Source organism: Tamandua tetradactyla, chromosome 2 (assembly GCF_023851605.1).
Source record: "Tamandua tetradactyla isolate mTamTet1 chromosome 2, mTamTet1.pri, whole genome shotgun sequence".
Lineage (NCBI taxonomy): Eukaryota > Metazoa > Chordata > Mammalia > Pilosa > Myrmecophagidae > Tamandua > Tamandua tetradactyla.
In genome coordinates this window covers 30058612-30202790 of record NC_135328.1, presented here as the reverse complement: position 1 = coordinate 30202790, position 144179 = coordinate 30058612, and the positions used below count along the sequence as shown (strand labels likewise).

General features: G+C 39.4%; 1 protein-coding gene, 1 long non-coding RNA gene and 2 pseudogenes across 14 annotated transcripts in view; 2 read left to right on the top strand and 2 right to left on the bottom strand.

Moving 5' to 3' along the window:
* LOC143667471 (ral guanine nucleotide dissociation stimulator-like) overlaps positions 1-11840 on the top strand; it is a 20436-nt gene extending 8596 nt beyond the window's left edge. For 3 of the 12 annotated variants that reach the window (XR_013168066.1, XR_013168062.1, XM_077141790.1), the window contains exons 2-10: positions 1-1340; positions 1680-1988; positions 2173-2236; positions 3857-3931; positions 4832-5139; positions 5475-5693; positions 5863-6024; positions 7260-7374; positions 9177-9566. The exon at positions 1-1340 is cut by the window's left edge and continues 197 nt beyond it. Coding sequence is in view for 6 of the 12 variants with exons in the window: in XM_077141790.1 (XP_076997905.1) it covers positions 5652-5693; positions 5863-6024; positions 7260-7374; positions 9177-9271 (414 nt within the window). In the remaining 6 variants the exon portion in view is untranslated. Of the gene's footprint in view, positions 1341-1679; positions 1989-2172; positions 2237-3856; positions 3932-4831; positions 5140-5474; positions 5694-5862; positions 6025-7259; positions 8327-9176; positions 9567-10713 lie in introns of those variants that run through there. The other 9 variants (XM_077141741.1, XM_077141757.1, XM_077141735.1 and 6 more) reach the window with 7 other exon arrangements.
* A 28009-nt stretch (positions 11841-39849) lies between these two features.
* Positions 39850-137164, bottom strand: LOC143659508 (uncharacterized). 2 transcript variants are annotated; one of them, XR_013163582.1, is made up of 3 exons: positions 136999-137164; positions 121017-121078; positions 39850-40090 (listed from the first exon to the last, which is right to left on the bottom strand). It is a non-coding gene; the product is annotated as an uncharacterized LOC143659508 (long non-coding RNA). The 2 variants fall into 2 exon arrangements; XR_013163583.1 differs by lacking the exon at positions 39850-40090 and adding an exon at positions 85264-85346.
* On the bottom strand, positions 109209-110014 carry LOC143665022 (ribosome production factor 2 homolog pseudogene; annotated as a pseudogene).
* LOC143659502 (large ribosomal subunit protein mL42 pseudogene) lies at positions 124091-124479 on the top strand (annotated as a pseudogene).
* Positions 137165-144179: the final 7015 nt, after the last annotated feature.

The following is a 144179-nucleotide window of genomic DNA, read 5'->3' as shown; positions in this document are numbered from 1 at the left end:
GCATCATCTCCAGATCTGGAGCCGAAGCTGGAGACATCACCTGCTTTGCCAGCAGAGCTGGCGGTGGCTCTGATGCCACCTCAGTTGCCACCCTCAGGGCCAAAGCCTGTGGCTCCTCTGGATCTGGCACCTGTTGCCTCACCACCTGAGGCACCCACTGAGCAGCAGGAAGCAGACCAGGTGCCACCTGCAGTGCCATCCGTTGAGCTGCAGTCAGCGCCAGCTGTCGCTCCACCAGAAGATCATTCCTGCTCGTCACGTGGGAGCTGAGAGCAGGAGCTGAGGGAGGGGAAGGCCCCTGTCTTGGCGTTCCCTCCCAGGCTGCTGGCAGAGCAGCTCACCCAGACTGATGTGAGCATCTGGGCTCCTGAGGGGGGAATGTGGTGGACCTTTTCAGGCATCTGCTGTCCCTGAATTGCCATTCCCAGATCTTGGGTCCAATGATCAAATCCCAGCTCCACCATTTTCCAGTCTGGTAACATGGGCAAGTTCCTAATTCCTAAGTCCTCATATTCCCAGCTGGAGAAGACATCACAGAGCACTGCCCTGACCATATGTGTCGCAGCAAGGGAATGCAGACAATGAATGTCTTAGGATCAAGGAGAGCTGGTCAGGGCTTGGCATGTTGGGGGGCAGAGGGGACTATCAGATGTACAGCAGAGTCCAGGGCCAGCCTGTCCATCTCTCCCAGAGGCCTCCACAGCCTCCACATGCATCAGACATGATGTGTCCTGGACATGAGACAGGCTCCACACTAAGGTCCTGGATGTAGCAGCAGCAGGGGACATGCATGTGAATGAGATTAGAGGGAGTCACACAGCTTTCAGGAGGTGCAGAATGTGCTCCCTGGGCTGCGTCCTCAGCTTGTGGGGTTGGAGTCCCCATCCTGTGTTTGGTGGTGGTGAGGAAAATGCAGTTCTCTCCTCCCTGCCAGCATAAGGGTCCTGGGTTTTGCAAATGCTGGGCACACTCAAGGAGCAGAGAACTAAAGCAAGAGGCCCCTTCATGGCTCAAACCACAATGTCCAGCTGCAAAGCTTCTGCTTAGAACACTGGGCAGTGGCCTGTGGATGGTAGGCTCTAGGTTGGGTGGCACGAGGCAGTGCGACACTCCTATTCTCTCCACGAGCTATTCAGGAAGGTGAAAGCTTTTGATGTGTGCATGCCATCTCGACCCTGCACTCAGAGAAGAGTGAGGACCACCTGGCACCCACCATCCACACCACCATCACCCAGATGCACCATGTCTCCAGCTGTGTTCTAACCACTTGCCTCAGCGACCAGAGCATGAAGGCCTCGGACAGGGCCAGGATCCTGGAGCACTGGATAGAGGTGGCCAGGGTACGCTGTGGATGAGCAGGACCTCCCAGCCTCCTGGGTCCCGAGTATCACTCTTGGCTTTGATCAGCTTGTAGGATTGGAATCTGTGGTCCAAGTCACTCCCTGGGCCCAAGCCCTGTGTGTCTGCTGGCGCAGTCCTTACCTTGCCTGTCTCAGGACTGGGGCACTCACATCCTACCTCTTCTCCTTTGTCAGTTAGAGCTAAAACCCTCCTCCCTGAGTTGTGTCATGGGCTGGGCACAGACTGTAACCTTGGGGTCTTTCTGCATGTGAGGGTCATCCAGAAGTGGAGATACCAGCTCATTCTCCCTTCTCACCTCATTCCTTTCTCCTCCCCAGGAGTGCCAAGTGCTCCAGAACTTCATATCCTTGCATGCAATCCTGTCTGCTCTACAGAGCAACTCCATCCAGCACCTGAAGCATACATGGCAGGAAGCATCCAGGTGGACTGGTCCCTCTCCACAGCAACCCCTGGGGGAGACAGCACCTCCTGTGGCTGACAATGGCATGGGTGGGGGGGTCTGAGTCCCCATGTGACCTCAGCAGTCCTACCTGCAAATGAAGTGGTAAAAGCCAAGACTTAGGGGAACCTTTTGAGAGTTTTCTCCAAGGCACTGCATTGCTTTGCCCAACCAAACTCAAAATGAGGTAAGAAGGCATGTCATTTGACATGGGAAATGGGTCCCACCTGATATGGAGAGTTTATAATTACTCAGTTTCTAACCCATTCATCCAGGCCATTGGGATTCCTGAAGTCTAAAATCAAATGGATTTGCACTCACATCCATTCTTACCATCCCCCCAAATATTCTGTTCTTTCTCCTCCCCAAAGGGATGGCATTTGTCTGTTCCAAATGATGAGTAAAACCTCCCTGAAAAGAGAACTGCCAAGCCAGGTAAAGTGGAGGCAGGTGATGGCACCATGGTGGGAATATTCCTCGAATAATTCCAGGCCGGTCTTGTCTAGACTAAGAGGGAGAGGGATTTGTTTGGCTGACCACTGATCAGGGGCAGTTAGGGGAAGGAGGCACTGGTCCTTGGGTATGGTCAAAGTAACTGGGCCATTTCAGGAAGAGATGATAAATGGAAATGTTTAACCAGTGTCCTTCTCAGCAGTAGGACTCTCCTCCTGTTGCCACATGGGCAGGGACATATGTCCCAGCTTGGGATGAGAATCGTTTGGAGGATTTCTGAAATTATGTCCATTTCTGTGTGGACATAGAGAGTTCTGGACAGAGGGAATTTCCTAAGGGGCTCCTTGGTGAGGACAGGCATTTGGCATGGCCTTGGGCAGTGATGGGGGTCTGAGACTCCAGTGGGCTCAGGCTGACAGGACTGGACAACCACAGCTCCAGAGCCACCTCTTCCTTCTCCCTGCATGGTTCATCCCACTGGGTTGTCAGCCACAAAGCTTGAGGGCAGGAAAACCAATCCCTGGGCAGTGGTGCTGAGTGCTGTGTTGACTTCAGCTCGGACCAAGTTGGGCAGAGCCAAACACTCCTCTGACTCCCAGCAGGACCAGGGGCAAGTGATGGCCCTGTGGGGCCTCTGTTCCTCATGTGGAAATGCTGTGAGACCATGCTGTGCTGCCTTCCTCACAAGGGAGCCCACAGGGGTTCAAGAGAGCACAGGAATGTGGTTGAGCTTTTCTCTGGTTCTGATGGGAGCAGGTGCTGGAGAGAGCGCCCTGACAACATTATGGAACACTCAGTTGTCTGGGGCACATTTCATGCCTGCACTTTGTACATGACACAGGAGACTCCAGGTGGCCAGCCCACTTGGTCAGTGTCACACCACAGGGAGTGCTGCTCCAAGGTAACATCGCAGTCAGGGTTCATGATTGGTGACAGCAGCATTTCTGTCAACTGACACCTCCAAGATGTCCAAACCCCAGTCAGGCAGGTCAGCTGATGGGGTGAGGGGAGGATGGCTTCCCTGACCTTGTCCACCCTGGCAGGAGGGGATCTCCAAGGATTCCATCAAGGAGGTGATAACAAGGAGAGAGCAAGAGAGGCCACTGTGGGAGAGAGTGAGGGTGCCTGAGGACACTGAGGGTCAGGATGGGGTTGGCATCCATGACTGTACAGGGCTCACTCCTTGCACCACTGCTTTCTGTGCCCCTGAGCCTGGGAAGCCTTCATTAGATGTGCCATCATCTGGACCCTGAGATGGAGGCTTGACCAGGTAGTATATAGGAGGCCCTGATTGTTCGCAGTCAAAGGAAGGCCTTGGCAGAGCCTAATTGAAGGTGGATCTGGGCAAGATGGTTGAGCATCCTCGTACTGTTTTCTGATTTGCCAAGAGCCATCGCTGGGAGGTGACTAGCAGTGCTCTTGTGGTCCAAGGGGTGGAAGGGGAACTCGGTAGGAGGTGGCTGAGAGCCCCAGAAGTCGGCAGGGTGAGGTCTGGGTAGGGGAAGGGGACTGAGAGAAAGAGACTTCAGGGTGGGGACCTTGGGTGGGTTCCAGCGGGCTTGGGCAGTCCATCCCACACCTGATGCCATTGTTTCCCCCCAGCCCACCGTTCCCCACCTGTGGACGCTCCTGTCAGAGCTGGCCTCCCTTCAGTTGACTCCCACGGACTCTCGGGAAGTGAGTGGGACTTGGGGCCAGGAAGAGAGTGTCAAGTCCCATCAGCATAGGGGAGAGGGCCCCTCCCTGAGCCCTGTGCTCTCAGCCCAGGGCCCAGCTCATCCATAGAAGCCCTGGGAGCTGAGGCATCATGTCCCCCTTCTAGCTGTGGAAGCAAAGGGTAGGCAGAAGCCATAGGCATTGTCCCTCTCCCACATCCCTTCCTGGCTGAGCTGGGCACAGACTGTCCCTCAGGTGTGGGCATGGAGGAGAGTGGAGTCAGCCCCTCCGTGGTGAGACCGCTGCTGAGTCCCTTCCTGCCTGACCCACAGTCTCCCCATCTGCATTCAGAGGTTAGGCTGGAAGGTCCCTATGCCTCTGCCCAGGGCCCCCTGTTCTGGTGCCCAGATCCCTGAATAGGTCTGAGCCCTGCGAGGGCTGGCCTGGCCCTGGTGGCCCCTCCCAATAGTGCACAGGAGAGGGTGAGGGGGCTGGTCAGGGCTTTTTGGAGACTCTGCTGATGGACCTGGCTTTCTGTCTTGCCAGGGAGATTGCTAAATTATGAAATAGTATTGAAGGTGAGGAGCTGGGGGCATCACTGAAGGATTGGGGTGCAGGAGGGAGGGTCTGAGACTCACAGGGCATGACATCCCATTGCTCCATCCACCTTCAATTTCTCACCAGGAGGGTTTGTTTCACAGAGATGAGGTAGAACTTCCCCACGGAGGTTGGGGAGGTGCTGGCATCAAGGACATTTCCCTGCAGGAGGGTCTGTGAGAATCCTGGGCTGAGAACAGGGAGGCCTTGGATGAGATTGCAGGGAAGGAGGTGGCTCCTGTGACCAAATCCACAGACCCCAGCTGCAGCCCCTATCCCACCCAGCAATGCCACCCTAGCCTCTTTTCCTTCCCTCTACCCCAGGAATACAAGGTCATTTCCAGGATTGAGCGCTTCTAGGCAGAATGCACCTATATCCACTTTTGGCCCATGGAGGAATTTAGGGCCTGGTTTGGGGCTGTGGATCAGCTCAGGGAGTCTGAGTGGTAAGGCCAGGGCAGAAGGTAGCAGCAGCAGGGCCCCGCCATAAGCTGTGGCTTTCTGTAGCCTCACAGCAGCCCTCTACCCTGCAGTTACCATCTGTCTTGTGAGCGGAAGCCCCTGGCTCTGTTGGCCAGCAACAGACTCGATACCCCAAACCTCCCAGATGTTGTCAAGCCTCGGTGCACAGGGTGAGTTCCCTTTCCAGGTCGGCAGTTGCAGCTGCCTCGGGGCTCAGTGTCTTTTTGGACTCAGCATGGCTTCAGGGTGTCTACGCTTTAGTATTGGGGACACTTCTCCTCTCCTGACCAGCCCTGTGGCAGCATCATGCCCCCATCGTTCTGGGCCTGGGTGTCCCACGATGGAAATAGGAGATGCTGAGTGATCTCTCTGGTTCCTGGGGTTCAGGGCTCCCGTGGCCTGCAGGAGCCCTTGGCAGGGTGGCCCGAGCACTGAGGGCAGTACACCCAGGAGGGAGTGGATGGGTCCCTGGCACTGACCCCAGCTAAGTTGCCCTTCTCTCCAGCCCCCAGAAGCTCAGCACTGAGCCCAGCTGCAGCGGGGTCTCCCTGCCTAGTGTCCGGCTCTATCTTGGGTGTGACTTCAGCAGTGGAGTCACAGCTGTCTCACTCCCCGGACGTGAGGCCGATGCCTCCAAGTCTGACCTGGAAATGAGTGTGGGCCTCATCTCCAAATGCCCTGAATGCCAGGAGAAGCAAGTGCCTGCCTATTTTCCTCCTTGAAGGTCTGTCTTCTGGGCCCCTTTCCAGTGCCCACCTTCCCCTCTCCACACCATCAAAAGGGGTCAGGAGTCCTGACTTGAAAACAGGTTCTCAAACCCCCTGAGGCTTGTCTTCAGCTGAAAGTGTCCCACAGGCTCTGGGGTTGACCCTGCTCTCACCGTCCTCCCACAGATTGGTGACTTGACCTTCTCAGACCGCCCGCAGCCTGGGGCCCCTCTGAGCGCCCACAGAGCCTCGGGCCCCCTGCCGCTCTTCAACAAGCAGGTGGTCGACTCCTGCATCATCCACATCAGCCTGGATGGGGACCATGGCAACGTGCCAAAGAGCATCGTGGTGAGCTGGGCAGGTGGATGACCCTGGGGGCCCCTCGCTGGAGAGACAGGAATGCAGAATGATTGACATGTTTTTTCTCAGCCCTCCTGGAACCACAAGCCTAGTGGGTTGGGAAGGACAGACAGCCACGCAGATCCACAAGTAGTAAAGAAAGGTGTTCGGTGTCGGTCAGGGCTGAGAACAGAGGACGTAGATGTGAGGCTCCCACCTTGAGGTGGGCCAGCCTGGGAAAACCTCACTGAGGCAGCCCCTGGAAGAAGGGAGGGAAAGGGCAGCACAGAGAGCCCAAAGCTCAACATGGGCCTGGCCCAACGGAGGACACTCATGGGGTCAGAGGTGAAGAAACAGTGGCCAGGAGAAATGACTGAGGTCACAGAGGCCTCAGGGGTTGAACCACATCTCACTGCATGAAGGGTAGAGGCAGGGAAGCCAGTTAGGGGGGTGCTGCAACCACCCAGGAATGGAGTGTAGGGACTGATGCAGGGAAGAAGCCATGAGGGGAGCAGATTCTGGATAGATCTGCTGATGGAGCCACCTCATCCCTGACCTGCACAAAGGCTGCCTGAGGTGCTGGATTAGACATAGGCCCAGCTCTGCAGTTCAGTGGTAGACTGGAGCTTAGGTGGTATTGAGATGTCACTAGTATGACTCTTTGTCTGCCCAAGCTCAGGGCTTGGCACTGGAGTGGGTCCCCTCAACCACCACATGCCTGGCACACAGGAGGCCTCTGGGCATCCAGCTCCTCTTCCTTGTTGCCATCCAGGCTTAGACTACATGTCTGTTCTCAGAGTCACTAATTCTGTCATCCTTGAGTGGCCTGTTCAAGAGGACAGATCTCAGGGAGAAAAGAGATGCCCAAGGAGTAGTGGGAGGAGCTGGCCCTGAGTTGCCATTTGTCCCCAACACCCTGTTATAGGGTGACCTCTGGAAGCCAGTAGGAGCTGAGCGGGCCGAGGATCAGAAGCAAGGGGCTCAGCCCTAGGGCAGTGACCTGTAAGGGAGACATGCCTTTCTTGTAGGAAATGAGATGGAATGATTGGAAAGAGCCCTCCTTCCATGGAGGCCTACGAGGGGAGCAGAAGAGTGTAGTGGGGCCACTCTACACCCAGACCCAACTGGGGTCTTTGAGCCCTTTGCTCCCTGCTGAGAGAGCTCCAGCAGGGCCTCTGCCACTGCCCTTGTGGGAGCCAGCTCCAGAACCCGTGTCCTGATGGTCTGTCCCCCAACATGCCCAGATCACCTGCCATGACAGGGCTCTGGCTGTGATCCTCAAAGCCATGGACGAGTACCACCTGGATCTGGAGGCAGCAAAGTACTACAAGCTGGTGCAAATCATTTCACCAGATCGAAGTAAGCCAAGGAGCTGGTCCAGGAGTTTCTCTGTGAGGGGCCGCTTCAGCACTCTTCTCCTAGCCCCCACCACCTGGGGTGTCTGCCCAAGACAACCTCCAAAAGGGAGGTGTTCAGCATTTTGGGGTTCTCATTGTCTAAAGTGTCTCCCCACTGCCACTTGCGTCTCCTCTCCATGTGTCATACCTGGGTGTAACCCAAGCACTGGAGCCCTAGTGCAGAGCTGTGGGATTGCGATCCAAGACAAAGGCCTCTCTTCCTGCCCCAGAAGCTCTGCGGGCAGGGCACCCACTAGCCAGGATGGGCTGAGTTGTGCATCCCAAACAATCATGGGTCTGTGGACATCAATAGCAAATATTGAAGTCCATGTTTTATGATGCCAAAGCAAAACAAAAGCCTCTTGATCCTCTTTGGAGGCTCCAGGGACCCAATTCAATATTCCCAGCAGTGACACAGAGTCAGGCAGTCTGGGGTCTGAGCCCATAGAGCAGTTACTTATGTGCTCTCTGCCTGTTTCTTGCCCCAGTGGGAGGAAAATACTCCTTGTGAGAGCACAGCCTCTCCATACATTGTAAGGGTAACTTTATTATTATTATTATTATTATTATTATTATTATTATTATTATTATTATTTTTGGTGAGCTACTCATGCTTTCTCACCCATTAGCCCAGGGAATCAGTTCTGACTCCCAGAACATTGTTTCCTAAATCCTACTTTATCTTCCATCAGCATACATCCCTAAATATTCCATGTCGCTGTTCATTTCTGTATTGCTTTAGATTAACACAAAAGGATTGGAAACCTAAATACAGACTAGGGAGTAAATTTGTATATAAGTTTTCTTAAGACGGAATGTTATGAAAGCATATTCAAAAGAGACGTCTTTCTCAAACTATTTTAACGTGTAAGAAAATACAAATACTTATAATATCTAGGTAAATTTCATGCCATATACAGGAGTGATTCAAATTATAAATCTTAGATGTTTTATATGTCTTATATAGTAAATACTATGTTTACATGTAAATGTATCTTATTAATCAAATATATTGAAAATAAGAAATTAAATATTCATAGTAGATGTATTCAATGATGGAATTATGGGTTGCTCATAGTCTCTGCTTTTATTTCATATATATCTTAAAATATCTGTAGTGTTCATAAAATGCATTTGTGGAGTGAAAAAGATCTATCTTTAGAAACATAATTCAATAAAATTGGGGTTAATTTTAACCACACTACCCTGGCTTGGATTTATTTTTTCTTTGCATAAAAAATATCCTAAACTCATTTTATTTTTAAAGCAAAAACATATATTTGCAACCTAAGCATTTTTGCCCTAACTCTACAATTTAGTACAATATTGCATTATGAGCCAAGCTACTAAGTGAATTAGGTCAATGTGTCTGTAGAAGCTAAGAAAAAGGAAAAAGTGATATAGCCTGATAGAGTCAGAATGAATGCTGTTTACTTAATTCAGCATACCCTGCAGTGAAAAAAATGAAATCAGTTCAGGAGCATAGTCTTGGGAAGTTCGAACAGAGAAGCTGCATTCATCTGATGCACTTGCTTTCCCCAGGCACACCAACAAGTTATCACTGATACATACTTACTACAAGAGACATTTTGTTCTTCCTCTTCCTTAGAAGTGAAATTACTCTCCTCTGGCTCTTGCATCCTGTATTATCTTCAATTATAATACCTGTGGTTTTTTTTCCTTTCTAAAACCTACCATCTGAAATTGTTGAATTCTTATCTTTTTTTATTTGCTCATTTATTTATTGCCATTTCTGTCTTCTAGGTCCCATGATATTTATAATAGCAGGAATTTCATTTTTCTTGAGGACAGTCAATGCCAAGATCACAGCGTTATGCTTGGCCTATGGAGGACACTGAGTAAATAAGAAGGAACTTGCTATTGAATGGAGATACTACCAAGTAATAGTCTTCCTACTCTACCTGGTTCCAGTACTTTCAAAATTAATTTTCACAATCTATGACTCAAATGTATTTTACCAACAGCATAATTTGTGCCTACCATTTTCTTTATTCTCCCTAAACTGTTTGGTGATTCCTGAAGACAAAAAGTTACTATTCCATGGAAATCTTCCATTAAACCAATGTCCCAAATGGAATATTTAACTAATGCCTTTGTGTCACATTTTCCTCCTGTTCATAAAGCAAAACCTTAAATAAGTACAGATTTCAGATTTTTGACACTTTATTTTCATTTCAATTTTTAAAGTATGGTTCTTGGTTGATTTTTTCTTCTTCCCAGTTGGTTATTGAGGATAACAATAATTGATATTTGTTAGGCATAAATTAAATAACAATTATGATATTTCTGGCTCCCTGGGGCCTCCAAAGGGAATCAAATGAATTTATTTTGTTTTCACATAAGACATGGATTATATTACTTGCTAATGGTGACCACAGTCTCCAACTTTTGGGAGATGCACAATCATTCCATCCTGGCTAGATGGTGACCTCCAAAGAGAGATCATGGACCTCATTGGTGCTGAATGGTCCATTTACAGAGGCCATTCTGTTGGATTTCACTGATATCTCACTTCCACTAGGTCCCCTACTGCCTGGACCACTCCCATGAAAGACAGAGGACATGGAGACTGAGCAGGCTGGGGGCAGTTGCTGTGGGCAACAAGGGTTTCCTCAGAGCACGTGGGGTTGTGGGCAAGATGCTGACCCTTATCAGAAGTTTTCCGGGGCAGATGGTCTTGGTCCTGGCGGCTGTGATTTGGGGACTAAGGCCACACTGCTCACAGAGGTCCTGTGCAATGAGCCTCCCTGACTTATTTCTATCCTCTGAAATAACCTCCTACAGCTTGGCGTACTCTGTACCATCCTCCTCAAGGTTCTGATTGCCTGTGGTCTAATGGATCAAGGCTGGAGCCCTACCTTGCCAAGTCAGCTGAGGCATGTTGGGGGATAGGTCATCAGGGCATGGGCTCTTGATTGTCTTCCTCAAGGACAGAGGCCAGGGCCCCTCAGGAGCTGGCTTGTACCTGGGTATACAGGGGCCTCACTACTTTGTTCTACACCCCTGGGATACCTTCATGGAATGAGAGGCAGATTTTCCAATCATTTTTTCCCCCATCTTCTATAAGAACTGCACCATCTATCTCACAAATCACTCCCCTGGGAGCAGAGCCCTTTCCCTCTGGTTCTCAGCTTGTACAGCTTGTACAGCAACTACAGTCTTGAAGGGCCCCAGGGACAAAGTCCACCATGGAGAACAGTATCGGAGACAGATGTGGACATACTGCACCAGTCTCTGCCAGCTCCTCCCATCTCACCTTGGGCATCCCTTTATCCCCCAGGATCTGCCCTCTTGAACAAGTCCCTCCAGAATCACAATATGAGTGACTTTCAGAAGAGACATGTAATCCAAGCCTGGATGTCAGTGAGGAGGAGGAGCCAGATACCCACAGGCCTGGAAGACAAAGTGAATGCCTGGGACACTGAGGAATTGCATTGCATCTATTCTCCTGGCTACACAAGGAGGCTGGCACTTACATTAGCTTCCACTCTATAGAAGAGGTATTAGAGGCAGAGGGGAACTAAGCAATTTGTCCAAGACAGAGCAAAGCTGGAATTGGCAGATGGGTAGTGATACCAGCATTGTGTCTTCACAACTACTCTCTACTGTCTCCAGAAGGGGCAAACCCAACTTGTGGTAACCAGGGGGCCACTCCCTTCTCTGAACTACTCTGGCTCCATAATTATCTACAGCCATCCATGAATGTGTGGCTGAACCTGTCTTGCCCAGTCACTCATGCCTTCTCAGACACTTCTAAAATCCTTTTCCTTGTTTTGAGATCCAACCTGTTTAACAAAACCCAGCTGTCACTCTGAGGCCGAAAAGATATCAGTCAAATCCTTAAGGGATGGTTTGTGATGTGGAGCCAGAAGACCTAAGCATGTGGTCTTGAGAATATCATCTCCTTCATAACAATTCATCAGATTGGATGAATTGATTCACCTCCAGATTTGTTGTGAATCTGACTTCTTGTTATTTCAGCCCTACAGTCCTTGTCTAAGATCCTGATGCCTAGTCTAAGGTATTATCATTTGATGGTATGGCTACTGCAATACATTCCAAACTGAAAATAAGTCCCTACTCTTGCCCCAGCAGTCCAGCTTCCATGGTATAGTCATGGTGAGCTTTTGAAAGTAGCAATTAGAGCAGATCACCCTCCTGCTTAAAACCCCCAATGGGTTCTCACTGTCACTAGAATAAAACCCAAGCTCCTTACCATAGCCAAGATCCCACACTATCTGGTCCTTCCCTACCACTGTGATTTCACATCGTTCTACTTCCGCCCTGACCACGCTCCAACTACACTGGTCATATTTCTGTTTTTGAGCACAGCAAGTCCACTGCTGCCTAACACCTTTGCAGCTATGCTCCCTCATCTGGAACCCTTTCTTCAGCCCTTTGTCTGGCTGCCTCCATGCCATTATTTATGCCTGAAATGTCAATTTCTTGGAAAGGCATTTAATGTGTAACCTAGTTAAAGCCACACACTTTCTGGCGTCAGGCACTTTCTATCACATGAATCTCCTTCACTTCCTTCATAGCACCTATCAGTAATTGGAATACTTTTCTATCTATTATCTCTTGCCTACTTCTCAGATCTAAAGACATGAAGGGAGACACTCCTGCTGTTTCCTTCTGTATTCCAACACCTGACACAATGCCTACCATAAAATATGAAGCTTAAATATTGTCTCTGTCTACAGGTCACCAGTCACTGACATTCACTCCTCAATCACTAATTTTCATCAACACCCCCAACTACCACACCCTACAAGTTTCCAATCACCATTCTCCAAAGATCATCTCTAGGGGTTACTGACCACTACAGAATCCTCAACCTCTAAATCTCTCATCAATAAAAACACTCAACTCTCAGGTACTTAGTTATGGAATTGTAGAGGAGCTTTGTCATCCTATCACCGAAAGCCCAGTGAAGATTCTGGACACCATCTAATTGTTGACTTGCACAAACCTAGCATCACTGCTTCTCCCCAGACCACATAGAGATGAACTGTGATCCTCAGGGAGACCTGAACATTGACACCTACATGTGCCCCATCAGCCACTGTCTACCCATGTTCTAGTCTGCCAGTGCTGGAATGTGTGAATATACCAGAAATGGAAAGGCTTTGAAAAAGGGAAATTTAGAAAGTTGAAAGTTTACTGTTTTAACACTATTAAAAAGTTCCAATTAAAGCAAGTCTACAAAAAATATCCAAATTAAGACACCAGCAAGAGGTTACCTTCATTCAGGAAGGACTGACAAAGTTCAGGGTTTCTCTCTCAACTGGAAAGGCACATGGGGAATATGGTGATATCTGCTAGCTTTCTCTCTAGGCTTCTTGTTTCATGAAGCTCCCCCAGGGACATAGTCCTTTACCTCCAAAGGTTCCTGGTGGCATGGGTTTTCTGCTTTGCTACTTCCAAAGGTCCCTGGTGGCATGGGCACTCTGCCTCATGGTTCTTGTCACCCATCTGGCTCTGTTCTCTTGGAATCCCAACTTTCTCCACTTTTAAAGGATTCCAGAAAAGGCCCACCTGGAATGGGTGGAGTCACATCTCCCTCTAATCAAAAGTTAATACACACAATCTGGTGAGTCGCATCCCCATGGGAACAATTTAAGAACTCCCACCTATCAATATTAAAATGAGGATTTAAGGACATGGCTTTTCTGGGGTCCACAAATTCAAAACCCACCCACTCCACTAACAGCCAGTGTCCCCCTGACCCAATTACTTACTCTCAAAGACACGACTAACCAGACTTCCACAAACATCACCATCCATGAACCCCAGCCTCCATCTCAGATCCCCACAGATACTCCCAATCCCAAAACTCTGCAACCCCCAACTCTGCCCTTCTCTGACAATCCAGCCTCCAACCACTATAGGCACCATAAATGCAGAATCCCAAGCATCCCAATCATAAAACACCACTGACCTCCCCAATCTCTTGGCTGTCCACAAAGCCCCCATTCTTCCCTAACCCTGTCCTCTCAGTGACTGTCACAGACCTCCCATCGCTGTCTCTGCAGAGCCCTCTAAATACTGATTTTCTAAACCTGTAGCACTCACCCACCCCACAGATTCCCCCGTCACTACCTCACATAACCCTCCAAACACTTAACTCAAAAACCCTCAGCAGTGCCATGGTGGCTCAGCAGGCAGACTTCTCACCTGCCATGCCGGAGACCTGGGTTCACTTCCCAGTGCCTGCCCATGTAAAAAAAAAAAAAAGGAAAAAACCACACCACCAGGAGCAGATTGCAATGGCTTTCTGCCTCCCCTCCTTTGACTTCATTTTCCCAAAGGCATGAGCTATGTAGCCACAGCAGTTAGAATGAAGCCGGAGATTGTTCAACAACAAAAAGACAAACAACCCAATTACAAAATGGGCAGAAGACCTGAACAGACACTTCTCAGAAGAGGAAATACAAATGGCCAAAAGGCACATGAAAAGATGCTCAACTTCCCTGGATATTAGGGAAATGCAAATCAAAACTACAATGAGCTATCATCTCACACCCACCATTTACTAAAACAGTAAATGACAAGTGCTGGAGAGGATGTGAAGAAAGAGGCACACTTATCCACTGTTGGTGGGAATGTCAAATGGCACAATTGCTGTGGAAGGCAGTTTGGTGGGCCCTCAGGAAGCTAAGTATAGAATTGCCATATGACCTGGCAATACCATTGCTAGGTATCTATTCAGAGGACATGTTCGTTTTGTATGTTGATTGATTTTATTAATAAAAATTTTTTTTAATTTAAGATTAAAAAATTTGTCCAAGTGTTTTATTCTTTTTGATGCCATTTTAAATGGAGTTCTTTAAAAAATTTCTTTTTCTGACTGTTCATTGAATGTGTATGAAAATACAGTTGAATTTGTATATTGATCTTGTGTGTTGCAACCTTGCAGTACTTTATTTGCTCTTACAGTCTTTAGCAAATTCCTAAGAATTTTCCATATATAGGATCATATCTCTGCAGACAGATAGTATTACTTCTTCCTTTCCAAACTGGTTGCCTTTTCATGTTTTTTCTTGCCCAAGTGCCCTTGCTAGAATCTTTAATACAATATTGAATAGAAGTGGTGAGAAGAGACATCCTGTCTTGTTCCTGATCCTAAGGATAAAACTTTCAGTCTTCAACCTGAAGTATACAGTTGGTAATATTTTTGAACTTATTTTCATTATTTCTGTTCTATTTATTGGGTTAAATATGTTCTTCTTTTCTAGCTTTTAAAAGTGAAAGCATAGATATTGTTTTTTTTTAAAAATATTTTTTCTTTTCTTAAATAAGTATTTAAAGTTGTATGCTTCCATCTAACACTTCTTTAATTACATCCCACACACTTTAGAACACTGTTTTCATTTTCAATCAGTTTGGAATATTTTAAAATTTCACTTGTGATTTCTTCTTTGACCCATGGGTTATTTAGAAGTGTGTTCTCTCACTTCCAAGTACTGGGGGATTTTCTAGTCAAATTATTACTGTGAATTCCTAACTTAATTTTATTGTCAGAAAACATAATCTGTAAGATTTCAATCTTTTGAAATCTATTGAGACTCATTTCATGACACAGACATATATTCTATTTTGGTCAATACCCCCTGTGCAGTTGAAAAAAATGTGTTTTCTACATAGTTGAGAGGAGTGTTTAATTAGGTAGAGTTGATAATATTTTTTAAGTTTATGAATGTGAATGAAGATTTAATTACTTATTCTTTCAATTACTTAGACAGGGTTGTTAAACTTCCACTATGATTATGGATTTGTATGTTTCTGTTTCATTTCATGTATTGTGAAGATCTTTTTAAACATATACATACTTAGGATTCTCTGTGATAAAAATAACTTTATAACATTATGAAATATTCCCTTTTACTATGAAATGTTTGTCTTTAAGTACTATTTGTTTTGTGATAATATTTTCCCCTACCATTTTGTTTTTAGGCTATCTGTGTAATGATATTTAAGTGTGGTTCATGTGGACTATTTTTTGAGTTGATTTAAAATCTAGATATATGTCAGCCTTTTAGTTGTAATGTGGAATCTGTTTACATTTAATTGAATTATGTAAATATTTGGGATTAAACCTAAAACCTTGCTATTTTTGTTCCATAAAGTTTTTGCTTCCTCTTTTCTACCTTTTGTGCTTTCTTTTAGGTTAATTGATTTATTTTTGTTTTTTGTATTTCAATTTGTCTTCTATTGACTTTTTTTCTTTTGGACATGGGCAGGCTCTGGGAATTGAACCCAGGTCTCCGGCGCAGCAGGTGAGAATTCTGCCACTGCACCACTGTTGCACTGCCCTTTACTAACTTTTAACTATACTTTTTTTGCATTATTTAAAAGTTACTATAGATATTACAATGTGCATCTGAAACTTGTAATATTTTTAGAATTAATATTGTGCTACTTCATGGAGAAAGTAAGAATCTTACTAATGTGTAATTCTATTTACCCACAACCTTTGTGCTATCATTGTCATATTTTATTTCTACATATAAGCCCTAAAATACAAAGCCATTATTTTTGCTTTAAATCATCAGGTATCTTTTATAGAAATTATGAAAAGGAAAAAAACCTGAGTCCTTTATATTTACTCACATGTTTACCATTTCCTGTGTTATTCTTTGACTTTTTTTTTTTTTTTTTGGCATGAGCAGGCACCGGGAATCGAACCTGGGTCTACTGGCATGGTAGGCAAGACCTCTGCCACTGCACCACCATTGCCCACCCTCTTTTCTTTTTTTAAGATAACTTTTCCTCTGATAACTTTTCCTTTCACCCTGAAGAGCATCTGTTAGCATTTCTTATAGCACAGGACTGCTGGATACAAAATTCTTAGCTATCCTTTATATGAAAATGTCTTTATTTCATTCTATTTTTAAAGAACATATTCACTAGATAAAGAATTTTAAGTAACCTTGTTTTTATTTCCAGCATTTTAAAGATGCCATCCATTTATCTTCTATCCTTTATTGCTTCTAATGGAAGAATCGACCATAATTTATATCATTTTCTTCCAACATCTAAATCTCTTTTTTCCTGTAGTTGTTTCTTCTTTTTTTGTTTTTTTAAGAGCAAGAGGGAAGAAATTTTTAAGTACACACGCAGAGAAAAGGAACATGCAGGTACTCTTGCAAGTAAAGAAAGATGGAGGGCAAGAAGGTAAAAGCAATGTGGGGTCATTTGCTTTTATAGATTAGCTTCACTTACTCCCTCTCCCTTTATTTCTTCAGGGTTCTTTCTTCTACTCTCCCCTCACCCCAGGGTGGTATTTGGGCGAGTCTGTCAGTTCCAAGCTTCTTTGTAGATGACTCACACAGGTGGGGGTTATTTGGTTCCACCCTTTGCTGTAGATGACTCACGCAGGTGGGGGACATTTTACTTTAGATGGACTGGCTGCCACTGGGCGTTTCCTGAAGTGGGAAGCCCCCAAGCAGTGCATCTGTGCTGGACACAGGGCCTGCTGACCTTGATTAACCATCCTTGTTCAAGGGCTCTGTTCTAGTTTGCTAGCTACCAGAATGCTACACACCAGAAATGGATTGGCTTTTAATAAAAGGGGATTTATTTCATCAGTTCTTCAGAGGAAAGGCAGCTAACTTTCAACTGAGGTTCTTTCTTATGTGGGAAGGCACAGAGTGATCTCTGCTGGTCTTCTCTCCAGACATCTAGGTTCCAACAACTTTCCCCAGGGTGATTTCTTTCTGCATCTCCAAAGGCTTGGACTGAGCTGTGAGTGCTAAGATGATGTATGCTGAGCTGCTTGGGCTGTGCTACCTAGAGTCTCTCATTTAAGCACCAGCCAATTAAATCAAACATCATTCACTGCAACAGGCATGCCTCCTATAGCCAACTGAAGATGTAATCAATAACAGATGAGGTTCACATGCCATCGGCCCATGTTCACAGCAATAGAACTAAGCACCTTCACCTAGCCAAGTTGCCACCTGACTCTAATTACATGTCCACCCTTTGTCAACTTGACAATTACACGTATCACCTTAAACAATATTAAAGTGCAAAAAAAAATTCTTTTCTAGCTGTGGACCTATGAATCTCAAAACAAGTTATCTGGTGCCAATATGCAAAGGAGGACAGTCACAGGATCCATAGGGAGAAACTGGAAGGAAAACCTGCAGGGTAAACACCATTGGATTTCAAAGTCTGAAAGTCATTTATCCTTCAGCTTTAGAAGTGGCAGTTTCACCCTTTCCAAGGGCCTATGCAGTGGCCTGCCTCTTTCCAAATCAACCTCGGGAAACATTGAGGAGACCGTCTTTCTCTCGGCTCTACTCTCTCCAGACATTGGGGCCACACCTGGGCTCTCTGCCATTTCCGGGGCACATGCTCAACCCCTCCATGTGGTGGCAACCAGGCTCTCCCCAGTCCCCAAAGAGCATGCTGTACCTTCTCAAAGGCCTGAGGCAGCACAACTCTTCCACTGCAATGGCACGGGAATCTCATCCTCTGCCCTTCAGGGTAAACGCACCCTCTCCATGTGTATGGGTGGGTCCACTCTCCTGGCCAAGGTTTCTTGGCTTCAGACCTGAGTTTCCATGGTTCTCACTCTGCAAACTCCAATTTGTCCCTTTTGTGTCTCCCTTGTCCAGATTGACAGTGGTTCTGTTTACACCAACAGTCTCTTTAAGCACTCCAGGACTTCTCAATCATTCTCTTCACCATTCCTCCAAAATCTTCCCCTTAGCCATCCAAAAAGCCATTCCAACATATCTGGTATTTGCAGACTGCAGCAGCACCCCACTCTCTGGTGCCAAGTCCGTTCTAGTTTGCTAGCTGCTGGAATGCAACAGAGACAGATTGGCTTTTAATTTATTTCATTAGTTCTTCAGAGGAAAGGCAGTTGACTTTCAACTGAGGTTCTTTCTTATGTGGGACAGCACAGGGTGATCTCTGCTGGCCTTCTCTCCAGGCCTCTGGGTTCCAACAACTTTCCCCAGGGTGATTTCTTTCTGCATCTCCAAAGGCCTGGGCTGAGCTGCTTAGACTGTGCTATGTTGAAGTGTCTCATTTAAGCACCAGTCAATTAAATCAAACATCATTCATTGCAGCAGGCCCACCTTCTAGATGACTGCAGATGTAATCAGCAACAGATGAGGTTCACATGCCATTAGCTCATGTTCACAGCAACAGAACTAAGCACCTTCATCTAGCCAAGTTGACACCTGAATCTAACTACTGCAGGCTCCTTCACGATTTACTTTCTCTCCTCTCTTCCTGTTCTAGCCTGCCTCTAATTCCCCCTCAGAGAGTTCTTGCCCCTTAATCTTAAGGGGTGCTGAGGGATGATGGTCCATTTTCTGTAGTTGCTTCTGCTGGTCAGGGGTGTATAGGCCCTGCCTGATAAGGTGTAGAACTCTTTGGCTATTTCATTTAAGTAGAGGGGAGGAGTCCAGAGGGACAGTGGGAAGGGCTGAAAATCCTCGTGCATCACCCTTGGTTTGGTATGAAAGTCTTCTCATCTGGAAGAAATAAACTGGCAAGAAGCTTAGTAATGCAAGGGCTGATTAATAGCAAGAGAAGGATAGAATGAGTGGACATAGGAGATGCATTAGCCAAGTGAAACTGGGCAAGAGGGGAATAATTGATTATCTTTCAGGTCTAAGAGTGAATTTTAGCTAGGAGGTTCATTCCTGCTTAATTGAAGGAATAAGAGCGTTCATATTCTGTATGCCTAGGTTTGTTTTTCTTGTAATTTTTGCTACCCAGGGTTAGCAGGGCTTCCTGGAACTGTATATTTCAGTTTGACACAAATCTTAGGAATTTTCAGCATCATGCCTTCAAATGTCCTTATCCTTTCTCTCCTTATTCATAGGGTGTGGCCTTTTGTTAAGATGATAGTCCTTGTTCCAAAGACATGACTTTTCTAAAGTCTCAACTGAATGTCTAGGGTACTCAGCAAGGTCTCTCAATGCTGGCTGGACTAGAAATAAAGCATTCCTCAGCTCTGTAAGCTCTTTCCAGTCAGCTCTCTGACCTGTATCAACTTCTCTTTGCTGTACCTCATGGAGTCTTACCCTGTAATATAGTCCAGCCTTTGGCCAGCAACCCACTGGGAAGCCCCATGTAGAATTCTAGACTTCTTCTCTCATTGAGCTGCTTCTTCTTTAATACCATGCTGTACAAATACCAGCTGCTTCAAAGTCTCCCAAATGCTGACTCCTGCTTCTTTATCTCAGGAAGCCTGCTGTGCTCTGTGGGCATCATCTCCCTGCTAAATCATCTGAAAATTGACCCCAGGCAGCAATTCAGAGAAAATGTGAATCTCATGCATTTCTCTTGTTTTGAGCATCATGATCCTAGATTGCTTGTGATCCAGTACCTGAAAGCAATTGCCATACATATTTTGTCCATTTTTATAGTTGTTTAGGGTGATTACTCTGTAATGGCCAGAAATAGAATCTGTGTTTTCAGTTTTAAAAAAACTTTTTATTGTTGTAATGTATATTACAGGTATTGGATCACAAGTAATCTAGGATCATGATGCTCAAAATTTCCATTTTAACCACTTTCAAGTATACTATTCAATAGTATCGATCACATTCACAGTATTGTGCTATTATCACCAATATCCTTACCCCAACTTTTTCATCACCTTACACAAAAACTTTGCACCCATTCAGCAATAATTCTCCATTTCCTTCCCTATCCTCATCTTGGCCTCTGGTAACCAGACTTTTCCTTTTAAATACTTTATTTACAGCAGGCAAAATATAAAGTCAGGCAGATCAAGTTTAAATGAGGTTAGTAAATTTAGATGCCCTAAGGAATAATCCACTAACATTAAAAACAAGGTATAATATCTTTAGCTGCTGCATTTCCTTAAACGCACGTGAACCAAACAAAATATTCAGAGTGTAGTTTTGGCAGTATATTGTTCATAGGCTAATGATAGCAACTTCTGTTAAATTTTAAATTCTGAATGTCTACCTTAGTCTTTCTAAGCCTTGGTTTCTTTATTTGCAAAGTGAGAATAATGCCACTTAATGCACTGGGCTATTGGAAGATTTAAATGAAATAATACAAGCAATTAGTACTTGTCATGTGATACTCATTCAACACATAGGGAAGCTCATCTAGCAGCTAGTTTTATCCACCAGCATTCCAGTCAAGTGAGCCAGGACTTCTGACCACTGAGACTGATGACTCCCTTCCTCAAAGAGACCAGTGAGACTAGATCCTCTATGCTTCTCATTCCTTTTTAATCAGTCAACATACAAGTGAAGTGCTCATTGTGCTTGCTGCTTCTTGAAGTAGCTCTTTTATATTCTCTCACCTCCCAAACTGTCTACCATTTTCCTTGTATCTGTAGCTCCATGGCCAGCAACAATGACCCTAATATTCTCAACCTATCTCCTGAGTACTTTCTTTCCTGAGATGACCTCATAAGTGACTGTGGTGTTTACTTTCACAAAACCTATGTACCTAAAGATCAAAAGGTAGATCTTATGTTTCCTTAGCTCACTATTGCCACTTCCATTTCTCTACCATCTTGTAAAAACCCTCTCCACTGAGGCTTACTCTATGAAGCTTTACTATTCTCTACCCTATCCCTTGCTATCATATACCAGCTTTCCCAATCAGTTCCCCTGCCAATTATCTCAAACACTGACACCTCTGTCTCCATTCTAATCCCTGACATCTTTCCACATTACTTAAATATCTATTTGGGTAACCCATTTAATGCCCTTAAACTCTCATCTTCTTGATCTCCTAAATAGTCATGATCTCCTCCTCCACCTCATTTCAGCCATGTAGTTTCATGTTAATTAATAAATTTGAATTTTGAACTGATTCACTTACAAAATTACTAATTCATTCATCAGCATCTGTGGCCATAATCTCATTTCCTTAAAGTTGCTTGTTCAACATTACCACCAGAATTTTTTTCAACCTCTTCATAACATGTAATCCAATAATTCTTCTATCTTCTCTTATTTTTCTCAATCTATCTACCTTGTTTCCCCCTATTTCCCTCTTATATAGAATTTAGAGTTTAAGTCTCATGATTCAAAAAACACTCCTTGTAGACAAAATTCTCTTGTACCTCTGTTTTGTTCATCACCTTGTCTGACAAACATCTGACCCTGGATAGCTTCCCATGTTTGTACCAACTTCTTCTGGAGGAAGTTCAGCTATAAAATAATAATCATAATTTCAGGCAGTCCCTATTTTGCCTTGTTAATGTATCCACCCATTCCCTAAACTCCATTAGGGCAGAGACTATGTCTATGTTTGCTCACCATCATGTCCCTAGCACAAAGTGCATTTGTGTTATTTTATAGGCATTCACATGTTAATTAAGTGAATAAATTCTTTTTATTATTACATATTAGAATGTCTTTTAGCATTGTGGGTGATTGCTTTTCTTAGATCATTCCTCTTACATCATCACTCCAAAGCTTTCCTTCTCCTAAGGCTCATGGTATTTGCTTGGATCAGCTCATTCTCATCACCTGATTTTTACCTTCAGGTGTCAACCCATAGCCTTCATTTACAATTGTGAAAACACACTTTCATCATCTGGAACCACTCTTGAATCATTTAAGGTTTTTTTTGGTTTCAAGTAACAGAAAACCCCAGTTTAATTTGAGTTAAAGGATAAGGGAATTTACAACTTATAAAATAAGAAATTCAAAGATAAGATGGCTTTAGCAAGTCCCATCAGAGCTCTGTTCTGTTTTTCTGGGATTCCCTTGGGCTCTGTTTTCTTCTCTCTATTGGCTTCATCCTTAAACTCGTGGCAAGTTTAAGTTTCAAACAAAACACCCAGACACTACAGCATCCAAAGGAAGAGGAGGAGCTGTCTCTTTCTTGTGCCTTTTTTCTTTAGTCATGAAAAACTTTCCCAGATGCTCCTCAGCAGACTTCTACTCATACTATCAAGATAGATTATAGGCTTAGTCCTAAACCAGTCCTTCTTTGGGAGGATAGGAATACCATGCTTTACTTAGACTAATAATTTGGCATTGATTGGAAGTTATAGGAGTCAACCATCTTGACTTCCATAACTCTATCTTTAAAATCTAATTTGGAATTCCCATTCTAATTGTATTTTCCATTCTTTAATCTTTTTTAGTTCTTAAGCCCCTTTCAGTCTCTTCATTGTCTTTATTGAATCCTATAGTTTATCAACACAACTTAATTTTTCTAATAAATAAACCCTCAATTGTCAGCCCTGTCTCCCCTTCCTAAATAACATCTACTTCCGTAGGACTCTTGATATATTCAATTTCCTCACCACTACTATGTTTTAGCTACAATAGCCAGACAAGTCTGCAATTGAGTGAATTCAATAATTAGATTTCTTAATTCTTTTTCTAGTGTTGCCAAGCTTTGTTCTAAAAAAAATTGCATAGTTGAACAGATTTGAACTTTAAATTCATAAATGTTAACCGAACATGACCTTTACTGCCACACAGCATTTCTTTACTTCCCTCAGAGTGTCACATCCTGATTTGCCAGACTATATGACTTTGGACAAGTCATTTGACTTTCTAAACCTTAGCTATCTTAGTCTGTAAAAATGAGGATAATATATCTACATTAAAAGACTGTTTTAATTTCCATCCTATTGCGTTGTCATTCCTGCTCCCTTATCATTTCCTAATCTCATGGAATCTACATAGAAAAAAAGGACATTTTAATTCAAACACTGGATATTTTCATGTGCCAGGCCCTGTACTACCACTTGGAATAAAAAAAATGCACACACTTCTTCACAGATTTGGAGATAACAAGAAACCAGGGGTTCCACAAATGTTGGCCTTTATTCTTTATAAGATCAAGTCATCTTTTAAGAGTTGAGGACAATAAAGAAGAAATACAGATTCAAAGCAGAGTATGTGAAGAGAAGAGCAAAGTTTAGGACCTGTCATTAAAATAAGGGCTTACAATGAGTTTTATGTGCCACAGAATAGACAAATTGCTTCATGGCCATTGTGTTTTTAATCCTTAAAACAATCTTTTGATGTAGATATATTATTGGATATTCTTGAGGGGAAAAAGTTTATTGGGAAAACTTTTCAAAAGAATTTGAATCTACAAGCATCCTTTGCAAAATTTCTCAATCTCAGATTTCTATACCAAGATCTAAGCTTAAAATATTTATCTATGGAATAAATATACTCAAGAAAATAAGCTTGGATTTGTACAAGAACATCAGAAAGATGTTATTTTCTTTTGAGAAGGTAAAAGGACTCTGTTAATTTCTAAAATGTGTGTACATTGGCAAAATGAGATCAAATTGGTGGTGAGTCATACTCCTTACCGTTTAAAAAATCTACATGAGATCAACTGCTTTCTACAACAAATTTAATATAGTTATTGTAGTGAATTATTTCTAGAACTGCCTATGTAGATTTAATGGGATTATCTGCTTTTGTAGTAGAAAACTGTGGCCCTCCCAATTTCTTTCTTTCTTATTTTTTAACTCTTCTCCAATCAATATATGTACTGTTTTTTTGATTTTCATTAATTTCTCATGTTTAAAAAAATAATCTAGAATTGAGAAGGAAACGTTGATGCAAATTCTAATTGACATAGTATACCAATTATAAAGATGTGTTGACTCCGATGAACTGTGTGCATTCATAATGATGATCTATTAGTAGTTAGGGTTATAAGTAACAGAAATTGAACTCTAACTACCTGTTTCAGTTTGCTAAAGCTGTAGGAATGCAATATACCAGAAATGAGTTGGCTTTTTCAATAGGGATTTATTAGTTTACAAATTTGCAGTTCTAAGGCCCACATATTTGTAAGTAGTCTTTTCATTAAAGTCTCTTCTTTGGACCAATGCGATGAATACTGTTTCTTATCAGAACTTTTACTGGTACTTGGTACCAAAAGTAGGCCTAGAATCAAACCCTCAGGATGAGAATTTCTGGACAAGACTGCTCTCTTTATTAAATGAAAATAATCTCTCCACTTGGGGTATAGGAGGAATGAGAAAGTGGAACTCAGCTGCATAAAATGTCGTCATGATTATTCAAGTTATCATCATCAGTGATATCTCTGACACAACTGCTCTTCCAAATGTGATAGCTTTACTGGAACAAATCAAATATCTCTGGTAATTGATATAAAGCTATTCATTGATCAAATGCTTTTTGCTCAATCTTAGTTAATTATAATTAATAGCAATTTACTTTCACCTTGTAGAGAGAACTGCACTTCTTTATTGTCTTGACTTAGTACAATGAAAACTCCCTTACTCTCTATAATTATACAGCCTAGAGGAACTTGGATATCTTGATATACCACAGAGCATCATGTTAGTTTATTAAACTTATGGCATCATGCTAATTTATTTGATAAGCAGGATGTAGAAAGTACCCTACATATTTAGGAAGATATATGCATGTCAAATGGTGGTAAATAAACTCTCTGACTATTATGCCTGCAGGTCTGGGGCTTAGAAAGAACAGAATTTGTTAAGTGATATATTGATGGATCTTACAGGGTAGCTAAAGAGTGTGAAGAGATTTGTGTCCCACCAATCTATGGTGGTACCCACTATAGAGGAAGCACTCAACAATCAGATGGACAAGATGACCCATCCCATGGATGTCAGACATCCTCTTTGCTATGAATGGCTGGTTTGATGGGCTTATACACAATGTAAACATGTCGGGAGGGACAGTTATGCATGAGCTCAAGAGTGTGGATGCTGTCTTACCAGGGCTAATTTGGCTACTACCTTGGTTATTTTCCATATTATGAATAACAGAGGCCAATGGTAAGGCTATGATATGGTGCTATTTCCTAAGGTGACCTGCCATCACCATCACAGAAGAGGCAGCAATTTATCCTCAAAGGAATATATACGAATTCCTGATAGTTACACCTCACTCTGACAGCACTGTTATTTGTGGGTTTATAGACAGCCTATTCATTGTTATGGTATTCCATACAACACTTATTTTGACCTAGAAATGGCAAGAGAAGAGTGTCAAAGACTTGTGCCCAAGGAATATTACCATGTATTTGTCCTTACAAACAGAAAATGACCTGTCAAAGGGAGCTGAGAGAAAAAAGCCTGTACAACTGAAATAATAACCTTCAGGATCCAGCAGGTGATTTAAATCAGCACTAGTATTTATAGAATGTGGCTTGTTTTAGCCCATTCCTTCAGTTGAATTGAGCATTCTTCAGGAACTCTTATGCATGTAGACCATAAATTATATACCTAAAGTATCTCAGATACCATATATTGGTCATAGTAAAAGCAACTGCTTGTTGAAGATTGTTAGCAGTTTGACCAAAATAAAACTAATGCTTCTCAATACTGTTGTGTTATTATCAGTTTTTATATATGCATATGTTTCACTAAAACATACATAAACACTCATGAGTATTATTTCTTCATTTTGAAATGGCCCTTTTATTACTACGAATGGCCTGCTTAGGCCCAATTCAGGCTTTTTAAGAAAAATTTTTTATTAATTAAAAAAATTACAAGAAAGAAACACAAACATTCCCAGCACATACACTCAGGAATTCACAATATCATCACATAGTTGCATATTCATCATCATGATCATTTCCCAGAACATTTCCATCAATTCAGAAAAAGAAATAAAAGGACAACAGAAAAATAAAACAAAAACAGAAAAAAAATTTTTACATACCATATCTCTTACTCCTCCCTTTCATTGATCACTAGCATTTCAAACTAAATTTATTTAGTTCTACTAATCTGTTGACAAGGTAGATAAAAGGAGCATCAGACACAAGGTTTTCACAATCACACAGCCACATTGTGAAAGCTATATAATTATACAATCATCATCAAGAAACATGGCTACTGGAACACAGCTCTACATTTTCAGGCAGTTCCCTCCAGCCTCTCCATTACAACTTAGATAACAAGGTGATATCTACTTAATGCATAAGAATAACCTCCAGGATAACCTCTCGAGTCTGTTTGGAATCTCTCAGCCATTGACACTTTGTCTCATTTCACTCTTCCCCCTTTTGGTCAAGATGGTTCTCCCAATCCCTTGATGCTGGGTCTCAGCTCATTCTAGAGTTTTTCTCAATCCCTTGATGCTGAATCTCTGCTCATTCTGGGATTTCTGTTCCACGTTGCCAGGAAGATTCACACCCCTGGGAGTCATGTCCTATGTAGACAGGGGGAGGATGGTGAGTTTGCTTGCTGTGTTGGCTGGAGAGAGAGGCCACATCTGAGCAACAAAAGAGGTTCTCTTATGGGTGATTCTCAGGCCTAATTTTATGTAGGCTTGACCTATCTCCTGTGGGATTAAGTTTCATATGAACAAACCCCAAGACTCGGGGCTCAGCCTCTAACTTTGGTTGTCCACACTGCTTGTGAGAATATCAAGAATTCATCTTGGGGAAGTTGAGTTTTCCCCCATTCTCACCATTTGCAAAAGACTTTGCAAATACTTTTCCACTCACTGATCAAATCACTCTGGGATTCATCAGGGTATCACCTGGACAAACCAACAAAATCTCATGTCCTACCCAAAGTTCCATGTACTTAAGGTGTTCAACCAACTATCTACATAAGTTATATTAGGAAATGCACTAGTCAAAATATAAATTTGTACCAAATAAATATTTTTTTTGCTTTAGTCTCACACATAAATTGAAATTTTAAAATATTACCATCTATTTTAAGCACACTGCAGTAATGACATTCTTTTGTTCTTTCTCATGCAAAAACATTTTTAAATTTGTACATTTAGTCACTATCATTATACACTCTAGGCATTCCTAGATTATACCATCTCAATCTTTATCATCTATCTTTCTTTGTGATTTCATTTATGCCCCATCCCTCCTCCCTCTATCATTCTCACATGCAGCTTCATTCAGTGTTTTAACATAATTGTATTACAGTTAGGTAATATTGTGCTGTCCATTTCTGAGTTTTTATATTCTGTCCTGTTGCATAATCTGTATCCCTTCAGCTCCAATTGCCCAATGTCTTACCATATTTCTATCTCCTTATGATCTCTGTTACCAATGAAATATTCCAAGTTTATTCACTAATGTCAGTTCATATCAGTGAGACCATACAGTACCTGTCCTTTTGTTTCTGGCTAATCACACTCAGCATAATGTCCTTAAGGTCCATTCATGTTGTTACATACTTCATAACTTTATTCTGTCTTACACCTGCATAATACTCCATCTTATGTATATGCCACAGTTTGTTTAGCCAACCATCTGTTGATGGACATTTTGGCTGTTTCCATCTCTTGGTGATTGTAAATAATGCTGTTATAAACATTGGTGTGCAAATGTCTGTTTGTGTCCTTACCCTCATGTCCTTTGAGTAGAGACAGCATATAGATGGGTCCTGTTTTTTAATCCATTCTGCCAGTCTATGTCTTTTGATTGGGGAGTTTAATCCATTAACATTTGGTGTTATTACTGCATGGGTAGTACTTTCTTTTACTATTTTGCCTTCTGGATTTTATATGTCATATCTAATTTTCCTTTTTCCCTTTACTCATATTCTTCCTTTCTACACTCTTCTCTACACCTCTCTCTTCTGTCTTTTTGTATCTGTCTCTAGTGCTCCCTTTAGTATTTCTTGCAGAGCTGGTCTCTTGGTCACAAATTCTCTCAGTGATTTTTTGTCTGAAAATGTTTTAATTTCACCCTCATTTTTGAGGGACAATTTTGCTGGATATAGAATTCTTTGTTGGCAGTTTTTCTCTTTTAATAATTTAAATGTATCATCCCACTGTCTTCTTGCCTCCATGGTTTCTGCTGAGAGATCTACACATAGTCTTATTGGGCTTCCCTTGTATGTGATGGATTGCTTTTCTCTTGCTGCTTTCAAGATTCTCTCTTTCTCTTTGACCTCTGACATTCTGATTAGTAAACGTCTTGGAGTATGTCTATTTGGATCTATTCTCTTTGGGGTATGCTGCACTTCTTGGATCTGTAGTTTTAAGTTTTTCATAAGAGTTGGGAAATTTTCAGTGATAATTTCCTCCATTAGTTTTTCTCCTCCTTTTCTCTTCTCTTCTCCTTCTGGATTACCCACAACACGTATATTTGTGGGCTTTATATTGTCTTTCAATTCCCTGAGCCCCTGCTCATATTTTTCCATTTTTCCCTATATTTTCTTTCACTTGTTGGATTTCAGATGTTCCATCCTCCAGTTCACTAATCCTATGTTCTGTCTCTTGAAATCTACCTTTGTAGGTTTCCATTCTTTTTTCATCTGTTCTACCTTGCCTTTCATTTCCATAAATTCTGTGATTTGTTTTTTCAGACTTTCCATTTCTTCTTTTTGTTCATTCCTTGCCTTCTTTATATCCTCCCTCAATTCATTGATTTGGTTTTTGATGAAGTTTTCCATGTCTGCTCGTATATTCTGAATTAATTGTTTTAGCTCCTGTATGTCATTTGAATTGCTGGTTTGTTCCTTTGACTGAGCCATATCTTCAATTTTCCTACTGTGATTTGTTATTTTTTGCTGGTGTCTAGGCATTTAATTACCTTAATTAGTTTATTCTGGAGATTGCTTTCACTTCTTTTACCTAGAGTTTTCTTGCTGGATGGATTTGTTGTCTATCTGTTCTTTGAAATTCAGTTTAGCTTTATCTGAACCTCTAGCTTAGGTTTTGTTTAACAGAGGAGAATTTTTCAGTTCTTGTTTTCTTGTTTCTGGCCCTGCTTGTATGGTGCCTCTTTCCCCCCACCCTTAAGAGAGTCTACTTAGGTATTATAGACCCCAGCCAGACTTCCAAGACCAAACTGGCCTCCTATCAGGAGGAAAGATTCACCTACATTGGTTTTCCCTGAGGGTGAGACCCAGCAGGTTGAAAGACTTTCCTATGAAGTCTCTGGACTCTGTTTTTTTTATCCTACCCACTATGTGGTGCTTGTCTGCCTGCAGGTCCCACCAACATTAAGATGATGTGGTACCTTTAACTTTGGTGGACTCTCCCTGCTGGGGACATGGTGGAGACAGAGGAAAGGTTGCAGGCTGGTTTTAATGGCTTCAAATTACCAAGCCCTGGTGTCTGATTTCCTTGAGGGAGGGATTCCACCTGAGTTGGGCTTCACCCATCCCCTGGGGAAGGCACAACTCCAGACAAGCCCCCAAACGAGCTTGTTTCTGGCTATGCCTGGGCAGTTGCAGCCTGAGAAGTCCTGCCACTATATCCAAAGGCAGTTAAGCCTTTGTAGAAACACAGCCACAAAAACCTCTGTTTCCTTCTTTTTTCCCCCCCTTTTTCTGTCAGCCGTGCACCCTTGGTGCTGGGGCAAAAATGAGCAACCTCCACTTTGACCAGGTTCACCTTAGCTGGGGGCTTATTTTTAGTAGTCAGAATTTGTCAATTAATTCCACAATTGGCGTTTGATTGTGCTCAGTCCCTGCTGCTGGTGAAGTCTCTTTTCTTTCCCCTCTGGGAAGCAGCCTGTGGGGGAGGGGTGCTGGCCTCCACAGTTTTGAGAACTCACAGTTCTGGGGTGGGGCTTGCAGCTGGTCCAGCTGGTCCAGACTGGGGTATGCTGTGTGTCCAGTCACTGACATGGTGCCAGGAACTGTTCTGTGCTGTTTCTGGTTATTTAATAGTTGTTCTGGAGGATGAACTAAAATGCACACATTGTTAAGCTACCATCTTGACCCGGAAGTCTCAATTCATGCTTTTTGCCTTTAATTAAAATGCATCTGACATAATTATTGTGACTATTGCTTTATTTGTGCTAGCATTAGCTTGATTTTTTTTTACTATTTTTTTAATTTAGCTATTTTTGTGTTACTCTGCTTTGAATTTATTTCATAGAGACAAAAAATATAGATGAAATTTGTTTTCTGACCCATCTGAAAGATTTTTCATTTCCTAGGGCAGTTGATTTAATTTACATTTTAGTATGATTAATTTATTTTTTCTTGTTTCTGGAATTTTCTAGGCTTTCTTTTTTTTCTTTTTCTTTTTAGCATTTCTATGTTTTCTACTTCTTGCTCTATCAACTATGTTGTTTTTGCTTTCATTTTTTTCTTTTACTTTCTGCAGTTGTTTGGAATTTTATTAGAGATTGCTTTGGAATTTCAAAAGCACCCTATACTCTCTAGTTCTCTAATTATCTGAGAATTGGGTATGAAACTGGCTGCCCTCTCCCCATTATTTTGCTTCCTTCTCTCCCTCATGTTAGCTGTTTGCATAAAAATCATGTGGGAATATTAATTAAAATTTTTTTCTAAAATGTGAGCAGGGATGGTACATTTTCTAAGTCTTCATATATTTGAAGGTGTGAATTTCTTGTCTCCATTTGGCTGCAATCATTTGGACATAATCAGTGTTTGATTATTCCTGATATTTTAGTGGACAGTGGGCATATATGAAATAAACAGCTAAGATAAAAAATGATTATGAGGAATCTAAAACCATGGTCATTTAATGCTTCATTTGAGGAGAAATGGGGGAGAATTGGGACTATGGAATATCTAATAAACCAAGTAGAATCCAAAATAGAGGTGTTCCTGCAGAAACAGAAGAAAAGAAAAATGATGAAAGAGAAAATGGCAATAGTGGAAGACAAGATCAAAGATTCCTTACAGCAAAACTGGTGATCTTACAGAGGAGTCCCAGAACAAGTGGAGCAGTAGGAAATTAAAGCTACAAGTTAGGAAAATGTTCCTGAGCAAAACCAAGGAAAAGATATCCATAATCAAACACATCCTGGAAATATTTTTTGAGTGATAAAGTTGAAAACAAAAATCCTACATATTTCTAGGCAGATAAAAGAGGTAATCTAAATTGGAAGGTGTTTACTTGATTTGGTTTTGTTTTGTGATCAGTTTTCTTCTTTTTCTCTGTATCTTCATAGATTTTTTAGTGAGAAGTGGGACAAGCTCAATGAGGAACTGATAGCCAGATGTTATTACAACCCATAAATGTTTCACCGAATTTTTTAAATGAGGGCAAGGTTTAGTTATTTTGAATTCTGTTAACTGTCCAAGATCAGCCATAACTCCTTGCAATTGGAAGCTATAGACCAACAAATGACGTTGGTGCTCTTTTACTCTCTTAGTCTGTCCTGTGGCATGTATTTACTTCATTACAGAGCTTCCAGGTTCAAAGATTACCTTAGGGTACTGTACTCTAATTGGATGAGACTCAAACTCTTATTTGCAACATAGAACAATGAACTCCAAACAAGGAGAATGGAAAAAAGTCTGCTTTTTACTTAATTTCCCTAATTTTTATGTGATCTTGGATATACTATCTTGAATTGGTAACCTGCATCATGATACTCTCAAGTCAAACTGTTACCATAAGGATTTGAATTTAAGACAATTTAGCATGTAAGTCATAGATTAATATTTTTGAAGTCTTGGTCTTCACAGGATTTGAATGTTGAGTTGCTCATGTTTGTCTGAAATTTGAGACATTCTTCACTGGACGACAACTCTGCCAACCAGAAGCAACTGGTTTGCAGTGATATGGCTGCAACAGATGCTAATGATTAGCAGGGACTCAGAGAAGACAACCCTTTTCTAGCAAAAATAGACAAACAAACAGAAAAGCCATATTTACTCTCTGGAGTACCTTATCTCTGTGTGAATTTTAGCAAACAAGTTTGGTTGAGGGAAGTGGGGAGAATATTGTTGGTAAGTGAAGATGCACACCTTATCATCCCTTTCTACAAATCTTTCATACTTGAGAATTCCTTGAAATTATAAACAGCATCATATACATTGTGGATGATAGGGGTCCCCCACCAACCCTCATAGGATGCTGCCCTAGAAAAAGGATTGTGACCCATAGGCACCAAGTTATGGAATGGACTCACCTGGGATCTGAGCAATTGGGTCCATATCTTGCCCTAACTAGCTGCATGTACTAATTCACTTCTCCTTTTGTGAACTCTATTTCTTCATTCTAAAACAAAATGGCTGAGCTTTGTTATTGTAAGGCTTAATGTAAAGGGATAAAGCATACACAATGTTTAGCCATAACAAGTGGCCAATAACTAGGATAAACATCATGGGTTTGTCCTTAGCTAATTATGGGAATAGTTAGGAAATCCCTCCTTATGGATTAGACTTTACTATTTGTTTGTTTTACAGAAATCCATGTGTCTGCTCTGATTCAACAGTTAACTTTTGGACAATCTGAAGAAGAAAGACATATGGTTGTAACTTAATTTCGTGAGATGACCTGGATGGGGAACTTGGAATCAGCCCCCCAAGCTGAGTAAATGCCTGATGGTCATATCAGGAGTGGCAGAAAAAACTGTCCTGGAAAAATATGAAAGGTAACCACTGAAAGGGAAGAAGGCATATGCATGGTCAATGTGTTAGGCCTGGTATCTTTCCCAATATTCTTTAACCATGCATCTTTCATTTAAGCAATATTTATATAACACTCACTCTGCCAGGGACAGAGCTAGAATAGAGTTCTGGCCAGTAAGATGCTTACAGTCCAAAAAGTGAGACAAGCAATTAGGAATCAGTGGGATAAGTGTTTGGATAAATTTGTGCATGAGAAGCTATGGCCAGCCACAGGAGGGACTGCTTGAGGGGAAGGGCATCAGGGAAGGCTACCTGGATGTGGTGACCCCTGAGTCTTGAAGGGTAAGAAAGAGTAGTTAAGCAAAGAAGTGGATGGAGGAAGCCCATTTAGGAGCACTGTTGGAAATATCAATAAATCTTTGGAGAGTGTGTTGTATGAAGCATGGATGGGTTGTTTAAATGTTAAAATGATGTAATGTTCAATAATTGTTTATTGAATAAATGCATGAATGAGAGATATTTATCGAGTTCCTACCATATTAGCCTTCTCTAAAGAAATAGACTTGAGAGGAGATATCTGTAAACATAAGATTTATATAAGTGTCTCATGAAACCAGGGAAATACAAGAGTCCTAAATCTGTAGTGCACGGTGCGAGGCTGGCAACTCCAAAGTAGGCTCTTGACAAATTCCAAAGGTGAGGCTGGCTGGCTGAAGAAGCAGTGAAAATTCTCACTTCCCCCTTAAAAGTCTTTAATTGTTTGGACCAACCCAATCAAATTTCAATTGATTGGATTATTTTATGTGTAGAAGGCATGCCCTTAGTTGAGCTCAAAGATGTAATCAGCCACAGATGCAATCAACTGACTGATGATTTAATAAACCAGCCTTCTAGTTTATCAACCAGCCACAAAATATTCTTACAGGAATGGTTAGGTCAATGCTTGCCTGACCAGAAAACTGAGCACCATCACCTGGCTAAGTTGACACCAGAACCTAACCATCACACCTACTAAAGCACAAATAAGGGATTCTATTGCATTTTCTTCATCTACCTATCTTATAAATATGTTAAAAGGGAAATGAAGTTAGTTTTCTACAACTCATTTGTGTGAAACTAGAATTGTCATAGAGATTGCAGTACTGTTTTCAGTGCTTTTAAACTGCCCTTTTTAATGAGTCATGTCAGGAGTAATAAGGGTAATAAAAACCCTTAGTCTAGGGTTTTCATAATCTACCTTTTTCAATATCACATTTTTTAATACTTATATTTTCCACAATTCAAAGATGTAGTACTTCAGAGATTTCATTAATAAATTTGCTGAATGTTTCAGTTTGCTAAAGTTGCCAGGATGCAATATACCGAAATGGACTGGCTTTTACAATGGGGATTTATTAACTCATAATTTACAGTTCTTAGACCATGAAAACATTCCAATTAAGGCATCAACAGGATGATACTTGGACTTTGAAGACAGGCTGGTGAGATCTGGGACACCTCTTTCACCTGGGAAGGCATATGGCTGGCATCTGCTGGTCCTTCACTCTGGATTTCATTGCTTTCAGCTTCTGGTTCCAGTGGCTTCCTCTGTGCATCCTCTCTTTTCTTCTCTGGGTCTTTTCTCTCTGAAGCCTGGGTTGGCAACACTCTTCTGAACAATGGGGTGATCAAGCTTGCCTCAATCCCACAGGCATCTGAGAATCTCGTGGTGATAATACTCTCACTGAACAATGTGGTGGTAGACCTGCCCTCTGCAAACTTGGGGGTAAAATTACCCTTTCCTTGTGCCTAGGTGAATCTGCTCTATGGGCCAGGGTGTCTTGGCTCCAGACCTTGGCTTCCATGATTCTGCCTTTGAAGTCTTTTTTCCTTCAATCTGTCACTTTTATGTCCATTTTAGTCCAGGCTGGTAGTGGTTCCATTCATACAGATCTTGCAAGAAAACTTGTTGGTTTTGCATGGAGCACACAGGGATGCCAAGCATCAGACAATAGGACTTTCCACAAATCCTTTCTTGAATAGCTGCATTTCCAGTCCTGACTTGTACTGAAATGGCTTGCTGGTTTCAGGTTTGGTTAAATTCTCACACGGAAGAGTCTTCTTTGGGGACTTGCTTTCCAGAAACTCAGAGTTTTCCAAACCATCAATTTCTAGCTTCTTTGTGCCCAAGATTTCAGTTCTCAGTTTACCCCTTTCCTTTCACATTTTACTATGAGTTGCAAGGAGAAGCCAAGCCTCACTGTCCACATTTAATTTGGATATCTCTTCAGCTGAGTATCCAAGCTTGTCACTTACAAATTCTGCCTCCCATCCTACATCTGGACTCAATTTTGCCAAATTCACTGCCATTTTAAAACAGGTATCACCTTTCTTTCCAGTTGGCAATGACACATTCATTATTTCTATCTCAGACCTCATTGGAAGTACCTTTAGCATCCATATTTCTACCAACAGTCTCTTCAAAGCAATCCAGGCCTTTCCTATCAAGCATCTCACAATTCTTCTAGAATCTTCCCCTTATCTTTTCTAAAGCTGTTCCAGCATTTTTTGTATTTGAGAATTGCAGCACCCCACTCTTCTGGTACCAAAATCTGTTTCAGTTTTCCAAAGCTGCTGGAATGCAATATACCAGAATGGATTGGCTTTTACAATGGGGATTTATTAACTTATAATTTCCAGTTCTGAGGCCATGAAAATGTTCCCCTTAAGGCATCAACAGAACGATACCTTCTCTGAAGACAAGCTGCTGGCATCCAGGGCACCTCTGTCACATGGCCTGTACTTCTAGACATTTGCTCAGGTTTCTTTACTTTCACCTTCTGGTTCCAGTGGCTCCTCTGTGTGTCCTCTTTTAGCTTCTCCGGACTTTTCTCTCTCAGTTCTCTGGGATTTTTCTGTCTTTTATTCACACAAAGGACTCCAGCAAGAGAATTAAGACTCCCTCCTTGAATGGGCTAGGTCACATCCTAATTGCAATAACCTGACCCAAAGATTCCACCCACAATATATCTGCACCCACAGGAATGGATGAAAAGAATCTGGCCTCTAAATCAGCACACTGGGTAACTGTATATAATTATTACCTCTCCTTACCTAACAGATTACTCTATGTTGATCAGAATTAGATACAGAGTGGCAACACTTTTTACAAATAATTGAAACGTATGGATTTGTCAATGAAATTAAAGCTAGCTTTGAAATCTAGTTTTTCCACTTATTAGCCACATAACCTTAGGTAAGTAATCTCTGAGCTTTATTAAGTATATTAAATGAGATCACATATGAAAGCAATTATTAATTTTCCTTTTGGTTAGCTCCATTGATTTCTTCTGACTTCTTTTTCCCACAAAAATTAATAAATAAATTTTGAAGGAAATTTATTTCCAATTATCTCATTTGAATATATAGTTTTAAAATTTTAAATTTTCCAAATTTTATTTTCATTTTCTGTATTCAGATCCCACGTTACACAATGTATTTCACACTATTATCTCACTCCTTTGATTACTTTATAAAATATTTTACTTCAGAATGTTTATTGGAACTTTGAAAAGTATATATTTCATTAAATCTAGGAATCAGTTTGGAAATAGATTATGTCTTTTTCCATCTATTGATTAATTGATCAACACTCTAGATTATGGGAGAATCAGATAATAGCTTTGAATTCTACATGTATAGATACATAGCAAAGTAAGTTTTATTGTACCCCTTTAACTAATGGAGAAATTAAGGCTTGGAGGATGTGGTGGTTTGAAACTGCTATGTATCCCAGAAAAGGCCATGTTTTTTTAAACCATTCCTGCGGGTTCAGATCTGTTGTAGGTGGGACCTTTTGGTTAGATTATTTCAATTGAGATGTGACCTATCCCTTTCAAAGTGGGTCCTAATCCTTTTACTGGAGCCATTTATGAGAAGATAAAGGACACAGAAATAGCCCAGAGAGATAAGAGAGAAACACCCCGAGAAGTATGGAGAAAAGCCCCCAGAGTTGCTGAGAGAGAAAGCTGCTGAAGCTAGAAGCTGAAAGCAATAAAACCAAGAAAAGAAGGATCAGCAGACACTGGCCATGTGTCTTCCCATTTGGCAGAGGTGTCCCAGATGCTGGTGGCCTTTCTTCAGAGAAAGTATCATCCTGTTGGTGCCTTAATTTGGACATTTTCATGGCCTTAGAACTGTAAATTTGTAAGCTAATAAATCTCCATTGTAAAAGCCAACCCATATTTGGTATATTGCATTCCAGCAGCTTTAGCAAAATAAACGAGTGATGAAGTAGCACGTCCTCGCTTGTATCTAGAAAGTGACAGAGCAGGGATTCAAAGCTGAATCTTTTCCCATTGTAAAATGCTTTTCATCTTTATGGTATTTATTCTTCTCATTTTTATACTATTACAATTCATCTAAATTTGGAATTAGCTTTATTCCAAAGTTTTTATGGCAGATGCAGGCCTCTATACCTTACCCCAGACTTAATAGATGTTGGTATCTTATTATGGTTGTTGTAGATTTTTTTCCATTAAATAAATAAAATATTACTGATACAGCCAGGGACCATCTTTTCTGATCCCTACCTCCCAGAACAATATCCTATATCATTCTCATCCATGTCTTAAATCTCTTACCATAAATGTATGCTTCCATAAACATAGTACCCTAAATATGGATAATATAACCATATCCTTATTTTTCATTTTTTAAAGAATCAGACATCATTTCATCCTGAATTCAAGATGAACCAATAGGCAGATATATCACTTAACAAATATATGGCAGGAAAATTTACCAAAAGCTTTATATTTAAAACAGATGTTCTAGTATCTGAATTGATTGAATGAAAAGATTTTAAAATCTGAAGGAGTGAAAAAAGAAGAATGGTCACTTTTCAGAAACATCTGTTACTTTATTTCAGGAGAGAGATATGTTAAAATGTTTACTTTGCTTAAAACTAATCAAGTATGGGAAAACTGATACTAAAGGAGGAAATGGAATAAAAAGAAACCCAAAGAGTCAGTTGTACACTTTGCAGCCCTGGACTAAAGGATTTCCTGATATATTAAAGACTCTATAATTGAAGAAATTGCTGATGAAACAAATTAGTACAGGGCATTTCTCCTCTGTATAAATTAAACATCCTGAATCATGGAATTTAAATTATACATGGCAATGCTGTGTCAAAACAGACTCTCCTGTTTCTCAAGCAGTTGAAAGCAACTTTAGCCCCTGGGCCTACAACATCTGGGAAACTTCTACCTTTTTTTCCCCAGTGCATATACAGACAAGAGAATATTGTTTCATATTTGCTCTTATTTAACATCTTGTTGAATTTTAATTTGTTTATAAAATTGCCATAGAGCAAAATAAAATTAAGGTCAAAGGAAACATAGTTTAAGCTTGCCTACAATTCTTCTGGGTTTATCTGGACATACATTTACCCTGGCTTCAACTTTATGCTTACTGCATGGCATTTCAGGATTATTTCAGAGGCAGTTATGATTCTTTAGTGGAATGCAGCCTCTGAATTATAGCCATTAGGAGCCAAGAAATATAAGGGTGGAAATCAGATGGGCCCTGCCTCTCAAGGTAAGGCATCCCCAGATTTAGCCTCTGAAGTCGAGAGAGGGCTTCCCAACCCCCTGTGACTAAGATGGGTTCCAGCCCTGCTTCCATTCCTCTCTTTAAGCTTGTTTGTGCCTTCTTTTGAATTGAGGTGGAACCTATTACTACAATTGCAAGACACGAGGAGACCTTAAACTTGATATGACTGTAAATATTTTGATTCTTCATTAAAAGCACCAAAGTAATTTGTACTAGAAATAATTAACTCTCTACACATAAACCATAAAGCACTGATTTTCAAATACCTCATTGTATTGGCTAATTTTAAGCAATCCTGTAACCATTTAAAAGTGCTTGGGCATAAAGGAAAGTAAATCAATAGTTAACTTGGAATATGTTCACAGGTATGTTTAAAAGCACAGTTGATATAAGATTTTAGAAACTATTTCTAAGAAGATTGTTTTTTTTAAATGACCTTGAATAACAAAAGAATATATATATATTTTAAATCTCTCAAAATAATTGGTAGACTTTTTATTCATATAAACAGATCTCAAGCTTTGAAATCAAGCCTAAAAACTAAAAATATGTCACCAAAAGAATTACTGTTTTCAAGTTCTGGATTATGGAAGTCAAAGAAAGGAAAAACGTAACGGAATATATTTTAGACACTACCTAAAAAATGCACAATTTACAAATAACTTTTTATACTGAATGTTAGTCACTAGATCACTAGAGAGATATTTGCATTTAGGTATAGATGTACCTACACAGATGGCATTTCCAAGGTCTCTCTGCAAAAGTCATTGCCTTCCTTGGCCATTGTTATAATCACTTTCTCCAGCTCTATTAAACTTTCTGCCTGAAATTATTAAAAATTTCTTTGATGAATTAGACAATTGAAAAGAAAACATTAGATTCACAATACCTTATATTACAACCATCAGCATTTCAAAAATGTTCACTGTATCTTGTGATGAATTCTTGCCATCTCCATCTTAAATTCCCAATTCAAGAATCTTCTTGAATCTTTTAAGAACGTGCCTCACATCTTTCCTTTGCACCTCCTCTCCTAGCCAGATTGGTAGCTACCTCTTTTGGGCTACTTCTACACCTTGCACATACCTTAACTACATTGTTTGACACTGAATCATACTTGATTGTTTACACACTTGTAAATTATACTATGAGATCCATAAAGATAGCAATATGCTTTTTAGTCCCAATGCATTGCAAAGAAGCTATCTTATGATAGGCTCAACATAAAAAATGTTTGATGAGTCACTGTCAGGAAGGTGAAGAAAAGCCCTGGCATATCAGTTTAGCCGATCAAGGTTCTGGAAGCATGAAAAGGATTACTTTAAAACGAATTTTGCATGGCAAGGAGGAAAGACACATGGACCTTATGACACAGAAATCGTAAGTGACCCAAAGACTGCTGAGCAGGGGGTAATAGCCATAGCAACTAGTAGCTGCTTGTACTTTAAATTTTTTGTTTATTTTTCTCTTTTCCCTTTTTGGTGCACTGTGTTTGCAAATAAATCACTTGAGTTTCTTAATAGCTCTATGAACTGAATAGTTTTTTACTGTCTCCACTTTGAAGACCAACAATAAGATGAAAAGAAGTGGGATGTTTCAAATTGTGCTGGGGATCCGCTGAAGCAAGCGGCTGAGTTTAGCAGTCAGGTATCCTGTGTGAACTGCATGGACTGGGCTCGCAGATTCCTGGTGACCAGCCCCGCTGCAGTGCGTTTAGGTCCCAGAGAAGAACACGCTGCATCCACTTGCCAATGGAGCCAGGGTGGTTGTTCAAACATGCTGCTTATGGAAGGTCTTCCTGGAGCAAACAAGAGAAGAAAAAGTTTTCTCTCAGGAAATGGCACCTGCCCTTTTTTGGGGGCCAGAGTCCCCCAAAGAAGCTCGTCTCCCTTTTGGTACTAGACACACGACACCTGAGGTGAGGATTCATTCTCCTCTCATGTGCCCTCAGAGGGTTCTGGCGGACCACAGTAATGTGAAGTCTTTGTGCAGTATCAGTGTGTGTATCTGCTTGTTCCTGACTGCTCAACTAGCTCTTGGGTCCAGCTATTATAACCAGGGGGCGTTTGAGTGGGCATATGCACATTTATAGACCATTTTCCAGGGGAGCCTCAGTTGAGCTTATTGCATTAAAGTATCATAGACTATTAGCTCACAGTCTCCTGTATTCCCAAAGATGGTCCACATGAACCCTAAACTAGGCAGTGCTGGTCACTGTAACACAACTTAGGAAAGCCTATCCTTGAATGTCCCCAAGGTCCAATTTTGGGAATATGGCAAAGACCATCTGAGAGATCTCATTTCCTAGCCTCACTGGTAGTTGGGTGTGGTTATGTGACTGAGGTTGACCAATGGGATGTGAGCAGAAATGGTACATGCAACTTCTGGATCAACTTTGTTAAGCAAACTCAGCATGCTCCACTTTTTCTATGTCCCCTTCCCATGGACCTGTCCAGTAAGCCAGCTCCAAATATGTTCTGGCTTCTTTGACCTTCAAAAATGTTGACTCTGGGCAGCAATTCTCAAACTTTTGGGCTTGTGAGCCCCTTTAAACTCTGAAAATGATTGAGAACCCCAACTTACTTTTATTTAGATGGGTAAATTTGCCATATTAGAAAGTAAAAGTAAGGAAAACTTTTTATTACAAAAAAAAATTCATCTAAAAGTAACTATAATAAAGTGATTATACAGAAATAATACAATCTAAGAAAATTACATTTTCCAAATTAAATTTCCAGTACAAAATTTAAACTATGTATTAATGTATTTAAAAATAATTACTATAAACCTGGTACAAGTTAGCATAAATAACATATTTTAATAGAAAAACCATATTTTTAAAACAAAAATATATAGGGAGAAAAGGCACATTGATTTACATGTTCACAAATCACTTAATGTCTGGCTTAATAGAAGACAGGAGGGTTCTCATTTATGCTTCTGCACTCAGTCTGTTTTAACATGTTTTGGGTGTAGTATAGGAGGGAAATCAAGCATCACAAAGATATGTAATTGTAAGAGGTAGGAGTATCATGGTAGCCTTTTCAGAAAACGGGACATTCTTCCTTTTTTTTTCCCTTTGTATGCTATATGGCAGGGGTCACATTTCATTCTTTTTCCATGTGAGTATCCCCTTATTGCAGCACCATTTTGTTGAATTACTTTTGCTTGTTTGATGTTTCGTTTGTTTGTTTGCTTAAAAGTTTGTTTTGGGGAAGGTGGGAATCGAACCTGGGTCTCCCGCATGGCAGGTGAGAATTCTACCACTGAACTACCCTTGTGCTCCCTGGACATTCTTCTGTGATACTCCACCAAATGACAAGTGGTTGTTTCTTAAGGGTTAGTTGTAATGTGAAATCTGAAGCTATAACAAGGAACTTTTCATACTCAGTGACATTAAAATCTATTAGTTCATTTTATTCTTTGAATGGATCTTTTACCCATTCATCATGTGACAATATTGGTTCACTGAATTATGTAGCTCTTTCAAATGCTGGCACATTTTATTATACAACATCAAAATATCACACCTGTTCATATAAATAAAATGTGAAACTTTAACCATAGAAAAATCTATAAGGAAGGTACTGGGACGCTGTCTAGTTGATGTCAAGTTTTCCCAAATTGTCATTTTTCCTGAGAGCTCAAATGTTATAATTGGCAACAAATATTGCCAGTTGTTTTTCTTAAAGGAATGGGCTCACTCTTTAAATTTTGATCAAATATCTGAATCTGAATAAGCATATTTGTCTTTCAGCTATTCTTTCAAGCAAAAATCATGTCTCATGAAAATTTGGCTAGTTCAGCTTGAAACTCAAAATGGCACAAGTGTTTTTCCTTATGACGAACATCTTACCATGGTGTGCAGCTTAATACATACTGCTAAATTTATCACACAGAACGTTAAAAAGTGTTGAGATATAATAAAATCAATAATTTTTCTGCTTCACCAAGGACATTTTTAAATGAAATTGTCTTTCCCCCCTACGGATATGTAGTAATAAAGAATACAATGACTACTAGTCTATGAGTATATCTTGGTGTCCCTGTCTTGTTTGTACCAGCAGTTTTACCAACTATTGCTTTTGCACCATTGATCCAAATATCTATGTAGTGAAAAAGGCATGGGATCTTTTAGTATTATTATGAAAATAGTTTTGACCTTGTGGACCCCCTGAAAGGGTCTCAGCATGGATCACAGAACATGCAATAGATTTCCCTACACTCTGCCCCAGCTGAAGTATGGGAGAAGCTAAAGGCCTTCACAGTCTTGGACATTTCCACAGTGCCCATGTGGAACTGTGATGAGGTGTTAAATGCAATATCACAATGGAGGTCCCCACAGAACCTGGACTTAAGTTTGCTGTTCTGGGTATTCTCATCTATCTAGCAGAGCTAAATTATTAGGTATGGGGGAATAAGTTCCTTACGAAACTTTTTCCCATGGCCTGGGAAGGTAGGAGGAGGAGCAGCAAGAGGCATGGGCTGGCAGTTTGCCAGAGTCCTGCAGCCGCAGGCGGCCTGGTGAGCACAGTGGGTCTTGTTCTTCCAGCGCTCCTGGAAACCTGGACTGCAAGAGGTGCTGACTTTGCCTTGGAATACTCGCACCCAAAACTTTGTAGCTACTGTGGCGCCACAGACCAAGATATAGAGGTCCATCGCTCTATTTGCCAAACATACAAAACAATTCTCCCATCCCACCTCTACCCAGAGTATCAGAGGAAGTGAAATGCAGGGGCAATGTCCTGTACCATCATAGTCAGCTCTGTAGCCACTGCCCCCGAGGGCTAGAAAAGCCACTTCAGGGTCCCTGTTGGCCTCACTTGTAGAGCAGCACTCTCATGATAGCAAGTGTAGCTTGCTTCAAAGTAATGGACATACTAGGGAAACGGGAGAGGCTGATTCTGAGCCCATTTGAGGTTAGGGACAGGTTTGTGGTATAATTCTGATGGCTTCTTCACTTTCCTTGTTGCTACCTTAGGATTCAGTTTCTTTGGGTCTACTGTCAGCTACTACTCATCTTTCTGTGCTTTTAGCTTCTGAAAATTTGTTGTAATTTTACTCTGAGTCAGCTCTGGGATGGTAACATAAGACCTCTCTTTTTCCCAGGGTCACAATGGCTGTGACAAGTGTGTCATATTTCATCTCTAGATGAGGACTCAGAGCCACTGTCCAAAGCTGTGGAGTTTGTCCATTTGACAAAGGTACCCAGCCAGGGCATAAATGGGGCCTGACACCCACTCTCCTCTGTTCCCCAAGCCATACTCCCACAGAACTGGGCCTGTCAGTGAGGGCATCTTTTTACAATCTGTCTCCACAGAGCACAGACATTTTTCTAGATCATGCAAAGATGCTATGGTGTAGGCTAGTTGTGGCCCTATCAGGACTGACCACAGCCCAGCCAGAGTCCTGTGGGTGATATTTTCTTTTCATGGCATGCCTATTTGTGTGCCCCTAGGTAGAAGAGCTGTCTTTAAGGCCTTTCAGATACTAGTCTACTTGTCCATTCTCTTCTTGCCCAAAGCGGCACCTGTACAGGATTCAGAAGGAATGGCCAAGAGCTGTATTTCATAGCTGCTGGAAAACTGGGCTGCCCTCCCTTTACCTGCTAAATTCCAGGGTAATCTACTTGTACCCACACCTAATGTATACCCTCTGCTTCAGAAAAAAGAAGGCATTTATTCTGTGTGAAATTGGAAAGGAGAATCTGAGAAGACAGAAATGAATACACAGCTGATAAGCACTGAGTATGCTCTGGGGAAGACCATGTGCGTGAGTTTGCTAATGTGGTTTTGTTCTTCCCAGGGCCAGATGGCTCACGCTATGATAAAAGCATGCACAGTCCTGGCAGTGAGAACTCTTGCTGCTGCTGCAGGTCCTGCTGGGTGACCCTTCCTCCAGAGCTGTCATTCTCACTCAGAATCTGATACGCATATTTCTTTACCTGCCAGTTCAGGTCTAAGAGTGCTAATAGCATCTCACACTTGTCTCTCAGTGCCTCCAAATCTCTATGTGCCACCAAATTCCTAGGTTCCCTTCATTGTGGCCTATGTATATAGTTCTTCATTAAAAAGGATTTTCAAAATTCCACCTGGTAAGGATGAAACCAATCAGGTAGATAGTAAGGTAATTCAGGATACAGGAGTAAGGAGGACATTGTGTGTATTTTAGAACCTCGTATACTCTTTAAGACCCAAAGAAGAAAGGTTTATTTTGTCCATAACCTAAATTTTCTGTAGCACATAATCTAACTCAACCTATCTGTACAGATCATTTAAACAATCCAAACACAGGGAGCCCAGAGTAAGAATGAGGGCCTTTAATCCTGTATAGCTTAATGTAATGCCTGGATATATCCCAGAGTATATTAAATAGATAATCAAAAACTATTGGCAAAGTCCCTTGAGGCATGGGTGAAAAAATATGGAACTATTAAACTTTACTATCAGGGAATCCCTTTATACTGTGTCAAACGTTAGGGACACCCAAATCAATAGGCCAAGCCCTTGATCTTGAGGCTAATTGTTGTGATGTGCTTTGAAATGTATTGCTTTTTTTGTATATAAGTTACTTTTTTTTTTAATGGAGAATCTTGTAAAACTTTATTGAAAGACACTAGTTATTGTGTATCCATAAAAAGCATTCATAATGCTATTTACTTCTGGGGAGAGAGAAAAAGAAATGGGATCTAAGAGAAAAGGGTACTTCATTTGCATGTGTAGTGTTATCTTTTTTTAAAAGGCAAAATTTTCACCAAAACTTGACAGTGATAAATGTGACAAAACATCTATGTGTGTTGTATTATGTGCTAGACTTCTCTTTATGTTTGAAATATTTCATTACATATACCTTTGTATATAGGTTACTTTTCACAAAAAAAGAAAAAAGTAATTATGATGATAAATACATAGTTATTAAAACAAACCACAAATAGGAGGAGAAAGAAGAAAAACGCACCACCACAGTAGAGTAGGAGTCATAAATATAAGTTATTCTTCACTTCGCTTTCCAGCTGCCGCAGCTTAGCCAGTCAGCATTGCTAGTAGCCATTCTGCTCAAAAAGCCCTCAAACCGCGCCCCTCTGAGGCCTCATCAAGGTGATTTAAGGGTAGACATTAGTAAGGCCAATGAAATCTCTGGTTATATGCAAACTTTAGCAAAGCAACCAGAGGTATTTTCAACAAAGTATTTAATTTGGATTTGATGAAACTGGATGTGAAAACAGTCATGCCAGAAAAGTTAGTGAAATCTTGAAGCTCACATAAAAATGGGGTGACACGGCCTAACTTTCATAGAAACTCAGGAACACTGATAATACTCTGGGAATAGAAATAGGACCAGATTTGCCATGGCTTGAAAATGACATTTGATAACAGCTTCTCAACACATGCAGGAAAGGAAAGTGGAAAAATGAAGTCTTTTTACAAACAGGTGCAAATAAAACATGGCATGATACTCACTTTGATTTTGCCGGGTCTGCCCTTGCATTTGAAGGGCTGGCAGTTTGACCAGTTGACAACTGACAGGGCTGAATTGAATCTGAGAAGGAAAGTTTGCAGCTAGACAGTGTATGCCAGTATCGATGATGGGCAGGAATTTGGAGTTTTGTTCAAGAGTTTGTAAAAGAGTATATAAAGACCTTATTTGATACTCAGTTTGGACATCAAGCATCAACTATTGATACTGCAGCTAAATATTCATCAATCCCACTGCTTCCTTAGCTGTAAAAAATCAATAACTCTGCTTTCATTGGAACAGACCTGGAGGACTTTTATGAAATTTTTGCTAACTCATCTGGAATTGGAGACTTAATCTTATTGCAGAAAACTCTGAGTATGGATACTAGGCCTGATTATATTTCCATTTTTTTTTCCCCAAGAGGGTGAAAAAATCGAGGGGTGATCAGAACAAGAATATTTAGATAATTACTTGTCTCCTTACTTCTGGTTAAATTGATTATCCACTCACATTATTTAAATGTATTTATCTGTAAAAATGCTGCCAGTCAATAATGAAACAGACCTTTGCTAAACCTGTGAGGAAAAAAAAGTATAAAGTGTTAGTATCCCTGCTGTTCTGATTTTCTAGGTAAGGGTAATGTGGTAGTTAGATTCAGTTGTCAACTTGGCCAGGTGAAGGCACTTAGTTTTGTTGCTGCGGACATGAGCCAATGGTATGTGACCCTCGTCTGTTGCTAATTACATCTGCAGTCGGCTAGGAGGCGTGCCTGCTGCAGTGAATGATGTTTGACTTAACTGGTTGGTGCTTAAATGAGAGAGCACAACGTGGCACAGCCCAAGCGGCTCGCCATATTTCATCTCAGCACTTGCAGCTCAGCCCAGGCCTTCGGAGATGCAGAAAGGAATAACCCCAGGGAAAGTTGTTGGAACCCAGAGGCCTGGAGAGAAGGCCAGCAGAGACCATCCTGTGCCTTCCCATGTAAGAAAGAACCTCAGATGAAAGTTGCCTTTCCTCTGAAGAACTAACAAAATAAATCCCCTTTTATTAAAAGCCAGTCAGTCTCTGGTGTGTTGCATTCCAGCAGCTAGCAAACTATAATAGGTAATATTATCTATCTTGCATATCAATGGTTCTCAACATTTTTGTTTCTGGAACTCATTACACTCTTTTTTTTTTTCATAATCACTGAAACAGCCTTTAATTCATCTAGTCCAAAACCTACATTATATTTAAATTTTAGCGTGAAAATTGGATACATCATAAAATCAGTAGGATATCAATTTAATTGGCAAACTTTATTACATATTACATAGTTATATTTTGTCTCACAATCAGGGTCATCTTTTTTGTTAAAATGTGATATATAAAATGGTGTATAAAATATTGTTCTGCTTTTTTATTTAAAGGTGTTTATGTGGTAAACATGAGAATGGGTGGAGTGGGTATTGCATCCATGATGCTAATTCCTTTTCCTTTTCTGTGGAGCTATTATTTGGCTTCTTCAGGCATTGTTTAATACTAATGGCTGTCTGTCTCAACCTGTACTCCTTTTGTGGCTTTTCACATTTAAAAAATATATGTTATTTTGATTAATAAAATATAGATCTCACATATAGAGCTGACAAATATGAAGCAAGCAGTAAAGGTACTGAACTTTTTGTAATTGAACAAGTAAATCTATTTTCACACGTCACCAAGTTTCCTACAAAATGATTGATCTCTATAAGATACACAAGTGTTTTTCTTTTCTTAATAGAACTCCAGTATGGCAATGATAGTTCAATCTTTTAGTATATGTTATGCATATTTTAATTTTAATTTTTAATTATTTTTTATCAATTTTTAATCAAAAAATACAACAAACAAACTCAACATTCTTAACATATGATCATTCCATTGTACATATATAATCAGTAATTCATGATATTATCACATAGTTGCATATTCATCATCATGATCATTTCTTAGAACATTTGCATCAATTCAGAAAAGGAAATAAAAGGACAACAGAAAAAAATTCATACATACCATACCCCTTCCCCCTCCCTTTCATTGATCATTAGCATTTCAATCTATTAAATTTATTTTAACATTTGTTCCCCCAATTATTTATTTTTATGCTATATGTTTTACTCATCTGTTGATAAGGTAGATAAGAGGAGTATCAGACACAAGGTTATCACAATCACGCAGGCACATTGTGAAAGCTATATCATTATACAGTCATCGTCAAGACACATGGCTACTGGAACAGAGCTGTACATTTTCAGGCAGTTCCCTCCAGCCTCTCCATTACATCTTGACTAATAAGCTGATATGTATTTAATGCGTAAGAATAAGTTCCAGGATAACCTCTCAACTCTGTTTGGAATCTCTCAGCCATTGACTTTATTTTGACTCATTTCGCTCTTCCCCCTTTTGGTTGAGAAGGTTTTCTCCATCCCTTGATGCTGAGTCCCAGCTCATTCTAGGATTTCTGTCCCATGTTGCCAGGAAGGTCCACACCCCTGGGAGTCATGTCCCACATAGACAGTGGGGAAGGCTGTGAGTTTGCTTGTTGTATTGGCTGGAGAGAGAGGCCACATCTGAGCAACAGAAGAGGTTCTCTTGGGAGTGACCCTTAGGCCTAATTTTAAGTAGGCTTAACCTATCCTTTGTGGGGTTAAGCTTCATATGAACAAACCCCAAGATTGGGACTCAGCCTATTGCTTTGGTTGTCCCCACTGCTTGTGAGAATATCAAGAATTCTCCACTTGAGGAAGTTGAATTTTCCTCTTTTCTCACTATCCCCCCAAGGGGACTTTGCAAATACATTTTTACTCATTGTTCAAATCACTCTGGGATTTAACAGGGCATCACTCTGGACAAACCTACAAAATCTTATGCCCTACTCAAGGTTCCATGTATTTATGGTGTTCAATCAAGCTGTCCACATAAGTTATATTAGGAAATGCACTAGTCGAAATATAAATTTTGTACCAAATAAACATTTTTTGCTTTAATCTCACACATAAGTTAAAATTTTAAAATATTAATTACCATCTATTTTCAACATCCCTGCAGGAATGACATTCCTTTGTTCTTCCTTATGCAAAAACATTTTTAAATTTGTACATTTAGTCACTATAATTATATACTCTAGGCATTCCCAGATTATATCATCTCAGTCTTTATCATCTATCTTTCTTTCTGGTTTCATTTGTGCCTCCAGCCTACCTCCCTCTATCATTCTCACATTCAGCATCATTCCGTGTTCTAACATAATTGTTACAGTTAGATAGTATTGTGCTATCCATTTCTGAGTTTTTACAATCAGTCCTTTTGCCCCATATGTATCCCTTCAGCTCCAATTATGCAATATTTTACCCTATTTCTATCTCCTGATGGTCTCTGATAACAATGAAATTCTCCAAGTTTATTCACTAATGTCAGTTCATATCAGTGAGACCATACAGTATTTGTCCTTTTGTTTCAGCTAATCTCACTCAGCATAATGTCCTTAAGGTCCATCCCTGTTGTTACATACTTCATAACTTTATTCCGTCTTACAGCTGCATAATATTCCATCGTATGTATATACCACAACTTGTTTAGCCACTCATCTGTTGATGAACATTTTGGCTGTTTCCATCTCTTGGCAATTGTAAATAATGCTGCTATAAACATTGGTGTGCAAATGTCCATTTGTGTCCTTGTCCTCATGTCCTCTGAGTAGATACCTAACAATGGTACTGCTGGGTCATATGGCAATTCTATACTTAGCTTCCTGAGGACTTGCCAGACTGTCTTCCACAGGAATTGTACCATTTAACATTCCCACCAACAGTGAATAAGTGTATCTCTTTCTCCACTTCTTCTTCAGCACTTGTCATTTTTGGTTTTATTGATAATGGCAATTCTGGTGGGTGTGAGATGATATCTCATTGTAGTTTTGATTTGCATTTCTGTAATGGCCAGGGAAGTTGAGCATCTTTTCATGTGCCTTTTGGTCATTTGTATTTCTTTGTCTGAGAAGTGTCTGTTCAAGTCTTTTTCCCATTTTGTAATTGGGTTGTCTGTCTTTTTGCTGTTGAGTTGAACAATCTCGTTATATATTCTGGATACTAGACCTTTATCTGATATATCATTTCCAAATATTGTCTCCCATTGTGTAGGCTGTCTTTTTACTTTCTTGATGAAGTTCTTTGATCCACAAAAGTGTTTAATTTTGAGGAGCTCCCATTTATTTATTTATTTCTTCAGTGCTCTTGCTTTAGGTTTAAGGTCTATAAAACCGCCACCAATTATAAGATTTATAAGATATCTCCCTACATTTTCCTCTAACTGTTTTATGGTCTTAGACCTAATGTTTAGATCTTTGATCCATTTTGAGTTAACTTTTGTATAGGGTGTGAGATACAGGTCCTCTTTCATTCTTTTGCATATGGATATTCAGTTCTCTAGGCACCATTTATTGAAGAGACTGTTCTGTCCCAGGTGAATTGGCTTGACTGCCTTATCAAAGATCAAATGTCCATAGATGAGAGGGTCTATATCTGAGCACTCTATTTGATTCCATTGGTCAATATATCTATCTTTATGCCAGTACCATGCTGTTTTGACCACTGTGGCTTCATAGTATGCCTTAAAGTCAGGCAGCGTGAGACCTCCAGCTGCGCTTTTTTTCCTCAAGATACTTTTAGCAATTCGGGGCAGACTGCCCTTCCAGATAAATTTGCTTATTGGTTTTTTGATTTCTGAAAAGTAAGTTGTTCAGATTTTGATTGGTATTGCATTGAATCTGTAAACCAATTTAGGTAGAATTGACATCTTAACTATATTTAGTCTTCCAATCCATGAATAAAGTATGCCTTTCCATCTATTTAGGTCTTCTGTGATTTCTTTAACAGTTTCTTGTAGTTTTCTTTGTATAGGTCTTTTGTCTCTTTAGTTAAATTTATTCCTAAGTATTTTATTCTTTTAGTTGCAATTGTAAATGGAATTTGTTTCTTGATTTCCCCCTCATATTGTTCATTACCAGGGTATAGAAACACTACAGATTTTTGAATGTTGATCTTGTAACCTGCCACTTTGCGCTATTCGTTTATTAGCTCTAGTAGTTTTGCTGTGGATTTTTCAGGGTTTTCGACATATAGTATCATACCATCTGCAAAGTGATAGTTTTACTTCTTCCTTTCCAATTTTGATGCCTTGTATTTCTTTTTCTTGTCTAATTGCTCTGGCTTGAACTTCCAACACAATGTTGAATAACAGTGGTGATAGTGGACATCCTTGTCTTGTTTCTGATCTTAGGGGGAAAGTTTTCAGTTTTTCCCCATTGAAGATGATATTAGCTGTGGGTTTTTCATATACTCCCTTTATCATTTTAAGGAAGTTCCCTTGTATTCCTATCCTTTGAAGTGTTTTCAACAGGAAAGGATGTTGAATTTTGTCAAATGCCTTCTCTGCATCAATTGAGATGATCATGTGATTTTTCTGCTTTGATTTGTTGATATGGTGTATTACATTAATTGATTTTCTTATGTTGAACCATCCTTGCATACCTGGGATGAATCCTACTTGGTCATGATGTATAATTCTTTTAATGTGCTGCTGGATTCGATTTGCTAGAATTTTGTTGAGGACTTTTGCATCTATATTCATTAGAGAGATTGGTCTTTAGTTTTCTTTTTTTGTAATATCTTTGCCTGGTTTTGGTATGAGGATGATGTTGGCTTCATAGAATGAATTAGGTAGCTTTCCCTCCACTCAATTTTTTTGAAGAGTTTGAGCAGGGTTGGTACTAATTCTCTCCGGAATGTTTGGTAGAATTCACATGTGAAGCTGTCTGGCCCTGAACTTTTCTTTTTGGGAAGCTTTTTAATGAGTGATTCAATTTCTTTACTTGTGACTGGTTTGTTGAGGTCATCTATTTCTTCTTGAGTCAAAGTTGGTTGTTCATGCCTTTCTAGGAAGTTGTCTATTTCATCTACATTGTTGTATTTATTAGCATAAAGTTGTTCATAGCATCCTTTATTTCTGTGGGGTCAGTGGTTATGTCTCCTCTTCCATTTCTGATCTTATTTATTTGCATCCTCTCTCTTCTTCTTTTTGTCAATCTTGCTAAGGGCCCATCAATCTTATTGATTTTCTCATAGAACCAACTTCTGGTCTTATTGATTTTCTCAATTGTTTTCATGTTCTCAATTTCATTTATTTCTGCTCTAATCTTCATTATTTCTTTCCTTTTGCTTGCTTTGGGGTTAGTTTGCTGTTCTTTCTCTAGTTCTTCCAAGTGGACAGTTAATTCCTCAATTTTTGCCCTTTATTCTTTTTTGATATTGGCATTTAGGGCAATAAATTTCCCTCTTAGCACTGCCTTTGCTGCATCTCATCAATTTTAATATGTTGTATTTTCATTTTCATTTGCCTTGAGATATTTAATGATTTCTCTTGTAATTCCTTCCTTGACCCACTGGTTGTTGAGCCTCCATATATTTGTGAATTTTTTGGCACTCTGCCTATTATTGATTTCCAATTTCATTCCTTTATGATCTGAAAAAGTGTTTTGCATGATGTTAATCTTTTTAAATTTATTGAGACTTGCTCTGTGAGCCAGTATATCATCCATCCTTGGGAATAATCCATGAGCACTTAAGAAAATGTTACATCCCACTGTTGTGGGGGTGTAATGTTGTATAAATGTCTGTTAAGTCTAGTTTGTTTATTGTATTATTCAAATTCTCTGGTTCTTTATTGATTCTCTGTCCAGATGTTTTGTCCATTGATGAGAGTAGGGAATTGAAGACTCCAGCTATTATGGTAGATGTGTCTATTTCTTTTTCAGTGTTTGCCTCATGTATTTTGGAGCATTCTGGCTCGACGCATAAATATTTGTGATTGTTGAATTGTTCCTTTTATTAATACATGGTGTCCTTCTTTGTCTTTTTTTATTTAGCTAATAATAATGTATCAATATTGGTTCATTAATTATAACAAACGAACCACACTTAATGCAATAATAGGGGAAACTGGGTGTGGAGTCTATGCGAACTTTCTTTACTATCTTTGACATTTTTCTGTAAATCTAAAACTGTTTTTTTAAAAAATTTTTAATACCAAAAAACACAAAGCAAAGGCAAACATTCCTATTTTGATCATTCAATTCTACATATATAATCGGTAATTCACAATATCATCACACAGTTGCATATTCATCATCATAATCATTTCTTGGAACATTTGCATCTATTCAAAAAAGAAATAAAATGAAAACAAAAAAATTTATACATACCATACCCCTTACCCCTCCCTTTCATTGATCACTAGTGTTTCAAACTAAATTTATTTTAACATTTGTTCCCCCTATTATTTATTTTTATTCCATATGTTCTACTCATCTGTTGACAAGGTAGATAAAAGGAGCATCAGACACAAGATCTTTGTCTTTTTAACTGTTTTACATTTAAAGTCTAATTTGTTGGATATTAGTATAGCTACTCCTGCTCTTTTCTGATTGCTATTTGTATGAAATATCTTTTCCCAATCTTTCACTTTGAACCTATGTTTATCCTTGGGTCTAAGATGTGTTTCCGGTAGACAGCATATAGATGGGTCCTATTTTTTTAATCCCTTCTGCCAGTCTATGTCTTTTGATTGGGGAGTTTAATCCATTAACATTTAGTGTTATTATTGTATGGGTAGTATTTTCTTCTACCATTCTGCCTTTTGGATTTTATATGTCACATCTAATTTTTCTTCTTTTTACCTTTACTGATAGTCTTCATTTCTGCACTCTTCTCCACACCTCTCTCTCCTGTCTTTTTGTATCTGCCTCTAGTGCTCCCCTTAGTATTTCTTGCAGAGCAGGTCTCTTGGTCACAAATTCTCTCAGTGAATTTTTGTCTGAAAATGTTTTAATTTCCCCCTCATTTTTGAAGGACAATTTTGCTGGATATAGAATTTTTAGTTGTCAGTTTTTCTCTTTTAGTAATTTAAATGTATCATCCCACTGTCTTCTTGCCTCCATGGTTTCTGCTGAGAAATCGACACATAGTCTTTTTGGGCTTCCCTTGTATGTGATGCATTGCTTTTCTCTGCTGCTTTCAAGATTCTCTCTTTCTCTTTGACATCTGACATTCTGATTAGTAAGTGTCTTGGAGTACGTTTACTTGAATCTATTCTGTTTGGTGTATGCTGCACTTCTTGGATCTGTAATTTTAAGTCTTTCATAAGAGTTGGGAAATTTTCAGTGATAATTTCCTCCAATAGTTTTTCTCCTCCTTTTCCCTTCTCTTTTCCTTCTGGACACCCAAAACACATATAGTCATATGTTTCATGTTGTCATTCAGTTCCCTGAGTCCCTGCTCATATTTTTCCATTCTTTTCCCTATATTTTCTTTTGCTTGTCGGATTTCAGCTGTTCCATCCTCCAGTTCAATTATCCTATCTTCTGCCTCTTGAAATCTGACATCGTAGGTTTCCAATGTTTTTTTTCATCTTTTCTATGTCTTTCATTCCCATAAGTTCTGATTTGTTTTTTCAGACTTTCAGTTTCTTCTTTTTGTTCCTTCCTTGCCTTCTTTATATCTTCCCTCAATTCATTGATTTGATTTTTGATGAGGTTTTCATGTCTGTTCAAACATTCTGAATTAATTGTTTCAACTTCTGTATCTCATTTGAATTGTTGGTTTGTTCCTTTGACCAGGCCATATCTTCAATTTTCCTAGTGTGATTCGTTATTTTTTTTGCTGGCATCCAGACATTTAATTACCTTAATTAGTTTATTCTGGAGATTTTTTTCACTTCTTTTACCTAGGCTTTTCTTGCTGGATGACTTTGTTGTCTATCTGTACTTTGACATTCAGTTCAGCTTATTTGGACCCACTAGCTTAGGCTTTGTTTAACAGATCGGAATTTTTCAGTTCTTGTTTTCTTGTTTCTTGCCCTGCTGTATGGTATGGTGTCCCCCCCCCCCCCGCCCCTGCCACACACACACACTTAGGAGGATCTACTTAGGTATTATAGACTCCAGCCAGATTTTCACAGACCAGACTAGCCTCTTTTCAGGAGGAAAGAGTCACCTGGGTCAATTTTCCCTGAGGGTCAGACCCAGCAGGTTGAAAGAATTTCCTTTGAAGTCTCTGGACTCTGTGTTTTTCCTATCCTGCCCAGTATGTGGCGCTTTTCTGCCTGCAGGTTCCACCAGCATAAGGTGATTCAGTGGACTCTCCCTGCTGGGGGCATAGTGGAGACAGTGGAGAGGTTGTAGGCTGACTTTAATCACTTCAATTTTCCAAACCCTGGGGTCTGAATTCCTTGAGGGAGGGAATCCACCTGAGCTGGGCCAGATCCCTCTCCTGGGGAAGGCACAGGCCCCAGACAAACTCTCAAACAAGCCTGTTTCTGCCTATGCCTGGTGCAGCTGCAGCCTGAGAAGCCCTGCCACAGTATCCAAAAGGCAGTCAAGCCATAGAAACACAGTCACAAAAAGAGAGAAAAATCCTTCTCAGAGCAGGACCCCCATTCCTTGGGTTTGCCAATCAAGAGCATAAGCTGGTATGTTGCTTTGTGTACCTTCAGATCCTATGTGCCCCCTCCTTTCCTTCAGAAACCTGTTTCTTTTTTTCTTTTTTCTTTTTCTGCCAGCCCTGCCCCCTTGGCACCGGTTCAAAAATCAGCAACCTCAGCTTTAATGAGGTTCAGCTGAGCTGGGGGCCTATTTTTAGTAGTCAGAATTTGTGAATTAATTCCCCAAGTAAAGCTTGGTTGTGCTTAGCCCATGCTGCTGGTGAAGTCCCTTTCCTTTCCCCTCTGAAATGCAGCCTGTGGGGAGGGGCGACAGCAGCCGTGGCCTGGGGAACTCACAGTTCTGGGGGGGTGCTCACAGTCGGTCCAACTGGTCCAGACTGGGATATGCTGTGTGTCCGGTCACTGACATGGCCCCAGCAGTTCTGCACTGTTCCTGGCTATTTATTAGCTGCTCTGGAGGACAAACTAAATCCCACACCTTGCTACTCTGCCATCTTGGCACCGTCCCCTAGGTACTCTCTTTACACTCTTAAAAATTGTTGAGGATCCCAAAGAGTTTTTGTTTATGTGGGTTAGATCTAAAAATATTTATTGTATTATAACTTAAAACTGAGAAATTAAAAGAATATTTATTAACTCACTTAAAACAACAATAACCCAATGTATGTTAACATAACTAAAATACGTTTATAAACAATAACCATATTTTCCAAAATAAAAAAAAATTAGTGAGAAGCAAAGAAAAAAAATCCCATGTGAGTGTATGATCTATTTCCTTTTCAGTCCTCTGACCAGTATCCACGTCAACATGAAATTACAGAGCCTGAGGACAAAGAGACCGTCCTCTAAGTGTGGGATAGAGGGAAGGCTGAGGGATACGTTAACTGAGAAGCAGTTACTTACAAAATATTGATGTCTGAATAGTTTTAGATTCCATAGTGGCAACAGAGGAGGTTAGGAATAAATGGAGCGATTGCTTAAAGATTGTGGATGAAAATTATTTTCAATCTAGAATTCCATTCCCAGTCAGAACATCAGTTAAGTATGAAAATAAACCAGATACATTTTCAGATTTCTCGGTCTCTGAAAGTTTGCCATCCAACCATCCTTCCTCAGGAAGCTGCTGGAGGAGATGCTGCACCAAAAGGAGAGAACAAACAAACATGAAGGGAGACATGGGAGCCTGGCAACAGGAGAGCTAGTCTGAGAGAGGTGAAGAGGGTCCTCAGGGTGAGGGCCCAGGGTGACCCCAGGCTGAAAGCAGAGTAGCAGATGCAGAGTGCAGCCCACATGGTGCAGGCAGGTCAGCAAGCTCCAGGGGACAGAGCCCCCGAGGAAGAAACTGACTACTGAGAGCAGATTCAGACCACTTGGGGAGCATTTGAGAATGCATTACTGATCAATATATGGAAAATAAAGCAAATAAAAAGGTGATGATTAATACCATAGAGAACACTGTGTAAGAATGAAGACGTAATTATAGTTGTAATTATACTTCCTGGCTCAACTGAGGATAACAAAATATAAACATGTAGGGAGTATAAGGAGGTGAGATGACATGATCGTGAGTGCGTGTGTGTGTGTGTCTGTCTGGTGGTAGTGGTGGAAATGAGGGAGATGACAAAGAGTAGTCCAGGCAAAGGAGGCAGCAGTTAATATAAATGGTGTTTAAAACTAGAAAATCAATAAATATTACCAGAAATATCACTTTCAGCTGAAAGGCTTGAAAGTGGTCATCTTTGGAAAGGAGGAACTGGGAGGGAATTATGGTGCAAAGGACTGCTGCTTTTGCGATTTTACTTTTCTTTTTATAACAAGTCTTGTGGGCTTTATGAGTGGGTATAATTTCAAAAAATATAAAATCTAAGTTTAAAATGCACCAAGATAAATACGTATAAAGCATATTTTAATGAAATGGAAATACTTTGGGTTTAGTGTTATGAGAAAAAAGCAGAGCGCCCATAAAAAAATAACATCAAAAAAAAAACAAACTAAATTTGGGGGAAAATTTTGAGAATCGATGGGAGGCATGTGACTTTTTTTTCCTCTCTAAATTGCCTTATTAACAAATAACCATATATAGGACAACAAACAAGAAAACCCATTATCAAGTGGAGCTGAAACAAGTGAGCTGGGCAGCAAACACTGCCCCCTTGGTCTGAGGGCTGTCACAGGTGGTGTGATCAGCCTCACAGCTTTGAACTCTGAACTGCCCCAAAGGCCAAGGAGAAACCCATTTCCTTCCCAGAGGGCTCCTGTGCTCTAATCACTCTCACCGCTCTGCCTCACTTGCCCTTGAGAGGTTAGTCCTGAGGGAGGAGAATCAAGCCCACTAGCCAGCACGTGTTTTCAGACATTTCTCATTTAACAGACATTGATTGAACCCCTGCTGTTGGTCAGGCCCTGTGCTGGGCCTCACAGTCTGATGACGACACTGGCAGTCATGTAAGGGTGTTTGGGCTTTATCTCATGTACTAGAATAGACCCTTAAGGATATTACAAATGAGTTCTGAGCTCTTGAAAATAACTCCCAAGTAGGGGTAGGTAGGAGAATGAAGTGTAGTGGGTAAACTTGAGAGAGGTCTACTAGTCAAGACAGGGATTTTCAACAGGGGAGCATTTGCCCCCGTCTTTGAGGAGACATACCAAAATCTTGGGCAGTAGAGAAATGCAATGTTTGAAAAAGAAGATTCAACATGTATATTGCTTTCATAATAAAACTCACAGAAAAGCTAAGCATGAGAAAATCTTGGCTGGTGGAATTATGCAGATGAGAGAGCATGGTAAAACATTGTAGGGGGATGGATTTTAAAAGGTTAGTAGTACAACTAATACTGACTGAATATTTTACTATGTTTGATGCCAACTGCTTTTTATTTTGTTATTTCTCTTAATTTCCCAACAGCTGTATGAAATAAGTATTATTCTTACCTTCATTTTATTCATGAAAATTTTGAGGCTTAGATTTGTACAAGGTCACAGGCACATAGTAAGTATCAGAGACAGGACTTGATCTCAGAGCTGTTCATCTTCACTATGATATAATGCTGCTCCTTCTAAAATGTTTAGTTAGGTGGGTAATAGAACGGACCAGATTCTAAAGGTTGGAAAAAATCAGTGCAGTCAGCATGGATGGGGCTGGAAGGGAACAGATGTGAGGGCTGTTTTTAAAGTTGTAACTATAGGACTTGGTGACAAATTGAATGGGGAGAGGAGAGTAAAAATGACTTGTCACCCAAGCAGAGACAAATACCCAATTTTTTCCTGCTTCAGAAATATCAAATAACTTTTAGAATTTTGTGCTTCATATATTAAACATTTGGCCAATCATCTCACTACCATCTACTTAAAGCAGTTCATTATTCTGTGAGGTAGAAAAGGAGCAGACCAAATCCCATCTGAACCACAGCCTCCATTTCATGAACTCCTGTTCAACAGTGAATTCTGTAGCAAAAATGGTATAAAACTCTAGTAAGCACAAACGAACTTCTCCCCTGGATGATTGGCTTTCTATAGCTCTTGTAAGTAAGTTGATACACTGTACACCATACAATGTGCATCATTGTGCTGGTTTGAAAGGATGTATGGACCCTGGAAAAGCCATATTTTAATCAAAATCCCATTTTGTAAAGGCAGAATAATCCCTACTCAATACTGTATATTTGAAACTGTAATCAGATCATCTCCCTGGAGATGTGATTTAATCAAGAGTGGTTGTTAAGCTGGATTAGGTGACAACATGTCTCCACCTATTTGGGTAGGTCTTGATTAGTTTCTGAAGTCCTATAAAAGAGGAAACATTTTGGAGAATGGGAGATTCAGAGATAGCAGAGAATGCTGCAGTAACTCGAAGCAGAGAGTCCATGAGCCAGCGACCTTTGGAGATGAAGAAGGAAAATGCCTCCCGAGGAGCTTCACGAAACAGGAAGTCAGGAGAAAAGCTAGCAGATGATACCATGTTCACCATGTGCCCTTCCAGCTGAGAGAGAAGCCCTCACTGTGTTCACCATGTGCCTTCTCATTTGAGAGAGAAACCCTGAACTTCATTGACTTTCTTGAACCAAGGTATCTTTCCCTGGATGGATGCCTTAGATTGGACATTTCTATAGACTTGTTTTAATTGGGACATTTTCTCGTCCTTAGAACTGTAAATTAGCAACTCATTAAATTCCCCCTTTTAAAAGCCATTCTGTTTCTGGTGTATTGCATTCCGGCAGTTAGTGAACTAGAACAATCATCAATGCCCTTAATTGCAAAACAAGCCTGATTAAAAAACAAATTATCTTGAGGAGTCACTGGTACATACCTTATGCCACATTTAATAATTCCACAAAGTCACAAATGCCAGAATAATATTTGTACTGTACTAAACTGCTTCTTGAGTTGGGATCCAATCACTTAGACCATTTGTACAATCAGAGTAGAGCCAAAAGTGACTTCACTGTGGGACATTTAGAAAGGTTACCTCCCTCTTCCTAATTATGTGGCCCATTTCCCAGGGCTAAATAGAGATTTCAGTCATTCTCTGGCTTTATTTCTGACCATGGGGACATCTATATTTGATATTTGAAAGGGATGAGAACATGGGTGGGTTGAAGTTGAAATTATTATTTGTTTAGAAACAAATACACGGAAAGGCTGAATGAAATAGTGTGATCTCAGAGGGTGGATTGGAACTGATGGGAAACTTTGAAGGTCAGTCCTATGGAGCTTCTAGAACTATGCCCCATTTTCCCTAATGCAACTCTTCCCAGGAAGAGTCACCACATATTTTTCAGTTTGACATCATGGAAGAAAAGTTTCCTCCAATGTTGTTTTTCCTACAGATGATTCAAGCTATTTGTTAAAGAAAATATTTGGAGGTGTGAACATATTTCCTAATAAAAAGAATTGAGAGGGAAAGGTTTTTGCTATATTCTGCTTGATCAAAATACATATCTTGAATTAATTAACTTAGAAATGGAACAAAACACTAAAATAAACTTCTATTGTTTAAAAACCTTTATCCGTTGACCTACCTGAAGGATTCTTCTGCTTTCCTCTTGGATATATAGTCTTCTTTTCTCACCCCACTTACACATCAAAGATTCCTAAATCTGTTTCTACTGCCTAGAATTTTCTCCTGAGCTTTGGGCACCTATTGCTAGTTCCCTCTAAGGCTTACCACTTGACTGCTCTTCAGGTTCCTCAAACTCAGTATGTGAAAAATTTAACTTTTTGGTGGCCTTTAGAAACCTGTCCATCCTCCTACATACCCTGTCTTGGTTCATGAATCTCTTAATTATCCAGTTACACCTGATTTCTTCTTATCTCCCATCTCCCACAACCAACCCCAAACTCTACTAATTCTGTGTTTTAAATGTATTTCCTGACTATGCATTCCTTGATATTCTCTTAAATTCAGAACCCAAATGTTGGGGAATGAATTATGTACCCTAGAAAAACATATTCTTAACCTTAATCCATTCCTATGGGTGTGGACCCATTTTTATAAAGAAGATCTCTTGAAGATGTTGCTTCGGTTAAGGTATGGCTCAACTGAAAAAGTTTGAGCTTTAATGCAATTCAGATTACTTAAGTCCTTTATAAGCAGGATAAAATTCAGACATAGAGAAGGGCAAGGAAAGAACAAGCAGTTGGAAGTTAACAGAACTTGGAAGTGGCCACCATGTGCATTGCTGTGTGACAGAAAAGCCAAGGTCCAAAGGCTTACAGTAGCCAGCTCTATAACACCACAGTCTTAAGGGAGAAGACATCATCTTGCCCAGACCTTGATTTTGGACTTCTCCTAGCCTCAAAACTGTGAGCCAATACATCCTCATAGCTTAAGCAAAGCCATTGTATGGTATTCATTTTAGCAGCTGGGAAACTAAGACACCAACTATCCTTCACCAAGTCTATTATATTTGCTTTCCCAGTGTCTGGTTCTGGTTTCATCTCCTCTTTTCACTGGCACCCCAAACCTGTAGGATATATTTCAATCTCCTAAGAACCTTCCAGGCTCCCATCCTAAGCCTGAACTCTTATCCAGCATTGTATCCTGAAATACACCTTTTTCTACAACTATTTACAACAACTTGCTATTCCTTTAATTTTTAGACTGTTCCCTGATGGGAGATCATGAGCTTATTTGCGATCTGTCCTTCTGGGACACTACTGTTTCTTTTGCAAGCATCACATCCTTGGGATGGCTTCATTGATCCGGAATTTGGTGCTCCTTCTCTGTGGCCTGCCTCATGGTAAAGTTCACTTCACTAGTCACACTGAACTGAATTGATTTTCCTGTCTGCCTCATTCAGTAGATTATAGTGCCTTACACCCTGTGATGGTTTTATTCACCTTTGTGTCCCCAGCATCTTGTCAGTGAACACCGCATAGTGTTTCTTTAAGTATAATGAATAAATAAATAATAAATGTGATAATTCTTTTAAAGGTTTAAAATGATGGAAGTATAAAGGACATTTTTTTACAAACATTATCTCTTAAACATTTATAATGACCTGTTGTGGTATTACAATAGTTGGAAGTTAGAAGCTTCAGATGCCAATCTGTTTGTCTATCTCGTGATAGTTAATTTCCTTGACTGTAAAATGGGGATAGTGATACTGTTAAGTATGTTATTATGAGAATCAGCTGCTATAATGGGGACAAAATTTATTTCTAAATTATAAATTGTTTTCTGTAAAACATGAATTAGTATCAGCTATGCTCAAGTCTTTCTAAACCTGAGTATATATGTACATTTGTATTTACACATATATACATAGATGGGGTTTTTTTGTACTTTGTCTTATTTGACTATATAAATTAGATCTCTACCATCTGCTGTACTGTTACTGTGAGTGTGAAGTAGTAGTTTTCTCATTTTGGGGGGAGAGCAAGTTTTGGGGTAAGATTAATTCTTAGTGACTTACTAATTATACATCAATTAATCAAATATGGAATTACACCTCAAAATTCAATCTATCCTCAAAAAATACAAGGAACAAACTGGATCCTATTTGGATAAAGAGAATTGTTCCAAGCCAGAGAAGTCTGTGGTTGAATGACCCAAGTCCACATTTTCATTTTACCTGGAGGAACCAATGGACTCACAAAACCACTTGGCATTTTGAGAGCAGGGGAAGTTAGTGTTGATTTTGGACCTAGCAGTGAAGAGCAGCTCTTCCATCCACCCCTACAGATGTTTTCTGTTTTTATACTAGATAGTATAGTTCCTGGCATACAGAAAATGCTCAATAATTAGGGTGACCATATCTCAAATTTTGTTCAGAACAGTCTGGTATGAATGAGCCTGGTGTGTTGGTGGAATTAGTAATGTATTCCTTTCATTCCCTAAACTATCCCCATTTGGATAACAAAGTATACATTCATCCCCAACCATAGTACTTATTGAATGAATGAACAAATGAATGAATGAATGAATTCCTAGTCTCATCCAACATGAGGAAAGCAAAGATGAAACAGCCCAGAAATAGCACGCTACACTGCATTATCCAACAGAATGTTGGTCAGATGCAGAATTCAGCCATAGAAATAAAGATTCAGGTTTTTTAATTTAGAAAAGTAAAAAGACTCCTCTTTTCTCCCTAGTACTCTTCTCCTCTCTCCTAACTTCTTCCATTTTTTTCTTCATCAGGTTCAGGTGCAGGAGAGGCTGTTGTGATAGGAACAGAGAGACTGTACTGATCACCAAACACTTTCTATGTATGATTTTAACTCATCTGGTGATGAAATTTATAACATTAATCTCTAAAATTAACATTGACTCCATCTGATCAATAATGAGCTATGCCTTAGTCTCAGTTTCAAAATTGGGTCTAATCTTAGTAATGTTTTTCTTCTTTCCCTTGACATCTTCATTTCAGAACACCTAGGTATCTTGGGAAAACAAGTCCTTCAACTTGTATAAAATAAATACCTGCTGATCCCTTGGTGGACTTGCTAGGAATAAATGTACATCTATACAACTTCTCTGAGCATTCTGGTGGTGGGAGCTCGGTGCAGGGAAGAGCTGTGCTGTGCAATTTCTTCTCTAAACAGAAAGTGAAACACAAGCAGTCCGATTAGCATTAGCAAAAGCTGGGCAGCCAGTGGCCCTGTTTTGGACTGCAAAAAGCCTTCTCTTGGGTATTTACTTAATTTCTCTTGGCAGTTTCTCTTGGGTATTTACTTAATACCAGTGAGCCGCGACAGAAGAAAGTTTATGGGGTAGAATCCAGCTTTGGGAACAAATGCCTTAAGGAATGGAGGAAGTTAATTAAGAAGGAAAATCAGAAGCTTGCCTGCTGGGATTTCATTTCCTTAAGTGCTCCAGACAATCATGGACTGGCTTACCAGGTGCTGCTAATGTCATCATGTGATCCTTCTCTGGGTGCAAATTCCCGCCGAATGTCAGCCCCTGCATTAGAAGAGACCCGCTGGGACAGCAAGTGTGATGGGGCCTCAGACCTGAAGTCAGGGAACTGCAGACAATGCAGATATGTAGCCCTGTGAGCTGGAATGGAGGGAGAAAGTCCAATCCCCTCATTGTTAGCTAGATCAGAGAGAACCTAAACAGACGCATGTATAAGGATGCATGCAATAAAATGCAGAACCAGGAGATCCTACAAAATAGTATTCTGAGTGCTCTAGAAGTCATGACATCGGCATCTGGGGGTGGGGTAGATAGGCAATCCTCCTTGTCTTCCTAGGATTTGGTTGCTCATATCTTATCATCTATATCTAACATTTTTGAATATTATTATGTGCCAGGGACTGTTCTAATACTTTAAATGCATTTTCTCTTTTAATCAGATGACTCTATGAACTGTGAATATTAAATATAAATGTGCCCTTCATTAAGAAAATCAGATATGCTGGCATTATGAGGGGATTCTTTTAAATTGCAAGCCCCTTTTCCCTTTAGTAGTGATTTAAAATACTTGATTTACAAATATTCTCTGTACAATTTTTGGCATTCTTATCTTCTATAAAGCATGATGCGTTTATAAATTGTAAGTTTTGAATAGCATTCTCTTAAGTTGAGTTCTATTTTTTCTAATTCTTAATCCAACAAGTCAAGGAGGAAAGAGAAGACATCAGAAACCCAGGGAAGCAGCAATTAAAAGCTTAAAATGTCAGCCTCCCTCAGGTCTTCTAAGACGGTGTCCACTGAGACTACTCACGCTGCTGCTTTTTGTGCAACTTGTGGTTGGTCAGGGAGGAAGTAGCTTGGTATGGGTGGGGCTTGGTCTTCATTGCTTATACCTGAGAATTGTGCCATTCAGCTCCATCTTTCCCTCTTTCAGCAACCTCCGTCTTTTGCTTCACCCGCGTTCCTTCTTTTTGCTCTCTCTCACCCAGCACTCTGGGCCCCTCCATGCTATCCTTTCTCTCCCCGCTCCTATCAAAGTCTACTCTTGATTCTTCTGTCACACTTAAGCAGTGATTTTGTACCAGGACCATGCAGATCAGACTTCCAAGTGGGACTTGTAAAAACAGGAGAGCTGATCCCATTTCAGACTTACCAATGGAGACTTTCTGAAGATGAGATGTTGATAATCTACATTTTTAATAACCAACTCAAATTGTTTATTTTGCACATTTTAGGTTGATAGCCAATGCAGTAAGTAGATTCTCGGGGAACCTAAATTTTATCAGAAATTGTCACTTTATGCCAAGAGCTATTAAATTACAAAAGGAAAAAGATCCTTCCATAGCAGGTTCTCAGACCTGAATTTATATTAAAATCCCCCAGGGGGCTTTAAAGAAATCATGTCTGGGCCACACTTCAGGCCGATTAAATCAGAATCTCTGGAGATAGGGCCTAGGCATGATTATTTTTAAAGGCACTCCAGGTGATTGTAGAAATGCTCTGCAGAATGGAAGGAGGATCTAAAAAAGTAGAGCAATGCCTCTCACACTTAATGTGTATATGAATCACCTGGAGATCTTATGAAAACGCAGATTCTCATTCTGTGGATTCAGGTGTTGCCTGAGATTTGCATTTCTAACAAGCTCCCAGGTCATGCCCAGGTTCTGTGCTGGTTTGAAAGGAAGTATGCCTCCTAAGAAAAGCCATGTTTTAATATAAGTCCCATTTAATAAAGGTAGAATAATCCCTATTTCACACTGTATATTTGAAACTGCAATCAGATCACCTCCCTGGATGATGTGATTTAGTCAAGAATGGTTGTTAAACTGGATTAGGGGACGACATGTCTCCACTCATTTGGGTGGGTCTTGATTGGTTTATTGGAGTCCTATAAAAGAGGAAATATTTTGGAGAATGAGAGATTCAGAGAGAGTGACACTACGAAGCAGAGAGTCCACCAGCCAGCGACCTTTGGAGATGAAGAAGGAAGACGCCTCCTGGGAACTTCATGAACCAGAAGCCAGGAGAGAAAGCTAGCAGATGATGCCATATTCGCCATGTGCCCTTCCAGCCGAGAGAAGCCCTGACTGTGTTCACCATGTTCCTTCTCACTTGAGAAACCCTGAACTTCATCAACTTTCTTGAACCAAGGTATCTTTCCCTGGATGTCTTAGATTGGACATTTCTATAGACTTGTTTTAATTGGGACATTTTCTCGGCCTTAGAACTGTAAACTAGCAACTTATTAAATTCCCCCTTTTTAAAAGCCATTCCATTTCTGGTATATTGCATTCCAGCAGCTAGCGAACTAGAACAGGTCCTTAGACCATACTTTGAGTAGCAAAGCAGTTGAGCCCTTGTTCTAAACTTGGCAGTATATTATAATCAGCTGGGGAGCTTTGAATCAGTTGATGCTCCAGCTGCATTTGTTCCAGACTGATTAAATCAGAATCTCTTAGAGACATAGGCATCAATAGTTTTTTAAGATGTCCAGGTGATCTCAATGTGCAGCAAGGGTTGGGAACCAGTGTAGGAGAGTTTGTAAATTTATACTAAATCCCAAAGAAAATAGGATGTTTTAACCGGGTGGAAACCCAAAAGAGCAGAAGATTGATCCCTTAAATGATGTTAAAATCTAACATCACTGAATTGTTTTACATTTTAATTTGTTTCGCTTGGTTCTTTTTAATATGTTCTCTCTTAATATGTTCTATTTTTTAAAAATTCTTAACATTGTTCTTACGATTTCCTCCCCACCCCCAGACACACCTCCCTTGTAAACTCTCATGGGGAGTACTCTTTGTATTTTTGCAATTTCCTTGTCCTCAGCATGACTAGGGCAAGTTTCACACTGTTATTCTGTCATATCACATCACTTTGCTCAGACATGGGCTGTGCTAGCTTTCTGAATAAGATATGAAGTCCAGAAAATCTAAAAACACGTGGGGTCATAGGAAATCTGTTTAAAATAAACAGTTTGGTGCTCATGGAAACAAGAAGCATAATGATATTTTCTAAGAGAGTTGTCTGGAAGGACTTCCCACAGCTTGCTCTCAGATGGCTCTTGGTTATCAGTTGCTGGGAGCATTCCAACTAGTTGGAAGGGTGTCAGTTTGATACATGTAGGGGCTGCTAGACAGAAGGATTTTAGAGTTGCACTCCATGTTTAACTCCATAGGGTCACTTTTCTCTGGGTGATCTAACAGAAAATTTTGTTTTTCAAATAAGAACTGCTAAAAATAAATTCATATACCAGAGTTATTTGGTTTGACCTTTGTTTTTAACCTCAGTATGTGCTAACATAGGTCTAGTCTAAATTCTTTAAGTGAAACTCATTGCTTTCATTATGAGGTTATGCCAGCCTATAATATAGCCAAATGTTGGAAATTGCATCATGTCCCCCACAACCCCTGGTCCTATGAGTGTGATTCCATTTGTAAATAGGACCTTTAAAGATATTAATGTGTGCTCAAACTGAATGAGGCTGGGTCTTACTCCAATGTGTTTGAAGTCCATAATCAAAGGTAATTGGACACAGAAAAGAGAAGGCCGGGAAGCAGTCAGAAGCTGGAAGTCAATGGAACCTGGAAGAGAAAGATGCTACCATGTGCCTTGCCATGTGATGGAAAAGCCTAGAGACCAAAGGTTATCAGCCAGCCAGATGATACTCACTCTGGGAGGAAGGAAGCCTTCCAGCCTCTGAAACCATGAGCCAGTAAATTCCTCTTGTCAAGCAAACCCACTGTATGGTATTAGTATTAGCAGCTGGGAAACCAGAACACCAGGGAATCCTTACCTGGTGATTTTTGTGTCTCCATTCGATGTGATGCACAAGATTCCTAACATCTTTGCTTGGCTAAATTCTCTTGGCTCTGTCTTGGAATAAAGGTCTCAGTACTATTTTTCCTTTTATTTCATGTACTCCTCTTAGAAACCACTGACAAAGACAGCATGCATTTAGGATAGTGCTCTTGAGAGTAGAAAGAATTCCACTGAGATAGCACATAAAATTCTAAGTGGGGGAATAATAGTACCATTCCTGAACTCTGTAAGAAACTTCGTCCACACTAAGATGCTATATAGGAAGAACTCACAAACTCAAAGAATCTGACTTAGAAAATCTTACTCTATCCCTTCTGTCAAAACATTTAAGTGTTCCCTGCCCTGCTTCCCAGTTATTGTACATTTTACATCTATCCTGGTTATAATAGTATAATTTCCCTTGTCCAGTAGGAATCATGGATGAGGTTTTGGATCATGGATAGTCAGAACCTGTCTGGTATACCCTCTTCTGGTTCCTCCTGCAGTTGTCATCCTTTTATTTTACTCTCACTTGGCTGTGTCTTCCTTGGATGATGATGCTCTTTTGTCTCTTATTTCCTGTAATCCAGAATCCTCCCTTCCTCCTAGCCTTTCCAGAAAGGGCTCTGGAAATATTCTACATCCTGACATTGAAGGTCTCAGCTGCAGGGTAGGGGTAGTCCTGGGGTTAAAAGGAATGCTCTGACTCAAGGGCAAGGGAGAGTTTCTATTTTAACTAATCCCAACCCTGATTCTGGATTATCACCTTTGAGTTTCTCTGTCATGGATGTGACAGCTGCAGTCCAGAATTCCATTATATGGTAACAACATTGATGATCTTTTGATTAACCACAGGCTACAACTGAGGGGATTTAATTTTGCAAGATGAACTTTTCATGCTTATTTTGGTAAGCCCTGTTGCTGAAGAAGTTCCCTAATATATGAACTTTTCAGTCCAAAGATTAAAACAATTCTTTCTTTTTATATTTTAGATTCAGTCTCAGAAAATTCACTGCATGTGGAGTAACATATTCGTTAGCTAATCTGTCTGAATATTAAGATAACACTTTTACTGTGCAACTAACTATTTGTTGAATGTCTACTAAGCAAAGATGAAGATGCATGCAAGAAGTCCCTGCTCATAAATATAAACAGTTCCCTCTGAGAGAAGGCATATAAATGAAAAGAGAAGTGAGTGCAACAAATGTGAGTGGAGGGAGATGTGCCTATGGGCTGGCATGGTCAAGGACAGCTTCTGGGAGAGGTGTTAGGGGAAGCTCTAAGGATTTATTGTTCAGGGAAGCCCTCATCGCTATGGAAGGGTATTATATAAGAAAGGTTCTGATAGGATCTATAAATGGAGAAGTGGGTCATATATATATGTATATGTCTGTATATGTATGAACAACACACAAGCATGTATACATGTATGTATCTCATAGATCTTAGACTCTGTAAAGACCAAATGAGGGCTAAAACTAGGTTTTTAATTAGGAATTTAATTTCTTTAACAGATAAAGAGCTATTCAGATTTTCTATTTTTTTCTTGCACCAATTTTGGTGATTTGTGTCTTTTAAAGTAATTTATTTCAGCCAAGTTATCAGAATTATTGACAAAATGATTTAAATAATATTTTTTATTATTTTAGTGTCGATAGGATTTGTAATGGTGTCCTTTTCATTACTGATATTGGTAATTTCTGTATTTTCTTTTTTATTCTTGATCGACCCTGTGAGGTTTATTATTTTTAACCAATTTCATGGATTTTTCTGTTGTTTTTGTATTTTCTCTTCCATGAGTTTTCATTATTATCTTTATTTTTTCCTTCTACTTACTTTGGATTTAATTTGCTTTTTTATTCTAATGTTTTGAGATGGGCTCTCATTATTAATTTCAGATTTTTCTCCTTTTCTAGAAAAGGTACTTAAAATCATATACTCCTTCCTCAGTACGGCTATAACTCATCCCATAAATTTTGATATGTTGTATTTTTTTAAGTCTCAAGTATTTTCTTATATTAGAGAAGTTCTGGGTTTACAGGAAACTCATGCATAAAACATACAGGGCTCCTATATTAAATCCTATTATTAACACCTTGCATTGGTGTGGAACACTTTGTTACAATTGAGCACATGTTTTTATAATTTTATTATTGGCTACAGTCCATGGTTTAACATAGGACTCACTGTTTGTGTTGTGTAGTTCATGGATTTTAAAAAAGTAATCTAATAACATATATACAACCTAAAATTTCTCCTTTTAACCACATTCAAATATATAATTCAGTGCTGTTAATTAGCTCACAATGTTGTGTTACCATCACCACCAACCATTTCCAAAACTTTTCCATTGTCCCTGTCATGGTCAGGTTCATGTGTCAACTTGGCCAAGTGGTGGTACCTGTTTGTCTGGTTGGGCAAGTGCTGGCCTGTCTGTTGCAATGAGGACATTTCATAGAATTAGATCATGATCATGTCAGCTGTATCCATAGCTGATTGCATTTGTAATCAGACAAGGGCAGTGTCTTCTGCAATGAGTGATGCTTAATCTAATCACTGGAAGCCTTTTAAGGAGGATTCAAAAGAGACAGTCTCTCTTCCTGCTTTGGCCAGTGAGCCTCTCCTGTGGAGTTCGTCCAGACCCTCCATAGGAATCGATAGCTTCACAGACTGCCCTGCGGATTTTGGACTCTGCATTCCCATCGTTCCGTGAGACACTTTTATAAATTTTATATTTCTGAGTGTTTCCTGTTGATTCTGTTTCTCTAGAGAACCATAACTAATACAGTCCCAAATACGAACTGTACATTTTAAGCCTTAACTCCATTTTCCTTACCCATACCCTATCCCCTGATAACCTATATTCTAGATTCTGAACTTGCTTATTCTAATTATTTCATATCAATGATAACATACAATATTTGTCCTTTTGTGTCTGACATTTCACTCAACATGATATAGTTATGGTTCATGCATGTATCAGAACTTCATTCATTTTTAGAGCTGAATAATATTCCATTATGTGTATATATGCCATATTTTATTTACCTATTCATTAGTTGATGAACACTTGGATTACTTCTAATTTTTGGCAATTGTGAATAATGCTTTATGAATATCAGGATGCAAATATCTGCTTGAGTCCCTGCTTTCAATTCTTTTGGGTGTATATCTAGAGGTGGGATTGCTGGGTCGTATGGTAATTTTATGTTTAACTTTCTGAGGAATTGCCAAACTATATTCCACAGTAGCTGCATCATTTTGTATTCCCACCAACAATGAATGAGTGCTCCCTTTTCTTACACTCCCTCTAACACTTGTAATTTTCCATTTTTTTCTTTATTGGCAGTCATTCTAGTGGATGAGAACTGGTATCTCATTGTGATTTTGATTTGTATTTCCCTAATGGAGATTCATGTTGAGCATCTTTTTTTATCTGCTTTTTGGCCATTTGTATATTTTCTTTAGGGAAATATCTATTCAAGTCTTTTGCCCATTTTAAAAATGGGGCTGTCTTTTTGCTGTTGAGTTAAAGGATTTCTTTATATATTCTAATATATATATTAAACTCTTATTGGATATACAGTGTGATGGTTATATTAATGTGCCAACTTGGCTAGGTGATGGTGCGCAGTTGTCTGGTCAAGTAAGCACTAGCTTGACTATCGTGACATTTCATGGACTTAAATCATCAGCCGGTTGATTGCATCTATGATTGGTTACATCTACCATCAACTGTGAGGACTGTCTTCCACAATGAGAGACATTTAATTCAGTCAGTTGAAGACTTTTAAGAGGTGACAACTTCAGCAGTTAGAAGAGAGAACTTTCATCTCTACTTCAGTCAGCCAGCCTCTCCTGTGGAACTCATTGAAGACCTTCATCACTGTTGCCAGCTTGTGGCCTGTCTTATGGAATTTGGACTTGTGCATCCCCACGTTGTGTAAGACATTTTTATAAAATCTCATATCTACAGATATCTCCATGGTTCTGTTTCCCTAGAGACCCTGACCAATACATATGGTTTCCAAATATTTTCTCCTATCATATAGGTCATTTTACTTTGATGATAAAGTCCTTTGTGGAACAAAAGTTTTTCATTTTTATGAGGTTCAATTTACCTAATTTTTTCTTTTGTTGCTTGTGCTTTGGTGTGAATTCTAAGAAAGCATAGCTTAACATTAGGTCTTAAGATGCTTTCCTACATTTTATTCTAGGAATTTTATAGTTCTAGCTCTTATATTTAGGTCTTTGATCTATGTTGAGTAGAATTTGGTATATAGTGTGAGGAAGGCATCTACTTTCATTCATTTGCATATAGAGATCCAGTTTTCCCAGCACCATTTGTTGAAGGGACTATTATTTCCCATTTTAGCTGATTTGAAAATCAGCTTGTGAAAAATCAGTTAGCCATAAATGTGAGGGGTTTTATTTCTGAATGCTCAGTTCTATTCCATTTGTCTATATGTCTGTCTTTGAGTAAGTACCATGTTATTTTTATTACTGTGGCTTTGTAATAAGATTTAACATCTGGAGATATGAGTCCTCCAACTTCATTCTTCCTTTTCAAGATAATTTTAGCTCTTTGGGGCCATTTACCCTTCCATATAAATCTAATGATTGGCTTTTCTATTTCTGTAAAAAAAGAAAAAAAAAGCTTTTGTAATTTTGATTGAGATTGCATTGAACCTGTAAATCATTTTGGGTACGATTGGCTATTTTAACAATATTTGGCCTTTCAATCCATGAACACAGAATGCCCTTCCATTTAATTAGATCTTTGTAGTTTTCTGTGTACAAGTCCTTTAAATCCTTGATTAGATTTATTCCTAGATAGTTGATTTTATTAGTTGCTCTTATAATTGGAATTTTTTTCTTAATTTCTTCTGATTGTTCATTACTATTGATTAAAAATACACTGATTTTAGGATATTGATCTCACACCTCCTACTCTGCTGTATTCATTTATTAGCTTTAATAGAGTTGGTTGGATTTTTCAGGCGTTTCTATACATAGGATCATGTCATCTGAAATAGGGAAAGTTTTACTTCTTACTTTTCATTTTGGATGCCTTTTATTTCTTTTTCTTGCCTACTTTCTCTGGCTAGAATTTCCAGTACATTGTTGAATAACAGTGGTGGCAGTGGGGAATCCTTGTCTTCTTATGATGCTAGAAGGAAAGCTTTCATTCTTTCACCATTAAGTTTGATGTTAGCTGAGTTTTTCATATATATCCTTTATCACGTTAAGGAAACTGCCATTCCTGGTGTTCCAAATGTTATAAAGAAATGGTAATGGATTTTGTCACATGCCCTTTTTGCATCAATTGAGATGATCACATGGTTTATTTCCTTCATTCTGTTAATGTGGTATATTACATTAATGGATTTTCCTGTCTTAAACAACACTTGCATACCTGGGATAGATCTCCTTTTGTCATAGTGTATAATTCTTTTAATTTGCTGTTGGACTTGGCTTGCTAGTATTTTGTTGAGGATTTTTGTATCTATACTCAGAAGAGAAATTGGTTTGGAGGCTTTGTTATGAGGGTTATGTTTGCCTGATAGAATGAGTTAGTGAGTTTTTCCTCCTCTTCAGTTTTTTGGAAGAGTTTGGGCAGGATTGGTGTTAATTTTGAGGGGAATGTTGGGAAAATACTCTGGTTCTGGGATTTTTCTTTGTTGGGAGAATTTTGATTATTGAATCAAAATCTTTGCTAGCTATTGATTTGTTGGGATCTTTTGTTTCTTCTTGAGTCTGTGCTGATCGTTTGTGTGTTTTTCTAGGAATTTGGCCATTTCATCTAGGTTGCCTAATTTGTAGGTATATAGTTGTACATAATATCTTTTTATAGTCCTTTTTATTTTGGGGGGATTGTTAGCAATGTCCCCCTTTTCATTTATGATTTTAGTTATTTGTGCCTTCTCTCTGTTTTTCTGTTAGCTAAAGGTTTGTCATTTTTTAAAATCTTTTCGAAGAACAAACTTCGCACTATTTTGCAAAGTTAATTTTCTCTATTTTTAAAATTTTCTATTTCATTTATCTATGCTTGTTATAATTTGCTAGCTGCTGGAATGCAATATACCAGAAACAGAATGGCTCTTAAAAAGGGGAATTTAATAAGTTGCTAGTTTACAGTTCTAAAGCCAAGAAAATGTCCCAATTAAAACAAGTCTATAGAAATGTCCAATCTAAGGCATCCAGGGAAAGATACCTTGGTTCAAGAAGGCCAGTGAAGTTCAGGGTTTCTCTCTCAAGTGAGAAGGCACATGGTGAACACAGTCAGAATTCCTCTCTCATCTGGAGGGGCACATGGAGAACACAGTGTCATCTGCTAGCCTCTTCTCCTGGCTTCCTGTTTCATGAAGCTCCCCGGGAGGCATTTTCCTTCTTCATCTCCAAAGGTCTCTGGCTGGTGGACTCTGCTTCTCTGCTCTCTCAGAAATCTCCTTCATTCTATAAAATGTTTCTCTTTTATAGGAGAAGAAGCTTCTTCTATAAGCTTCTCAAGATGCACCCAAATGGGTAAAGACATGTCGTCATCTTATCCAGCTTAACAACCGCTCTTGATTAAATCACATCTCCAGGGAGATTATCTGATTACAGTTTCAAACATACAATATTGAATAGGGATTATTGTGCCATTTTACAAAATGGAATTTTGATTAAAACATGGCTTTTCTAGGGTCCATCCATCCTTTCAAACCAGCACAATGCTTTAATCTTGTTTTTTTCCTTCCTTTTGTCAATTTTGCTCTTCTTTTACTAAATCCTCAGGTTTTGAGGTTAGCTCACTTGTTTTAATGTTTCTTTTTTCTTTATGTAAGCACTTAGAACTATATATTTCTCTCTCAGTGTTGTGTTTGCTACATACCATAAGTTTTCATATGTTGTGTTTTCATTTTCATTCACCTAAAGATACTTACTAATTTCCCCTTTGATAGTTGGTTATTTAGGAGTATATAGCATTTAATTTCCATGTATTTGTGAATCTATAATTTCTCCTCTGTTACTGATTTCTAGCATTATTATGCTGTGGCTGGAGAAGATACATTGTATATTTCAATATTTTTGAATTATTTGAAACTTGTTTTGTGACCTAAGATATGGCCTATCCTGGAGAGAGACCACTGTACTTGAGAAGAATATGTATTATGTTGTTGTTGGGTGAAGTATTCTATATATGCCTCTTAGGTCTAGTTGGTTTTGAGTATCATTCAAGTCTTTTATTTTCTTATTGTTCCTGTCTGTATATCCTATCTATTATTGATAGTGATGTATTAAATACTCCTACTATAAAGTCTCCAAATATTAAACCATCTATTTCTCCCTTCCTTCTGTCAATATTTGCTTCCTATATTTTCTTTTTATTGAGCTATATTATATACTCACATATCATGTAATAATCCAAAATATATAATCAGTGGTTCACAGTATCATCATATAACTATGCATTCATCATCACAATTGATTATTGAACATTTTCATTACTCAAAAAGAAAATTAAAAAAATTAAAATAAAAGTTGGGAGTACATGGGTGGTTCAGTGGTAGAATGCTTGCCTTTCATACGGGAGACCCGGGTTCAATTCTCAGACCATACACCTCAAAACAAAACAAAATAAAACAAAAGTAAAGGGCAGTATAATGGTGGTTCAGTGGCAGAATTCTCACCTGCCATGCTGGAGATCCAGGTTCGATTCCTAGAGCCTGCCCATGCCAAAAAATAAATAAATAAATGTAAAAAACAACACCCAAATATTCCATCCCCCCATTGTTTATTTAGTTTGCCATTTTTTCTTACTCATCTGTCTATACATTGGATAAAGGAAGTGCCAGTTACAGGTTTTCACAATCACATGGACACACCTTAAAAGCTCTTTAATTATCCATCATCTTCAAGAATCAAGCAATTGGATTACAGTTCAAAAATTTCAGATATTTCCCTCTAATTACTCCAATACACCAAAAACTGAAAAGGAATATCTATATATTGCATAAGAATAACTTCCGGAATGACCTCTCAATACTATTTGAAATCTCTCAGCCACTGAAACTTTATTTTGTCTCATTTCTCTTCCCTCCTTTGGTTAAGAAGGTTTTCTCACTCCCACAATGCCAGGGCCAGGCTTATCCCCACTAGAAGTCATGCCCCACATTGCAAGGAGGATTTATACCCCTAGGAGTCATGTCCCACATAGGGATGAGGACAGTGAGTTCACCTGTGGAGCTGGCTTAGAGAAAAAGGCCACATCTGAGCAACAAAAGAGATTCTGTGAGGCTAACTCTTAGGCATAATTGTAAGTAGGCTTAGCTCTCCTCTGCAAGAATAAATTTCATAAGGGCAAACCCCGATATCAAAGGCCTGGCTCATCAAATTGGCACCCCTGATGCAGTGAGAATATCAGGGATTTCCCAGGTAGGGAAATATAGTATTTCCACCTTTCCCCCTAGTCTCTCAAGGGGACTGTATTAGTCAGGGTTCTCTAGAGAAACAGAACCAGCAGGAGTTATCTGTAAATATGAGATTTATAAAGGTGCCTCATGCAACTGTGGGAATGGAAGAGTCCAAAATCCACAGGGCAGGCGGTGAAGTTGGCAGCTCTGATGAAGGATCTGGACAAATTCCAAAGAAGGGGCTCCCTGGCTGAAGAAGCAGCAAAGTCTCTTTTCTTCCTTAAAAGTCTTCACCTGATTGGACTATCTTGTTTGTGGGAGACATACCTTAGTTGATTACAAATGTAACCAGCCACAGCATCAATCAACTGACTCCTGATTTAACACATCAGCCTTCTGGTTTATCAATCAGCCACAAAATATCCTTGCAGCAATGGTCAGGCCAGTGCTTGCCAAACCAGACACTGTGCATCATCACTTGGTCAAGTTCACACCCAGAACCTAACCATTACAGGGTCTCTACTACTGCAAGGTTGTCAAAATAATCAATGTACACTCTACCACCTATGAAGCCAGGTAGGAGATGCTTTTTCCCTCCTCCCCTAGTTGCCCCTTACTCAGCAATACAAGATATAAGGAAATTGAGAGCTGGTTATCTGTGCCCTTAGCACAGATACATACAAAATTATAGATTTATTATTACTTTTATGCATTTTCATTTTGGCACCTCTGAAAAGTAAGAAGCAGAATTACATATCCACAAATATAATACAATAGTACTGGCATTTATAATTACGTAAATTTGCTGGAGGTCTTGATTTCTTTATGCCACTTTGATCCACTGTCTAGCGTCCTTTCTTTTCAGTCTGAAGAATTCCCTTTAGCATTGCTAATAGGACAGGTCTAGTGGTAATAAACTCCTTCAACTTTTGTTTATCTGGGCCTGTCTTCATCCCTCCCTTGCTTTTGAATGAAAATCTTGCTGGATATAAAATTATTGGTTGGTAATTATTTTCTCTCAGCACTTCAAGTATTTAAACCCACTACCTCCTTGCCTTCTTGTTTTTTATTAAAAATTCACAGTTAAAATAATTGGGACTCCCTTGTACAGAACACCTTGCTTTTCTCTTGCAACTTTCAGAACACTTCTTCTCCTGTGCATTTGACATTTTGACTACCATGTGTCTGGACATATTTCTATTCAGGTTTATCTTGTGGTTTTTTTGTTTGTTTAATGGGCTTTTTGGATGTGCAGATCTATCTTTTTTTTTGCCAAATTTGGGAATTTTTCTATCATTTTTTGTTTGAATATTCCTTCTGCTCTTTTCTCACCTTCTTCTCTCTCTGGGACTCTCATAATGCATATTTTGGTATGCTTGATGGTACCTGATAGGTCTCTTAAGCTATTTTCACTCTTTGTAATTCTTTTTATTTTCTGATTGTCAGCTTTACTCATTTCATTGGTCCTATCTTAGAGTTCACGGATTCTTTCTTATCCCAGCTCCAATATGCTGTTGAAATCCTCCTGAGAATTTTTTATTTCAGTTATTGTGGTCCTCATCTCCAGTAGTTCTGTTCAGTACCTTTTTAAAATTTCTATCTCTTTATTGAGATTCTCATATTATTCATTCATTGTTTTCCTGATATACTTCAGGATTTTTTTAATATATTTTCATTCATCCCCTTGAGCATATTGGAAATCACTTTTTTATTTTTTAATTTTAGTCCATTAAGTCCACAGTCTGGTCTTTTCATTGATGTTTTCTGGATCTTTTCTTTGTTTGTCTTGTAATCTTTTGTTGCACACTCTACATTTTAATATTTGAAAATGTCAGCTCTAATATTTAGGCTCTGAGCTGTCTGTTTCTTGAATTTGTACATAGCTAGATTTTCTTGAGTGCTAGGAGCTAACAAACTAAACAAAGCCAATGCAAAAAATATCATTTACAGTTTTTGAAAATTGTCTTTGCATTTGGGTGGTGCTCTCCTTCCAAGTTCAGTTCTCCTCTCAAGAAGGTCAGCCCAAAGTGAATGAAACATGCAGGGTCCTACTTGTCTTTTCTTGGCCCCTGTCTTGCCCTGGGCTTGTGCTTGCTAGTGGCCTTAGGAGTTTGCCTAGGGGGAATTTGAATGCGCCTACCACTCCCCAAGAATCAGACCTTCTCCCTCTCCTGGATGTTTTGTCTTAGATTTAAAGCAGTTAAGCCTTTGCCTTCGGCAGTCCGACTCAATTGTTTTTTATGCTGTTTTCACTATCTTAGGCTGATTTTGCCTAGAGGGCAAATTCTGGGAGGAGGTTGTACCCAAAAAGAGTTTCTAAGGTCAGTCTTTCCTGTCTAATAAAAACCAGGGACCCATAAAGGGAGCGTAGCTGTTTGCACACTGCCCTGAGCAGGGGTTGATGGAGGGGCCAGGAAAGGTGCAAGGAAGTTATCCTATGACTGTTTGAAGCTACATTTTCCTGATTCAGCACATGTCCAGTAAATGCAACTTTTATCTATTTTCTATAGTTTTGAAAAAGCACACTGTCTTTAAATCTCTATTGTTTTTTTTACCTGGGGCAAGTTGGAACAATAGCCACCCCCAGATCCAAACCCCCACTGATTAAAAGCAGTGATCAGCAATCTACTGCACACCCCCAGATTTTTGGGAAGAGGGCTGTATATCCCAGCCTGGCACCAGCAAGAAGCGCCAAGGGCCAGGATTGAGTACATCACAGCTGCCTGCCCCAAGGTTCAGGGATGAGCAATGGAAATGCTGCATGGAGACTGTAATTCACTAGTAATTTACAATTTACCAGTATCCTTCAATTTACAGCTCTCTGTTAATTTTCTTTCCCTGTTCTTTGCTCTGGATTCTGGGGTTTCAAAATAGTTGATTCAGATAGTTCCTGCCTGTTGAGTAGTTATTTTGGTGGAGGTACTCATTCCTGGAGCTTCCTATTCCACTATCTTCCCACAAACCTCTGAACCCATCTATGTTTAGCTTTTGGGAGATGCCAAACTGTTTTCCATTTTACATTCCTACCAGCAATGTAGGAGTATTCCAATTTCTCCACATCTTCACCAACAATTATTATTTTCTGTTTATATATAGACATCTTGGTGAGTGTGAAGCCATCCTAGGGTCTCACTGTTGTTTTAATTTGTATTTCCCTAATGACTAATAATATTTTGTATGCATAGTATTTTTTAATTGCATGCACGACTTTGTGATTATTACCTTGGTGAGTGGCTGGATTTTATTTTATTTTTTTAGCTTTCCTTTGATCAGTGTTGGATTTTATTTTCAAGGCAATTAATGTACTTCCCAATCTTCTTGACCCTTTCAAGGCATTTTTAAAACACTGTTAGGGCATCCCTTTCTTCCAGGATTAGGTCCTACTCCTAAGGGGTAGCCTACTGGGGATTCTACCAAATGGCCTGAGTGTTCAGTGAAGTCTCTCCACTTTTGTTAATCAAACTTAAGTATCTCCTAACACTGAAAGCTGTGGTAGTTATTCAACTTATAGCTCTCTGTTAATTTTCTTTTCCCATTCATTGCTCTTGTGTAGTCACATCTCCTAAACACACAGCTTATTATTTTGGTTAAATATCCAAGACAATTCCCATGCAGTTTCTGGAGCAATTTATCTATGCATCTCCCTCCTAACTTGTACTCCATACAAATTCCAGCCATGGTTACTTATCCTCTTCCCTGAAGTCTGCTTTTAATGTGTCCTGATTTTCCCATCCTGAAGCAAAGGACTGTCTTTAATATTTCTCCAAGGTTAGGAATGGGAAAGTTGGGATCTTATTCCCTGCAACAGACCAGCTTTGTGGAGGCATGTTGAGAACATATTTAGGACTGGGTTTCTGGACATGAGGACTTTTTCATATGTGTGCAGGGAATAGATGGATGCCCTTACACTAAGAAGATTGCTTGGTTTATATAACTTACTCTAAAAATTTAATGAGACTCAAGTGTTGAGATTATGACTGTGCATAGTGCTGAGTTGGTTTCTTTTAATCAGTGACCAGTACTCGTGGGCAGTGTTTGGACTGTGATCTCTAGTGAGCATGAAAAGGAAGTGAGTAAGAGAAAAGAGCTGATGAGGGGGAGAAATAGTGACACGTTCCAGATTTCCTGTTTTTCTCTCCTTTCTTCAGCTCAAGGTGGGAGGGAAATTATCATAAACAAACAAAAAGTCTACCATTGTTAATACCTTATGGCAACAGAGACAGAATCTTTAAAAATAAGATCAGTGTAACCTATATTAGACATATTTTGAGGAGTTCCCATTTGTGGTAAATGCAGAGATAGTCGTAAGATTTCTTTTTAATCCTATCTGAATTATTCTTTCACTACCCTTCTGCCCCATGTTATTTTAATCTAAACTCTAATAAGTGGTTAATTTCACAGAAAAATTATGCAGGTGCAAAAATAGAATAGCAGCAGAACAGGTCAAATTTGAGAAAATTAGCTTTCTTATAGATTGTATTTTCTAGACAGGTACTTATATTTGTGGAGAAACAAATGTCTAAGTATGAGAATAAATTTAACAGAGAAAAGAAAGGTCCATCTCTGGGATTTGCTGCATAAGGAGAGCAAAGTAGTCTGCTGTCTTTATCTCAGGGTTTGACTTTCCTTCCCAGGCCATGTGCTCAACTAAAAGTTATTTTTCTCTGGAAGGCTGCTGAGGAAAGGAGATCCTACAGCTTTTAGACATGATTCTGGACTATCAGTTCACTGTGTCCAGCAGTTCTCTATTTTGTGTGTTTTGGAGTGGAGATGGTGGCAAACATTCCTTTGTTATGAGCAGACCACCACCGACACCCTATTCTGGATTGGAGAGGAGGGAGACTATGTGAACTCAAGGAATTAAAATCCTCTGCTATTTCTATCAAAAGATTGATTTCATTTGTCGGCAGAGTTGAATCTTTATGGATTTTATTTCCTTTAGGAAAGTGTTACTTTTCTAAATATGATTTAGACCACGCTGTTATTGAAAACTTATTATTCTTTTGAAGTTTGTGTGTGGGTATATGTGTGTGTTTTCAGGGTTATCTACAGGTTATTGGGGGTGGGGAATAAGCCTGGAACATTTCGTAAAAGACAAAATAATTGGAATTATCTGTCTTACAAAAACCATACTCAGAAGCACATGGTGCTATTCCAATCAGAATTTTTTGAAGTTTAATAGTAAATGAAATTTAGTATTCCACAGAAATCATGCATATTGCATAGATCTAAACATCAGCACTTTAAATTATTGAATAAAATAATGGAAAGGATTACTTTCCTGATGAAGGGGAATTCTTGCTACACATAGTTACTGTGCATATATGTATCAAATGAAAATAAACCATTTTCTTCTTTTGTTGCCACTGAGAGAAGACTCATTAGTCAAAAGTCTTTTTCCAGATTTTCATACTGACCAAAGGAGATTTGTCAACTAAAGACAAATCTCCTTGGTCAGCTAAAATCTAAAATATATGCAATTGAAATATGATTCTTCCATTTTCATTACTAGTGTTCTCAAAAAGACTTAGAATAGTGATTTTCACTGACTACATACTAGAATCACTCAGAGAGTTATTTCAAAAAGTCCAAGGTCTACCCTTGACCAAGTTAAATCAATATCTCTGTGATTGGGACTAGGAGCTGGTTATTATTTTAAAGCTTCTCAGGTGACTTTAATATGCAACTAGGTTTGAAAACCACTGATTCAGATCGGAGTTTGGTGAACTTTTTCTGTAAAGGGTCAAACAGCAAATATTTTAGGTTTTGCCAGTCATACTATTCAACTCAGCTATTGTAGTGAAAAAATAACCATAGACCACAATGTAAACAAATGAGAATGGCTGAGTTTCAATAAAATGTCATTGATGGTAATCTGCCACAGGCTGGAATTGGCTCACAGACCATAGTTTGGCTACTTCTGATTTAGAGGAATAGAAAGAAGGACAAGAGGATTTTTAAAGAAAGAGAAGCATTTCAGCAATGTTGCAACTGTAACTTTCTCTCCTTTATACACCTGAAGATGGTCTACAGCAAGAATGTGTTGCAATAAACACAACCTAAATAGCAGCAGAGGTCATCTTTGAAAAGTTAAATAAAATACAGGAATCTCAACTCAAGACTCATATCTTAAGGACTTGGGAAATCCAGTTTTTACCCCATGAGTACCCTTAATTCTTATTCTAAGATTAACTGCATCACATTCCCCAGGGCTGACCTCTTTTTCCTCTGTTCCATGATGACCTTCATTTCTCCCCTTAATATTTTGAGGTAGTGGGGCAAAGGTAGAGATTTATCATACAGCAATACCAGCAAGTAAAATTTGACTATTAATATCCCTCTTCTAACAGATCTGTTGCCTATACCACCACCACCCTCCCTCCATGCTCCCTGGCCCCCTCTCCCTTTTCTGCCTCTGCTCTCTTCTCTCATTAGTACCCCAAATATTTATTTCATAAACAGAGTGTTTGACACCCATATTTTGTTTTATCAACTTCTTCCAACCTTGGTTTATCACCTAAGGACTTTATCAAAGTATTATTTGATATTAAACTATTTTAATCAAACTATTATATTAAGATAAAAATTTTCATTCTATTACATGGGAAGACTATCATGTTATATGTTGATAAAGAATGTCCAAATGGGGGTGCAATTTCAGTTTTAACAGGAACCCTTTAGATTTGGAAACATTCATGAACCATCAGCCTCAGGAAACAGCATCACCATACACATATAAAAACACAGAAGAAGTCCAAGCAATCAGCAACAATTTTTCACCAGTAAATGCCTTCACTGCTCCACTCAGATCTGATCTATCAATATCTATCTATCTATCTATCTATCTATCTATCTATCTATCTATCTATCTATCTATCTAGCTATCTAGCTATAATATATTATATTTTTTCATTTAATATAATAAGTTCAATGTAAATCAGTTGTCAACTAAGTGGTGAGGGGGTCAGGGAACTACTATCTTTAACTTTATTTTTTTAAAAGACCTTTAATGAAATCTATTTCAAGAACTCTTAGTATATAAAAAAGGACCAGAATCTGGGAAATGGTACTAAAGGTAGGGAAATCAAAGATGGGAATGTGGAACATTGGAATAAGCAGGTATCAAGAAATTTAACTTAAGAGAAATAAAGATGTTCCAAGAGGGGGTACCCTAGAGAGAATTAAGGTGATGAATTCAGCAGACAGCTCCAAACTTCATCTAAGCAGAAAGTAAGCTCCATGACTTGAATAGATGAGTAGGTATGAACTTGGACTTTATAACACATTCCATATTTTATTTTTTTGCATGGGCAGGCACCAGAAATCAAACCTGGGTGTGTAGCATAACAGACGAGAACTCTGCCTGCTGAGCCACCATGGCCCACCCACATTCCATATTTTAAAGCGAGAGGGACTTTGGAAGGGAAAAGAACATTTATGGAACATTAACTGTGCACCAAGCATAATTTCTTGTTTTCAGGAGTGGCAACAGATTTGAAGTCAGTTAGATGTAAATCCAAATCTTGGTTCTGCTATTTTCTTGGTTTGTGATCCTGGACAAATTAGCCAATCTTTCTGAGCTCCAGTTTTCCTTATGTATAATATGGAATGAACAAGTCTCCCTTTGGAAGGGGTTTGTGTGAAAAAAATTCAACAGTTCTCTGAAGTGCATGGGACATTGTAGCTACTCTGAATGTTTGAATTTCTGCTTTATCTTTAATAGTTGAGAGCACTGAGGCTTAGAGATTAGGTGGCAGCCTCTGATGAGGAGCTTTAGTCAAATATAGGTGTCCATTAATGTTGCTTGATTTATTTTTTTCCCCTTACATTTTGTCACCACTCAAGTTTGAATGACCCCTACTAGGCAACCTGGACAAATTCCGTGATGCCAGATCAAGAGGTGTTTTCTAGAAAGGCAACTACCTCTTTTTGTTTCCTAGAAAAGCACAAAAGATAGCACTGTCATGGAAACAGCAAAGCAGATAACTAATCATCTACCCCTGAAAGTTTGTAATTTAATCCAGTGGTTGAATTAGAGAGAAAAGAACGGAGAGATACTGCACAGTAGTAAATGGCAAACACACAGCAAATCTGAGCAGAATTGTGAAGGCATTTGTTAGAGAAAGTGTTTCTGGATGAGCCACTGGAATGATGAAGCTAAGCTTTGGGGTTGTTGTGGATATAAGATGGAAGCTATATTTCAATTCTGAGATAATATTTCATCTGTCATGTCCTAACCTTCTTGCGAGCATATTATCAAGATACATGATTGAATTTTGAGCTGATTGATTGGGATTCACAGGAAGTAGAAGCTCCAAAAATTCTGTTGTGGGTGAGATCATTATGTGTCTTTCCCTAAGCACTCCGAGGCCCACACGTTGTGTTAGTCACTCTGAATAGATTTAGAGGAACACTGGCTCAAGCCCCATCCCCTTCCCCATTTGTTTTCTATGGCAAGATATAAAAGGATGAGCATGCCTGTGTATTGTGTATTGAGTCAAGAGCCAAGTGACTTGTGGTTTTATGAACTGAACTGGCAGCTCTTTCCGATGTGGAATAAACCCGAGGAGCATATACGTAGATTTGTTGATGTGCAGACATGAGCCACACTGGGGCTGTGGTCACGTTGCGCAGACGGGTTTACAGACATGCTGAGTGGTGAGCTCTCAGGAGTCACCGGGAAGACTGATGTCATTTTATAGTCCATATTTCACAAGGAACGAGGCCTACCTCTCTAGCGTCTTGGAACTGAGCGATGTGCACAAATCTAAAAAAGGAAAACCAAAAGCAGAACATGAGGAATATGTTCCATTGTAAGCTGAAGAGGGAGGTGAAAAGTTTAAGCAAATGAAAAACAGGATCATTCTCAATGGTTGGATATTGTGATTTTACACACAAATGCACTCAGCCATTATCTAACTGCCAACTGTCTTTTGGAGGCAAAAGAGAAGACTACATGATACAAGGTAGATGTCAGCTATTTTTCCTTAACATGATAAAATGCAGGCTTTCTCTCTTTTTTTCAACACTTGGGTACTACAGAGAAAGGGTTTCAATAGAAAGTGCAAAAACAGACCCCTGCCACAGGAACATAAAGCTGGTATAATCAGAGGAGGGAAAAGACCATATTATTTAGGATAAACAAGAAGGGAGAGCAATTTAATTGGTTCCTGATGTTCCATTAACACAGGCCAGAACTCTTAAAACATAGTGGCTTATTTTTATTTGTTGTATTTGATTTTCTACAAAATGGGTTTTCCATCTGTGTTGGTAGAATGCCAGTCAAGAAACTTCAATCCTGGTTGCTTTGATCTTGTGCTCACCTTTCAAAGCCATAAAAAGATCTTCTTTTTCCTTTATGTGAAAGTACTTCCAGCCAATAGTTAATATGAAAGAGATGTTTATCAGACTTGGGATGGGCATATTGAAGCTATTCAAGAGTCAGAGCTCTTTTCTTTGTCGTTCACACTTTCTTTCCTCCTCATCAGCCTCAGCCCTTTGACTATATTTCCTGCTGTGGGTTTGTACAGCTGAAGGAGGAATAGGTGACAATTAATAAATTTATTGTAAACGTGAGTGAGAAGAATAAGAATTAATGGGGAGTTGCTGCCTACAAAAGAAGTGTGCATTAATTCAGTTGCAAAACTTCTGACTGACAGTGGGCTGTGATTATTTCAGAGAGCTGACAATTTCAGTACTGTGTGGTTGCCAAATCTTGATGTAGACTCCAGATTTAAAGGCATTATTTTGAAGGTAGTTCTCAGTGGGTGCTGCTGTTAATTTTTTCTCTTCCTATTCCTAGTTAAGTTATCTGCCCATTAATTATTTAAATTCAGGAAGTCCAATAGGTCTTTGTGGACTTTAGAAAATTAAAACTGAATATATTATTATGAAAACCAAATGACAAAGATAAAATAGATCTTTTTACAAGTGAAAGAAGTATTAGTCCTGGATCACAAAGCTCAGTGACCTGAGTTGACTTTAGAGCAAACTAACTTTTTTTTTCAGGCTACTTTGCCTATAATGCTTCTTATAAGCTCTGATACTCACCACTTACCCTACATAAAATTACCATTGTTTTTTATATCATGTAATTGGTTACAGCATTTGTATTTCTCGCACCCTTTAAAGCAAAACACCCACACAAAGAGAAATGTCTTCACTTTAAGGAAAATGGATTTTTGATGAACTGCAATTTGCAAAATAAGACACATTAGGATGAATATATGCACATAAAAAATAATTCATCACTGCACAAAACATTACTATAGCATCCTTTTGAGTTATAGATCCTGGGAATATAGTTTAAGTATACTTTCATTAGCCATCATTTAATTATATGCAATTTTTCAGTAGCATAGATTGCAATAAAAGAGAACAAGTCTCTAAACAGTATTCTTTTAACTTTTTGTCATTATTAAAAACGACCACAAACTTTGCCTATATTACCCACTTCTGCAGACAACAAGTTTTGAAGAAATGTCTTCATATTCTATTGACCCACATGGAATAATTAAACCTTTTTACATATGGATGGAAGCTTTTGCAAAAGATAATGAGCTAGTGAAATGTGGTGAAGGATGCAGGACAATGTCAGCTTTTAAAGACCCATTTATCACACATTCCAGATGAGGGAAAAGAAATGCTGGAGCAATAGGTCAGCTGTTTTAATGTTTCCCCAGAATCAAAGAGGGGGAGGGAACTTTATGGATCCCAGCTGTGCTTACTTTTGGGTTTCCTGGCTCTTTCTCATTTTGTAATCTGTAGTCTATGTTTCCAAAGCTCAAGGGAGATTTTGGCCCAGCAGTCTATGCACAAATTAGGTTTCTGGGTTTTTTTTAAATTATAGTGTCAGATACTTGTAACACATAGTATATACCACCTTGATGTGCTGAAAAATTTCAGGCCAGGCAAGGATGAGAGAGGAGAGAGAGAGAGAGAGAGAGAGAGAGAGAGAGAGATTGATTGAGAATGAGAAGGAAGGGATGAAGAGAGAATGGATTTGCATAGCACTTTACCTACATTGGAGAAAGTCAACTGTTCCTGTCAAAGAGAGATGGGTGGTGGAGGTTATTAGGGGTAGGGGAGAAGATGGTTAGGTGTTTAAAGTCACCCCAGTCTTTTTGTTTTAGTGCTGCCAACAATGAGGCTACTACTTCCTGTACTAGGCTCACAAAACATCACACTAAGGTATCTCCAAAATCACAGGAAAAAAATGAAAAGGTGAGTCTTGAAAAAGCCTGACAAGCTATTATCTATAGTATGAGTCTTTGTTAGTCAGATTTCCTACAGAAATAGAACCAACAGGAGAGATCTGTAAATATGAGATTTATAAAGATCTCTCACACAACCGTGGAAATGGAAGAGTCCAAAATCCATAGGGCAGGCGGTGAAACTGGCAGTTCTGATGAAGGGTCTGGATGAACTTCATGGGAGAGGTTCCCAGGCTGAAGAAGCAGTGAAAAAGTTTCTTACCCTCCTTTAAAGACATCAGCTGATTGGATTATCTTGTTGTGGAAGACATGCCTTAGTTGACCACAGATGTAATCAGCCATAGCAACAATCAGCTGACTGATGATTTAATGCACCAGCCTTCCGGTTTATCAACCAGCCATGAAATAGCGTTGCAGCAATGGTCAAGCCAGTGCTTGCCTGACCAAACAACTGGGCATCATCACTTGGTCAAGTTCACACCCAGAACCTAACCATTACAGGGTCCCTACTACTGCAAGGCTGTCAAAATAACCAATGTACACTCTACCACCTAAAATGAAGCCAGGTAGGAGATGCTTTCTCCCTCCTCCCCTAGTTGCCCCTTAATCAGCAATACAAGATATAAGGAAACTGAGAGCTGGTTATCTGTGCCCTTAGCACAAGGGCCAGGTAAAGTCAGCCAACATTACCTTCCTCCTACCCTGCTCCATCCAGTTCCAGAACCACAGTTAAAAATCATAGAGCAAGAAGTCAGAGGGAAACTGACAATTACACAATGTGTTTGGGTGGGTGGGTGGGGGGGATCAATTTCCACAAGTAAAACAGAACAGGAGAGGACCAAAACAGAATAAACCTGAGATACAGAAAATGAAGGAAATGTTACATTTGATCTTGGTTCATCGATACAGCTTTTGTATCATAGTAGTTATAAAGGTAGACTATAAGGAGTTGAAAATTTAAACACTACTCAGAATTTTCCCCAATAGTTGTTCTAATTTATCCTAACAAGCCCTATTTTACTAGATAAAGAGAGATCTAAACTTAACAATTAATAATATCGCAGACTCTTTCTGTTGACAAGTCTCTTTTTTTGATCTTTAATGTACGGGCATAAATGACGCTCTGGGAAGAATAGTGGATTGAAAGTTAGAAAATAAAGAGGATATGGAGAAAGGAGTAAAGAATTGGAGCCTTGTAGTAAAAGTGGAACAGAAGTTATATTACATTAATATATCACCATCTTGACAGTACCTTGAGTCTTAGAAAGGCAACAAACAAACAAACAAAAAACCATAATGGAAATCAACCAGGAAATTATTGTTGATTATTCCAGAAATGATTGTTGAAGAGATTCCTGGCTTTAGTTTACACCAAAACTGAGTACAAAGTGCTAATAAGCCTGAACTATCTTTTTATTTTTTATGATGTTTTCCTTTATTTTCTTTTAAAAGGTTTTTTTTATTATTTCTATTAGAGAAGTTGTGGGTTCACAGAACAATCAGGCATAAAATACAGGATTCCCACCATCACCACTTGCATTGGTGAAGGAAATTTGTTATAGCTGATGATAGCACTTTCTTTTGTAATTGTACTATTTTTTTTTAATTTTTATTAATTAAAAAAAATTACAAGAAACACAAACATTCCCAACACATACACTCAGCAATTCACAGTATCATCACATAGTTACATATTCATCATCATGATCATTTCCCAGAACATTTGCATCAATTCAGAAAAAGAAATAAAAAGACAAGAGAAAAATAAAACAAAAACACACAAAAAAAATTTTACATACCATACCCCTTACCCCTCGCTTTCATTGATCACTAGCATTTCAAACTAAGTTTATTTTAACATTTGTTCCCCCTATTCCTTATTTTCATTCCATGTGTTCCACCCATCTGTTAACAAGGTAGATAAAGGGAGCATCAGACACAAGGTTTTCACAATCACACAGTCACATTGTGACAGCTGTATCATTATACAATCATCATCAAGAAACATGGCTACTGGAACACAGCTCTACATTTTCAGGCAGTTCCCTCCAGCCTCTCCATTATATCTTGGTTAACAAGGTGATATCTACTTAATGCGTAAGAATAACCTCCAGGATAACCTCTTGACTCTGTTTGGAATCTCTCAGCCATTGACACTTTGTCTCATTTTACTTTTCCCCCTTTTGGTCGAGAAAGTTTTCTCAATCCCTTGATGCTGACTCTCAGCTCATTCTGGGGTTTCTGTCCAACGTTGCTAGGAAGATGCACACTCCTGGAAGTAATGTCCCACGTAGACTTGGGGAGGGTGGTGAGTCTGCTTGCTGTGTTGGCTGGAGAGAGAGGCCACATCTGAGCAACAAAACAGGTTCTCTTAGGGGTGACTCTTAGGCCTAATTTTAAGTAGGCTTGACCTATCCCCTGTGGGGTTAAGTTTCATATGAACACACCCCAAGACTGGGGGCTCAGCCTATAGCTTTGGTTGCCCACATTGCTTGTGAGAATATTAAGAATTCAACTTGGAGAAGTTGAGTTTTCTCCCATTCTCACCATTCGCCGAAGGGGACTTTGCAAATACTTTTCCACTCACTGAACAAATCACTCTGGTATTCATCAGGGCATCACTTGGACAAACCAACAAATTCTCATGTCCTATACAAAGTTCCATGTACTTAAGGCGTTCAACCAACTATTTACATAAGTTATATTAAGAAATGCACTAGTCAAAGTATAAATTTGTACCAAATAAACATTTTTTGCTTTAGTCTCACATATAAGTTGAAATTTTAAAATACTAATTACCATCTATTTTCAGGACACTGAAGTAATGATATTCTTTGCTCTTCGTCATGCGAAAATATTTTTTAAATTTGTACATTTAGTCACTATCATTATACACTCTAGGCAATCCTAGATTATACCATCTCAATCTTTATCGTCTATCTTTGTGATTTCATTTATGCCCAGCCCTCCTCCCTCTATCACTCTCACATGCAGCTTCATTCAGTGTTTTAACATAATTGTATTACAGTTAGGTAATATTGTACTGTCCATTTCTGAGTTTTTAATATTCAGTCCTGTTGCACAATCTGTATCCCTTCAGCTCCAATTACCCAATATCTTACCCTGTTTCTATCTCCTGATGGTCTCTGTTACCAATGAAAGTCTCCAAGTTTATTCATTAATGTCAGTTCATATCAGTGAGACCATTCAGTATTTGTCCTTTTGTTTCTGGCTAATCACACTCAGTATAATGTCCTTAAGGTCCATTCATGTTGTTACATACTTCATAACTTTATTCTGTCTTACACCTGCATAATATTCCATCTTATGTAAATGCCACAGTTTGTATAGCCAACCATCTGTTGATGGACATTTTGGATGCTTCTCTTGGTGATTGTAAATAATGCTGCTATAAACATTGGTGTGTAAATGTCCGTTTGTGTCCTTGGCCTCATGTCCTTTGAGTAGAGACAGCATATAGATGGGTCCTGTTTTTTAATCCATTCTGCCAGACAATGTCTTTTTTTTTTATTAATTAAAAAAAATTAACTAACAAAACATTTAGAAATCATTCCATTCTACATATACAATCAGTAATTCTTAATATCATCACATAGTTTCATATTCATCATTTCTTAGTACATTTGCATCAATTTAGAAAAAGAAATAAAAAGACAACAGAAAAAGAAATAAAACGATAATAGAGAGAAAAAAAAACTATACCTCACATGCAGCTTCATTCAATGTTTTAACATAATTACATTACAATTAGGTAGTATTGTGCTGTCCATTTCTGAGTTTTTGTATCCAGTCCTGTTGCACAGTCTGTATCCCTTCAGTTCCAATTACCCATTATCTTACCCTATTTCTATCTCCTGATGGTCTCTGTTACCAATGACATATTCCAAGTTTATTCACTAATGTTGGTTCATATCAGTGAAACCATACAGTATTTATCCTTTAGTTTTTGGCTTGTCTCACTCAGCATAATGTTCTCTAGGTCCATCCATGTTATTACATGCTTCATAAGTTTATTCTGTCTTAGAGCTGCATAATATTCCATCGTATGTATATACCACAGTTTGTTTAGCCACTCGTCTATTGATGAACATTTTGGCTGTTTCCATCTCTTTGCAATTGTAAATAATGCTGCTATAAACATTGGTGTGCAACTGTCCGTTTGTGTCTTTTCCCTTAAGTCCTCTGAGTAGATATCTAGCAATGGTATTGCTGGGTCATATGGCAATCTATATTCAGCTTTTTGAGGAACCGCCAAACTGCCTTCCACAGCTGTTGCACCATTTGACATTCCCACCAACAGTGGATAAGTGTGCCTCTTTCTCCCCATCCTCTCCAGCACTTGTCATTTTCTGTTTTGTTGATAATGGCCATTCTGGTGGGTGTGAGATGATAACTCATTGTGGTTTTGATTTGCATTTCTCTAATGGCCAGGGACATTGAGCATCTCTTTATGTGCATTTGGCCATTTGTATTTCCTCTTCTGAGAAGTGTCTGTTCAAGTCTTTTTCCCATTTTGTAATTGGATTGGCTGTCTTTTTGTTGTTGAGTTGAACAATCTCTTTATAAATTCTGGATACTAGAACTTTATCTGATATATCGTTTCCAAATATTGTCTCCCATTGTATAGGCTGTCTTTTTACTTTCTTGATGAAGTTCTTTGATGCACGAAGGTGTTTAATTTTGAGGAGCTCCCATTTCTTTCTTTCTTTCTTCAGTGCTCTTGATTTAGGTATAAGGTCCATAAAACCACCTCCAATTGTAAGATTCATAAGATATCTCCCAACATTTTCCTCTAACTATTTTATGGTCTTAGACCTAATGTTTAGATCTTTGATCCATTTTGAGTTAACTTTTGTATAGGGTGTGAGATACGGGTCCTCTTTCATTCTTTTGCATATGGATATTCAGTTCTCTAGGCACCATTTATTGAAGAGACTGTTCTGTCCCAGGTGAGTTGGCTTGACTGCCTTATCAAAGATCAAATGTCCATAGATGAGAGGGTCTATATCTGAGCACTCTATTCAATTCCATTCGTCAATATATCTATCTTTATGCCAGTACCATGCTGTTTTGACCACTGTGGCTTCATAATATGCCTTAAAATCAGGCAGTGTGAGATCTCCAGCTTCGTTTTTTTCCCTCAAGATATTTTTAGCAATTTGGGGCACACAGCCCTTCCAGATAAATTTGGTTATTGGTTTTTCTATTTCTGAAAAATAAGTTGTTGGGATTTTGATTGGTATTGCATTGAATAGGTAAATCAATTTAGGTAGAATTGACATCTTAACTATATTTAGTCTTCCAATCCATGAACACGGTATGCGCTTCCATCTATTTAGGTCTTCTGTGATTTCTTTTAACAGCTTCTTGTAGTTTTCTTTGTATAGGTCTTTTGTCTCTTTAGTTAAATTTATTCCTAAGTATTTTATTCTTTTAGTTGCAATTGTAAATGGAATTCATTTCTTGATTTCCCCCTCAGCTTGTTCATTGCTAGTATATAGAAACACTACAGATTTTTGAATGTTGATCTTGTAACCTGCTACTTTGCTGTACTTGTTTATTAGCTCTAGAAGTTTTTCTGTGGATTTTTCAGGGTTTTTGACATATAGTATCATATCATCTGCAAACAGTGAGAGTTTTACTTCTTCCTTTCCAATTTTGATGCCTTGTATTTCTTTTTCTTGTCTAATTGCTCTGGCTAGAAATTCCAACACGATGTTGAATAACAATGGTGATAGTGGACATCCTTGTCTTGTTTCTGATCTTAGGGGGAAAGTTTTCAATTTTTCCCCATTGAGGATAATATTAGCTGTGGGTTTTTCATATATTCCCTTTATCATTTTAAGGAAGTTCCCTTGTATTCCTATCCTTTGAAGTGTTTTCAACAGGAAAGGATGTTGAATCTTGTCAAATGCTTTCTCTGCATCAATTGAGATGATCATGTGATTTTTCTGCTTTGATTTGTTGATATGGTGTATTACATGAATTGATTTTCTTATGTTGAACCATCCTTGCATACCTGGGGTGAATCCTACTTGGTCATGATGTAAAATTCTTTTAATGTGTTGCTGGATTGGATTTGCTAGAATTTTCTTGAGGATTTTTGCATCTATATTCATTAGAGAGATTGGTCTTTAGTTTTCTTTTTTTGTAATATCTTTGCCTGGTTTTGGTATGAGGGTGATGTTGGCTTCATAGAATGAATTAGGTAGCTTTCCCTCCACTTCAATTTTTTTGAAGAGTTTGAGCAGGGTTGGTACTAATTCTTTCTGAAATGTTTGATAGAATTCACATGTGAAGCCGTCTGGTCCTGGACTTTTCTTTTTGGGAAGCTTTTTAATGACTGATTCAATTTCTTTACTTGTGATTGGCTTGTTGAGGTCATCTATTTCTTCTTGAGTCAAAGTTGGTTGTTCATGCCTTTCTAGGAACTTTTCCATTTCATCTACATTGTTGTATTTATTAGCATAAAGTTGTTCATAGTATCCTGTTATTACCTTCTTTATTTCTGTGAGGTCAGTGGTTATGTCTCCTCTTCCATTTCTGATCTTATTTAATTGTGTCCTCTCTCTTCTTCTTTTTGTCAATCTTGCTAAGGGCCCATCAATCTTATTGATTTTCTCATAGAACCAACTTCTGGTCTTATTGATTTTCTCTATTGTTTTCATGTTCTCAATTTCATTTATTTCTGCTCTAATCTTTGTTATTTCTCTCCTTTTGTTGCTTTGGGGTTAGTGTCTGCTCTTTCTTAATTCTTCCAAGTGGACAGTTAATTCCTCAATTTTTGCCCTTTCTTCTTTTTTGATATAGGCATTTAGGGCAATAAATTTCCCTCTTAGCACCGTCTTTGCTGCGTCCCATAGGTTTTGATATGTTGTGTTTTCATTTTCATTTGCCTTGAGATATTTACTAATTTCTCTTGTAATTTCTTCCTTGATCCACTGGTTGTTTAAGAGTGTGTTGTTGAGCCTCCACGTATTTGTGAATTTTCTGGCACTCTGCCTATTATTGATTTCCAACTTCATTCCTTTATGATCTGAGAAAGTGTTGTGTATGATTTCAATCTTTTCAAATTTGTTAAGACTTGCTTTGTGACCCAGCATATGGTCTATCTTTGAGAATGATCCATGAGCACTTGATAAAAATATGTATCCTGCTGTTGTGGGGTGTAATGTCCTATAAATGTCTGTTAAGTCTAGCTCATTTATTATAATATTCAAATTCTCTGTTTCTTTATTGATCCTCTGTCTAGATGTTCTGTCCATTGATGAGAGTGGCGAATTGAAGTCTCCAACTATTATGGTAGATGTATCTATTTCCCTTTTCAGTATTTGCAGTGTATTCCTCACATATTTTGGGGCATTCTGGTTAGGTGCATAAATATTTATGATTGTTATGTCTTCTTGTTTAATTGTTCCTTTTATTAGTAGATAGTATCCTTCTTTGTCTCTTTTAACTGTTTTACATTTGAAGTCTACTTTGTTGGATATTAGTCTAGCTACTCCTTCTCTTTTCTGGTTGTTATTTGCATCAAATATCTTTTCCCAACCTTTAACTTTCAACCTATGTTTATCTTTGGGTCTAAGATGTGTTTCCTGTAGACAGCATATAGAAGGATCCTGTTTTTTAATCCATTCTGCCAGTCTATGTCTTTTGATTGGGGAATTCAGTCTATTAACATTTAGTGTTATTACTGTTTGGGTAATACTTTCCTCTACCATTTTGCCTTTTGTATTATATGTATCATATCTAATTTTCCTTCTTTCTACACTCTTCTCCACACCTCTCTCTTCTGTCTTTTCGTATCTGACTCTAGTGCTCCCTTTAGTATTTCTTGCAGAGCTGGTCTCTTGGTCACAAATTCTCTCAGTGATTTTTTGTCTGAAAATGTTTTAATTTCTCCCTCATTTATGAAGGACAATTTTGCTGGATATAGAATTCTTGGTTGGCAGTTTTTCTCTTTTAGTAATTTAAATATATCATCCCACTGTCTTCTTGCCTCTATGGTTTCTGCTGAGAAATCTACACATAGTCTTATTGTGTTTCCCTTGTATGTGATGGATTGTTTTTCTCTTGCTGCTTTCAAGATCCTCTCTTTCTCTTTGACCTCTGACATTCTAACTAGTAAGTGTCTTGGAGAACGCCTATTTGGATCTATTCTCTTTGGGGTACACTGTACTTCTTGGATCTGTAATTTTAAGTCTTTCATAAGAGTTGGGAAATTTTCAGTGATAATTTCTTCCATTAGTTTTTCTCCTCCTTTTCCCTCCTCTTCTCCTTCTGGGACACCCACAATACGTATATTTGTGCACTTCATATTATCATTCAATTCCCTGAGCCCCTGCTCAAATTTTTCCATTCTTTTCCCTATAGTTTCTGTTTCTTTTTGGAATTCAGATGTTCCATCCTCCAATTCACTAATTCTAACCTCTGTCTCTTGAAACCTACCATTGTAGGTTTCCATTGTTTTTTTCATCTCTTCTACTGTATCTTTCATTCCCATAAATTCTGTGATTTGTTTTTTCAGACTTTCCATTTCTTCTTTTTGTTCATTCCTTGCCTTCTTCATGTCCTCCCTCAATTTATTGATTTGGTTTTTGAAGAGGTTTTCCATTTCTGTTTGTATATTCAAAATTAGTTGACTCAGCGCCTGTATCTCATTTGAACTATTGGTTTGTTCCTTTGACTGGGCCATATCTTCAATTTTCCTGGTGTGATTTGTTATTTTTTGCTGGTGTCTGGACATTTAATTACCTTAATTGTTTATTCTGGAGATTGCTTTCATTTATCTTACCTAGGGTTTTCTTGCTAGATGAGTTTGTTGTCTATCTGTTCATTGACTTTCAGTTCAGCTTTTTCTGGGCCTTTAGCTTAAGTTTTATTTAACAGAGGGTAAATTTTCAGTTCTTATTTTCTTGTTTCTTCTCCTGCTTGTAAGGTGCCTTTTCCCTCCCTACCCTTAGGAGGGTCTACATAGGTACTACAGACTCCAGCCGGGTTTTCCCGTACTAAGCTCGCCTCCTTTCGGGGGGAAGGAATCACCTGTGTCAGTTTTCCCTAAGTGTGAGACCCAGCAGGTTGAAAAACTTTCCTGTGAAGTCTCTGGGCTCTGTTTTCCTTATCCTGCCCAGTATGTGGTCCTTGTCTGTCTGCGGGTCCCACCAGCAAAATATGTTGTGGCTCCTTTAACTTTGGAAGGCTCTCCCTGCTGGGGGTGTGGTGGAGACAGAGGAAAGGTTGTAGGCTGGTTTTAATGGCTTCAAATTGCGAAGCCCTGGGATCTGAATTCCTTGAGAGAGGGATTCCACCTGAGTTGTGATTCACCCCTCCCGTGGGGAAGGTTCACGTGGGAGACAGCCCTGAAAGCAGCCTGTTTCTGCATTTGGGGCAGTTGCAGCCTGTGTAATCCTGGCGCAGAGTCCAGAGGCAATCAAGCCTCCCTAGAGAAACGGCCGCAGAAGGCTCTGTTTCATCCCCTTTCCTCCCTTCCAGCCAGCCCAATAGGCAACTTCCGCCCCGATAATTTTTGCCTGAGCTGGGGCCTATTTTCAGTAGTCAGAATTTGTTCATTAATGCCACTATTGGTGTTCAGTTGGACTCAGTCCCTGCTACTGTTGGAGACTCCCTCCTTTCCCTTCAGGAGGCCACCCATGGGGGAGAAGCACTGCCCACCGGCTGCCAAAGCTTGGGGAACTCGCTGCTCTGAGACTCGCAGCCAGTCCAGGAAGCCGCCTGTGGGGGAGGGGTGCCAGCCACCAGCTGCCGCCGCTTGGGGAACTCACTGTTCTGAAACTCGCAGCTAGTCTGGAGACTCGCAGCTGGTCTGGAGACTCGCAGCCGGTCCGGGAAGCCGCCCGTGAGGGAGGGGCGGTGGCCACCAGCTGCCGCGGCTTGGGGGAGTGCGTGTGGCTCGGGGAACTCACCACCATGGAGACTCGCAGCCGGTCCAGCTGGTCCAGACTGGGGCACGCTGCGTGTCCGGTCTCTGTCGTGGCTCTGGGAGCTGTTCTGTATTGTTTCTGGTTATTTAGTAGTTGTTCTGGAGGATGAACTAAAACGCGCGCACCTTACCAAGCCGCCATCTTGGCCCCCTCCTCCAGACTGTCTCTTTTGATTGGAGAGTTTAATCCATTAACATTCAGTGTTATTACTGCTTGGGTAGTACTTTCTTCTATTTTGCCTTCTAGATTTTATATGTCATATCTAATTTTCCTTCTTTTTACCTTTACTCATAGTCTTCCTTTTTACACTCTTCTCCACCCCTCTCTCTTCTGTCTTCGTATCTGTCTCTAATGCTCCATTTAGTATTTCTTGCAGAGCTGGTCTCTTGGTCACAAATTCTCTCAGTGATTTTTTGTCTGAAAATGTTTTAATTTCTCCCTCATTTTTGAAGGACAGTTTTGCTGGATATAGAATTCTTGGTTGGCAGTTTTTCTCTTTTAATAATTTAAATATATCATCCCACTGTCTTCTTGCCTCCATGGTTTCTGCTGAGAGATCTACGCATAGTCTTATTGGGTTTCCCTTGTATGTGATGGATTGCTTTTCTCTTGCTGCTTTCAAGATTCTCTCTTTCTCTTTGACCTCTGACATTGTGATTAGTAAGTGTCTTGGAGTACGTCTATTTGGATCTATTCTCTTTGAGGTACGCTGCACTTCTTGGATCTGTAATTTTAAGTCTTTCATAAGAGTTGGGAAATTTTCAGTGATAATTTCCTCCATTAGTTTTTCTCCTCCTTTTCCCTTCTCTTCTCCTTCTGGATTACCCACAACACGTATATTCATGTGCTTCATATTGTCTTTCAATTCCCTGAGTCCCTGCTCATATTTTTCCATTTTTTCCCCTATATTTTCTTTTTCTTGCCAGATTTCAGATGTTCCATCCCCCAGTTCACTAATCCTATGTTCTGTCTCTTGAAATCTACCATTGTAGGTTTCCATTGTTTTTTTTTCATCTCTTCTACCTTGCCTTTCATTCCCATAAGTTCTGTGATTTGTTTTTTTGTTTTTTTGTTTTTTTTTTTTTTTTTTAGAGAGAGGGAGGAAGGGAAGGAAAGACAGAGAAGGAAGGAAGGATAGAAGGAAGGAAGGGAAACATCTTTAAACATTTTCTTGTTTTTATTATATTTTTTGTTTGTTTGTTTGTTTTTTACATGGGCTAGGGCCGGGAATCGAACCGGGGTCCTCCGGCATGGCAGGCAAGCACTCTTGCCCGCTGAGCCACCGCGGCCCGCCCTGTGATTTGTTTTTTCAGACTTTCAATTTCTTCTTTTTGTTCATTCCTTACCTTTTTCATATACTCCCTCAATTCATTGATTTGGTTTTTGATGAGGTTTTCCATGTCTGTTCATATATTCTGAATGAATTGTTTCAACTCCTATATGTCATTTGAATTGTTGGTTTGTTACTTTGACTGGGCCATATCTTCAATTTTCCTAGTGTGATTTGTTATTTTTTGCTGGTGTCTAGGCATTTAATTACCTTAATTAGTTTATTCTGGAGATTGCTTCCATTTCTTTTACCTAGGGTTTTCTTGCTGAATGAATTTGTTGTCTATCTGTTCTTTAGGACATTCAGTTCAGCTTTATCTGGACCTCTAGCTTAGGTTTTGTTTAACAGAGGAGAATTTTTCAGTTCTTGTTTTCTTGTTTCTGGCCCTGCTTGTATGGTGCCTATCCCCCACCACCACCCTTAGGAGGGTCTACTTAGATATTATAGACCCCAGTCAGATTTTCCCAGACCAAACTGGCCTCCTATAAGGAGGAAAGAGTCACCTGCATTGGTTTTCCCTGAGGGTGAGATCCAGCAGGTTGAAAGTCTTTCCTGTGAAGTCTCTGGACTCTGTTTTTCTTATCCTGCCCAATATGTGGCACTTGTCTGCCTGCAGGTCCCACCAGCGTAAGATGATGCAGTACCTTTAACTTTGGTGGACTCTCCCTGGGTTCTGGGGAGGCTCGCAGCCGGTCCAATTGGTCCAGACTGGGGTATGCTGTGTGTCTGGTCACTGATGTGGCCCCAGGAGCTGTTCTGTACTGTGTCTGGTTATTTAGTAGTTGTTCTGGAGGGCGAACTAAAATGTGCACATTGTTAAGCTGCCATCTTAACCCAGAAGACTGTACTATTTTTTAACAATGGTTACATTTATTACAATTGATGAAAGATTATAAAGTAGTACTAATAACTATTGTCCATAGTTTACATAGGGTTTTTCCCCCATACTCCCAACCTATATTTTTATGTATGTCTTTATTTTATTATTCATCCACCCATATACTGGATAAAGAGGTGTCAGTCATAAGGTTTTTATAATCACATGATTACAAGATGAAGGCTATATAGTTATACAACCATTATCAAAGGGAAAAAGTTTCTTACCTGCCTTAAAAGATGTCAGCTGATTGGATTATCTTGTACTACTTTAATAATCTATAGTACTTGTACTACTTTAATAATCTTTCATCAATTGTAATAAATGTAACTATTGTTAAAAAATAGTACAATTACAAAAGAAAGTGCTATCATCAATTGTAACCAATTTCCTTCACCAATGCAAGGTGTGTGGGAATCCTGTATTTTATGCCTGATGTTACTGGATTATAGTTCAACAATGTCAGATGTTTCCTTCTGTCTATTCTAATACACTAGAAACTAAATAGAAACATCTGTATAATGAATCAGTAGTCATAATTGTTTTTAAATCCTAATTCTCAGTACAACTCCTCCCTCTCACTTGATCCTTCTCGCAATCTCCAGGGACATTGGGACAATGACCATTTTAACTTTCATGCTGAAAAGGGGTGTCAACATTAGGGGGTAGAAGCATGAAATTGGTTGATGTTCTTGGAGAGACTGGTACCTCTGGGTGTCTGGGCTTATCTGGCATAAGAACAATCTGGAGGCTTTAAGTTTCTGAAAAAATAAACTTAATAGGTAGAACTTTTATAGAGTCTTAGAGCCCAGGTATTAAGAGTACTGTTGGTTGGGGCTTGGTGTACTGTGGCAATTTGTGATATCCAGCTGAAGCTTGTGTAGGAGTAACTCTGAGGATGACCTCTTCACTCTATTTGAGATCTCTTAGCCACTGAAATTTTATGTTGTCTTATTTCTCTTCTGTCTTTTGGTCAAGAAGGCATTCTCAACCTCATAGTGCCAGGGTCAGGCTCATCCATGGGAGTCAAGTCGCTCATCACCAGGGGACTTACAACCCTAGGAGTTAAGTCCCATGTAGAGGGGAAGATAATGAGTTCATTTGCAGAATTTTGCTTAGAGAGGCCACATATGAACAACAAAAGAGGTTCTCTTAAGGTGACTCTTATATATAAGTAGGCTTAGCTTCATAATACAGAAATAAGTTTCATAAGTGTAAGCCTCAAGATTGAGAGCTTGGCTTATTAAACTGGGAGTCCCTAATGCTTGAGAGAATATCAGAAATTCCCTAGGTGAGGATGTTTAATAGCTCCACATTTTTCCTCCAGTCCCTAGAGGGACTTTGCAAATACTTTTTTATTTTCTGCCACAAATACACTGAAATGTATATGGGTGTTATAATAACCTAGACAGAATAACAAGATCTCTTTCCCTATCCTAGTTTCCATGTAATTAGGTTATTTAAATAAACTGACCAGACAGGTTAAATCAGATAGTGTGCTACAGAACATTTAAATTTTGGAAAAAATAAACATCTTTTCCTTTGATTTCCCACAGAAGTTGAAGTTTTAAAATATAGGCAATAGCATCCTTTACACTATATCCTGATTTACGTTAGTCCTAACCAGATCAGCTTCATTCATATCTTTAATTAAAGTTTGATCTCTTTTTCAACTTCTTTAACAGTTGTTGTGTAGAGTAATACTGACATTCAGAGCTAAAGAACTCCAGCTCTGAGTCTCAGGTATCACACAGAAACCCAAAGTTCCAGGGAACTACCAGGCTATACATAAAGAGCAGAGCATCTCAGAATTTAGAGATAACAGTTAAAACTCAAGAGTAAATGTGGCTGCTATAGGAACTTACGATCTAGGAACTTTTACACTGAGCCTTATTGCACATCTTGTACTCCTTAATCATTGGTTGCTCAGTTTCTTCCCACTTTCTGTCTTCTGATAACCTATCCTCTCAAATTTAATTCTCAGACTTTGCTCACTATAGTTAGTTTATATTAGTAAGACCATACAATATTTGTGGTTTTGTTTCTGACTTACTTCACTCAACGTAATGTCCTCAAGGTTCACGGACCTCACTGCTTGCCTCATATCTTCATTCCTTTCTGCAGCTGCATGATATTCCCATCATACGTATACATCACAGTTTGCCTTTCCACTCATCATTGATGTATCCTTAGGCTAACTCCATCCATTGGCAATTGTGAATAATGCTACCATAAATATCAGTATGCCAATGGCTATTTGTGCCCCTGCTTTCAGTTCTTCTGGGTATACACCTAGCAATTGGATTGCAGGATCATATGGCAACACTATACTTAGCCTGCTGTGGAACTGTCACACTGCCATCCAGAGGGGCAGCAGCACTCTGCTTCCCTACCAACACATCTTCTCTCCACATCCTCTCCAGAACTTGTATCTTTCTGTTTAAACAGTTTTATTCACACACAATATAATCCACCCTAAGTGTACAATCAGTGGTTTCTCTCCTGAGGTTGAAGATTTCTTCTCTTCATGTTTTATTTCTGTGAGTCCTTGCTTATCACTAGGGCTATTTCTGTCTTAATCTCCAAACGTGTCTATCAATACTCCAGACATCTCCAAATGTTTGTGTCTGTTGGCTCTGAAATGTTTCCCCTTTTAAAAGACTCCGGTAAACTCTTCAAGATCCACATTGAATGGGTGGAGCCACATCTCCATCTAATCAAAAGGCCTCACTCACAATTGAATGGGTCACCCTCCATGGAAGCAATCAATTAAAAGGCCCCACCCCAGAAACAGGTCTGTCCCCACAAAGTTGGATTAGGAAAATAATGTGACTTTTCTGGGGTACATAATAGTTTCAAACTAGCACACCCTTCTTATCGATGTTTAGCTTTGGTATATCGCCTTTGTTACAATTAATGTAAGAATATTACATTGTTACTATTAACTATAGATCCTAGTTTGCATTAATTGTACTTTTCCATATACCATCCCATTTTTAACACCTTGCAATGATAACAGATATTTGTTCTCTCTCATTTAAAAACTTTCTTATATTTGTACATTTGATCACCATCATTATCCACTCCAATCTCAGTTTTTATTTTCTATTTTTTCCTTCTGGTGTCCTTAGCCTTCCTCATTCAACCATACTCACAATCAGTTTTGTTCATAATTACAGTATTGTGCTACCATCACACAGTAATGTGCTATCCATTTCTGAATCTTTATAGTCAATCTTGTTAGACATTCTGTACTCCTTAAGCATCAAATGTCCAAGCTCTACCCTCTGTCTCTTGATAACTTGTGTTCTCAACTTTAATTCTCAGAGTTTGCTCATTACAGTTCATTCATATTAGTGAAACCATACAGTATTTTTCCTTTTGTTTCTGGCTTATTTTGTTCAATATAATATTCTCAAGGTTCATCCATGTTGTTGCATGTGTCGTGACTTTATTCCATCTTACAGCTGTGTAATATTCCATTGTACATATGTATCACAGTTTGTTTATCCACTCATCTGATGATGGACATTTGGGCTGTTTCCATCTATTGGTAATTATGAATAATGCCACTATAAATATTGATGTGCAAATGTCTGTTTGTATCCCTGCTTTCAGTTCTTCTGAGTATATAACTAGCAATGGGATTGCTGGATTGTATGGCAGTTCTATACTTAGCTTCCTGAACAACTGCCAAACTGCCCTCTAGAGTGATTTTATCATTCCACATTCCCAGCAACAGAGAATAAATGTACCTATTTCTCCACATCCTTTCTAGCACTTGTAGTTTTCTGGTTTTTTGATAATGGCCATTCTACTAGGTGTGAAATGATATCTCATTGTGGTTTTGACTTGCATTTCCCTAATAGCTAGTGAAGTTGAGCATCTTTTCATATGCTTTTGAGCCATTTGTATTTCCTTTTTGGAAAAGTATCTAACCATGTCTTTTACCCATTTTTAAATTGGGGAGTAGTCTCTCTCTCTTTTTTTAAGCTAATTGATATTTAATAATTCTCTTAAATAAATAGAATACAATAAAACTGTGGTTTTTGGTTACTTTCCATCAAATTTTTAAACATTTTTAATTGTGAAATATAACATATATGCAGAAAAGTGATAAATTTCAAAGTACAGTTTAACAAGTAGTTATTAGAGAAAATTTCAAAGTATAGTTTGGGCCAGACTCATCCCCAGGAGTCATGTCCCTCATTGTCAGGGAGATTTTCACCCCTGAATGGCTTTACCATATAGCAGGAGGGCAGTAATTTTCCTCGCAGAGTTGGGTTTAGAGAGAGACCACATATGAGCAACAAAAAGGCTTCCTAGAAGCAACACCTAAACCTCATTTTTGGGTAGTTTTAGCTTCTCCCCTACAGAAATAAGTTTTGTAAGAATGAGCCTCAAAATCAAAATCAAAAAAAAAAAAAAAAAATCAAGGGCTTGGCTTATTTTCTTGGGAGTCCCAACCAAGTGGTTGGGAGGGTACCTGGGGTTTCCCAGATGGAAGAGTTTGATAGTTCCATGTATATATAATTTTTCCCCCTCAGATCCTCCAAGGGACTCTACCAATACATGGTCTGAGATGCATCATGGTATTACCTTAAGCTATAGACAATTACAAGGTCTTGTTTCCATTCTGGACTCCAGGAGTTTGGGTTGTTTAAATGAGTTATCCAGAAAGGTTGATTTAAGTTATGTTACAGAAAATTTAGGTTCTAGACATAATAAACCTCTCTGTCTTTGATCTTATACAGTAGCTGAAGGTCTAACATGAATACACTATCATCTTTTACCCTGCATTCTAATTCCCCTTAGACCCAACCAGATTGGCTTTGTTTTAAACTCCAATTGAGGCCTGATCTCTTTTTCAGTTACTTTAACTGTTATTATTTATATATAGCTATGCTAACTTTCAGGTCTGCAGCACTCCATTTCTGAGACCAAGGTGTCACAGAGCTTCTCAAAGTTCCAGGGAAATACCAGCTGATAGACACATAACTCAGTGTCCCAAAATTTAGAAATGCATCTGAAACTTCAGACTAAATGTGACTGCTCTAAGCGCCCACAATCAAGGCTCCCATTTTTTTAGAAGTATTTTCTGAGAAGAGACCTTAGCGTATTTGTTCTTTTGTTTCTGGCTTAATTTGCACAGCCCCTTGTTCAGTCAGTCATGTGCCCCTCGACGTCCCTCCTACCAAACTCCATCATATATGTGTCACCGTTTGCCATTGTACTTCTTACCCATTGTATCCTTTGGCTCTCTCTATCTATTGGGTGTCGTGAATTATGTTCAAAATAAACAAACCACGTCTTACAGTATCTTCATTTGGTTGTACAATCAGCAGCACTCTCAACTTTAGACAATTTTCACTGTTCCATAATGACAAAGAACCAGCAAACATAATGTCATTCATGAGCAAATCAAAACTACCCCTTACCGGAAATGTTTATTTGTTATAAAATTTATGTTTTGACTAGTGCATTTCCCAATTTAACCTATATGGCCAGTTTAATTGAACATCACAAGTACATGGAACTTTGAATAGGGCATTAGTTTTGATGACGGTTTGTCCAGGTTAGTGTGATGCCCCAATAAATCCCAGAGTGATAAAAGAAGTATTTGCAAAGTCCCCTTGGGGGAATGGGGAGAAAGGGGAAAATTCAACTTCCCCATTTGGAGAATTCCTGATATTCGTGCAAGCAGTGGGGACAATCAAATCAATAGGCCAAGATTTCAATCCTGGGGTTTGTTCCTATGAAACTTATTCCCACAAAGGATAGGCTAAACCTACTTAAAATTAAGGCCTAAAAGTCACCCTCAGAGAACCTCTTTTGTTGTTCAGATGTGGCCTCTCTCTCTCTCAGCCAACACAAACTCACTGCCCTCCCCCTCTCTAAATGGGACATGCCTCCCAGGAGTATAAACCTCCCTGGCAATGTGGGACAGAAATCCTAGAATGAGCTGGGACTCAGCATCAAGGGATTGAGAAAACCTTCTTGGCTGAAAGGGGGAAGAGAGAAATGAGACAAAATAAACTGTCAGTGCCTGAGAGATCTCAAACAGCATCAAGAAGTTATCCTGGAGGTTATTCTTACGTATTATATAGATATCCCCTTTTTAGTTTAAGGTGTATTAGAGTGGCTAGAGGGAAGTACCTGAAACTGTAGAGCTGTGTTCCAGCAGCCATATTTCTTGAAGATGATTGTATAATGATATAGCTTTTGCAATGTGACTGTGTGATTGTGAAAACCATGTGTTTGATGCTCCTTTTATTTATGGTATGGACAGATGAGTAAAAAATATGGATTAAAAAAAAACAAATAATAGGGGGAGCAAAGGTAAAAATTAATTGAGTAGATTGAATACTAGTGGTCAATGAAAGGGAGTGGTAAGGGGTATGGAATGTATGAGGTTTTTTTTTCTTTTCTTTTTCTGGAGAGATGGAAATGTTCAAAAAAATGATCTTGGTGATGAATATACAACTATGTGATGATATTGTGAGCTACTGATTGTAACCATGTAAAGAACGTTTGTATGTCAAGAATGTTGGTATGTCGGTTTATTGTTTATAATAAAAATATTAAAAAAAAATAAATAAATCCCACTGAGATTTCAGAGCCTAAAACAAAACAAAACAAAACTGCCCCTTATCACTTGTCCCTCCCAAGTTAGTTGCCCCTGGTAGTACTGTGGTACTGTTGGTATTTCCCTGTTAACTATTTCCATAGCATACATTTTTAGTCCCCCCCCCATATTCCTCTACTATTTATTCTTTGTCCACTGTCGAACCATTCAAATGATTCATGTGAGAACTTATTTATAAACATAAATTTAATCACTGGGATACATGGCACTATACACCCCCTTTCAATCATATTCACCTTCAGTGTGGCACTGTTTCTTATAAATCTGCTAATCTGTTATCATCACTTCTATCCATTTCCTTGCATTTAGATTCAACCTCTTTGGGTAGCCTTCACTCCATGGTTTAGTGGGCTAAAGCTACAGTTGCCAGCCCTGGCCACAGCTGCCTCATCGCACCACTTGCACTGCAGCTGCTGCTGGTGCCTACACTTGTCCTCACACAGTATGTCGAACAAACCTGACCCATCATCCGGCAGCTGGTGGAAGCGGTTGGCCCCAACACAGCCGAAACTCTCCTGTATCGCAGTGCCGGTAACTGCCGTGGCCACAGGGCTCCCAGAACACCCTTCATGTCACGTAAGCCACTGCAGGCCTGCTGTGGGCAGCCCATGCGAAGGAGTCTCAGCAAAGCTGGCAGCCTGAACTACGTTTTTTAATCCATTCTGCCAGTCTGAATCTTTTAATTGGTGAGTTTAGTCCATTAACGTTCAAAGTAATTACTATAAAAGCAGTTCTTGAATCTACCATCTTATCCTTTAGTTTTTATTTTATATTATTTTGTATGCTGTATGGTGGGAATCAAATTTCATTATTTTTCCATGTGAGCATCCCATTATTGCAGTACCATTTGTTGAATTTTTGTTTGTTTGCTTGTTTGCTTGCTTGCTTCTGTTTGTTTGTTTTGGGGAAGTGCATGGACCAAGAATTGAACCCGGGTCCCCCGCATGGCAGGTGAGAATTCTACCACTGAACTACCCTTGTACCCCCACCACCTTGTCTTTTAGTTTTTTTGTTTATTTGTTCGTTTTTCTTTTTATCCTTTAGTTTTTATTTGTCAGGTCTATATATTATTTTCCTTCTCTCTCTTTTTATCCTTTAAATCACCACTACTGTTACCTTCAATTCTGCACTGTCTTCCAAATCTACCCCTCCTGTCTTTTTTTATTTTCAGCTGATAGGACTCTCTTTGGTATTTCTTACAGGGCTGGTCTCTTGTTGACTAGTTCTCCCAATCATTGTTTGTCTTTGAAGATTTTAATCTCTCCCTCAACTTTTAAGGGTAACTTGGCTGGATAAGGAATTCTTGGCTGAGAGCCTTTCTTGTTCAGGATCTTAAATATGTCATACCACTGCCTTCTTGGTTCCATGGTGTCTGTTGGGTAGTCTGAAGTCAGTCTTATATGTTTTCCCTTGAATATAGATCACTTTTCTCATGCTGCTTTCAGGACTTTCTGTTTCTCTTCAACATTTAACAGTTTGATTAATATGTGTCCTGGAGTAGGCCTATTTGGATTTATTCTATTTGTAGTTCATTTGGGTTCTTTGATTTGCATATTTATGTCTTTTATAAGGGTTGGGAAGTTTTCCCTGATTGTATCATCAACCAGCTTTCCCAGTTAGTTGTCTTGTTGTCTGTCATTTCCCTAAGGTCTAGTTTCATTTTTTCCATCTTGTCTTTTGTTCTTTTGTGTGCTCTAGTTCAATTGTTCTGTCTTCTAGCTCACTCATTCTTCCTTCTGCTTCTTCAGATCTGCTATTACATGTCTCCAGTATATTTCTAATTTGGTCTATTGTATTTTTTATTTTTGTGAGATCAGTCATTTTTCTATATCGTCTTCCAAATTTTTCTTTATACTCTTCTATTATCTTCCTGATAGCCTCTATTTCTTTCTAAATATCCTTGAGTATTGTTCCATATTCTTGACACTGAATTCTCACTTGGTTGTATGGCTGGGCTATTTCTGCTTAGGTTCTCATGTGCTCTGTGATGTTCTGCTGTGTTTAGGGCTTTGATTACCTTAATATAGTTATTTTGCAAGTTGGTTCCCTTCACTCATCCAAAGTTTTGTATTTACTTGATTTTGCATTGAAGGTTTCCTTTTTGCACTTAGTTTGTCAGTTATTCCCCACCAAATCAAGGTCCAGATCTCATGTAGGGGATACAGTTCAACTTGAGGGTCTGTTAGAAGCTAGGCTGGTATGCACAGATACTTCAGTGGTAGAATGGCCCATCCCCCAACCTGCGGGAGACCCAGGCTCTACTCCCGGCCCATGCACCCCCCCACCAAAAAGAAAAAAAGGTAAAAAAAAGAAATAATAAAAGTATGAAAAACAACAACAACAAAACACACGTCAACAGTAGTAGGCCCCAGAGTCAGAAGGAGACACCCCAAAATATATTGGGAGTGAACTCAGACTGGTGCCCACCAAAGGGAGAGAAAAATTTAAGAAAAAAAATGACATAAATAGAATAATAAAAATAATTCATAAAATAAGAAAAAATAATAAAAATATAAAATATCTATAAAAATAAAAATAATGAAAAAACAATTATGCTACTAATAAAAATATACAGAAAAATATTTTTAAAAACAGGAAAATAAAAAAGAACATTAGGAAAATAAAACAAAACAAAACAAAACAAAAACCTAGGTAGATAGGGAGTTAGCCTCCTTGCACTCACCCCTTCTGTCCAGCAGGTGGTGATCCCGAGGCACCTCCTACCCTCAGGTTCTCTCCTGGACTGTAAGCAGTCGGCCTGCACTTACTGTTTATTATCAGCAGGTGGCGCGCATTTGGCTTTTCCTTAGCCCCGCCCCTCATTGCGGGTAGCGGCTTGAGCACCGGGTGCACCATGTGGGGCTGCTCCTGCCTGCAGGGCTGAACTGCTTGTCCCTGCTGGGGACTGGGGAGCCAACCAGCAACTGGGGGATCAGTCTACCCGCAACACCAGGCACCTGGCAGCTCCACCAGACACCATGACTGCGGTCTAGCTATTCCTAGCACCCAGCTGGGCAATCACTCCCAGTGCCCAGAGGCCCAGCCCCCCACAGTGAGGATCAGGTCTGCCTCCAGGCTCCCTGCAGGTGCTGTCAACTATGGACTCACGTGGGGAGTTTCCCCAGCTAGCAGCTAGGGCAGGCTGCAGCAGAGGGACGATTAGTTCCCTCGGATCGTACCTCCCCTCACACCACAGCTCACCCCCACTGAGGATCACAGTCACCTGACCTACTCTGCTCTCCCCCATCCTGCCTCTCTCCTCCCTAAGATTGTGTTTGATTACTCACACTCCAGGACCTCAGTCTTGGTCATTTTCTCCCCATCCCCTATCTTGTCCCATGGAGTGGAGTGAATTTAATCCATTCTACTCTGCATCTTCCTGGAAGTCAAGTAGTGTCAAATTAAAAAAAAATTTTGATTTATTCTCCTGATCTACTGTTATCCTTTTTGCAGGTAATTTCTTCAACCCCTTCATTTTCCTGATTGCAGTTTGCTTAGGTCTTGCTTCTGTATGTGAATCCCTGCATATGTTGTACCAAAAGCATTCTGAGAGGTATTTTACTTCTTCTTTTACTTGAGGGCTCTAGGCATTTTCATAGACAACTTCTAAAGCTCATCTGATGTCAGGTGTGTCCTCCTCAGAACCAGAGCCAATGAGGGTCCCATCTCTTCCAATTCAATTTGTGGTATTCTGCAACCAGATCTCTTCAACACCAATGTACAGCTTTGAAAGTAAGTCTTCCCATTCAGCGTGGTGAAGTGCAGAGTGTACTCTAAACCAGCCAGGTGGGTATTTGATACTGTGGGGATTCTAATTCAATCATATCCAGCACATGGTAGTCATATATATGGCCTATTAATAGATCATTTGTCTGCTTCTTATTATGGGAGCCAAACATAAATAGAGAACAATCTTACTTTTGTGAAAAGAATTCCAGTGATGGTGATCCTCAAATGGTCTTGTAATATTTTTCTTTTTATATAGAACTCCATATGGTTTTTCCAGTATGTACACATCTCTAAGTACTTGTGTCACTGTTGCATTTGCATTTCCCCCTTTAGTCACCATGGCATTTTAATTATTTTCACTGAGAGTTTTAGGTCTCTCTTCTTAAGGAATCTCTTGGCTGTTTTCATTTTGGGCTTTATCACTAGATACAAAGCATCCATCACTACTTCAGCCCAAAAGAACATACAGACTCTGGGGAGAGCCAAATTTCTTTTCCTTCCTTCTGCTTCACTCCAAGATGGCAACTGCCTATATGGAAATAGGTTCATGTGACCTCCTGGCACATGGGGTGTAAGATTGTCACAGATCCTGAGATTATGATGAGGTTTATTAGGGAAGCTTCTGGGATCCATACCTATGAAGGGTAAAGGAGGGAAACAGGAATGGGCAGAGGGAGGAGTCTAGGTGTGATACAGTCTCAATGGAAAACTCAACTACCCTATGGGATGATCCTTCAGAGCTGTCCCAAATTGGAGTTAGAGGTCCAAGGCTTTATATCTCCTCATTCATTGGTCTAGTGACTGAGCCATCCAGGAAGAATGTGTGACTTTGGAGGAGGCATCTCTCCTCAGCCGAGACATTCCCTGATGGGGTTTGAGAGCTGAGAGCCATTTGCAGTCAATACTCCCTACGGCTGGGGATAACGAGTCCTTCATTCCTGAAGGGGGCTATGAGTGGTTGTTATGAATTGCACTGTGTCCCCCAAAAGTTTGTTCAAGTCCTAAGCCCCAGTGCTGTGACTGTGACCCTATTTGGAAATAGGATATTTGAAGATGTGATTAGTTAAGATGATGTCAAACTGAATTAGGGTGAGCTGTAATCCAATATGAGTGGGGATCGTATCAGAAGAGGAAATTTTCAGACAGACCCAGCCAGGCCCTGTGGAGATGGAAGAGGCAGAGCGATGTATCCACAAGCCAAAAAAAAAAAGAAAAAGAAAAAAAAAAGCTAAGGATTATCAGCAAAGGCCAGAAGACAGATGAGGCAAAGAAAGATTCTCCCCTACATATTTCAGAGGGAGAATGGCCCTGTTGGCATCCTGATTTCAGACTGCTAGCCTCCAGAGCTGTGGAACATAAATTTCTTTTTTAAACCATCCATTTGTGGTACTTTATTATGATAGCCCTAGGAAACTAATACAGTGCCATACCACAGCATCTATCACAATAACTCAGGCCCATGCACTGCCCCATAAGTTCTTGCTGTGTCTGCTAGAAGGAAGTGGGGTGACTTGTCTGGTTTGGTCATGGACTGGTGTCACATCTTGTCTTTTGGGGGCACCATGCTGGCATAGCTGAATTCTTGTGCTTCTGGACGTTAGTCCCTGGTTAGGAAATTCCTTCTACTGTAGTCTTTGTCCCCACAGCACATACTCCTACCAATCCAGTAACCTGCAATCCACATGAAGGCCGTAGGAACCTCTGGTTCCCCTACGTCGCCCACAGAGGTGTGAGAAACATCTATCAGGCCACTTCCCTCTGCCAACTCTGCATTATGTGTTCATACATCATCGGACATCGCATTGAACAAGGATAGCTAGGGCTTCTTCTACACCCATGGAAGCAAACCACTAGCTGACGTTTTCAGTTTTCCTGACACCTTTCTAGATGTTTTTTACTGACCTCTTCTGTATTAGTCAGCATTCTCCAGAGAAACAGAAGCAACAGCATTTGCATCTCTGTGTGTGGGTTTGTGTGTATATGATATAAGAAATTGTCTCAGGCAACTGTAGGGGCTGGCAAGTCCAAATTGTAGGGCAGTCCATAGGCTGGAAACTCTGATAAAGGTGATGTTGAAGTTCTGAGTCCTAATTCCCCAGAAGAATCTGGCTGGCTGGAAATTCCAGCATGAGCCAATGTTGAATTTGAGGCAGAAATTCTTATTACTTATGAAACTCTCAATTCTGGCTTTTAAGAGATCTCCATCTGATTGGATGGAGAGACTACCCAGTTGCTGAGGGCAATCTTGTTTGTTGATTGTAGATGCAGTGAACTGATTTGCAGATGCAAATCTCATCTACAAAATGAGATGATCAATGCAGTAAGCAACAAGTAGGGCAGTGCTTGACCAAACAGTTGACACCATAGCCTAGCTAAGATGACACATGAAATTAATAAAACTTCACTAAAAACAGAAGGGACAGACATTTACTCCTCCCTCTGTGGTCAGGGCTTTGTTATTGAGTTCTCTCTACATTATGATTGTAGTGAAACTCTATGAGGAAGTGAAACCTCAAATTTTTTATCTCAGGGCAAAGCCATTTGACAATCAGAAGTAGAACATTGCTGTTTTAGTTCCCTACGCTGCTTAAAGCAGAAAACATGAAATAGGTTGGTTTAAACAATGAGAATTTATTAGCTTACAGTTTTTACCAAGAAAATGTCCAAATCAAGACATCGTCAGGGCTGTGCTTGATTCTCACAGACTGGCTGCTGGTGACTCTTGGCAGTTCTGCCACATGCCAAAGCACATGGTGGTGTCTGCTGGTCTCTCCCATTTCTTCCAGGTTTCATTGCTTTCAGTTTATTGCTTCCATGTCTCTCTCTCTCTCTCTGTATATATATATTCCGTCCTCTTATTAAGGACTGCAGTAATAGGATTAAATCCCATCCTGAATGAGGTGGGTCACACCTTAATTGAAGGAGCCTCATCAAAAGATCCTACTTAGGGGAGAAATTCAACTTCCCCAAGTTGAATTCTTGATATTCTCACAAGCAGTGTGGACAACCAAAGCTATAGGCTGAGCCCCCAGTCTTGGGGTTTGTTCACATGAAGCTTAGCCCCACAAAGGATAGGTCAAGTCTGCTTAAAATTTAGGCCTAGGAGTCACCCCCAGGAGAGCCTCTTTTGTTGCTCAGATGTGGCCTCTCTCTCCAGCCAATATGATGAGCAGTCTCACCACCCTCCCCCTCTCTGCATGGGGCATGGCTCCCAGGGGTGTGGACCTTCCTGGCAATGTGGGACAAAGATCCTGGAATGAGCTGAGACTCAGCATCAAAGGACTGAGAAAAACCCTAGAATGAGCTGAGAATTAACATCAAGGGATTAAGGAAACCTTCTCCACCCAAAGGGGGAAGAGTAAAATGAGACAAAGTGTCAATGGCTGAGAGATTCCAAACAGAGTTGAGAGGTTATCCTGGAGGTTATTCTTAAGCATTAAGTAGATATCACCTTGTTGTTCAAGATGTAGTGGAGAGGCTGGAGGGAATTGCCTGAAAATGTAGTGCTGTGTTCCAGTAGCCATGTTTCTTGATGATGATTGAACAATGATACAGCTTTCACAATGAGACTCTGTGAATGTGAAAACCTTGTGTCTGATGCTCCTTTTAGCTACTATATCAACAGAAGAGTAGAACATATGGAATAAAAATAAATAATAGGGGGAACAAATGTTAAAATAAATTCAGTTTGAAATAGTGGTAAATGAAAGCAAGGGGTAAGGGGTATGGTACATATAGTTTTTTTTCTCTATTATCATTTTCTTTTTCTGTTGTCTTTTTATTTCTTTTTCTAAATCAATGCAAATATACTAAGAAATGATGAATATGCAACTATGTGATGATATTAAGAATTACTGATTGTATATGTAGAATGGAATGATATCTAAATGTTTTGTTTGTTAATTTTTTTTTAATTAATAAAAAAAGTTAAAAAAAAAAGATCCTACTTAGAATGGTTTATAACCAGAGGAATGGATTAGATTTAAGAACATGTTTTTCTGGGGCTACATAAAGCTTCAAACCACCACAATTGCCTTTGCTTTCTTTCTCTTGCATCCCTGTTAGAGCAGTCCTAACTACCTCTGACCATCATCCGAGTTAGATGGATGCCTAAAAATGAAACCTACAATAAAATATTTAAAAAAACATTATTCATACTATATAAATATATTCCATTTGTAATGCTTCTTGTTTTCATTTACAGGCATTTAAAATTGATGTATAATTAAAACTATCAATCTTTTCTTTTACTTTTCCTATTAATGTCATGCCAGATCATTCCAAAGTCAAATATATTTTTTAAATCAATAACTTGTTTTTTCTTATACCCTTATGTACAAATGTAAGTATTTATTTTACAAATGACAGTGCTTATTCCCTACCTTAGGAAATGATGCTTCCTTTTTTCCTGTTGTTCAAGTCAAAACTGCGGCATCATCCCCACTTCTGTTTTTCTCTTACATCCCATGTTTATTTTCTTGCTCAGCAAATCCAGATAGCTTTTACTCTAAATATATCCAGAATTCAACCACTTGTCCCTGTATCTACTGCTAGTACCATCATCTCTTGTCTAGATAATTGCAGTAGCCTCCTATATGATCTCAAACTTCCATCTTTGTCCTTGACAGTTTCCTCTCAAGCAGAATTTTCTTTCTTTAATATTTGTGTCATTTCTCTATCTAAAACCAATGGCTTCCCATTGCATTCTGGGGAAAATCCGAAATCCTTCCCTTGGGCTTCAAGGCCTTATACAATCCTCCTCTACAAGCACCAACATACCCTTTTCTGACTTCATCTTCTAGCACTCTTCCTCTCAATCCTTCCACCTCACCAGGCTGTCCTTGCTGTTCAGTTGAATAAAGAAAGAAAACTCCCATCTCAGGACTATTACACTTCCTGACCCCTCTACCTGGAATTCCTGACCCCACCCTTCCCCCATCTGGTTTCCTCAAGTTTCTATTCAAATGTCATCTTAAAAAAAGAACTTTCCTGATTATCCCTTTTTCTCTGTTTTAATTTTCTTTATAGCATTTATTGATTGCTGGCACATTATTTGTTCATTGGTTTATTTCCTGCTTCTTCCCAGTAGAATGTAAGCTACTTGAAGGAAGGACTAAGTTTCATTCACTGCTATATCCCCATTTTCTAATACAGGATTTTTTGCGTTGATTAAGATGTATTTTTTTCTCCTTGACCTTCTTTTGGGATGATTATGAAATGGCAAGTTATTTTTAAACTCCCAGTATTAATTTTCTATGGTTATTTTGAAATCTTATAATGTCATATGTATTCTATAGTGTTGCATTTAGAATATCTTCATTTATATTTATGTCGAATTAATCTGCATTTTCCTTTACCATATTAATATCTCCTTGATTTTCTAATAATTTTTATTTTAGATGTTCAGTATAATTTATTTGAACAAATGTTTATTACTATATCATTTTGATAAATTATACCATTCATCCATATGAATTGGCCATGTTTGTCTCATTTAATTTTTTTTCTTGGATATTACTTCTTCTGATCTTTAAATGTTATGCATGAATTTTAAGCTAGCACTCACCTAGTATTTTCCCATTCTCTTTATTTTCAAGCTTCCATTTTATTTTTGTTTTAGGCATACCTTCTATAAACAACATCTAAATGACTTCCTGTATCAGTTTGAAAGGATTATGTACCCGAGAAAAGCCATGTTTTAGTCCTCATCCATTTTGTGAAGGCAGCTGTTTCTTTGAATCCCTATTCAGTACTGTAGGTTGGAAGCTAGATTAGATTATATCCATGGAGATGTGACACACCCAACTGTGGGTATTAACCTTTGACTACAGGGAGATATGACTCCATTCAAGGTGGGTCTTAATCAGTGTACTAAAATCCTTTAAAAGAGGAAAGATTTTGGAAAAAGCTTCAGAGCCAGGAGAGCCACAAGAGCTCATGAAGGCAGAGACCTTTGGAGATGAAGAAGGAAAATGCCCCCGAGGGAGCTTCATGAAACAAGAAGCCTGGAGAGGAAGCTAGCAGACATCACCATGTTTGCCATATGCCTTTCCAGTTGAGAGAACAACACTGAACATCATCAGTCTTCTTGAACCAAGGTATCTTTCTCTGGAAGCGTTAGATTGGACATTTTTATAGTCTTGCTTTAATAAAATTGGACATTTTCATTGCCTCAGATCTGTAAACTTGTAATTTATTAAATTCCCCTTTATAAAAGCTGTTCCATTTCTGGTATATCACATTCTGGCAGCTTGCACACTAGAATATTTCCTGTTCAAACACTCAATTTTTTTTTTAACTTTTTAAAGTTTTTTTCATCAATATCCCCACGTACACAAGACTGTAATTATTTAGAAACAAATCTCAGAAATCATATCTTTTCATATTTAAACATTTCAATGTAGATTTTGAAAATAAAATAACTCTTTAAAACATAACCGCAATACTATTATCACACCTAAAAATTAACAGTAGTTTCTTAGTATCATCAAATATTTAGTCACACTTCAAACTTCCCAATTCTCTCTCTATCTCTGTTATATAACTATTTGATATAAAGTTCCACCTCCATTTATAATATTTTTTCTACTTCTCTACCCTTTAATGAAATTCTCCACCTAATCCATTACTGTTCTAGTTTGCTAGCTGCAGGAATGCAATATACCAGAAATGGAATGGTTTTTAAAAAGAGGAATTTAATAAGTTGCTAGTTTGCAGTTCTAAGGCCAAGAAAATGTCCCAATTGAAACAAGTCTATAGAAATGTCCAATCTAAGGCATCCAGGGAAAGATACCTTGGTTCAAGAAGGCCGATGAAGTTCAGGGTTTCTCTCTCAAATGAGAAGGCACATGGTGAACACAGTCAGAATTTCTCTCTCATCTGGAAGGGCACATGGCGAGCACAGCGTTATCTGCTAGCTTCTTCTCCTGACTTTCTGTTTCATGAAGCTCCCTGGGAGGCATGTTCCTTCTTTATCTCCAAAGGTCACTGTCTGGTAGACTCTGCTTCTTGTGGCTATGTCATTCTGCTCTGCTCTCTCTGAATCTCCTTCATTCTCCAAAATGTTTCCTCTTTTATAGGACTCCAGAAACTTATCAAGACCCACTCAAATGGGTGGAGACATATCATCACCTAATCCAGCTTAACAACCACTCTTGATTAAATCACATTTCCAGGGAGATGATCTGATTACAGTTTCAAACATACAGTATTGAGTAGGAATTATTCTGTCTTTACAAAATGGGATTTTGATTAAAACATGTTTTTTCTAGGGTCCATACATCCTTTCAAACCAGCACAGTTACCAAGATGGGATGTCGAGAGAGAGCCCTTGGACTTGCCTCCCAATTGGGAACAAAACAAGAGAAAATGAATGGTGCATCTCACTGGTGAACTCCTACTTAGTTTACATTTTTTTTTGGCTTCAACAACATGGTGATTTAGAGCCAGGTACAACAGGCTGGCTTTCTGTGCTCATTTGGCCATGTCCATAGCTTAGTAGCAGTTTCCCTAGCCTCTTTGTTTAATCAGTAAGAATCACATTCATTCATTTATAAAAACTCCCTGGAAACCCTCACTTTCCTACTTTCTCCTATTATATACTGGGGTTGCTAATGGTAGTTAGGTCTATTTTACCTTCTTTTAAGGTACCTTAAAAGTCCACCGCCACTTGTTGGTGCCTCTCTTTAGAGAGTGGGTACTTTTTACCTCTTTTTTTTTTTTTTTTCAGTTGCCAGACTTAGTCACCTATTTTTATAGAATTGGAAAAGTTTCACTTAGCACCTATTGGAGACAAGTATCATTTGGCCTCCCATATCTATCCTCCATGTTCCTTATCTCCTTTCTTAAAAACTCTACTTCTTTGTTTTTTATTGTATATTAATAACAGTAGCAATATTTATTAAGTATTTTATGTCAGACACTTAGAATTTTGCATATATTACCTCATTTAATCCTCGTATCAACCCCAAATAGGAGGCGCTGTTATTAGCTCAATGTTATAAATTAAGGAAATTGATACCTTGGAATGGTATGCACCTAGAAAAGGTAACTAAAGCAGCATAAGACCAAATAGCTAAAAAAGAAATGAATCTATGATTTGAACTTAGGCCCTTTAACTACAAAGTCTATTACCCATCATGGAACTATCTTCTGTTCCAGGAGAATTCCAGCAGTGGCTCTAACCCATTAATGACATGTCCATTCTGTTACTTATTGGTTTTGTTTTGATTTTTGGCAATCATATTTTCATTGCTTTTCAATTACTACTTCCTAATACACTCTAATGGAAGCTTGTTTTTTTTCTCTGTATGTATTATTCTTTAAATTTCATTGGGAATATCAATTATAGTGTCTGAAAGATTCTTTTAGTTTTCTCCATTATCATCATTCTGCAGTATGCCATTTTCTCTGATTTTTCAGCTTGTTTTTCCTATTTCTGGTGGCTGATTTTTTTTCTTCCATCTAGTTATTTTTCAGTGCCCACTCACTTATGAATGAAGCAATAAAATGACTAGCACCAGTGGTCAAATGCAATTGCTTAACATTCTTGTTGGATTGTGTTTAACCCCCCTTGGTAGACCTCTTTCCTTCCCTTCCCTCCTTGTGTAGGGAAGGTAGATGTGAGGATATCAGATGTTTTGGATAAGGTGAGTGGGCTGGGCTGGGCCCAGTAGCCTTCAAATGTGGAGGTTAGAAGCAGACTTAAAGAATGCACTCTGAAATGCCCCTTGCACAAGCATCTGGATGTCAAAACCTCATCAATTTACCCCATTACCTGCCACAAGTGAAGTCTGGTCTAATGAAATGTCCACCTACTCTGTGCAGGGTATTTAAAATGGGCTATTGACATTCTCTGGCTTGCTCTCTGGTGATTGATTCTCAGCTTACCCACCCCTCCCCTTTGCTTCTAGGACCCCAGTAGTATCAGCATCTGGTTAGAAATTTAGTTGCCAGTGGGAAGCAGGAAGGAGTTACCATGGTGACTAAGCATGACTGGAGTTTTATTGATATACTTAGCTATTTCTCCCCACCCCCCATCTCCATGTGGTTTTGTGGTAGAAACTTCCATCAGCAGAATTTTTTACTTCACTATACTTCAGAAGCTTGCTATGGGTAACTGTCCATTTTATTTATTTAAGCCATCCTCACTAAAGGATGTCTAAAGACAAACACCAGAATAGGCCATTCATGGGAAGGGCAAAACTTTATTTTTGCCCTCAGTATACCACATTCAAAATGTTTGCCATTCACACAGCCATGTCTAAGAGAAACTGTCTTTGCCCCATGTCACTCTGTTGATGGAGGAAACAGGCCTGGGCTTATATGTTTTGTATCATGGGAATCTCTCCTCCATCCATTACATCTCGATTGTTAGGGAGGGGAGGGGGAAATCGAAATCCAAATGTAGTCATTCATGTAAAGAAGCTGGAACAAAAAAGTTTTATAGGGAAAAGCTGGGCCAGTCAGATTCTTACTCTAAAGAATTTGAATGAGAAAATATGGTGAGACTTGGGCTGTGGTAGAAAGAATAAAAATAGAAGGATGTACAGAGAGGTCTTATAGTACTGCAGAGATCATGATCAAGTTAAAGTTGAGAAGAAGCCAAAAACCTGTCACTTAAAAAAAGATGTACAGTCAAAGATGAAGAATTGATAATAAGAGAAGAAAGAAGTTACATAGAGAAAAGAGATTGAGATAGTAATTGAGTCACATTATAGCTGTGCTTTAAGTGAACATCTGCTGATCCCTGCTGCTTTCAGATATGCTGTTCTAATATCTATGAAATTACTCCAAAGCAGCAGAATGTATCTGGACTGAGGTGTGTCTATGACAATTGTACCCTCTGATTTTTGGAAGATGATTTGATTTCTTCATCACCAAACGATGCACATTTCTGAAGTTGAGAAAATAGAAAAATGCCAGATCTTTCATGGGAAAAGTTTTCCCAACTTTCATTTTTTCCCTATTTGATGCATTTAAAATTACATTGAAATATACAGTATCTCATTTTGAAATATTTTAATAAGAATCATTAGCAGAGTGAGTCAAGTTTCCCTGAAAGTTAAGAATGATGCAGAAATACCCCTTATGAAATAAATAAAAGTACAGTTCTAATGACTGAGGTACTTCCCTCTTAATATGAAAGATCCATTGAGCAAAGATATTTTCTTAGTACTGTTTAATGAAAGTCTCGGTTTGATTGTCAGCAAAGCAAGCAGTAAGACGATGACTGCAATAGCATATAGAAACTAAATTATGACTAAAAGACCTTGGTCTGAGGGAATATGGTTAAGGGGACCTTAAGGAATGAAAATAATCTGTTCTGAAAAAGTGGAGAGGGCTATGGAGGAAGATTTAAAAACTAGAGATATTAGAATAGATGCTAAGCTGCTATAAGAAAAAGTGTTCTAAAATAATATAGAGGTTTATTTCTCTGTCAATTAACAGTCTGGTGGTGAGGGATCCAAGTTGGTGGGGCAGCTCTCTTGTCTGCAATTAGTTATTCACAGACATTGTTTCTACCATGTTGTTGCTCCTTCAATCCTAAAGTGTTCTCCTCAATTAAGTGGTTGAAATTGGCTAGAAAATACAGAGATGGAAGGCAAGAAATTTCCCTTTAAGCAAATGATGTAGAGGTTGCACAATCTCCTCTACTCATATTTCATTGGTGAGAACCAATTACATGACCATATCTGGCTACAAGGAGGCAGGGAAATGGAAACTTTAACTGAACCTCCATGTGCCAGCTAAAATTCCACTCTTAGGGAAGAAGAGAAGAAAGGATGTCTTCAGTCTACCAGACTTAGCTAATCATTATGTAGGGAACAAATCTATTGAAAAATATGAAAATCCAGGTTGATAAGGGCTTTTCCCAAGAGCCTAAGGCCATCTTTATAGCTTGCAGGCCAGAAGGCAAGTCTCTGAAGTGGCCCAAACCACAAATGGAGCCTCTTAATTAGCACCATAAAAACTTCAACTAACTTTGAAATTATTTCCTCCTTTCCCTTTATCCCCTAAGGCTCTGTTTGAAAGTAACAAATATTATCTTTACCTTTCTAAAAAGGGAAATCTAGGCCTTCCCTCTATTTTAATGTCCTGAAAGATTAACTGTGCTCAGGGATATCCTAAAGTCTCAACTCCTTTCTTTATTCTCACCAGAGTCTCCTTCAGGTGCTCTGTTGTTTCCCCTCACAAAGGAACATCAGGAAAACTCTCTCCAAGGGGCCTGGGACCTTTAGTTCTCCCCTTTTGCCAGCTAGAACACTTTGGGCAGCAAGTGATAATTATAAAAGCCTTAAATAAAGATTGGAATTTATTGGCTTATTTAATTTTAAAGTTCAGGGATGGCCTACAGATGTACTTTGGCCCAAGATATTATCATCAGGATATTATGTCACTTTCTCTATGTTTCTCAGTGCTACTTTCCTGAGTGTTGACTTACCTCTTCAGCAGGGCCTTATCCATGGTAGCTTCTAACATCTTAGATTTTCATCTCCACAGCTCCTTTTATAGTAGGAAAAGAGAATATGCCATTTTTTTATAAGTTCAAGCAAAAGTACTCAAGACTGTATAACATTGGCTCTAATGCGATTACTGGCTCATCTTTGAATCAATCAAGTGACTGTGGAATTGATTGCTCTCAATGGCCAGGACCACATCATAGACCCACATCCAGAGCCAAGGGTTAAGCCAACACTATACAAGAGAGTAGAAAGGATTATCAAGGTACTGTTAGCAGAAGGAAGCATGGATCATGGGCAACAACATAACTACAAATATCCACTACACATATGTCCATTAGCCTATGGAGTCACATCTAAAATGATCTTAGGATGACTCTGAAATACTTTGAGTAAGGATGTCCTGTAAAGCCCTTTAAACTATTTAGTTTCTCTGAATCTTCCTTCAGATGTTTTATTCTCCAAATATTTATCACATCCCCATGCTCTTTCATCTTGAGGGCAGGCATCTGTCTCCCACTAGGACTTAATGACCATGAGTGATTTCATAGTAACTACCATTTTGCAATTGTAACTCCTTATAGATTTTATTTTACAGCTCACTTCCATGTTCTGTAACTTTATGCTATACTTATTTATTATTATTATTTTTTAGAAATTATGTTCTTCTTATTTATTTTTTGGTCCAAATACCAGGGCTATTTCTTTGATGCCAAAGGCTCCCTTACCAGGGTGGAGAATAGAGTGGACATACTAGTTTGATCATACAAAAGAACAAATGCTAAGAGCATGTGTCATATGCTATACTTTATTTCTAATGCAAATAAATTCGTATTTTAAATGTCATGATTCCCTTTAATATATTGGGGGACACCAGGGCTATAGCATCTACAATAAGGGTAGTTTGCAAAGGACTTCAGGAGAGAACACCTCCTTTATTTCTTGAACACAACAATGGATACCTCTAAGACTCAGAACAGATTTATCCTAATGATGAGTGGTGATACACCCTGGTGTTCTAGTTTGTTAGCTGCTGGAGTGCAAAATACCAGAAATGGAATGGCTTTTAAAAAGGGGAATTTAATAAGGTGCTAGTTTACAGTTCTAAGGCCAAGAAAATGTTCCAGTTAAAACAAGTAAACAGAAATGTCCAATCACGGGACAAGGTCACTTGGTTCAAGAAGGCCGATGAAGTTCAGGGTTTCTCCGTCAAGTGAGAAGGCACATGGTGAACACAGTCAGGGTTTCTCTCTCAGCTGGAAGAGCACACGGCAAACATGGCGTCATCTGCTAGCTTTCTCTCCTGGCTTCCTGTTTCATGAAGCTCCCCGGGAGGCGTTTTCCTTCTTTATTTCCAAAGATCGCTGGCTGGTGGATTCTCTGCTTCTTGTGGCTATGGTGTTCTTCTCCACTCTCTCTGACTCTCCCATTCTCCAAAATGTTTCCTCTTTTATAGGATTCCAGTAAACTAATCAAGACCCACCTGGATGGGTGGAGCTACGTCTCCACCTAATCCAGTTTAACAACCACTCTTGATTGAGTCACACCTCCAGGGAGATGATCTAATTATAGATTCAAACATACAGTACTGAATAGGGATTAGGAGAAATGGCTACCTTTACAAAATGGGATTAGGATTAAAACATGGCTTTTCTAGGATACATACATCCTTTCAAACCAGCACACCTGAGACATTTTCCAAGTCTTGGAATAGGTAAGACATTTGCCACAATAATGACAAGATTCTGTTCATATTAATGAGGCTAAATAGAGAGCAGGGAATCTAATTTTACCATTGTTCTCTTGGAACAAGCTAGGTTAGTTGGAGTATACATGGTAGTGTGCAGTGAAGTCCGTAAGAACACAGACTCTAGAATTTTCTCCTTGGGTTGGAATTCTAGTTCTACCACTTACTGCTTTTTTTTTTTTTTTTATCTTTGGCAAGTTAGTTGACTTCACTATTCCTTAGTTTCTTCATCTATAAATGGAAATAATAATAATAGTATTGACCTCAGAGGGTTGATGTGCACCTATTTGAGTTAATATGCATAAAATGCTTCAAACTGTGTAACAGCTATGGATGTAGAGTATAGTAAGAGCTAAGTTTACTATTATTATTATATTTTTTCATGGATATTCATACACAAGTCTTTAATGAACGAAGTGGAAAAATGTTATTCAGGGGAGTGCCTTGAAGAGACAACCCAAACACAAAATTTATGTTTTCTTTTCACAAATCCTGCTTAAATTATCACCATCTGAGTAAGAAAGAAGGAACGATATACTATTGGAAAAACAGGCTAATAAGCCTGCACTAGTTTTCACATTCAAGGGGTTGAATAATTTATGGAAAAGCTCTCAAAGCTTCTAAATGCTGCAATCAAATCATTATATGGAGAAAGCTACAAAATCAAATCCCAAACAATGAAAACATCAGTTTCTTTAATGGAACAGTTCCAACCATCTGGCATTCATATGTTTTTGTCAGGGCAGTTATTATACAGACATAATGACCCAATCCCACCTTTAGGCAAGATGCTTTCACAAAGGAAGTTTACCCTGGCCACTTGTGACTGGTTAACATTACCAGAAGAGGCTTTTTTTTTTTTTTTTTACTGTTTTGCTGTTCATGTTTCAAATCCATACTTCTTTTTCTAGAGAATATGAAAAGAAGATCCTTCAAGTATATTTGTAGAGTGCAGGCAGGAAGAGATTTCAATGTATCAGAAATTTTTTTTTTCTTCAAAGACAACTTAAGGAGGTACCCTATTTTTTAATACAATCTTGATGATAGTAATCTCTTTTAAATGGATTTAAATGAAAAATTGGACACTTAATCTTACTACACTTTAAAAACTATTTTGAATAAAACTTGGAACACAGAAAGTAATGACATTTCATTTTTTTAAAAATGAACTGCCACTGGGGCCAAGATAACGGGTTCATGGTGAATGTCTGTGGGAGCTTGAAAATATGTGTGCCTAGAAGCAGATTTTTAAAGCAGTTTCTCTTTAAAACATTTTTTTATACCACCCAGTATATACCTTGATTCACCATGGCAGTAGCAGCAGTAAAATAGGCGATATCAAGTAGGACTGTCTTAAAACATTTATTTCCAGTCCAAAATGGAGCTTAAATACTCTTCTTCATACTCTTCTTTCCAGATGACTATAATCGCAAAGTAGAACTTGCTTTGACATGCTACCATCCTTCTGTGGATATTCCATATGAACACACAAAACCTATCCCTCAATCGGATCCTGTGCATAATAAGGAAGAAACACATGACCAAGTGCTGAAAACCAGATTAGAAGAAAATTTTAAGCAAGGACCCATGATAGAACAGTTTAGCAAAATGTTCTTATTAGTACTAAGCACCACTGATATCCTCATGGAAAGTATCACAGACATCGTAGGAAACTGAATACCCCCAAAGAGAGATGATTTTCAAGTTCTCTTTAGGACTCAAAGAGAAATGTTATCTTTTGCCTTATTTGCCATTTGAAAAAATATGATCTGGTGTATTTACTAATATGTTGTCTAGTAAAATAGTAATAAAATATATTTTCATATAAAAAATGAACCACCAATTTTAATAGCACATTTTTTCCTCTTTAATATGAAGCACGATGTATCCACCTGTGGTAGATTCAGTTGTCATCTTGGCCAGGTGAAGGTACCCAGTTTTGTTGCTGTGGGCATGAACCAATGATACGTGAACCTCATCTGTTGCTCATTACATCTGCAGTCGACTAAGAGGCATGCCTGCTGTAATGAATGATGTTTGATTTAATTGGCTGGTGCTTAAATGAGAGACTCAGCATAGCACAGCCTAAGCAGTTTGGCATACCTCTTCTCAGCACTTGCAGTAGGCCAGCAGAGACCACCCTGTGCCTTCCCGTGTAAGGAAGAACCTCAGTTGAAAGTTAGCTGCCTTTCCTCTGAAGAACTAATGAAATAAATCCTCTTTTATTAAAAGCCAATCCATCTCTGGTGTGTTAACACTACCTGTCAAATGATTTGAAAACGATAGACATAAGTAGGTAGGTAGATAGATAGATAGATAGATAGATAGATAGATAGATAGATAGATAGATAGAATGATATGACAAATGTAAAATTGGCAGATCTGGGTATCTGAGGGGATAGTTTTTATGTTGGAATTTTTTGTATGGAGTTTGTGTTATTTTTGCAACTGTCTAGTGAGTTTGAAATTATTTCAAAATAGAAAGTTTAAGAAAAAATAAAAGAATAAAAATAGAATAACAAAATAAACCTAAGGAAGTCAGCACAAAGCATTTGAGTATAAGCAGAGCATTTAATGAGATAGACATTAGAACATAAATAGTATCGACAAATATAGCCTAGAACTGTATTTTCATAAAGAGTAAAAGAATTACCTTTAGCAAAGCTAATCATTAAAAAAATAAAACATTGATATACAGAGGAGAAGGTCCCAAGATGGTGGCTTAGTGAGGTGTGGGATTTAGTTTGTCCTCCAGAACAGCTATTAAATAACCAGGAACAGTGCAGAACAACTCCTGGGGTCACATCAGTGATGGGACATTCAGCGTACCCCAGTCTGGACCAGCTGGACTGGCTGCGAGCCTCCCCAGAACCATGAGTTCCCCAAACGTGACGGCCGATGTACCTCCCCCACAGGTGCTTCCAAGAGAGGAAAGGAAAGAGACTTTACCAGCAGCAGGGGCTGAGTGCAACCAAGCTTCAACTGTGTAATTAATTCACAAATTCTGACTACTAAAAATAGGCCCTCAGCTCAGATGAACCTGGTCAAAGCAGAGGTCACTCATTTTTGCCCCGGTGCCAAGGGGGCAGGCTGACAGATAAAGAAAAAATTGAAACAGAGCTTTTTGTGGCTGTGTTTCTACAAAGGCTTGACTGCCTTTGGATACAGTGGCAGGGCTTCTCAGTCTGCAATTGCCCCAGGCATAGGCAGAAACAAGCTCATTTGAGGGCTTGTCTGGGGCCTATGCCTTCCCCAAGGGGCGTGACGCCCTACTCAGGTGGATTCCCTCCCTCAAGGAATTCAGACACCAGGGTTTGGTAATTTGAAACCATTAAAGCCAGCCTACAACCTCTCCACTGCCTCCACCGTGCCCCCAGCAGGGAGAGTCTGCCAAAGTTAAAGGTACCACATCATCTTATGCTGGTGGAACCTGCAGGCAAACAAGCGCCACATATTAGGCAGGATAAGAAAAACGGAGTCCAGAGACTTCACAGGAAAGTCTTTCAACCTGCTGGGTCTCACCCTCACGGAAAACTGATGCAGGTGACTCCTTCCTTCTGACAGGAGGCCAGCTTGGTCTAGGAAAATCCAGCTGGGGTCTATAATACCTAAGCAGACCCTCCTAAGGGTGGGGGGAAAAGGCACCATAGGGGCAGGGCAAGAAACAAGAACTGAAAAATGCTCCTCCATTAAACAAAACCTAAGCTAGTGGTCCAGAATAAGCTGAACTGAATATCAAAGAACAGACAGATGACAAATTCATCCAGCAAGAAAATCCTAGGTAAGAGAAGTGAAAGCAATCTCCAGAAAAATAAAGGTAATTAAATGCCTAGATGCCAGCAAAAAATAACAAATCACATTAGGAAAACTGAAGACATGGCCCAGTCAAAGGAACAAACCAACAATTTAACAGGAGTTGAAACAATTAATTCAGAATGTATGAACAGATATGAAAACCTCATCAAAAATTAAATCAATGAATTGAGGGAGGATATAAAGAAGGCAAGGAATGAACAAAAAGAAGAAATTGAAAGTCTGAAAAAGCAAATCACAGAACTTATGAGAATGAAAGACACAGTAGAAGAGATGAAAAAAAACAATGGAAACCTACAATGTTAGATTTCAAGAGGCAAAAGATAGGATTAGTGAATGGGAGGATGGAAGTGCTGAAATCTGACAAGCAAAAGAAAATATAGGGAAAAGAATGGAAAAATATGAGCAGGGACTGAGGGAACAGAATGACAACATGAACACATGAATATACGTGCTGTAGGTATCCCAAAGGAAAAGAGAAGGGAAAAGGAGGAGAAAAACTAATGGAGGAAATTATCACTGAAAATTTCCCAACTCTTATGAAAGACTTAAAATTACAGATCCGAGAAGTGCAGCATACGGCAAACAGAATAGATCCAAGTAAATGTACTCCAAGACACTTACTAATCAGAATGTCAGATGTCAAAGAGAAAGAGAGAATCTTGAAAGCAGCAAGAGAAAAGCAATCCCTCAACAAACCAAAGCAGAAAAACCACATGATCATCTCGATTGATGCAGAAAAGGCATTTGACAAAATTCAACATCCTTTCCTGTTGAAAACACTTCAAAGATAGGAATAGAAGGGAACTTCCTCACATTGATAAACAGAATATATGAAAAATCCACAGCTAACATAATCCTCAATGGGGAAAAACTGAAAACTTTCCCCCTAAGATCAGGAACAAGACAAGGATGTCCACTATGACCACTGCTATTCAACATTGTGTTGGAAGTTCTAGCCAGAGCAATTAGACAAGAAAAAGAAATACAACACATCAAAATTGGAAAGGAAGAAGTAAAACTCTCACTGTTTCCAGATGATATGATACTATATGTTGAAAACCCTGAAAAATCCACAGCAAAACTACTAGAGAAAATAAATGAGTACAGCAAAGTGGCAGGTTACAAGATCAACACTCAAAAATCTGTGGTGTTTCTATACAGTAGAAATGAACAATCTGAGGGGGATAGCAAGAAACAAATTCCATTTACAATTGCAACCAAAGAATAAAATATTTAAGAATAAATTTAACAAGGATATAAAAGATCTATACAAAGTAAACTACAAGAAATTGCTAAAAGAAATAACAGAAGACCTAAATAAATAGAAGGGCATACCATGTTCATGGATTGGAAGACTAAATATAGTCAAGATGTCAATTCTACCTAAATTGATTTGCAGATTCAATGCAACACCAATTAAAATCCCCAAAACTTACTTTTCATAAATAGAAAAACCAATAACCAAATTTATCTGGAAAGGCAGGTTGCCCCAAATAGCTAAAAGTATCCTGAGAAAGAAAAATGAAGTCAGAGGTCTCACGCTACCTGACTTTAAGGCATATTATGAAGATACAGTGGTCAAAATAGCATGGTATTGGCATAAAGATAGATATATTGGCCAATGGTATCAAATAGAGTGTTCATATATAGACCCTCTCATCTACGGACAATTGATCTTTGATAAGGCAGTCAAACCAACTCACCTGGGACAGAACAGTCTCTTCAATACATGGTGCCTAGAGCTGCTATCCATATGCAAAAGAATGAAAGAGGATCCATATCGCACTCCCTATACAAAAATTAACTCCAGATGGATCAAAGACCTAAACAGTAGATATAAGACCATACAACTGAGAGAAGAAAATGAAGGGAAATATCTTATAAATCTTATACTAGGAGGCTGTTTCTTAGACCTTACACCCAAAGCAAGAGCATTGAAGAAATAAGTACATAAATAAATGGGAACTCCTCAAAATTACACACTTTTACACATCAAGAACTTCATCAAGAAAGTAAAAAGACAGCCTACACAACGGGAAACAATATTTAGAAATGACATATAAGATAAAGGTCGAGTATCTAGAACTTATAAAAAGATTGTTCAACTCAACAACAAAAAGACAGACAACCCAATTACAAAATGGGCAAAAGACTTGAACAGACACTTCCGGTAGAGGGAATACAAATGGCCAAAAGGCACATGAAGAGATGTTCAACTTCGCTGGCTATTAGAGAATTGCAAATCAAAACCACAATGAGATATCAACTCACACCCACCAGAATGGCCATTATCAATAAAACAGAAAATGACAGTTGCTGGAGAGGATGTGGAGAAAGAGGCACAGTTCTCCACTGTTGGTGGGAATGTCAAATGGTACAACTGTTGTGGAAGGCAATTTGGCAGTTCCTCAAAAAGCTAAATACAGAATTACCATATGATCTGGCAATACCATTGTTAGGTATCTACTCAGAGGATATGAGGGCAAGGACACAAACAGATATTTGCACACCAATGTTTACAGCAGCCATATTTACAATTGCAAAGAGATGGAAACAGCCAAAATGTCATTCAACAGACAAGTGGCTAAACAAACTGTGGTATATACATACGATTGGAATATTATGCAGCTGTAAGACAGAATAAAGTTATGAAGTATGTAACAGCATGGATAGACCTTGAGGACATTATGCTGAGTGAGATTAGCCAAAAACAAAAGGACAAATACTATATGGTCTCATTGATATGAACTGACATCAGTGAATAAACTTGGAGAATTTCATTGGTAACAGAGACCACCAGCAGATAGAAATAGGGAAAGATATTGGGTAATTGGAGGTCAAGGGATACAGATTGTACAACAGGACTGAATGTAAAAACTCAGAAATGGATAGCACAATACTACCTAACTGTAACACAATTATGTTAAAACACTGAATGAAGCTGAATGTGAGAATGATAGAGGGAAGAGGGCTGGCGGCACAAATGAAATCAGAAAGAAAGATAAATGATAAAGACTGAGATGGTATAATCTAGGAATGCCTAGAGTGTATAATGATAGTGACTAAATGTACAAATTTAAAAAATGTTTTTCCATGAGGAAGAACAAAGGAATGTCATTACTGAAGGGTGTTGAAAATAGGTGGTAATTAATACTTTAAAATTTTACCTTATGTGTGAGATTAAATCAAAAATTGTTTATTTCGTACAAAATTTATATTTTGATCAGTGCATTTTCTAAAATAACTTATGTAGACAGCTTAATTGAACACCATAAGTACATGGAACCTTGAGTAGGGCATTAATTTTTCTGGTTTGTCCAGAGTGATGCCCCGATAAATCCCAGAGTGATTTGAACAGTGAATAAAAAAGAATTTGCAAAGTCCCCTTCAGGGTATGGTGAGAAAGGAGAAATATTCAACTTCCCCAAGTTGAATTCTTGATATTCTCACAAGCAGTGCGGATATCCAAAGCCATAGGCTGAGCCCCCAATCTTGGGGTTTGTTCATATGAAACTTAACTCTACAAAGGATAGGTTAGGCCTACTTAAAATTAGGACTAAGAGTCACCCCCAAGAGAACCTCTTTTGTTGCTCAGATGTGGCCTCTCTTCCCAGCCAACACAACAAGCAAACTCACTGCCCTCCCCTTCTCTACATGGGACATGATTCCCAGGGGTGTGGACCTTCCTGGCAACGTGGGACAGAAATCCTAGAATGAGCTGAGACTCAGCATCAAGGGATTGAATAAACCTTCTTGACCAAAAGGGGGAAGAGGGAAATGAGACAAAGTGTCAATGGCTGAGAGATTCCAAACAGAGTCGAGAGGTTATCCTGGAAGTTATTCTTACGCATTAAATAGATATCACCTTGTTAGTCAAGATGTAATGGACAGGCTGGAGGGAACTGCCTGAAATCAAGAAGTGTTTTTATCTGTTTCAGATTAAATTCTTATCCTGGGTTCCACATTTCTCAGAGTTGTTGGGAAAATATTACCTTAGTTTTGCTAAGGCTTTCTTCCCTTAGGGATTTTGTTATACATACATCTCCAGCTCAGACACCATTCCAGAGAGTAACACCGTGGAAATGTGTTGGAGAGTAAAACTGGCATTGATCCTTACAGGGAACAATTGAGACTGTCTTTGTCCAAGCCTCCTGCTGCTATGCCACCCAGGAAACATGAGTGTCTGTTACTAATCTATTCTGTGACCCCATCTGTGCCAGTTGGAAAGGATACATGTACCCTAGAAAAGCCATCTTTTAATACCATTAAAATACCATTTCATAAAGGCAGCCGTTACTTCTAATCCCTATTCAGTATTGTATGCTTGAAACTGTAATTAGATCATCTTCCTGGAGATGTGATTTAATCAAGAGTAGGTGTTAAGATGGATTAAGTGGAGACATGTCTCCACCCAATTGGGTGGGTCTTGATTAGTTTACTGGAATCCTATAAAAGAGGAAACATTTTGGAGAGATTCAGAGAGAGCAGAGCAGGATGACATAGCCACGAGTAGCAGAGTCCACCAGCCAGAGACCTTTGGAGATGAAGAGGGAAAATGCCTCCAGGGGAGCTTCATGAAACAGGAAGCCAGGAGATGAAGTTAGCAGGTGACGCTGTGTTCGCCATGTGCCTTCTCACTTGAGAGAGAAACCCTGAACTTCATTGGCCTTCTTGAACCAAGGTATCTTTCCCTGGATGCCTTAGATTGGACATTTCTATAGACTTGTTTTAATTGGGACATTTTCTTGGCCTTAGAACTATAAGCTAGCAACTTCTTAAATTCCCCTTTTTAAAAGCCATTCTGTTTCTGGTATATTGCATTCCGGCAGCTAGCAAACTAGAACACCATCTTCCTAAACACTCCTTTCAGCCATTTCTTTTTTGAGGTCCTGCTGCTTCCCCAACAGCAGCGCAGTGAAGAAGGAAGGACAGAGGTGTCTTCTGCTCTTAGGATATTTTAGGATAAGCAGACCTCTCTGTCACTCTCCTGCTCCAAAAGAATCTGTTTCTAGTCTGGGGGAATTATATTTTTCAGGCTTATTCACACCCACTCTATTTGCACAGGTAAAATCCCTTCTCCTAAGAGCTTGGGCTTTCTGTTAAGATTTTTGTAGCTTCTATTTTCTGCCTTGCTGTGTTATTTCCTAAGCAATGAGGAAAAGGTTATATTACTACACAATAATGAGAAAGGGGAGGGAAATACAGTGACAAAGAAAATGGATAAAAATTATCAAAATGTAGTCCTTTCACAGAGCCCAGTAAAGACAGAAGAAACTATACATTATTGATTATAGAAGTATATTTTATGGTTATGTTGAATTAGGATGCTGGTTATGGGAAATTCAAGGCTTTATTTATAGAAATGAACTATCGTCTTGCTTATTACAAAGTTATGTTTTCTGAGGACATGTTTATAGTGAGTTTCTTGGTTTTACATAACAGCACAATGATTTCCTGCTGTTTGGTGTTGGAGAGTGTTAATATGTGGTTAATCAAAATAGTAGCCTCCAGATGGGTGAACAAAAATTTTTGTTTGTTTTAGAAATATTATTGCATAGGAGGATCTACATAATGTCACTTGCATTTAACAATATATCATTGAGGTATAATTTACAAACAATAAATTGCAACAATCGTAGGTGTTTTGTTCAATGAATGTGGACAATTTTATATACCCATGTAACCACCACATTAAATCCTTTCCAGAAAGTCCCCTTGTGTGCCTTTTCAGTCAATCCTTAAGTTACAGGCAACCACTGTTCTGTTTTCGATCATAACATGGATTAGTTTTACCTGTTCTAGACCTTCATTGAAACAAAATCATATACTATACACTATTTTACGTTTTCCTTCTTTTGTTTGGCATGTTTTTGAGATTCATCCATATTGTACAGATCAGTAGTTTGTTCCCTTTGTTTCTAACTAGTATTCCATTTACGTCCACTTTTTTCCTTTTATCTTTGGTATTGACTCGGCCTTTATGTCTGGCAGAGTATATGCCGGATTCTGAGAAATGCAGGGGGGTTGACATATTCAGTTAAATGTAATCGTCGCCTTTCTTGGCTGAGTTTGTGCGAGGGTGTCACACCTCTAACTCGCCCACTTTTGGTGAATGACCCTTTCACAGGCCAATACATCTGAGTCTTTCCTTTTCTCAGATCAATCCACAATTTAGGCCATAGAATCACTGAACTCCCGAGATTACATTCAAAATATGTGTGAATATATGCATTAGTTAAACCAAGGTAGCACATAGATTTCCCCTCCTTTTCACACGAAGGTCTGGGGTAAGAGTTCATGTCAGCAGGGAGGCTATTCTTTCCATGGACACTTAGGAATCAGAACTGTGACTGCTTTCTATCTTTAACTGTGGCTTCCAAGGTTTTTGTGAGTTTTGCCATCCCAGTCAGCTAGAAGAGTCAGAAAGCATGGAATAGCACACATGGGTAGATTTTATAGGAAGACCTAACAATTGGCAGAAGTCAATTATGCTCACATTGTGTTGGAGAAAACACAGTTATATGCTCTCAAATAATTTCATGAGAGTCTGGAAAATCTCATCTAGATGGTGCCCAAGAGGAGGCGAGAATGGCGATGTAGTTAGAGGTTCCTGCTACAATATGTATACTCTACATTTATTAGGAGAGCTATTTCATAACTTTGATTACATTCTCAAAGGGTTCTATGCCACAAAATGTTTCTGAGACTCCTGTTAAGTGGCCACTAATGCTGTTGCTTCCACCTTAGGTCATAAAGTGAAATTAGAGATAACATAAAGTACACCTGATATAGGAAAACCCTCCTTCACATGCTTGCAAAGAGTGGCACAATATTGTTCATATTTCTTGCAGTACTCATTGCAGGACTTGGGGCAGACATCCTGTCAGCTCCTGGAGCTCACAAGAATACAGCAAATTAGAGCCAGCTATATTTTATTTGAAGAAAGGAGCAGACTCTTTTTTAGCCTATGCTTTTTGTACTTTGTAAGATATTCTCTACTTTGAAATGATAAAGATATTTTAAAAATCCAGAAATTTTACTTTGCAAATTTAGGTCCTTATTTCATTATTTTTCTTTACATTGTGAGATAAGTATTCTATACTATTTTCTTTTAATATAGAGTGTCAGTGATCCCAGCATCTCTTATGAAACAGGGCGTTTTGATGTACTGTTTTACATGGACTCATCTGTCATTTATGTGTGGTTCTGTTTTTGAACCTTCTATTTTATGTCATCAGATTATTTTTCAAGCACTATTGCAATTTCTAGTATAGTCTTCTCATACATGAACATGGTATCCTTATCCATTTATTTAGGCTGTTTTATGTATTGCAATAACATTTTATAATTTCCTCCATATAGTTTGTGTATTTTTCTATTAGTTTTGATCCAAGTTATAATAAAGATTTGTTGCTGTTATGAATGGAAAATAGAAAAGTTTATCTCCAATGGGCTGTGGGTTTTTTTGTATATTGATCTTATATTCAAAAATGCAGCTAAACTCTCCTATTGAATCTAATAATTAATCAGATTTGCTTGGATTTCTTATGTAGATATTTGTCATCTATAAATCATACTTTTCTTGTTTTCTGATCTTATACCTTTCAGTTTCTTTCTCTGTCTTATCATCTTGGTAAGAGGCTTCAGTACAATATTGAATAGAAAAGCCATCCTTGTTTTGTTCCTGACTTTAAAAGGAATATGTCTAATGAATTAACCTTAAGAATAGAGCTTCTAGAATTAGGTTGTTGGTAGCAACTTTTTATCATCTTCAGGAAATTCCTCCCTATTTCCTGAGCAGTGAGTTGCTTAAAGTTTTCTAATATCAAACCCATCTTTGCTTTCATGGGATCAACTTGATGTGCTTCTAATATATCTTTTTTTTAAAAAAAAAAAACATTGCTGAGCTTGGTTTGAAAATATTTCACATAAGGTTTTGTTTTTGTTTTTGCATGGGCAGGCACTGGGAATCAAACCCAGGTCTCTAGTGTGGCAGGCAAGACCTCTGCCAGTAAGCCACCATGGCCCACCCTGTACATAGGATTTTACATTTTCTTTCCTTAAGAGAATGGCCTATAATTTTCTTTCTTCTGTCTTTGCCTGATTTTGGTATTAAGATTTCATTAGCAATGGAAAATTTTGGTAATGGCTAGTGGGGGCGGGCGTAAGGATTTTTATTATTTCATAAAAGGAGTACGTGCTTTCCTTCTTTTCCTATTCTTTGAAACAATTTGAATGGAAGTTTTTGTCCATGAAGTTTTGGTAAATCTTGCCTGTTAAATGTTTTGACACTTTTTGTAGATAGATTTTAGAAATATGTATTCAATTTATTTAATAGTTATAAATATATTCATGATTTTTATTTGTTCTAGAATCAGTATATTTTCATATGTACATTTTAAGTATCTATTTGTAGTGGGTTGAATAGGGTCCCCCTCCCCAATTCATGATTACCTAGAAGCTCAGAATGTGAGCTTATTAGGAAATAGAATCTTTGCAGCTTGCTATTTGGTAATAGGGCCTTATTTGGAAATAGGCTCTTTGCAGATTAGTTAAGGATCTTGAGATGAAATAATCCTGGTAGAGTGGCCCCTACATCTGATTACTGTTGTCCTTAAAAGAAGAGCTGAGACACAGAGAGACACAGAGAAGAAGGCAATGTGACAACTGAGGCAGTGGTTGGAGTGATGCATCTATAAACTGAGGAAAGTCAAGGATTGTCAGTAGCCACCAGAAGCTAGGAGAAAAGCATGGGATAGTTCTCCCTCAGAGCCTCCAGAAGGAGCCAATCCTGCCAACACCAGTACTGTAATTTCAGGGTTTTGGCCTCCAGAACTGTCAGAAAATAAACTTCTGTTTTTTTCTTTTTTTTTGGGGGGGTGCATGGTCCAGAAAATGAACTTGTGTTGTTTTAAGCAGAAAGGCTGTGGTCATTTGTCATAGCAGCCCTGGGAAACTAATACACTATTTCAGCCAAGTTTTCAATGCTCTCTGTATTTTCTTAATATTAAAAATCATTCAAGGGGTGCAAAGGTAGTTCAGTGGTTGAATTCTCACCTGTCATGTGGGAGACCTGGGTTGAATTCTCAGTCCATGCACTTCCCAAATAACAAACAAACAAGCAAAACAAACCACCAACCAAACAAAACAAAAATTCAAGAAATGGTGCTGCAATAATGGGATACTCACATGGAAAAATGATGAAATATGACCCCACCATACAACTTACACACACACACAAATAATTCACTGGTAGAATGCTTGCCTTCCATGCGAGAGACCTGGGTTCAATTCCCGGACCATGCACCACTGCCCCCCCCCCAAAAAAACAGCTCTGCTGAAACTCTATAATTTGATTCATAGTCTTTTTAGTTTCTCCTCCCCCTTTAAAAATATACCAGCTTTATTGAAATATAATTTACATACCATACACCCATTTAAAATGACAATTCCATGGTTTTAGAATAGTCACAAAGTTGTGTAACCATCACCACAGTCCAATTCCAGAACATTTTCATCACCCCAAAGAAACCTCATACTCATTAGCAGTCCCTCCCAATATCTTCCTTCTCCTGGCAGCTTCTTATCTACTTTCTCTCTCTAAAGATTTGCCTATTCTGAATATTTCACATAAGTATTTGGTGTCATACCTAAGAGGCCTTTTCCTAAGCAATGGTCATGAAGATTTACTCCTATATTTTCTTCTAAAAGCATGATAGTTTTAGGTCTTAACGATTAGATCTGTGATCCATTTTGAGTTAAAATTTTGTATTGTGTGAGAAAGGGGTCCATTTTAGGGTTCTCTAGAGGTACAGAACTGACACGATATATGTACATATGCGCATATGTAAATATTAAGAAAGCTATTATAGGAATTGACCCATGTGACCATAGGGATTGGCAAGCCTGAATCCGTAGGGCAGGCCACAAGCTGACCCCATTGAATGGTCTTGATACCTTTTTGGAAGATCAGTTGACCATAATTACAGGAATCACTGAACTTGGCAGCAACTGGGGTCTTGGGTGCATTATTGGATCAGTTCCAACTCTTGGGGGCATCTTGGCTTCTCCCTGTGTGTCAGATGTCTCTGTCTAGTTGGCATTTGGTACCCAAAATGAGGGTGGGGTTGGGTGGAGATGGACAAAGATGACCTGGGGTAAAAGAAGGGAGGAAACACAGAGGAGGTGAAAAAGCAGATGAAGAGTCTAGGACCAAAGGTCGACTCTTTATTTTTCAGGTATGCACTACTGGTCAAGGTGTCTGGCATTAAAAGAAGGTGAGAGAGGGAGGAAGGAGAGAGAGCCTTATTGAGAACAAATTAAAGAAGTATTGGAAGTCCCTGGAAGCAAAGTTCCTGGCTTTCCAGTAGGGGTGAGGGTGTGGCAGCAGCTAACCTCACCTGTCCCACGAGCTCTGGCATTACTTAAGGCCTAGAAATGCCTTCACCTCTTGGAAAAAAAGTAGCTTCTCCATGGTGAAACGAAGGCCTGGTTGACATCACAATGGGGAGATCTTCCAGGGATTTGCTCTCTTTGCTACAGTTCCTTCCTCTGCTCTGTAGGAGAGTGAAGGTTAGCTCTGTGGGGGTTGGGGCTGAGTTTCATTGTCCAGAGTTTACATGGGGTTTCATTACCTAGGCAGGATTGATGGATCAGTGACCACATGGTTAACCTCACTATCCAGCCCCCTGCGCTCTGAAAGGTCGCACTGATAGAGGAGGCACAAAGCTCTGACCCCTAATCACACTTCTTTCCCTTTTTAAAAATCATCACTCTTACTAGAAATTTACCTTCTTTGTTTTATTTTATTTTTTTGTATGCTGTATGGCAGGATCACATTTCATTCTTTTTCCATGTGAGTATCCCATTATCACAGCACCATTTCTTGAATTTTTGTTTGCTTCATTTTTGTTTGTTTTGCTTGTTTGTTTTTGGGGAAGTGCATGGACCATGAATTGAACCCAGGTCTCTCTAATATTAGGCAGGCAAGAATTCTACCACTGAACTATGCTTGCACTCCCTCATCTGTTTCATAGAACTAGCTTTTTGTTTCATTGACCTTTTCTATGATTTCTTTGTATCCGGGTCTATTCTTTTTTCCATAGCCAGGCACTTGGAATAAAACTCGGGTCTCCGGGATGGCAGGCGATAACTCTGCCACTGAGCCACCGTTGCCCGCCCCTGATCTACTTTTTTAGCTCTATTATATATATATATATATATATATATATATATATATATATATATATATATATATATATCACACATACATATAGTTTTCTCTTTTTACGTTTTTTCCTTACTTTTTTTTTTTTTAGATCTTACTTCAGTGAAGGAAACTGCAGAGAATCTGCTAGTCTGTGATCTAATTTAGACGTTGCCCAGATTATTCATGCAGATCTATGTTAAAAAAAAAAAAAAAGGTGGGTCCTATTCCTGCCGGTTTAGGCTTTCATTTCCTTGCAACCCAGTCCTCAGGGCTGATACACATACAATTCCAATTTCTACTACTTCCCATTCCTGGAGTCTCCTTATGCCACTTTTACCCTGAAGAGGGTTATATTTTTACAAAATTGAGCTGCCCCACCCACCTCTGCTGCTGGCCTTTTAAAATAGAAAGATTTTCTAAGGAAAATGCTTTCTTTCTAGCCAAGGGGTACAACACTGGAGAGACACCAACAACCCCATCTTAAGAAGGAAAAACCTATGCCCAGGGGCATCTGAAAAACTTTTCCAATCAGGCTGAATTCCCTCAGGCTATTGTTTCACCAAAATATATTCTTTGACCCAGCCTCTACATTAATAGACTGGAGGGAAAGTTTCCAACAGATCTTTTTGCTGATAGTCTTGATTACTCTCTAGTAGAAAATTTCAAAGGCCTTTTGCCAGATGGAAAGAAACGTGAGGAAGAGTAAATTGGCAAGGCCTGCAAACCCTTTTGAACAAATAATAGTGCCAAAGGCAGTGACAGCCAAATTTTTCAATTCTAAGTGCTTCTCAGATTATAGTCCTTGGACCGGCAGATAAGATCAATAATCTGACAAAGTCTCGAGTGTCCTTTAAGATACTAATGTCAACTCCTCTTGAAAGATCCCTTATCAAAATTTCTCTTCATTTTGCTGAGAATAGTTTGTGCTCATGTTTGACAGCACCTGTTCTCTATGGGCCTTTGACTCTGCTGAAGTCATTTGAAGAAACAAATGTAGAGAGGTACTGCTCGGCAGAGGATAAGAGAGAAGGCTTAGGACTGAAGGGACCGACTCTAAGAAAGGGAATCGTCTGAATGGCAAGAGGTAGGTAAAAGCTTCAAAGAAATGATATCACTTAAGGTATCTTTGTTCATCTCCCTTGAAAGAATAGCATCCACCTTAGCATTTCAATAAGCCTTTTCACATGTATAATCTTATTTTGATAAAGGCAGCCCGGAGCCTATTGAATAGGCTGGACTAGTAGTAGTATCCTATTTTACTGATGAGGGAATTGGTTCATTTGGAATACACTACTAGTTTTGATGGATCATTTTATTTGCTGAGCTGGATTCTGCATTGTATTTCATTTTCTCTCTCCTTTTACTCTCTAACACAACCTACATTTGATTTGAAAGTTATTGACGTAAAGCTGGCTGCAAAATTCTCAATCAGACAGGTCTATACTTGCTAGAAAGACAGGTCTGTCCAGGCAGACCTTGTAATTTGTTCTCCTTTTCATTTTTGGCCATGGCAGACCAGATGAAGAGGAAGTAAAGTGTCTTAGTGCAACTAGCTTAGGACTGTTGAATACACATCTTGTGGCCTGCACCTCCCCATTTGATGTCAGAAAGGATCACAATGTAATTATATACAGAAGTGGCTGCATTCCTAAAGATGGTAAGAGACAAAATCAACATATTAGAAAATATTCAAGCTGAGTGGTAGGAAACTCATTTGTACTTTGATTTATGGGGAAGGGCTAAACATCGAAATAATTTTTAAAATATTATTTTCTTAGCTATAGAAGTGTTGGTGCTGAGAACCTAACTGCAAATAAAGAGAGGGTGTAGTCAGAGAGAGGAAAATTAACAGGTAATTTTTCTGAAGTGGGTAGAGAGGTATGGTTTAAAATTAAAGGCCCCTCCTTCTCTTACCAGTACAGAATTTTGCAGTGGCCATTCCTATTTACCCCAATACAATATTTCTTAGATTTAATCCCTCTCGTTATTTGTGAGATAAAGGAGTGGTTTTATATTCGTATGTGTATGTTTCCACACATTGCTCACGCTAAATGTGAACATATTAACAGCACTGTTAAAATGTCTCACATTTTAAATGGATTATTATAAAATAAATAATAAATTGCAAGGGAAGAAGAGCAAACAGCGTCCTTTAAAATCGATTTGAAAAAAAGGCGGGTGGGATTCAAGAGATTGTTTTAAAAGGAAATAACTTGAGATTCTAATTGACTCGCAGTCTGTTCAACACTGAAAACCACAGGGCGACCTCGGGCGGGAAATGGTCACGGTCCCTTCAAAGTATACCTCATGGGAGGCTTGAAAAGTTTCCATCCCCTTCGAGGAGTTTTCCCTTTCCTGCCCACTGCGGTTCACGGTGACCTTTCCTTTCTGCGAAGTCCCAGATTACCGAGTGACCACCACCAGCGCAGCCCTCCCTCGCTGCCCTGAATTTTCTCTCTTAGATAAAGTCGTATCAGGCCTTCCTAGCCACCCCCCCAACCCCCGCCTTACTGCTGTCTTACCCTCTTAAGTGCCATTTCCAACGAGTACCAGGCGAGAGCTCGCTAAGCTTTTACTCCTAAGAAGCTACTTTTGATTTGCGGCGGCCTCGGCTGTGGGGCGAGAGGCACAGAATTCCGAACACTCCGGAAATCCTGGGAAGCCACCGGTGAGGTGGGCAGGGGCGGCGTGGCTGGAAGGACCCCCGAGTGACTGGGCGTTGTTGTTATCGGGCCTGCACGAATCTCAGTGGCTGCTACTCTCCTGGGAACCATCCCCAGGCCTTAGTCCGGCGCCGGCCCGCCTACGCCTCCAGGTGCGCATTCCCCGCCCTTAATTACTTCAGCTAAAATTGATAGTTTGCACTTGCGAAGTCACACTGGGAAAGCGGAAGAAAAAGTTATAATCATGGATATGGAGAACTAGAGTCGCAGAGTCAGACTCACTTTGGTTTGCAGACTCAGGAAATCGAAAATTCTGGCATAGACATTTATTTCTACACCATTCCTTGCAGTTTTCAGTTAAAGGCTGCGCTGGGAGAAACTTCGTGCCTCCTGGAAAAAAGTTTAGAAACTAAGCTACGGAGAGGCCATATTTCTAGGGTTTTACGGGCCCCGCAATGTCTTCCAGAGGTTTTCAAGTGGGAAGGGAAGAAAGACAAAATGCAACGGCAAAGTGCCCCGCGAGCCCACCGGAGTCTGGTAAGCGGTCCCGCGCGGAGGTGAGCGCCGCAGGGGAGCGGGGAGCCGAGCGGGAGAATCCGGAGCCGGCGACTGCCGGCTTCCCGCCGGGGGTGTGTCGGATGTAGGATCGGAGCCAGGCGGCGCGGAGGGTGGGGTGGGGGTGGGGACCTGATAAGAAAATGAATGGTAGACCCAGGCTACAGTCTCCCCTCCTCCATCGACCTGCGGCCGCGGCGGGAAGTCCAGCAAATGAATGGGGGGATGCAGAGGGTGGGGCGCACTGGAGGTGGCGGGACGCGACTAGCGTCCGCGCTGCTTCTTTCGCCTTCCCGGCCGCCCCTGCCAGTGCGCCCAAGCCGGAGCGGTCGGGGCCCGGCGGTGACTGACGCTTCCCCAGTTGCGACCCGGCTGGACCCTGCGGAGCGCTGCTCGGATCTTGGGCGGCCTGGGCCGTGAGCCGATGTGCTGTGAGCTAAAGCCTAGCGAGGTGGGCGCAGGGGGCGGCCCCACTCCGAGGGGCGGGCGGAGGGCCGGGCTCGGCTCGCCGCGGGGCGGGGGCTGCGGGGACTGGCTGCGCGGCCGGAGGCCAGCCCCGAGGCAGCAGGAGCCGGACGCGCGGCTGCAGCGAGCGCAGGTAAAGAGGCGGCACGGGGCGGGGGACGGTGCCCCCCGGGCGCGGAGCCTCGATCGCGACGTCGGTTCCGCAGCCAAATGGCGCGCTCGGATCGTGCTGTCCCTCTGCGGACGGGCTTTGTGGCGTGTGCGTGTGTGCGCGCGCGCGCGCTCGCCTGTGTCGGGTGTGGGTGGGTGGGTGTGCGTGTGTGCGATCCGGCCTGCAGGAGGCGAGTCTCTCCTGGCTTTCCTTACCAACCAGTTGACGGAGTCCCGAGAGGGACGTTGTCGCAGCAGCCCGGGCCACCGGCCCTTCTGTCTCCCAGCCGGGTCAGTGCGCCCCGGAGTCCGCGCTGCGCTCAGTGTCCGCGCCAAGGGCCCGCCCAAGTGACACGTAGGTTGCCTCTGATTACCTGGGTCTGGGTGAAGGCACGGAAAGCCTTGGTGCGGGGCGCTGGAAATTGCCCCAAAGCCTTGTTCTAGTGGGCCTGGGATGGTTGGGTGGTCGGGGATCGCGAAGAGCGGAACCGCTGGAGACGCGGGGCTCTGCCACCGTTTGCTTCTCACCGACGACTCAGTCTTCCTCCCGGGTTGAGGACTTTTAACTTTCTGTCTAACCGCCTAACAAGCATGCTTAACAAGTAACAACTGGGAAATGTAAGTCAAGGGAGGGATCTGGCTTTGAGTTGGATTTGAAATCGACCGGCTCGTTTGGTTTGTGTAGGGCTAGTTTGTTGTGAATGGGTTTAAAGTTTATTCTTGTTTTTCTCTCCTGCCGTTTGGCCTATGATGTGTAAGAATGACGGCATGCAGCAGTAGTTGCTCCCTTAGAGTCTGGGGCCTGAGATTGCTACTCTCCGCTGCTCCTCTTTTCTTTTCTTTTCCATTTCGTTGAGATCTGTGGATTTTCCGTGAATGTGAGTTTCTAGTGAACACGCTTGTTACAGTTTCACCATGAATGCATTACTTCTCATTGGAATAGATGTAAACATGAATATTGAAAACATGTAACTGTAGCTGTTAGACCAGAATTCTCTGTTGCTTCAGGCTCTAACAGGCTGTGCTTTCCACCTATTTGCATAAGTGTCCTTTGCCTGCCTTAGCATAATTGTGAAGCTGAAGCAGTATGTTTTAGAGCCGGCAACTCTGATCAAAGGGAGACTCTGCAATTGGGAAAACTGCTAAATTTTTGTAAGAAGCTATTCCTTTGTCAGAGAGAAGAGTGATCCCCAACTAAAATGGTGTATATTCGAGTTATGGTTGTTTGGATAAAAATCACAATTTAAATTTTATTTTTTAGAAAATCTCCAGTGCATTGATGTAATGCCACTTAGTTGAGTTTGGCCGTGATTCTCGAGATCAGGGTAGGAGTGATCATTCATAAATGAAAAATTATGAATAACGATCAACTTCAGAGTAAATAGATTAAGGCTGCATCTCTCTCGATAGACCTTAAGTTAAAGATAGAGAAGCCAAGTAGAGAGCAAGAAAAGTGGGGCGGAAAGGTACGGGCTGAGAAGGGAGGCGGGCGGCGGGTGGCGTCCTAATCCGAGCCCGCGCCCTGCGCCCCCTAACGGAGCGACCTTACCAAGCCAGGTCAGCGAGTTCTCCCTGGTCTCGCTTTACTCATCTGGAAAATGAGAGGATCTTTGTTGTTCTTTCCAGCTCCCCAAATAATTAGAAGTTGACGAGTGGTTATCCCACATTAGAACAGTAGGAAAGAAGTAAAGGCATATGTGAGAGGATTGGGCTGGGAGGGAAGTGAGAGGGCAGGAGGGCCAAGAAAAAGGAAGGCAACCAGCAGTTGCAGCTATGCCTGGAGGAAGGGGTTGTGAGCTGGGAGTTGACTTCTTTCTGTGTTTTCTTTCGCTTGCTTTTCTTTCTTACCTCTCTCATTATGGCATCAGTAATACTTTGGCCCAAAGTATTGATGGGCCAACAACAAAGATAAATCCTTGTTATTACAAGTATTAAATAATCCTTGTTATTAAAGTGTGTGAGCCTACTTAGCCTTAAAATTGTTGGTGAAGTCAAGGTACTCCTGTTGTCTGACCCCTTCTGGGTATCACCTGCCCATCTTCCCATTTTCCTCACTGTCTCTCAGGGCCTGAATTCTGGGAGCACTCAGCTCGGCTACCAGTATCCCTTTAATGTTGGAGAAAGAACAAAAACAGGTGGGGATAGGAGTGGCAGCCCTTTTCAACAAATTTCATTTAAAAATTTTTATTTGAAGCTAATATTTTCCAAAAAGTAATTTGACTTTTTTTTTTCAAATTATACCATTGACTTTTAAAAATTTACTGAATCTGTTCTGTTAGACCTACTGGAACGTTCAAAGAAAATAAAAAAATAAAAATACAAAACTCACTTGCTAAGCCATTTCTCTCTTTTTTTTTTTTTAAATGCAGTTGTTTATCAAGAGAAATGATTCCTTAGCTCACTTATTCAAGTTTCATAGTTCAGGAACATAGATAGGTCAGTGAAAAACATCCAGGGGTACTCAGTGCAAAAAAATTCTTTGCATTCCCAGATCACTTTGCACTCCAAAAGATACCAGCCTTCCCCATCCCCTCAGAAT